General features: G+C 35.1%; 1 protein-coding gene, 1 long non-coding RNA gene and 2 other non-coding genes across 5 annotated transcripts; 2 read left to right on the forward strand and 2 right to left on the reverse strand.

Annotated features, from left to right (window-relative positions):
• Positions 1-4925: 4925 nt before the first annotated feature.
• On the reverse strand, positions 4926-92619 carry LOC149545892 (helicase SEN1-like). Of its 2 annotated transcripts, XM_089790870.1 has the most exons (8): positions 92387-92619; positions 58874-59422; positions 57554-58738; positions 57131-57458; positions 35695-35944; positions 35309-35525; positions 5795-6138; positions 4926-5227 (listed from the first exon to the last, which is right to left on the reverse strand). In XM_089790870.1, the coding sequence occupies exons 1-8, from the start codon at positions 92492-92494 to the stop codon at positions 5053-5055; spliced, it is 3156 nt and encodes a 1051-aa protein (XP_089646996.1). In that variant the 5' UTR covers positions 92495-92619; the 3' UTR covers positions 4926-5052. The 2 variants fall into 2 exon arrangements, with proteins under 2 accessions (XP_089646996.1, XP_089646997.1); XM_089790871.1 differs by lacking the exon at positions 58874-59422 and having other exon boundaries at positions 92387-92617.
• LOC149545893 (uncharacterized) lies at positions 5184-14548 on the forward strand. The gene is made up of 2 exons (XR_016353625.1): positions 5184-5315; positions 14356-14548. It is a non-coding gene; the product is annotated as an uncharacterized LOC149545893 (long non-coding RNA).
• Positions 92620-129854: 37235 nt separating the features above from the next.
• TRNAV-UAC (transfer RNA valine (anticodon UAC)) lies at positions 129855-129928 on the reverse strand. The gene has a single exon. It is a non-coding gene; the product is annotated as a tRNA-Val (tRNA).
• A 148-nt stretch (positions 129929-130076) lies between these two features.
• TRNAL-CAG (transfer RNA leucine (anticodon CAG)) lies at positions 130077-130157 on the forward strand. The gene has a single exon. It is a non-coding gene; the product is annotated as a tRNA-Leu (tRNA).
• Positions 130158-144179: the final 14022 nt, after the last annotated feature.

The raw sequence follows: 144179 nt of genomic DNA on the forward strand, positions 1-144179 counted from the left end.
GGGAATCATTGGCTACTACATGAGGTAAGACATGTTCCAAAACTAAGTAGAAATTTAATTTCAGCAGGGCAACTCGGTGATGAGGGTTGTGTAGTTACTTTTAATGATAAAAATTGGAAGGTTTCAAAAGGTTCCCTTGTAGTAGCAAAAGGTGTGAAAGTAGGCACCTTATATCTTTGTACAGGTCATATTGTTCCTTCTACTATTGAATATTCAGGAACAATTACTGCAGTTGAGCAGGGAGAACAAATAGCTGTTGTAGATTCTGATACAGCGCTGTGGCACAATAGACTTGGGCACATGAGTGAGAAAGGTATGAAAGTACTTCATTCAAGGAAAGTTTTACCAGGTCTAAAATGTGTGAATATGGATTTCTGTGAAAGTTGTGTGTATGGAAAACAAAAGAGAGTGAGTTTTGTAAAGACAGGGAAGGAAAATAAAAAGGAGAAATTAGAGCTTGTGCATACAGATGTATGGGGACCGGCTTAGGTATCTTCCCTTGGTGGCTCTCATTATTATGTTACATTTATTGATGATGCAACTAGAAAAGTATGGGTTTATTTCCTTAGACAGAAATCTGATGTATTTCAAACTTTTAAGAAATGGAAATGCTTGGTTGAAAATGAGACTGGTAAGAAATTAAAATGTCTCAGATCTGATAATGGTGGTGAGTATTGCAGTCATGAATTTGAAGATTATTGCTCCACTAATGGTATTCGTAGACAAAAAACTGTTCCAAGGACTCCACAGGAAAATGGAGTGGCTGAACGCATGAACAGGACTATAATGGAGCGTGCAAGGAGCATGAGGTTGCATGCTGGGTTGCCCTTACACATGTGGGCGGAGGCTGTTAATACTACAGTATATTTGATTAATAGAGGTCCCTCTACTCCTTTGGGCTGTGGTATTCCAGAGGAAGCATGGACTGGTAAGAAGGTGAGTTATTCTTTTCTCAAGACCTTCGGTTGTGAAGCTTTTGCATATATAGACTCTGAAAATAGAACCAAGCTAGAAGCTAAATCAAAGAAATGTGTCTTTGTTGGATATGGCATTAATGAATTTGGTTATAGGCTTTGGGATTTTGAAAATCATAAAATTATAAGAAGCCAGGATGTCATATTCAATGAAAAAGTGTTGTACAAAGATCTGTTGCAGCAACATGAGAAGAAAGAAGATGATTATGTAGTGTTGGATGATACTCCAAAAGCTGATGTTCCAGCCATTCCTCATGATGTGCAACAACTGCAACAACAAATACCACACACACCAGTGAATGTTAGACGATCAACAAGGCAAATTAGACCTCCACAAAGGTTTTCTCCCTCTTTGTATTCTATTTTACTTACTGATGCTGGTGAACCTGAAAGTTATGATGAAGCTGTGCAGGTGGATACTAAGATTCAGTGGGAGTCTGCAATGAAAGATGAAATGGACTCTTTGCTGAAAAATAAGACATGGGGTTTGTGCAAGTTGCTTGCAGGTAAAAAGGCTTTACAGAATAAATGGGTTTACAGGTTGAAAGAAGAGGAAGGAGGTAAGAAAAGATTTAAGGCCAGGTTAGTTGTAAAAGGATTTGCACAGAAAAAGGGAATTGATTTTGATGAGATATTTTCTCCTGTTGTTAAAATGACTTCTATTCGTACTGTTTTAAGTCTTGTGGCTACTGAAGATTTGCATTTAGAGCAGATGGATGTTAAAACAACCTTTCTTCATGGTGATTTGGATGAAGAAATATATATGACTCAGCCACAGGGTTTTGAGGTCAAAGGTAAGGAGAACTTAGTGTGCAAATTGAAGAAAAGTTTATATGGCTTGAAGCAAGCACCTCAGCAATGGTATCTGAAATTTGACAGTTTTATGCATGAGCATGGATATAATAGGTGTCATTCAAATTACTGTGTTTATTTTAAGAGGTTGGATGATGATAGCTACATTATTTTATGTTTATATGTTGATGATATGCTTATAGCTGGGTCTAACATGGATCATATTAAGGGGCTAAAATGCCAATTAGCACATGCATTTGCTATGAAGGATTTGGGGGTAGCAAAACAAATCCTTGGTATGAAGATTTGCAGAGATAGGAAGAACAGAACATTGACGCTATCTCAAGCTGATTATGTTGAGAAGGTGTTGCAACGTTTCTCTTTGGAGAATGCTAAAGCTGTCAGCACACCTTTACCTGGTCATTTGAAATTGACTAAGGAGATGTGTCCCAAGACACAGGAAGAGGAGGATAAGATGTCCAAGGTACCCTATGCTTCAGCTGTAGGAAGTTTGATGTATGCTATGGTATGCACTAGGCCAGATATTGCACATGCAGTGGGAGTCGTTAGCAGGTATATGAGTCATCCAGGATTTGAGCATTGGAATGTTGTCAAGTGGATTCTTAGATATTTGAGAGGAACATCCAATAAGTGTTTACACTTTGGGGGCTCTACTACTGATTTACAGGGCTATGTTGACTCAGATTTGGCTGGGGATATTGATACCAGGCGGAGTACTACAAGTTATGTCTTTACTGTTGGTGGGGCAGCCGTGAGCTGGGTTTCTAGGCTACAAAAGATTAATGCTCTCTCCACTACAGAGGCAGAGTATGTTGCTGCTACAGAGGCAGCCAAAGAGATGATATGGCTTCAATTCTTCTTGGAAGAATTGGGACATCCTCAGAAGGATAATTATTTGTTCACAAATAGTCAAAGTGCCATTCATCTTGCTAAGAATTCAGCTCTGCATTCTAAGACCAAACACATACAGTTGCAGTACCATTTTATTCGGTCAGTTTTGGAGGATGGATAGTTAAAGCTGGAGAAGATACATACCAATGAAAATCCAACAGATATGTTGACAAAGGTTGTAACAAGGGAGAAGCTGCACTCCTCTTCAGCTTTAGTTGGTCTTTTAGACTAAATGTGAATAAAAGAACAGCAAAGTCCAAGGTGGTTTGATCCAATGGGAGCCCCATGCGGTAGTTGTATTGCTACAGGATCAGTCTCCAAGTGGGAGATTGTTGTTTAGTGTGGAGCCTGATCAGTCCCCAAGTGGGAGATTGTTAGATTGTGGTGACTGATTAGGAAAGTATTGTACATACTTCATAAATAGTGGAGTTCGGGGCATCGCCCCGAAAAAAATTGTTTTGGAAAGTAGCCGACATATTATGGCCGACATATGGCCGACATGTTATAACCCTAAAGCGGTTTAATACTTGTATAAAAAGGGCTTAGGGTTGGGTATTTTTCATATGTGGTGATACGAAATTGGTTCTTGCGGCGGTATTGAGCTGTAAGGGATTACGGATTGTAATCAGGTTGTAATCACTGGATTGTAATAAGATCGGACTTGCTGTTTGGTGGACGTAGCCCAGGGATTGGGTGAACCACGTTAAATCTTGGTGCCTTGTGTTCATTTCTGTGTGTTCTATTATTTTCTGTTATTGGTTATATTTGCATGTAGTTTTTATTTCTGTCCGTGGTTTATCCTAACATTTTTACCATTTAAATATTTGATTGGAGGAAAATAAATATACATATTACATAAATTAACAAATTTAATAAATTGAAAAAAAATGCTAGAAATAGAAGAAAGATTTCAATCATTCTCCAAACTTGATAACTAAAATTTTAAATTTAAGCTCAAAAGAGATAAGACTATGTTCCTTTTATAGATAAAAGTATGCTTGATAGCCACAACAACAAAGACTAAGGCTCATCTCATTTTAGTGATTTTAGTGGGATCTATATTATATTCGATGGGAATAGTTATTAGTAATGAACATAGCATGGATATTACACAACTCTCAACCAAGATGAATCTTGTCAGTATTCTATTCAAGTTAAAAAGAATAACAAAAAAATAATATTCCTAGCTTTTAATAGGTCTTGTATTAATGCGAGAAGATTAATTAACTATTTTTAAAATACCATTTTTTTCCAACAAGATCTTAATTATATAATTTAGTGGAATATATGCTATCTCACTATCATACAACTAACATGTTTCAATGTGCATGTAAATCTTATTTGACTTTTATCTATGACATTCTTATGCTCATGGTTACATGTTACATAGTCAACTTTATGTATTCTTGAATATGTGACCTCATGGGAAGATTTGGCTTTGTTAGAATCACCTAAACATGGAATAATTGCTTAAGTGTTCCATTCATTTTGATGATATATGGGTTCTTGTGAGCCACTACTCATGAAACATGGGTCAATCAACTCGACTCAAAACCTACATAGTTGAATCATATCTTTGAAGCTACTTCACAAAAATGCTATGGAAAAAATATCCTACTTATCAATTGAAAGAATATCCTACTTATTAGTTGATGAGATCAAGGAACTTTCCAATGAATGATTCCTAAGGAACAAAATTTGCTGAAGACCTTTCCTTTTATACACTTCCTTATGTAATATGAAGCTTCATTTATGATTTTCAATCCTTTTGTATATACAATTGAAAAAATATTTCAACAAATGTACAATGTCTGAACCTCTGAAGAAGTTACTCGTGTATATACGTCTCTATTTTATATAAAATATTAATTCAATGCTAACAATTTTAAAAAACCCTTGAATTTGACATCTCTTCAATTTTTCTTTTCTAATAAAACTTATTGGCGTACCCCTTGCACCTCTTTCTGGTGCAAGTGCTAGTTGTATTTTTCTCTACCAAAAATAATATGGTCCAATGACTGAATGAAAAATGTGATTTAGAAAATAATAAAAAATTAAAAAAATATAAACATTTGAAATTTCTTTTAATCTTTTAAATTCTATCAATTGATTAGTGAATTAAATTGAAAACTTGAATTGATTCCAATACTTTCTCGGAAAGAGAGGAACTAACGGCTGGACACAAATGCTAATACGCCTATAAGAATCTATATGAATAAATAGAAATACGAATTAAAAGAGAGCCCATTCTGATAAGAAAAGACTAAATAAATATATGTACAACATTATATGAAGTGAGCTGTCGAAAATGCCACTTTTCCAGCAACTCAGATATGAAATCTGGAAGTATAAAGACAGAAATATTAAACAGAATTTATAGTTTCATCTGCGATAAACTTTCTTCGACTATCGCAAGCTTCGACGAAATGGATACTTTTTTGGACGATTTCCGACGTGGAGTCTTGGGCATTTCTGTTTTCTGTGCAGACCTATACCAGACAAACCCAGGATCCTGCTTCCATCGCCTTGGTAGAACTGTTGTCGCAGAGCTGGAGCAAGATAGCCATCAGATAAGCAGATGGAAATAAATAGAACAAATATGATCAGTGATTTCATATTACTTTGTCATTTCTTATGGTAATAAAGACTAAGCTACAGGAATAACATCTTTTAATTTCAGCAATCATTTATTTCAAGGGTTAACATATAAATCATTATTAAGCACACGTAATAAAGGGAAAAAAATTATGTCTTAGGTCTGAATAAGCAAGAATAACACAACGGGATTGAAATTAAATCTGTTACAACAGTGAATTATTAAATAATTGTTGATTATTTAATAGTCTAAATCATGCTATATACTGAACTTCAATTATTTAATAAATACAATCAAATGCGCATCTAATACTAAGTAGACAATGTTTGGTATCCTATATTCAAAATTGAAGTGAACTTGACATTGTTTAAGTATCAGCAGCTATTCTCTGAGAAATTATTGCTGCAAACAGTTTTATTTCTTCAATAGACACAATCCTTAAAAACATTTAAACTAAAATAATAAAGAAATTTTAAAGTTCCATTGACAGAGCAGGGTTGAACAGGAAAATAGTACATACTTGTCCAAAAGCTTTTCTTTGCATCGCTCAATATACCCTGGTGTGTATGTTGAGAAAATACTTTCCAAGCGTTGCTTGAGGCCAGGGAGTTCTTGAAGGGTAAGAATATTCCATATTTTTAATACTTGGAATACTTCATCTTCTCGTTCAACATCAGTTGTACACACTAAATGTGTTCCTGCGGTTGCATATACATTTATAAGACTTTTCTTTGAAGAACCAGCATGCTTCCCTGTTTCTCGCCAACCATTAGCCAATTTGAGTATTGTGTTGGTTATTTGCTGTCGCACTTTTACACCCTTCAGTTTTGTAAATGAATCTTTAAACTCGTCACTGAATGTAACCTGATAAAATCAGATGAAGAAATTAATTCGGGCAGAATGCACAGGTTCAAGTAAGACACTTCCGATAATTAGTCCCCAAGTCGTTTAAACGATAAATGGAGAAAACAATTCATCATACGTGAAAGTTTGAACCACAGGAAAGGATAGCAGTAAAATCATGCAATTAATTTATTGGTAGAATTTGAATTAAACAGTGCCTTTAATGGATTCATGAGTGAGGAACAAATTTAAACTAAGTTATCCTTATTAGATAGGTGGTATGTGTAACTGCTGCAATTTGTCATTTTTCTTGAAAGAGAATGTTTGCAAGGGCTTGTGATATTGGGATTAAACCTGTGATCTGAAAGAGATTTTTCTTTCAAAAGGGTATTCGTGGATGGAGGGTAGTAATAAATATTATTGTAGAATCTAATTGAAGAAACAAATGTTTTAAATATGAATATCACCTGAAAATTATCAAATATTCGACTGGGGAAAATATCCTATTTTAATATTTTTAGAGCAATAAAACTCAATGCCTTGACGATGAGGATCATGAGAGACTATCAAAGGCGACTTTTACAAGCAATAAGTTTTGTTGCACCAATTTTATAAACTGCATCGAGAACCCAATATTTCAAACAATTGTTTGCCAACACAAGTTTTCACTTGATGAAATAAGAAAAATAAATAAAACCAAGGCGTGAATAGGTGTCAAGGGAGAAAACAGATATGAATAAAAGCACCACAAAAATAATAATCCCATCTACAGTGAATAAAGGGATCAGATCCTCAGAAGCACGGCCATGGGGGAGCATAAAGGTGGGTCAATTGAGAGTCAGAAGGCTAAAAGTGTGAGGGACACCAAGTACACCAAGTAACACCATGAGGGCATCCACGTAAGGGCATAGGAAGACAAGATTCAATTTACAAAACTCCATTGGCATATATAAGCGGATGAAACAATATAGTGGACAAATTCATCAAGGATGGGAATTAAAAGGATTCGGAGATTGATTGGTGATCGGGCAAAGGTGGAATTTGTGGGAAGAACAAAGGATAGTATTATGCATTTCTCCGATTTGACACATATGGAGATAGTTTATGATTTTACACAAATGAGATAAAGGGATATTGATATAGATTCAGTGGGAGTCTTAACACTTCTTTGAAGGTGACATTGGATGAGCAGTTACGAAGATTGATATTCAGAGGGAGTCTAAAAGTCTATGTGTGTGACTACATGGTTTTAATGGGCCTGCCCCCTGTGTACATCACGAGGAAGTGAGGATTTCCAAATGATTATCACTTTTATTTGTAGAAGTTATTGAAGGTGACAATCTTACAATGACTTAAATCTCTATTATGATGGATATCTTACGATGTCTATGAATATCATCATAGATTATACTTTGCATAGTGGATGTTCATATGGTAAGCATTATGAGAATGCTTATGCACATACCTTATGAACATTTTGAGTACATGGTGAATTTTATGCAAATTGATGTTTAGGAGGCCATTACACAGAGTACTTAGTGAATATCAAATGAGTTGACATTCAGGAAGCCATTGCTCAAAGAGTACACAGTGAATGTCAAATGAGTTGACATTCAGGAGACTATCTTTATATTACATTGAGGTCATATTGTTAAGGAAAATGAGATTAGAGGTAGAACTTTATTCAGTGGTTATATTCAGATAATGATAAGTTTGATTGCTCTAAATCTGATATTTATCACAGTAGGTTTATATTCAAATAGATCAAGATGATTCTTAATATCTTACTTGCTTTAAAATCTTTCAAGTAATAATACTGAAGCTTTTCTTCTTTTAATTGCAGGTGAATCTATGTTAGCAGATCTTAGGTAATAGCATGTGTTGATTGATGTTTTTCCAAGCGAGCATGCTACTTGAACATATAAAGATTGGATGGTTGTGTCTCATGTATAGACATGACTCTACAAGCCCTTTGGGCTCGTAGGGTCATGTCTCTATATGAGACAACCCTTAGCTATTGGTTATGATTTGTTTCTCTTACTCACTGATTATAATTCACATTTAGCGTCTAGCAATATACAATACCATGTCTCAATGAAACCCGATCATAATCGGTGTCTGCTAGATTATAATCTCTAGCAATATACAATACCATGTCTCAATGAAACCCGATCATAATCGGTGTCTGCTAGATTATAATCTCTGATCGCTGTCAGTAATATAACATGAATCAATGGCTCATGATGACAGGAACAATGGAATCATGTTCATGTGATATAATCACAGTGAGGTCGCTGAATCCAGATCGAATCAGTTTAACATATAGATATATAGCCAACTTAGATGCTCTCTGTGGATATACATGTGTATACATTTATATATATATGTGTATACATATGTGTATATATATATATATATATATATAAGTACATATATGTGTGTGTGTGTGTATACATATATGCATAATATATACATATTTGTATATATATAGAAGTATTTGAAGTTCCTTCTGAGCAATAATCAGATAGAAGATATCCGACAGACACTATAAATTCAAAAATCTCTCTTAGCGAGAGAGGATATGGCTATCTCACAAACTGATGCTCTAGATTTCATCAGTCTAATATTCAAATTCTCATTAACATAATTTCTGATATCTGGCACATTCCAGGACAGTAACTGGGTAGAGTCTCTTAGATGCTTGATCTTGATCTTAAGGTAACATAGAAATATAATCTCCGGCTCACCCTGGGACTAAGGTAGTCTATCATGATTCTTTACATTGTCACGAACTTTGGCACAGTATAGGACAATATGTCCCTTACTATGACAATGGATCAAGAACTTAATAGAAAACACAGCACAAGTAGTATCATGACTTCCGACTCATATAGGGGACAACAACAGTAGTCAATCATGATACTTTTGTTATCATACTATCCGACACATTCTGGGACAACAATTTCATAAAGTCTATGACAACAGGTCAATCTATTGTTAAGGTTGTCACCTTACAATAGAGACCTAGCATCTCGTGACAGGTCGTTACCTTTCATTAACAAACCACATGTGCACAATAGTAACTCTTTAAACAACAATAAAAGTTTTATAGATATATATATATATATATAGTCCCTTACTATGACAATGGATCAAGAACTTAATAGAAAACACAGCACAAGTAGTATCATGACTTCCGACTCATATAGGGGACAACAACAGTAGTCAATCATGATACTTTTGTTATCATACTATCCGACAACTTCTGGGACAACAATTTCATAAAGTCTATGACAATAGGTCAATCTATTGTTAAGGTTGTCACCTTACAATAGAGACCTAGCATCTCGTGACAGGTCGTTACCTTTCATTAACAAACCACGTGTACAATAGTAACTCTTTAAACAACAATAAAAGTTTTATATATATATATATATATATATATATATATATAACACAAAACTGAGAAATTATCTGAGGAGTTACAATTATAGTTTTGTCCTACCAACTTTTCCTCTGAAGTATTCAACTTTAAACTTAGCAACAGGTTTGGTGAATATGTTAGCAGATTGCTCTTCAGTACTGATGTATTCTAACTTAATGACACTTCTATCTACCATATCTCTGATGTAGTGGACAGTTATCTCTATATGCTTTGATCTATTATGGAAGACTAGATTTGCTGAGAGTTTGATACAACTGTAATTATCACAATGTATAACTGTAGGTTTTAGAGGCTTCCCAAATAGCCCAACCAACAACTTCCTTAATCATATTGCTTCTCTTGCTCCCATGGATACTGCTATGTATTCTGCTTCGGTGGAAATTAGAGCAACGAAATATTACTTCTTACTAAACTAAGATATCATTGCAAATCCAAGACTGAAGCAACATTTTGTAGTGCTCTTCCGATCAATAGAACATTTGGCCCAATCAGAATCTGAATATCCATGAAGTTGTAACTCAACTTTGTCATATTTTAGACCAAGTCCAATAGTGCCTTGCAAGTACCTCAAACTATGCTTTGCTGCCATGAGATGAATCTTCCTAGGTTCACACATAAATTGACATAGTGCACTTGTAGCGTAACAAATATCAAGATGAGTGTTCACTAAGTACATCAAGGATCCAATTATCCATCTATAGTATGTAGGATCAATGGTCTCTGACTTATGTGCCTTAGTTTTGAGTTTATGAAAATTTGTCTCCATAAGAGTGGATAACAGTTTGCAGTCCATCATGCCAAATTTGTTGAATATGTCAATTGTAAACTTTCCTTGGTTTAGGAAAACATATTCTTCCATTGGTTTTCCTTCTAATCCTAAGAAGTCCATCTCAAATTCATATATGAGGTCTTGCTTACATTTAACAATTAGTTGGTCTTCACCTGTTATTAGAAGATCATCAACATAGAGAACCAGTATTAGCATATCTCCCTCTAGTTTCTTGAAGTATATGTTAGGATCTGCCTCATTTATAGAATACCCTAATTTGATGAGGTAGCAGTCTATTCTCTCATACTACTCCCTAGGAGCTTGTTTGAAACCATAGAGAGCTTTCTTCAATTCGTAGACATGTGACTCTTTGTTGTGGATAGCAAACTTTTCCAGTTGTTCCAGGTATACTTCTTCATTAATGATTCCATTTGGGAATGTGGTCTTAACATCCATATGATGTACCTTCCAACCTTTGGATGCAGCTATTGCAAGTATGGTTTTGAGAGATGTGTAAGGAGCAAAAGTTTAATCATAATCGATTCCTTCCTTTTGTGAAAATCCTTTGGCCACAAATCTGGCTTTTTGTTTTTCAATACTGCCATCGGGTGCTTGTTTGATTTTGAATAACCATCTTGAGGAGACAACAGATTTGTCTTTGGGCCTTGGCACAATATCCTAAACATTATTTTTTAATAGAGACTGATATTCCTCCATCATGGCATCTTTCTAGGCTTGGGATTTTAGAGCTTCTTGAACTTTAGAAGGTTCTAATTTAGTAGATTCATTTAGGTGAGCAACATAACATGAATGGTTTTTAGTCTTCTTGGTTTCTCTAAGCATTTCATCAAGGGCCACATTGTTTTCTTCAAATATTTTCTTGCCCATAATGGTCTTTTCTTATTGAGTGGATTTGGATTATCGGTAGTATTAGGTGTAGTGGGTCCATTATCTTCTATACCACTCTCCCTCTCAATCATAGAAATTTCATCATTCTCAGGAATGTTATCATCATTATGTTCTTCTATATCTTTAGAAGTTTTGTATGAAATATCTTCATCAAACTTGACATCTCTACTGATTTCAATTGTCCTTGATCTTGGCACATATACTCAGTAGGCTTTGGAAGAATCACTATATCCAACGAATATGCCTTTCTTTCCCGAGGGCTTAGTTCTTTTCTCCTTAGGAATATGGATATATACAGGACAACCAAAGATTCGTAAACGACTTAGATCAATTTTTTTTGCTGTGAAGACTTCTTCAAGGGTTATGTTTTCTAGAATTGCATAAGGGCATCTGTTTTGAATATATACAACAGTATTAGATGCTTTAGCCTAGAATGTTGTATGCAGATTTTGATTGTGCATCATTTCCTTAGTTTCTTCAATGATAGTTCTATTTTTTCTTTCTGCTACTCCATTCTGTTGAGGATTATAGGGTATAGGATACTCCCTCTTAATCCCAACAGATATACAAAATTCTTTAAAGTTCTCAGAGATATATTCTCCTCCATTATTAGATCTTAAAATTTTGATCTTCTTACCAATTTGATTTTCAACTAAGGCTTTGAATTCTTTAAATTTTGATAGAACCTCATTTGATTCTTTTAGTTTGAGGAAATCAAAGTAATAAGAATCGGAATCGGATCGAAATCGGCAAGGCCGAATCAAATCGTGAATCGGCCATGAATCGGAATCGAATCGGCCATGAATCGGAAAATTTAAAAAACCCTTGAAATTTAGTGAGTAACTTATTTCATAAACCCTTTATCGCTGATTCGATTCACCGATTCACAAAAAATCGTTTGGCTTGAATCGAATCGCCAAATCGCGTGAATCGCATGAATCGCCGTGATTCTTGGAACTATGGAGGAAATATATCTAGGTTTTCCTAGAATAGTCATCCACAAAGATGATGTAGTATGAGTATCCTCCTAATGAAGGTACTGACATGGGTCCACATAGATTAGTATGAATGAGTTCAAGGATACTCTTAGATTGATGTTCACTGGGATTTTCCTAATGCACACCCTTTACATATCCCTTCATGTTCATGTTTAAGGTTAGATAAGCCTTTTACAAATTTCTCAATAGAGGGCAAGGCTTGAAAATTTAGATGTCCTAGCCTTCTATGCCAAATCTCATTTGTCTTTCCAATTTCATGGGTCAAGGCTAGATTCGTAGAATTACAATGTTTGTATAAGCTACCTTCTCTAATTCCAATAGAAATTGCATTTTTAATGTTTGAATTTTTATGCCAACATAGGACTTTATTTTCTTGAAAGGATACCCTATACCCTTGATTTGCAAGGCCGGATATAGAGATAATATTTCTCTTGATTCCCAGAACAAATAGGACATTTTTCAATTGGAAGTTAACTCTAGCACTTAGTTGTACTGAACAGCTCCCAATTCCTTTCACAGGGTCAGTGGAGTTGTCACCTATCATCACTTGTTTGGTTGAAAATTCTTCAAGAGTCCCAAATTTATCTTTGTATCCGGTTATATGACTAGAGGCTCTACTGTCGACTATCCAGGTGTTTTTATTGGTATTTAACTCACTCGATAAGGCAAGGTAGTATAGTGAATATTTTTCATCCTTGGTTTCTACTTCCTTGACTTCAGCCATGTTGATAGGATTTTTCTTCCTTTATGGGCAATACATGTGAGTGTGTCCAAATTTGTCACATTTATAACATTGGACTTCTGACAGATCTCTTTCCTTATAGTTTTTCTTTCTTCTCTTCCTTTTGAATTTTCCCTTCTTATTGCTTGATTTTGCATATAATGCTTGAATCTCGTCCTCCTTGAAACCCTCTCGAGATTAGTCGAGACTCTTCTTAAGTACAGTCATTTTTGAGTTGATCAAATTTGGGTATAGAGGGATGACTAATGCATTGAATAAATGATTCCCATGATATTGGTAGTCCTCTAAGGGCTATAAGAGATAATTCCACATCGTCAACATTGTTTCCAGTGGTAGCGAGTTGATCTCTTAATTCAAAGATTTTGGAGAAGTATGATGAGATTGTATCTCCTTTGTCCATCTTGATATTTAGGAGTTGTTTTAATGCGAGCAATCTGCTTGAATTGTTTATCTCAGATGTGTCTTGAATAGTTTTGAACACATCACATGCTGATGTTAGTTTTTCTATTGATGGAAGAATAAGATCTTCAACTTCATCAATGATAATTTTCTCAGCCTTATGATTCCGTCTATAAATGACTCCAATTCAAGTTCTTGAAGTATTGTTATGATTCGAATTTTCTATAAAACAAAGTTGTTAGGATTAAACCACAAACAGAAATAACAATTACATGCAAATATAAACAATATCAAAAAATAATAAATCACACAGAAGAGAACACAAGACACCAAGATTTAATGTGGTTCACCCAATCTTGGGGCTACGTCCACCAAACAGCAAGTCCAATATTATTACGATCCAGTGATTACAACTTGATTATAAACTGTAATCTCTTACAACTCAATACCACTGCAAGAAGCAATTTTGGCATCACACATTATGAAAGATACCTAACCCTAAGCCCTTTCATACAAATATTTTTGCCGCTTTAGGGTTATAATTCATTACAACATGGCGGCCCAAAATTCCCGATAAAATAGGGCCCAAAGAATTATGAAGTTTGTACAGTACTTCCCTAATCAGTCACCACAAACTAACAAAAGTTAGAGGCACCTTCCAATCTATCCTCAACTCTGATATTGTTTACCATGATTGATATGATGAATAGATAGAATTTCGGTGATTTTGAATCAGTCATAGTCAGTTTTAATGCTTGTTCTGCCAACTAGGCTCTAATACCATGTTAAGGAAAATGAGATCAGAGGTAGAACTTTATTCAGTGGGTATATGCAGATAATGATAAGTTTGACTTCTCTAAATCTGATATTTATCACAGCAGGGTTATATATAAATAGATCAAGATGATTCTTAATATCTTACTTGCATTTAAATCTTTCAAGTAATAATGCTGAAGCTTCTCTTCTTTTATTGCAGGTGAATCTCTGTTAGCAGATCGCTGGTAATAACATGTGTTGATTGATGTTTTTCCAAGCGATTATGCTACTTGAATATATAGAGATTGGATGGTTGTGTCTCATGTAGAGACATATGAGACAACCCTTAACTATTGATTATGATTTATTTCTCTTAATCACTGATTATAACTCACATTCGGCGTCTAGCAAAATACATTACCATGTCTCAATGAAGCCCGATCATAATCCATGTCTGCCAGATTATAATCTCTGATAGCAGTCAGTAATATAACATGATTAAATGGCTTACGATGGCAGGAACAATGGAATCATGTTCATGTGATATAAATTTATAATCACAGTGAGGTCGCTGAATATTCACAGATGTTGAATCCAGATTGAATCAGTTTAACATATAGATATATAGCCAACTTAGATGCTCTTTGTAGATATACATGTGTGTGTGTGTAAGTACACACACACACAAACACACACACACATATATACATATATGTATATAAATAGAAGTATCTGAAGTTCCTTCTGAGCAATAATCGGATAGAAGATATCCGACAGATGCTATAAATTCAACACATATATGGTCATGTGTTTATCCTCCCTAGCTAAGAGGGAGTGTTGATGTTTGGTAGCTTTGGTGGGATAAACAATGAAACTAAAGTGCAGAAACATATATATGTATATATACATATAAAACATATGAGATATAATATAATTAAATAATCATTGTTATTATATTAATTAGACCATGATGGATAGTCTCTTCATTAATATAAATAAGAGTGATATCACTGCCATTGGAAAATATATAAACAACAAGGCAATGCTAATAAATTTGTTGCAATCATCCTCCTTTAACACCCTTTAATGAGCATTTAATGATAATTTAAAAGTGGCTGCCTAATTCAAGGGAATAACTAATGTTTTTTTATGAATGTCAACTTATAATAAAGGCAAATTCCTTTAAGTTATTTGAATCTTGTTGAAGAAGCTCCATGGTTTGATCTCTTATGAGGAATTATAAAAAGCTAAAGCTAGAAATTGAACCAATCATGAATTGATGTTTTTGCCTTTGAAATTGAGAAGCATTTAGTACAAGTCAAGGTTTCAGCAAATTGGGCTTGGAACAAATTTCTTCTTTGTTTTTTAGCAATAAGAGATGGTGAAATACACATTGATTCTTGAAGATGACTATTGCTTAATCCAGAGGTCATGCTTGAGATTAAATGTTTAGTATATAGAAGAGTTTGAATTATCTCCAGAGGTTTTAAATGCAGAATTCTCTATAGGTGGCTAGCAGTAATATATAACAGCTTTTTGACAGAGATTTGTGGAGGTTTTTGAGGCAACGGATCCATTTTTACAGCTCATGTGAGCCAACTAGACCCTGTAAATAATTCCCAGGTCCAAGTCTATATCATTTTTGGTTCACAATCCCCTCTATATTGGATGATCAATGGTATTGATGCATAGGGTGATGATCTGGAACAAAATTGATGTATTTTCATGGGCTCCGTCTGCATAACAGGTTCCAATAATTGCTGCTGAGTTCATTTCTTGATTTCAATAATTACTCATGTATGCAATATGATAATTTATTCAATACATTGTAATAGTTTATCAAGAGGTTGAGAGAAATTCTTAGCTGCAAGTTACAAGAAGTTTCTGAATTTATTTCATGCAAGCTCCATTGTTATTGTTTATTATTTCAAAGAATCAAAAAGCATATAGTTCAAGAGAAAATAGAAAACATTGCAAATACAATCCAAAACTAAGATAGGCACAAGGTTGGATGGTGGTTGAACCAGCAGGGTTCATCTCATAACCAGAACACCTCCTTGAAAAACAAGTCAGCCACTTGGGCTACTGTGTAGGTGGCTGCAATAGCAAAGAAATGTGTAAAATTTGTCAATCTATCAACCGCCACATATATGTCATCCTTACCTTGTACAGTAGGCATTCCTAAAATGAAGTCCATTTATATAATCTCCCATTTTTATCTGTAATTGGTCAAGGCCGAAGAAAACCAATTGGAAATGTGTGCTCATTCTTATTCTGCTAGCATACTGAACATTTTGTAACATACTTTTGGAATTCATCCTTAAGTCTTTTCCATGTGAACCTATCCTGGGTCTGCATGTATGTCTTGAAGAATCCCGGGTGAACAGCCAATGTAGTATCATGGAATGTCCTCAAAATCACTTCTTTGAACTGAGAATAAGACACTAAATAGATTCTATCCTTATAAAATATGAGACCACCAATCACTATATCCTATCATCTTGAATTGTGCCCTCAATCAAGCTTGCTGCCCTGCTTGCTGCCCTTGAATCCTTAGCATATTCTGCACCAATTTACTCATTTCAGCCCATTGATATCTCCATTAAAGAGCATATAGGTGGCCTGCTTGAGAGTGCATCTGCCTCTACATTTTTCTGTCCTTTGACATATTTAATGTCTGTCATAGACCTGAAATATAGTGATCCATTTTTGCCGCCGTTGAGGTATACTTAATTATCTTATAATCCATTTTGATAAAAAAAACTGCCTTCAACCAAATAAGACTTGACTTTGGTTAATGCATGCACGATGTCCAACATCTTGTTGTGAGGTTTTCACACCATCTCCCCAAAACTTTGGGGACCCCATTTTTCGGGCAAGCCTTGGCAATTTTCATAGATTGTTGGGAATTTTTCGGTTGCCTTGGCAATTTTGGAGTTGTCCAAAGGTTTTTGAAGCAATTCTTTTTACACCTTGGACGCCTTCGGGCCAGGGAGGGGTTTGGTTTGTTTTCACCCGGTGCGAAACTTGGTTTTTTTCCGGAACATGTAATTTTATCCTTAGGCCAAACAGAATTCAACAACATTTTTTCAATGGTTAAAACGATATCTGGCAGGATAAAATTGCAAATTTTGGACTTAGATGATTTTTTTTTGAAAATTTGAAATATTTGTATAAGCTTGAGCATTTTCAAAATGAAATTTTTTTATTTCGTTATTTTGGAAAATTTTGAATTTTTTTTTTTTTGGTGAAAAGGAAACTTTCTTTTGATAGTGAAATTGAAATTGGAGTTTGAATTTCGACTACCAGGAAAAGGATTTATTTTGTTTAAAAATTGAAATTGTATTACAAAATTGAAATTGGATTAAATTGCAAAATCTCATTAATTTGGTTAATATTTAGCCTAGAGGATTTTAGAAATGTTAAAGGAAATTGGTAATTTGGAATTGAAAATTGATTTTGGCTTGCTAGATTCAATTTTAATGATATTTTAATTGCCAAAATGTTGTTAAATAATTTTTTTTTGACAACTCCTAGGTTTACCGTGTTTCTATTTTGCAATTTCTAATCAAAACTGGCAATTAAATGGGCCGATTTCAGTATAAGGCTAAGTAATTTTAATGTTGCATTTAAATCTGAGCCATTCATTAAAGGACTAATTTAATTTTGTTTTCCCTACAAGCAAGTTGGCCCACTTGGAGAGGCAAAAAGTTTGGTATAAGAGGGCTTCCCCTCTTCTTATTTCCTCATTCCTTTTTTCCTCCTCCTCCTTGGATGTGCAGTTTTCTTCTAAGGGAGGCAAATTTCCATCTTGGGCAATTTTTGGGGCAGATTTTCCATTTCTTGGTGGCATTTTTCCCCTCCTTTGCTTGGGCGATTTCTGCCCTAAGGCGATTTGGAGGAGTAGATCTGATTTTTTGCAAGTTGGGCGATTTCTGTCCTAGGTCGAATTTGAGAGGGAAAGCCTAATTTTTCCGAGATTGGCAACAATTTTTGAAGTCTGATTTTTCCTCCAAGGGCTGTGATTTTCTTCTTCAACTATGGCGATTTTATTTGGTAAAGAGGCAAAGCAATTTAAGGTCTGATATTTTTTGCATTTGAAGGCGAGTTTGGGAAGTCTAAATTCTGATATAGGGCAGATTTTGTAAGCAATTCATTTGCTAGGGCATCATTATTTGCAAGGAGGATTGAAATTTCTGAGATTTGATCTGAATTTGAAGAGGCCCGATTATTGGTAGAAGGCAGATTTAAGGTAAGATTCTCATTCATTTTTAGAGGTGAAGATTGATTTTAAAGGCAAAGTTTATTCCTTGTTCTTGCTTGGTTAGTTTCCCTTATCTTCTTCTTGCACTTTTCATCCACCACTTCATCATTTCCATTGATAGGCTGAAGTTGCGAGATATAAGTGTAGATTTCATGTTAGGACACTTGGAGAGGCAGAAATACGCTAGACCACCCTAGGATTGAAGTTGGGGGATATAAGTGTAGTCCATCCTAAGATAACGAAGAGGTAGAAATAAGTGGTAGTTCCATCCCTAGGAAAGAAGTTTGGAGATTGATAAGTGTAGAGATAGGATTTGGAGAGGCAGAAATAAACTAGATTCCATCGATAGAAAGAAGGTTGGAGATTGATAAGTGTAGTCTATATCATTTAGAATAAAGAGGCAGAAATAAGTGTTTAGGATGGTAGATGTTAATGCAAGTAAGAACCCAAAGGGAACGAATATCGAAAAAGACAAGGAAGACATGATGCCTAAGACCACCTTCTTCTTGAAAGTGAGGCAAATAAGTGATACCAATATCAGCACAATGAACATGGTATAGTTGAAGGATAGATTGAAGGAAAGACGATCCCCCATGGCATAGAAGATCTACAAGAGCGAAATTGTATACGTGGCAGCTTTCCCTCCTACCTTGTCTTGTCCGGAATTGGTAATGGAGTGTGCATCCCGATTTGATATTGTGACCAAGTCCATCATTTTTGATAAAGGGAAGAGAGTGTTGGCTAACATTAGTGAACAAGTGGTCGAAGAAGTATTTAATATTCCCTAGCGTAGAGGCATGACAGTGGTAACGATGGATTAGGCGGCCAAGTTATTTCAGGATAACCGGGAGCCCTACTTCATTCATTTAAAGAAAAATTGTTTATACAAAGGCAAAAAAGGAGTCACCAAGTCATCGAAGTGCACCAAGTCGAATTTCAAACCGGAGTATGGCGATCTTATGATGCTTCTCAACCGAATCATGGGCATGGCTCAAGGTATGCAATTCGAGAACTGGATAGACTACTTTATTGATGAAATTGAAAATGGAAAGAGAAAATTTGATTGTGCTAGAATTATAAGTGAAAATTTAGAGTTGCAACTTAGGATAGTACAAAATCAAAAACAATTCTACATGGGATCCTATCTTTTTTATTTGATTGCGAGACTATATGAAAATCCTGGACTTAAGCCCTTAGGAGTGATTGGCAATGGGCTAGGGCAATGTTTGGTGCATGAGTGCTATCCATAGCTTCATTTGCACAACACGAAAGATTATAAGATGTTTAATGATGCTTTTTCCATGAAGACAGTAAGGATATTGCAAAGGACACCTGCTAAGAGGCTCTCAAATGAAGTAGAAGTAAAAGTTAAGAAGTATGGGAGTTGTTTCATCCAATTTCTGCAATTTACATATATCAGAGTAGCAGGGAGTACAGTTTGTCCCAAGAGACTTCCAAGGTACCAATCCAACAAGATAGTTTTGATGGAGTTGGCTTAGGCAACTTGAGCATTATGACAAGATGATGAAACTTAAAGGTGAGACAGGGATTACCTTCTCATTTGGAATAGGCAATGATACTTGCCCCGTGTAAAAACCTCGACTAGCTTCGGACTGATAGGTATTGAAGCAATACTCCAATTGACTAGATCAGTGTGCAGAGAATTCCTTCACTATAAGTCACAATGCTGCCACCTTAAGCTTTTAGACTGAACCTTTTTTGAAATATTAACATGAATTGTATTCGAGAGGTCTCCAAAACACCTAGCCCACCCAAAATCATATACGAGCCATGGAGCTTGGCTGTTGGTCCCAAACTCAAATCGCAAGGCATAGAAACATTAACGCAGGTCTTCAAGGATACACCTGTCAGCTCCTATGCCAATCGCTTGCTCATCCAATATGATATACAAGTAACAAATATGCAAGCTGCCCTTAATTCCAACCTACAACCACCAAGCAACAACAAGCAAAACGCAGACCCTCAATGAGCTTATATGACTGGAGGTAAGTGTCCACACAACTGGCAATGAAATTGAAGATCCAATGATAAAGTTGTTTGATTTCTTGATGGATGAATTCAGCTTAGAATTTAGTTAACATGATTAAAATGCATAGGACGTTGCCTCCAGATGAAATTCTACCCCTTCTCCATTGCCAAAACTGATCTCCCAGCTTGCAGACATCAAAATGAAGTAATTCGATTTTACTTCTCAATTTCAGTTTAGAGCTATTAAACAATCTCCGAGACACAACATGAATAGAAGGAGATATGCATATCATTATACCTCAGCAACAATTTGCAACAAATCACAATTTTCGGAAAATCCTCAGAACTTCACACAAACTCTCAGCCAGAGAATCAATGAGAAAATGTATAATTCAAGATCCTTCTCCTTAGCCATAGAAGTACAGTAGGAGTATGTCGGCCAATTATATACTTCGGCAAGGGCTCACAGGTCAGAAATTAGGAAAGCCACAAAGGCACAAAGAAAATATATTTTCAAGCGTTCTTTTTTCAATGAAATGAGCTCTCATTTATAACCTTTCATTGGCCAAAGTTTCCTAAAAAACTCCACTTCAGAAATTGTGGAAGTTTTCCAAAAGAACTCAACACTAGAAACTTTCTAACACATTTTTTAAAAATATCTTTTAAAGTCATTATTATAATAATGCAACTCAATGAAAAATAACTAAATAAGAGCTCATGCAATTATTAACCTGATCAATTGCAAGTGACGACCAACTGCTAGAGCCACCCACTGCATTGCCAAAGATAGCAACTGCCAAAAATAAACTTACTAAAAATAGTAAGTTTACAACTGGGACCCCCAAAACACCCTGTGAGCTCACGAGGGTCACTATGATGAGCTAACTCCATCAACCGCATAGACTCGCCAAAAACAGGGACATTACACCCCAATCCTGTCACCTTTGTAGCTGCGGAGGAGTTGGTATCATCTAGGATGGTATAGAGCAAGACAAGGATTCGATCTTAATGGTCTTATCAAGGCATCTCACGAAAACACATTCAAACATATTACTACTATAGAAGATTTTTGAGCCAATGCCCAAGATGACTTTCATGTGAGAAAGCTAGCTTTTTCAAGATTGTCAATGGACATGATGAGGGCAATCAAATGGAGAGGCCTTGATATTCCCGATCAACTGGAAGAGGATGAAAATGTGCTAAGGGAAGATTATGATACAGTGGATGGAACAAAGATGGGTCCAGTGGATTGGGATGATCATCAGGATCCTTCCTTAGAGGCGGTTACAAGGACAGTTGATCCACACATTATGTCATGGTACAATGAGAAGTTAAGGCAATTACAAGGTTGGAAGGTACACCTTACTTATGAGAGGATGAAACTGGAGAAAGAGGGTCTAGCGGAGTTAGTCGGACAGAAAGGTAGGGGCAATAGCTAGCAACAAAGAGTAATTAAGGGTACGAAGAGAAATTTGGAGGTTGAGAAAAGTAAAGAACATTAGGAGCCTCCAGCAAAAAGGAAAAATACAACACCGTCAAGGGAGAGCATAATTGAGCCTACAAGCCAAGAGGTTAATACAAGTGGACAAAGGGTCTCGGTAGAGGTGAGCTCTGATTCGAAATCAAGTGGTTATAGTAACAGTATAGAGTACTCTCCTCTCTCGGCGAACCAACATGGAGATGATGTGACAGTCACTAGTGAAGAAGAGGGTAGGCCAATTAATATTGAGGAAATAAGCCAGGCACTTGAGGCTGTCGGCAATGCTTTGCTGGTCGAACGGAATCCAGATTTGGGGAGATACGCTGCACTGCTATGGTTAAGGCAAATGCTTATGCCAAGAGGCGAGGTGGTTTCTGTCCGAACAATCAAAGATATTTAAGGGTTAGTGAAAAAGGATGATAGTGAGAAACATAAACAAATTGCAAAAACGGTGGCAAAGGTAATCAGGAGTGATGATAAGGGTCACTAAAAAGTTCAAATTGCTATACCAAAGGTTAGTAAAGCAGTGGATGAGATTGTAGCCCAGGAGTATGAAATAGTAGAGCATAGCTTGGGAAAAATCACAGATGAGATGGAGTATGAGAAGGATCACGAGAAGACACTGCAAGCAATGAGCAACATGATGAATTCAGTTGAGCTCAAGATGAAGTACACGCCTTGCCCTCCCATGAAGGAAGTCAACGACAGGCTAGCCAAGTTCATTGCCTTGGCTAAGAAGATGAAAGAAAAGGGTAGAATTATATTAGAGGATCATTTGATGTAAGCCCAAGTGACAATTTCTTCTTTCTTCTTGGGTAGGATAGATGTCTAATTCTGATTGGCTACCATTTTGGTGCCTTCTCATTGGTTGCCACTTTTCCTTTTTTTTCATTTGTCCATTGATGAGGTGGCATCTTCTCATTGGCCGATAGTGTGGCAACCCTAATTAGGGTTTCTGGGATCTAATACAGATCATTGATTTTGCCTCTTAATCTCTACCGTTGGTTGTAATTTTGGCCCCTATATAAGGCCATTTGCTCTCATTTGTAAAGGGTTGAGAAAATTGTTGCTTAACATAATACCAAAATTGCTTCTTTTTATCATTGTTGTGACTTGCATGGTGATTAAGAACATTTGGTGTTAGTGCATGGTTTCTACTTCCAATAGTTAGAGTTAGATTTCATTGAAGTTTTTAAAGTAGATTTCATTTCAAGAAAGTTAGTACGCGTAAGAATAGATGGATAGTTATATGGTGATATTAGTGGATGTTTGATAGGGATCTATAAATTGGGCCACTAGCATCCTAGTGGCTGGTTAGGAAGCCTTGCTTGGTGATCTAGTCTTTTTTTCTTGAATCATTGCATCTATGGAGGTAGAGCCGCCGGTAAGCTTTCATTAGATTTGATCCCCGCCCATTTGCTAATCTTTCCATTCATAGGAGTAAAGGTAAAGCAACAAGTAGTTAGTAGTTGGAGTTTATTTAAGAAGAAAGTTAGAAAAGGAGAAGCATCATTTGCAAACATACCCTCCATCATCATCACCATCAACATTATTTGGCACTCATATACTTTACAAAGCCAGACATCACCATCACAACGAGAGTTCAACAATCCTTGAGTGAATAACATAAGCCCGCCTTCGTGATTAACCAAAAAATCACATTAATATAATTGAGTTAATATCCACAGGCATAAGGAACATTGGAGTTTTTCTCATGTCATCACGAGTATTAACTTTTCAAGACAGGGTTGAGTGTTTGATATTCTATATCAAGTATTCAATTCCTATATGTTATGTAGTTGTAAAAAACTGACATCAACATTATTTGGCGCTAGGAGGGCATGAATGACTTTCATGTGCCTTCCATCTTCACGCCATCAACATTATTTGGCACTAGTATACATTGCAAAGCTAGATTTCATCATCACCACAACAAAAGTTCGACAATCCTTGAATGAACAACATAAGGCCGCCTATGTGATTAACCAACAAATCACATTAATATAACTAAGTTAGTATCCACAATTGTAAGGAACATTGGAGTTTTTCTCATGTCTTCATGAGTATTTACTTTTCAAGAGAGGGTTGAGTGTTTGATATTCCGTATCAAGGATTCAATTCCTATATGTTATGCAGTGGTACAAAACTGACATCAACACATCTCCCAATCATAGATTGGATAGCTCTTCTTCACTCCTCTCAACATCATGCTCTCATATGCTATGGGGTGCTTTTCCTACATCAGAACTATACCGATCCCATCTCCTAAAGCATTACACTATGACTCAAATGGATTAGTGAAATCAAAAAGAGCTAACACTATGCAAGATGACATTACCTACTTGAAATGCTCAAAACACTGTTTTGTTAATACTTACCACTCAAAGGCTCCCTTCTTTGTAAGATCTATCAATAGAGCTATTGTTTGGGGAAACCTCGATATAAACCTCCTGAAAAAGCCAAACAATCCAAGGAATTTGTTCAGCTATGTGAGCCTAGTCAGATTTGTCCATTCAATGATGGCTCTAATATTCTCTAGATCTACTCTCATCCCATTTGCATTGATGATATGCCCAAGGTATAAGAGTATATCATGTCGATCTCACATTTAGATTCCTTGGACAATAGTGACTCACTCTCTAGTATACTCAAGAAATCTTGCACATGTTGTAGATGCTCCTCCTAGGTCTTGCTAAATATCGAGATGTCATCAAAGAAGACTACGAAGAATTACCTACAAACTTTTGCATTGTCCATAAATACTTGGACCATATTTTTATTGTCTACCATCTCTATAGAATCAATAAAAATCCTAGAAATGAACTTTGCATCTTTTACTTACCCCTTCACAATCAATTGGCCTCAAAGACATTGCCCCCTTGAGGGACACTGCAATAACATTTATCAAAGGACAGTTTTTGTCATCTTTCCATCCATTGGAAACAATAGATACACATTTTAATCCAAGAATCTCTAATTAGTTTCAATTGAGTTTCTATAAATTTTCTCTCTTTTTGTAATAAGGTGGTACACACCTTTTCATACCCATGACTTGTGAAACTAGGAGGTGCACTATTTATCGCTGACACCATGTTCTACCAAAATGGCGATCTCACAAAATTGAGTGGAAGAGCATAAGAGGGGCAACGTGCAACTTTTTTCCAAGAATATATTTTGCTTGCATTTTAAACACCCTCTCCAATAGACCTGTCTTGTAGGTGGGGAATCCTTTATCTTTGTCTTTGGTAGAGGGTATAGGCATGAAGAGATGTTTGGAGACAACACCTATCTAAGAGGATAATTTCATTGTTTTTTTCTTTCTAGAACTATAACCACTTTGTTGCCCTTTGGCAATCAATTTGTCAACATGTTATGGTTCTTTTATAAATCTCACTATTTGTATAGGAGACAACTCCTTATCTAGGCCCTCACACATTAATCCCTTTACCACCAGGGCCCATAAAAATGAAGTTTCACTCAATAATAAGAGCTATTATATTGTACATTACAAAAATTATAATTCCGAATAAATTCCCCACCTCCAAGACCTTGTAAAGTTCTTGTGGTATGTCTGCGTAAAGGAGATCCTTTATCAATATTGAATTTTTGACTTACCTCCTCACCCACTAAACCTTGACTGCTAGACATTGTTGAAATCTATAAAAATAAAGAAAAAAACACTCGAAAGACTTCTTCACAAACTTGAGAAAATCTATCAAAAGCTTGAAAAAAATCATAAAAAGACTAAAGAATAGTGTTCAACTTTAAATGCTTAAATCTCCTTTGTGGAGCCTATTTGGCACTCCACAATCGATCTCCTTTGAATACAATCACCTCCCTCCAAAATACCAAAATGGAGAGAAAATATGGCGAGAGAGAAATAAGAGTTAAAATAATATGTTTTTCTTTTTAAAGGACTCCTAAAGGGGCGTTTAATGGTCTAGGAGTACAAAACTATAATGTTCCAAAGTAAACTCGGCCTGAAAGCGATCTTGGCCCGAAGGGAATCTCGTCTTGAAGGGGATCTTGATCCGAAGGGAATCTTAGTTCGAAGGGGAACTTGATCCGAAGGGAAGCTCAGTCTGAAGGTAATCTTGACCTGAAGGGGAACTTGATTTGAAAGGAAACTTGGTCCAAGGGGAATCACGACCCGAAGGGAAAATCAATTTGAAGGAGATCTTGACCCAAATGCAATTGCTTTGATACCATTGTAATGTTCCGAAGGTGAACTCGGCCTAAAAGCGATCTCGGCCTAAAGGTAATCTCGACTTGAAGGGAATCTCGTCTTGAAGGGGATCTTTGTTCGGAGGCAATCTCAATCCGAAGGGGATCTTGATTTGAAGGGAATCTCGGTTAGAAGGAGAATTTGATCCAATGGGAATCTTGACCCGAAGGGGAATTTGAGCTGAAGGGGAACTTGATCCAAAGGAAAACTTGGTCTGAAGGGAATCATGAGCCGAAGGGGAAATCAATCCGAAGGGGGTCTCGATGCAAATGCAATTACTCTAATACCACTGTAATGTTCCAATTCCCGCAGTTGAAGACGTGCTTCCTCTGTATCCTAATTCCATCCCCATCAAATAGTTGGAGGGTATTGTACGGAAAGTGGGAAGTGTACGGTGTCTTTGAGTTGTCCATGTGGTACAAATGAGTTGATTGTACAATGTCTTAGGCTTTGGTCATATGGTGTTGTAGTTTGGCCATATTGTTGTTATAAAGGGTGACTGTACGGTATGTAGAGTAGGTTGTAGTGTTGGGAGGGAGGTCGTACGGTGATGGGAAGGTGTCCCTCTAGTGAGGGGGCTAATTCCACACGGTGATTTGTGCGAGCCGTATGGTGACGTTGTCACACTCCGTACAGTGCTCATTGATGGATCCACAAGGTTGCAAGTAGATGGATCCATACGGTTGCAAGTGTATGGTGTATGGGTGAAGGGAGACAAAATGTGATCACTTTGCCAAAATATTGTACGCATCCGTGCGAGAAAGAAAAATTGTTACCAATAACAATTATATTGTAGATGATTGCACTTAGAGAAATAACAATAGAACTTCAGATTTGCCAGATATAAATGATAAATAAAATGTCGCTCTGATTTGTCAAATCTGAGCCAAACCATACAAACGGAATAGGGTGGGGGTTGAATTCCACTGAAATCGTGAGAACCAAGTAGGGAAGATCTTTCACTTCCGAAATGGCAACAATAGAGAATCCCAACGGGAATTCGCAGTACAAAGAATAATAAACCAAATTGCATACCAACTACTACCTACATGTCATGCTTAAATACCCTTCGAGGAACTCTCGAGGGTTACAAAGATAGCTGAAGGCAACGCCTACAAAAACAATTAAAATAAAAATGGATATGAGATACACTAAATCAATCGAAACCACAAATACAAATATGATTTACTTGGGCCCCATATTAATTAATTAAAGTAACTAAGTAAAGGTTCTTTTCTTATATTATTTAAATTCTGGGAACAATTAATTAAATTATTACATTAAAATTTGGGGACATGACGAATCCTCATTGCTGAAAGATTGCTTGCCCTCAAGCAATCCGTCATCAGACAAAACTTTAACAACTCTAGGCTCTCAAATCAAATGCACAGGTGAGACAAGTGAAATGACATCAATCCTGGACCACAACACCACATTGCCATCAAACTTTCGTTGCACCACTTTGATATAAATATTGTCATGTCTTGAGTCACTTGGATCCCAAACCAAAGACGTAGGTGAAACAAGTAAAATGACATCAATCCTCCCTTGCACCACACTGTTGTTAAGCATCCACTGCGCCACTCTGATATAAACATTGTCATGGCCTTCAATAGGATTCCAATGACACAAATTGATGAAATCTTTCACGCCATTATGTTCAAAAATCTCTTTGGGTATGGTCATGCACAAAGACGCTGATGCTGGCAAAAACTTAGCCACTGACACAACCTCAATGACCACTATTATATTCCTGACAGATGAAACCTTGACGAAGAGAGCTTTGATGGTGAGAATGTCGGCGAAGGCGGGCTCAACTGTGAGAACCTCAACGACAGGAGCTTTGGTGAAGGGTGTTGCGATGATGGGAGCCTCAACGAAGAGAAGCTCAGTGAATGGAACCTTGACAATGAAGGGAACCTCGAACATGAGTACCTTGACGAAGGGAGCCTTGATAGAGAAAGCCTCGACGAAGAGTACCTCGACGGCAAACAAAATTTTAGTTGCAAATAAAACCTCGGTGGCATACAAAACCCCGACTGAAGCCTCGATGATGGATAGAGTTTCAACAACGAGCAACGTCTCAATGGCAACAAATGTAGCTACCGCGACAGACGTAGCCACAATGACAAACACACAATGATGATGGAGACAACTTCGACGATGGATACAAACTCGACGACGAACATAGACTCGGTGACAGACACTATGACACTAATAGATACGACGATGACAGACATGATAATGGACTCGGCAACGGAAACGACGATCGTGATGACCACAGTGAAGATGACAGACATAGCGACAATGACAGTGACAGGCATGACGATAGACTCAGCAACAAACATGGTGGCAGTGATGACAATGGACATGATGACGATGATGGATATGACAATGGTGACAACAATAAATACAATGATGATGACAAATATGGCAACGGTGACAACAACGAACACAATGGCGGTACAGACATAACAACGATGACAACAACAAACACAATAGCGGTGACACACACAACGACGATGACAACAATGGACACAATGATGGTGACGGGCATGACAATGGACTCGGCAACAGACACGACGACGGTGACAACAACGAACACAATGACACTGATAGACACAACGACGGGCACGGTGATAGTGACGGATGTACAACCTCGGCGATGGATATGACTACGATGATGGACATAGCTTCGGTGACAGACACACAACCTCGGCAACAAACACAACCTCGGTGATGGACACAACCTCGATGACAGATTGAGCTTCAGCAATAGACACAACTTCTATGATGGACAAAACCTCAGCAACTGATAGAACTTCCTTGATAGATATTGCTTCGGCGATGAGCACAACCTCGGGCACAACTTCAGTGATGGGCACAACTTGATCCGTCCATGTCTTCACAAGATCCATGCAAGCAACATCTTCATTTTTTTGTTGTTCTCCCCATGTTGGTGTAGTAGAAAGATTTAGCAAATCCTCCTGGAGCAACCCTTTAATCATGCCTTCATTCTCCTCACGCATCACCCTTATTATTGTCATCCATTTTCTCCCACTTGTGCAAATGAGATATTAGTTTTTCTTCACAATGCTTGAAAACATTACTGACCAATCTATATGGTGCTATAGAGGGGATACATTCTAGAGTACGAAAAACCCATAACATAGATGTGATGGGTTGGGATATTTCATCCATCTCTTCAATGCACGAAATCATAGACTCTCCATAGCAATTGAATTCTTAGTATCATGATCTTCCTTGATGGTGATCAAGAAGTGATGAAACATATCATGGACCAATTTTTGCAATTCGAGATCTAAGAGGAGGTTACTTTGACATTTGCACAATTCTCCAATATTGTAGATCTCCTACCAAAAGGGTCACTACTGAAGTCATCAAGACTCTGAAAGCTATCAATTATCAAATGTAATATCTCTATCATGGTGTTATCATCATACGGTGCTTTAGGAGCCGAAATTCTCAAAACCTCACTAAGACATGCTGCAACTGCCAATTTTTTATCCTGGTCACGGTGTCTAAAAAGCCTAGGTTGACTTAAGGCATTCTTAATCAGTGACAGGATTCTTTGTATAAATCTTGAAGGTAATTGGTTCACCTTACATAAACATACTTCCAACATATCTAAGGGAAGATCAACACCTTTGTTGAGCTCTTTGCCAATCTTTTATAGCGCCTTCAACCACCACTCTCCATTGCTATTCGGTGCGATAGTGTGATTCAAGTACCAAAATCTCTCAATCATCCCAGCAAGCTGGCAACATCACTATCTTTGATACCATTGTAATGTTCCGAAGGTGAACTTGGCCTGAAAGTGATCTCAGCTTGAAGGGAAAATCGTCTTGAAGGGGATCTTTGTTTGGAGGCAATCTCAATTCGAAGGGGATCTTGATTCGAAGGAAATCTCGATCCGAAGGGGAACTTTATCCAAAGGGAAACTCAGTTCGAAGGGAATCTTGACCCAAAGGGGAACTCGATCCGAAGGAGAACTTGATTTGAAGGGAAACTTCGTCCGAAGGGAATCATGACCCGAAGGGGAAATCAATTCGAAGGGGATCTCGACCCGAATGCAATTACTTTGATACCAATGTAATTTTCCAATTCCCCGCAGTTGAAGATGTGCTTCCTTTGTGTCCTAATTCTGTCCCCGTCAAGTAGTTGGAGGGTATTGTACGGAATGTAGGAAGTGTACGATGTCTTTGAGTTGTCTGCACAGTACAAATGAGTTGGCCGTATTGTTGTAGGTTGGTTGTATTGTTGGTATAAAGGGTGGCCATATGGTATGGAGAGTAGGTCGTACAGTGTTGGGAGGGAGACCGTATGGTGATGGGAAGGTGTCCCTACAGTGAGGGGGCTATTCCACACGGTGATTTGTGGGAGTTGTATGGCGATGTTGTCACACTCCATACGGTGCTCGTTGATGGATCCGCACGGGTGCAAGTAGATGGATCCATATGGTTGCAAGCGTATAGTGTATGGGTGAAGGGTGAGGAAATGTGATCACTTTGCCAGAGTATTTTATGCATCCACACAAGAAAGACAAATCTTTACCAATAACAATTATATTGTAGATGATTGCACATAGAGAAATAACAATAGCACTTCAGATTTTCCAGATAGAAATGATAGATAAGATGCCGCTCCGATTTTCCAAATCTAAGCCAAACCATACAAACAGAATAGGGTGAGGGTTGAATCCCACCGAAACTGCGAAAGACAAGTAGGGAAGGTCTTTCACTTCCGAAATGGCAACAATAGAGAATCCCAACGGGAATTTGCAATACAAAGAATAATAAACCAAATCACATACCAACTACTACCTACAAGTTGTGCTTAAATACCCTTCGGAGGAACTCCTGAGGGTTTACAAAGATAGTCGACAACAACACCCATGGAAACAATTAAAATAAAAATGGGTCCGAGATATAGTAAATCAGTAAGAACCACAAATACAAATATGATTAAGTTGAGCTCTATATTAATTAATTAAAGTAACTAATTAAAGGTCCTTTTGTTATATTATTTAAATTATGGGACCAATTAATTAATTAAATTAAACCATTACATTAAAATTTGGGGACATGACAAAAACAAAGAACCTTTTTAACATATTTTTAAGCCACTCGTATAAAGTGGGCTAGCAGGCCCGCTTTGTTGTGGGTTAAGGGCACACAAACTGCACGCACGCCCACTCTGTGGGTGTGCCTGGATGGACGGGGCCGTGTGTCCTACCGTACCCATAGGGTTGGGCATGCACCTTGTGTGTACCCAACACACACCACAAGCACATCCACGCCCAACAGAAGCCTGCAAGATGCAAACCCTGCAACGTAGGATATTGTCATTCTGAATATCATTATTGACCTATTTGATTGAATTCCCAAACCCTTGACATTATCCATCTATGCCATAGATGAGTTGGCTATCAAGTTCAGATTCGACCTTTAATCAGATTGAAAATCAACTTAGCACTCATTAAAACAAAGGACAATGATATTATATATTAAAGTATGGAGATATATCTTGTCATATCACCGTAAATACATACATAACAATTACATCAAATAAAAGAATTGTGTACAAGCTATATAAAAATAAGTCTATTCCAATTTGAATCATAAGAAATTAGACAAATTCCTAAACAATTATATATGGGGACATTACAGTTATACCTGTTTGGAAGATTCTGAGTAAACTTGCTAACACCCTTCTGTTTGGTCGATACCCTGTTTGGAAGGGATTATTGTATCTCTATGACTAATTGGAAGAGTTTGAATTTTAGTACTGCTCACCCTTATTTTCTGTGGATGCCAACAAATTAGCCTCATGTAATGTTGCCCAGTCAATTTATTAGAGACCTTGTAAGCAAGCTGCCTTGTTGGAATGATTTGCAACTATAGATTCAACACCTGGCATTCACTATTCTGGCTGCTGCTCCTTTCAAGACATTTTTCTCCTGCCAGCTATAAGAGGAGATGAGGATGTAATCACCATATTGAAGGTGTCACTGTCTCCTGGGCAGTTTTTGAAACCATTTCTTATGTTTTAATTTATTCTCTATGATGACAGGCTGAAACTACACTTGGACCATGGATAACCAGTTACACATTTGCATAGTTAACGACAGAAAATCAGAGAATTATACCATGTCATCCTGTAGGTTCAGTGGACTGGCAGTCATGTCAGTGCTCTGTTTAATAATCACCCAGAATAGAATCTCTAGCTGCTCAGAAGGAAATGAGAAGAACGCCTGTATGAAATTTAATTATCAACCATGGGAGGTACAAAAGAAATAACGCTTCAGCAGAGTGTCGAAACTAAGCCTGAAAACGGCAGAAGACACACCAAGGCATTTACACTTGGCATATACAAAACATCTTCAGACATTTAGCTCATTCACCACTTGGTATATTCAAATCAACATCTTCAACACAAGAAACAAGATTGAGTGCTAGCAGACATAGTGGAACATCACAAACGTATTTTTATAAAAAAAGGATGTCACCATAATATGTAAGCCATCTTAATAAAAATTGCCAACACAGATAACAGTCTCAACATAGACGATCAGCCAATGACATCAATGACCAAAAACGTAATACTAACATGCTTGTTCAACTCCTGCTAGGAGGGAAGGACATGAGCAGGAGCATCTAGAGAGAACTGGAAGGGGGGAAGGTGGTCCATTGTGATCCTAATTTATATATGAACTAAAATTCATGCTTTTTCCTAATCACTTGGGTAATATCATTCCAGTTTAATTAAGGCACTCCTCACAAAGATCTTGTTAACAAAGATTAAGGAGTTCAGAATTAAATGATAATGCTGTTTTCTAAACATATGTATCAAGAGCAATAAGATAAGAAAACAGGAAAATTTATATATGAACTAAAATTCATGCCTTTTCTTAATCACTTGGGCAATATCATTTCAGTTTAAATAAGGCATTCCTTACAAAGATCTTGTTAACAAAGATTAAGGAGATCAAAATTAAATGATAATGTTGTTTTCTGAACACATGTATCAAGAACAATAAGCTAAGTTACCAGTTCGAGTTTGGGGATGGATTCAGATATGCAAATCCGGTTCATGGATTTGTGATTTTTTTTTCCAATTATGGTTCGTGAATTTCATAGTATGAATCTATGATGCTTGAGCATCGATCAATGCCAAATATCTAGACTTAAAGATAAGCGTTAGAATTTTTAATACACGATCATTGATCTGTGCTCACGAATCTAAAGAAAATCATCACATTGAATTACAATATTACAAAAGGAAAGTTCAAAATGTAGATCATTAAATTTTGAAACATGATTCAATGATCATGAATCATGAAAGTGTTCATCATCGATCAATCATCAAATGTATTATTAAAAAAAGTCGGATAAAAAAAATTCTATTTTTGAGTGAGTTTGGGGGCCTTGGGCCCACTTTATTTCACTTGGGTTGTGGGCCCCTGGAAGTCATCTCAGATCCGCATGGGATTCCTCTGGGTCCACATGGGATTCCTCTGGGTCTGCACTAGATCTCCCTAGGTCTGTACTAGATTCGCCCATGGTTCGTATTCGGACCTATGGGTATGTCTAGATCCACAATGGTGTGGATCTGGACAAACCCACAAATCTGAACATGGTCCCTATACAAATCCAACATGGACCAGTCTGTGAATTTGGTGCAAGGAGAGATGAACAGCTAGGGCCAAAGGCACACCCAACTATCCAACCACCTCACTGAGTACACACAATGGAAGAAAAACACAGAGAACAACACTAAGGAGAGAGAGTAAACAACACTTTATTGATTCATCAAGTTATCAGCATACATGCCTAGCTGTAAGGCCTTCTAGGTTATGACCAGATACAAAAATATAACTTCAAATTCGCAACAACTGCTCCAGACTCTCTAAGTCCTCCTTCCTAAATTCCCTCTTCCAAATCTCTCTCTAGACTAAACCAAAGACTTCTACTTATACTTGCCAAAACGGCTTACAGAAGATTCTAGAACATTACATAAAGAAAGGCCAGCCTCAAAACGGTCAACACTCATCCCTAGACAAGATACTATCATTAAATTCACGATCTAAATTAAATACAGGAGTCGGCTCCAACTGAGAACCAAAACACAGACAACTTGTTTAAAGAAGGACCCAAGCATCAGCAACAACAGGTTCACTTGGCGCATGAAGGATAACTCGGTCATCATAGAAGAACTCGGCTAACATTGCAGGACTCGATCAACACTGAAGTCACTTGGTTGACACTGCACAACTCGGTCAGCAAAGAAGAAACTCGGTTGACACAGCAAGCTCAATTAACACAAAAATAACTCAGCTAACACTGGAGAGCTCGGTCAACATGGTAGGAACTTGGTTACACTGCCATAATGAAAAAAAGTGCAGGATTGCAAGGAAACCCAGGAGGCTCTTGCATTAGAATCCAAACTGGTTGCACTTGGACCCAATTTGGAGATCTAGGGTCCAAATCAAGTAATGTAAATAATAAGACTTGAAGTATTGGACATCACAAAATATTTTCCTTCACTTATCAAAACTAAATCCATTACAACTCACTGTTACCATGTCTAGAACCCTTGTTGTGTAGTGCTTAGTATTGCTCATATTACTTTGCAAGTAAAAGACCCCCCAAATTTCAATATATTCATGTCTGATTTGGCAGGTTGACATTTCAGTGATTTTTTAAATCTGATTGTGAAGGTTCCACCAAGTATCATGGAGGTGTTATCACACTCACCTTATGCGCCCATCCTGCTTGAAATTGTCAATTCCTGAAGCCTTAAGCAAGCCGAGTCAAGCTTTGTGAATAAGCTAATAACAAGAATACGTTTCCAAATACATCATGTGGTGGAACTCTTTCAACCATGTAATTTAATCACCATGAACATATGCATTTTCAATAGGTATCTCAAATTTGTTATAGCTTAAACGTAATATATCTTGTACCTTCAAGATATTGCAAAAGAATTTTCTAGTTAAACTAGAGAAGTACAGAGTTCTGCCTTATATTTAAAAATAAATATTGAAGATGGGCTTAAAGGATAAAGGGACGAGTTTGAGTGATGAACTTCTATGAGAAAATTTAATTATATAGATTAGTTAAACAAGAAAACCAGAGATTCTATTTCAATATTTTCATAGCAGCAAAGTTGAATGGCTTTAGTATCCAAGTTACCTTCCAAACTGTGTTGTTGAACAAGATGGAATCCTTCTTGAATAGATATTTGACTTTATCAGTCTCAGCCTTCACATTTCTTATTGCTTTCATCATTCCACTGTCAACATTTGGGTCTAGAAAACACTTCCTCTCAATTGCATCCTTTGCAATCTTATTCCATACAGATTTACTCTTAAGAAGCATGGACCCATTTCCAACTATCCAAAGACAGAATCTGCTCAACAACAACAACACAATGGCATCTCACTTGTAACACATAAGTTTATATTAATGTCCGTGAAAGGAACACATCTATTTGTGATGATGCAAGTAAAAAGAAGAATGAAACAGAGAGATTGCGAAATGCCAATTCCTAGAGAAATGAAACAGACAGAGAAAAGTACCGTGCACGTGTTAAAGCAACATTTGCACGTCTCCGATCAGAAAGGAAGCCAGTGTAGTTCGTTCTAACAGTGGAAATTATGATAATGTCCTTTTCCCCACCTTGAAAACCATCCACCGATTTTACCTCCACATCAATAGTGTTCATCGACTCATCCGTATCCCTTATCTTGCTCTCCAAGTATTTAACTTGTGCACTATAAGGTGCTATTACACCTACACTAGTTTTCAGCCCTTCTCTGCCAGCACAAACTGATTAAATGTTCAAAATTAGAAACACTTGTTTCAGTTTTCCCTGATTGGTATAATACTCTCTCAAAATTGAGTATCAATAAAGAGGAAATAAAAACATCACCCTTTTTTTATGTTTTTTACTTTAAAACTCACTCATCTTAAACATTGTAAAGACAGGTATAGGTCACATTCTTATCAATAAAAGGGAAATAAAAACATCACCATTTTGGCATTTCTTGCTTTTAAAACTTACTCATTTTAAACATCGTAAGGACAGATATAGTGTACACTTAATAAAGAAAAAACGAATTCAAATTTTTACATAAGTTTTATGAATTGTCTGGACAACACAGTCTGAGATAGATTAATTGAATTTAAGAATTTTAATTTTTCTAATGCATAGTCATCTTAATACCATTAGGGTACTAATCACTGTTTAATTTTTCTATGGATATGCAACTAACAGAGTAAAGAAAACCAAATTTTACATTTAGAATTGAACTAGATAAGAACACAATTAACATAAGAAAGTGTAATGGGTTTCTTTATTTAATACTCATCAATGCTTTTCATACAAAATTAGGATAAAGAACTTCTTGCACAATGTGGTCCCATGTCCTCACCATCAAGCTTGGCTGTAATGTCCCCTTTTTGGATGACTAGGAATTATGGGATAATTACTTGAATTCTTTAGAATCACAATATCTGGATTTTCTATGAACTTATGTAATTGATAATAAAAAGATAAATATTTAATAAATGATAATTATCACTACCAGTTGCCAACTCTGATTTATACAATAATTTGTATGCTAAACTGAATTGATGTATTTGCACTTAGTGCAATGATGGCTAGGATATCTGCTGTATCAAATATGGCAATGCAAATATACAAGATGATCTTATTATGTTACTATTTCTGATGTAATCTCTTTGAATATTCAATATTTGCAATGAGGAGACAGATTGAAGACTGTTTTCCCATCAAATTTAGGAACATTGGCATATAGGAGAATCCCAGGTGGTTTGGTCAATGCTAGTGCAACCTTTCAAAACGCAATGGATATTTCTGTCCAAGACTTAGTGAGGAAACACATCATCATCTATATGGGTGACCTTACAGTGTTTTCAAAGAAACAAGAAGATCACGAAAAAGATTTAATGAGAATTTTTCAAAGGAGTAAAAGATATGGGATCTCTCAATCCAAAGAAGTATATATTTAGTGCCACGGAGAGAAAATTGTTAGGATATATATTTCAGAGGAAGGGATTGTGATAGACGCTAATAGTGTACAGACATTTTCAAAAATAAACTTGCGAGCAAGCAATAAAGAATTGAAGTCCTACTTTGAGAAAGTCAATTTTTTAAGAAAATTTATAACCGATTTGTTGAGATAGTTAATCTGATGAATGACATGTTGAAGAAGAATGAAAAGATGAAGTAGACTCCACAAGAGAAGAGAGCTTTTGAGGAAATCAAGCAAGCAACTACTGATGCTCTTGTTTTTTTCGGTCCAGATTACATGAAGCCATTTTATTTATACTCATTTCTTTGTATCACACTTGTGTTGCCATACTCACTCAAAAGACAAGAGAAAGATGAACATTATATTGCTGTCATCAGTGCACCATTTAAAGATGTGGACTGAGATATCCAAATGTTGAGAAGCAACCATATCCTTTGTGAAAGCAATTAAGAAATTCAAGCACTACGTTTTGGGAAGTTTATGCCATAATTCTAGACATTGCAGTGAAAACACTGTTAACTTCAAAACGAGTTGGGAGAGAGAATAGGAAAGTGGGTCACCACTATCCAAGAATATGATATAGAATAGCCAATGAAGTTAGTTCGAGGAAAAGCATTGACACATTATGGCAGTTAATGGGCCAGGATTGGTGCAACAAATTTGTGAACTCAAAGATATATCTTCAGATGAATGGTATAAGGACATTATTACCCTTCTCATTTGAATCCAATACAAAAAAGAGCATTGAGGATGGAGCGTAACAGAGACATGCTCCTAGGATAAGTATTATATTGAACAAACCATGAGGGAATTTATGTAAGATGTGTTGGAAAAGAAGCAGGCTGAAAAACATTCTCATGATAAGTTTGGAACTGATCATGCTGCTAGTTTGGCTATGCCTCACAAAATTTTAAGGGAGAGCTATTGTTGGCCTACCTTGTTTTGGGATACACATGAACATGTGAAAACATGTAACATATGCTAGGTACTTGCTTTCCGAGAGAAAGATCCTACCATACAGCTGCAGCCGTTGTTGCACTGAGACATTTTGCTTATTGTTATGTTCAATCCAACTTCCTCTACACAACACAGATATATTCTACCTGCTAAGGTTTTCTGCACTAGATGGTTAGAAGCTCAAGCTTTGAACTTTGCACTGCTGATGTTGTGGTCCAGATTTTGGAAGAAAAAATTATCACTAGTTTTGGATGTCCTTGTGCTTTAGTATGTGATAATGATTTTACATTTTCATCCCTTAAGTTTTAATATTGAGCATTTAATTATGGTATAACATTGAAATTTTTGTCAAATTATTATCCTCGGGATAATTGTTCGAAAGAGTCAGCAAACAAGAATTTGCTAAGTATGATCAATAAATTATTAGACAAAACCCCAAGAGACTGGTGCGGCTGAAATTTTCTTTTTGGGCAAATAAAACTTGAGCCTAGAGTTCCCTAAAGACGTCTCCCTACCATTTGGTATACAAACAAGATCCCATCTTTCTAGTCTAAAAGAGTATCCCAACTTTACAATTCATGCAAAAATGCTTGGAAGGTGAGGATAGGGTTCAAGCACAATTGTCTCAACTGGTGTGCTTAGATGAGAAAAGAAACATCATCCGAGATAACTTTGCAAAACATAGCGTGGCTGTAATACATTGGTTTGATAGGGAGGCAAGAACCAAGTCATTCAGGATATCTAATTTGGTGCTATATTAAAATAAGGCATGTCAGAAAAAGGGTGAACAAACATGTTAATGCATTGGAAGGGTACTTATTAAATCCTGAGATTTTGAGAGATAATGCATTTAAACTGAAGACCTTAATTTGAGAGGAGGTTCCGTTCCCCATAAATGGAATATTCCTCAAGCATTACTTGTTATATGTTTCCTTGTAGAACCTATGTTGTTCATCATTAGAGTAGGTTTCCATTTCCTTTGTTTTAGCTTAGTTCAATTTCATAATTTAGTTGTAGATCTGCTTTGAGTCATTTGACTTAGAAGGTTAGCTGTAGTTTTCTTTACTTTTCCTAGTATCATTTGATTCTAGGTAGTTTTCTTTAATTTAGTTACCCTACTTTCGAGGTTTAGTTTTTGAGGGTTCCCAATTTGCAAGAAAGGTGTAGAATGGTTATTAATGCACAATATATTGAATGATATAATATGAATTCAATAGTACCAATAATGCCTTCATTACTCATACCAGAATACCAAATGGCGAGGAAATGTTATTACTTTATTTATTACCAAAAACATGAGTCCATTCATAGTCCAAAGTTCTTATATAACAGTCGGTTGCTTGGGAAAACCAACAGACGCATCCCCTCGCTTCCTAACTACCCTTTCCCACAAAGCTTAACTAGATCTAATTACAACATTACTTTATTAAGTACTACGAATGGCTATGTGGTCATGAACACACCTTGGTGCATTTTTGTTGTATATATTCAGTTTATTCCTTGAATATCTCTTTATGAAGTTCTAAAATCCAAGATTTTTCTTAGCGACGTCATTGTGTGGTTAGGATTTTTCCTCAACTTGGAAGGGAATCATTCATTATATTTTAAATAGTAAAATCTCTTGATTACTATATATTTCGTATGCATAACTAATTTTCCCAAGCCATTTGAGGTTTCCTAGAAATCATAGCTAATGAGAAAATCTTAAGTCCTAAGTTAGGACCACTATAATTCTCAAACCATTTAGGAGCTTCATTTCTTATGGTCCAAACAGAAAGAATATGGAAAAAGAAGTATTAAAAAAATAGGAAATGAAAAGATCTCGAATTCTTTGGCTTTGGGAATTCACAAAAATCTTTATTGGGGCTATGGATGCCCAACTGGCAAAAGAGCAATGTTTGTGGGAATTAGAGCGATAACCTTATATGGGCTATGGATGCATGGCTAACAGCAGGAAATAACAAGGACATTTTGAAGTGTTGGCTACTCACATAGCTGGTAATGATGGATTCTAGGAGTTTCAATGATCTTGTGAAATGGAATGAATGCATTCGCATGCATTGAGGTAATTGAAGAATAAGTATCTTGACTTAATTGGTGATTTTTATTACTTTTGAGTATGTGTTCTAGTCATTTGGTGGGTACAAAAGAAATAATCAAAGCTTCTGAGCTCCAAAAAGAATTAATCAAAGATTCTGAGCTCCAAATAAGTTTTCTCCTTGGAATCTTCAAGAATCTTCTCAATGGAGATGCCAAATATTTTGACCCTTTCACACATCAACACATTGTGAACATGGATCATATCTTTTGCTTAGTTGTTCTAGTTGTCTTGTTTAGGTTTTAGTTTTCGTGGTGATTGACTTGGCTTCTAAGTCTTGTGCTTAGGAAGAGAGCATGTCATCAATCCTCGATCTTAAATTCATGAGCAAAGCTTTTACGTATTGACAACAAATTTTCAATGGGTTTCACAAGATTGAATGTTGTCAAGAAAGTTGCCCCACAATGAGAGATATCACTCTGGTTTTTTGAATCAACATGAACAAGTCACGAGGGTGAAAAGGAGCATGCAAGATGAATTAATTTGGGAATGAACCATCACAATTCAAGTCAAGAAGGAAATGCTAAGTGGAAATGACTTCTCAAGTTGAGCTAAACAAGGAAGAGATGGAAATTCTGGACTTAATAGAATTTACAAGAAGCTTAGATCAATTTCAAGTGACGAAATGCAAAACGCTGAGAATTTAAAGCTCATCTTCTAATTTGCACCCAAAGTGAAGGTGATTTCCAGCTTGCTTTCCAGAATGTGCCCACCTTGTTTGGCATTTCTAGCTTCATCTTGGAATCCCATCCTAAGAGATAGGTGGAGATTCAAGCCTTAAATTGTGAAAGGGAAAGAAAGATGAAGTTTGGATTTTGAATTCTTAAGGAATCATAATCAGATCGAAGATTTAAAAACATGAATTTTAAGATTTCAAATGGAAAAAATTGGATTGCAAGATATCATTTCCATCTTGCTAGTAAATTTGCACACACCTTGTTCTTTGTTTCGAGCTCCATTACGAAAACCTGCTCTAAAGATATAAGGGGAAAGTTTTTGAAAAGATTAAAGGAAGCTTAAAAATTAAAATGGAGATCATTGAAAGCAAACAAAGCTTCTTAAATTCCAAAAGATACAAGTGAAAACTTTTAAGCAAATAAGGAATTCTTGAATGAAGAAGTGAAAGTCCTTCATGAAAAAGCAAAAATAAAAGGAGTTTCGCCTTAGTTTCTCAAATGTGCCCAAGGAGTTTGTAATTTGCAGCTTTCCTTCTCATAAGCACCCAAGGAATGAATTCATTTCCAACTTCCCCTATCAAACACACTCAAACATAAATTCTTTGACATCTCCAATGAGAAATCATGCCTTCCTCTTTACATTGTTTCCAGCTTGATGTAGGATTTGTATTCAAGACAAATATGCATTTCCAACTTCCCGGTTCAAAAGTACTCTCCTTTAGGATTTTTTTTCATCTTGTCCTTTAAATCCTACCACTTATTTGTGCATTTGTTTCCAACTTAAGGTCAAATTTGTGCCCAAGAGGGATTTCATTAAGTTTAAAATTTAAAAATTGCAAATATTTAGTTAGGTCGGCCCTATTAAATGAGGCAGTTGTTCAGTACAAGTTGGAAATTCAAAATAATTGTTATCTCTTGAAATTGCACCCTTGTTAATTTGGACAAAAAATTAATATTTTAAGGAAACATGGAAACACTCCTAAGTTGTGGGTCACTTATAACTAGAGTAAATCTCTGGATAAGGCCAACTCCTAGTTGGTTCACATTGTAAACTACTAAACTTTTCTAGGAAAAGGGAGAAAGAAAACTTAAATGGAATAACTGAAAACAAAATGAAAACTTGAAACTCTGATTGCATAAACCTACAATGGATACCAACTTGTATGAAAATGAACACCTGTAAATGACACTAATTCAAATGCAGGAAAAAAATCCCAACATCACAACCTATTATGAGCCACTGATGCATAAATATTTCATTAACCGGTTGCAAATGCAAGTACTGAAGAGGAAAGATAATTTTCACAAAAACAACACTTGAACCCTCAAGATAACATAGTTAATAACCTGCTCAATGATTACTTCAGAAAGATGTAAAAGACATGAGACATAGGCTAAATAAGAAGGTTTTGACAAACTTCCAATCTTCACCTTATCAATCACTGAAGGAACTCTGAACTGTAATAATAAGTAGGACAAAATCAATTCCTGTAAATGATAGGCCTGCAATGTATACACCTTCAAATTACTGAGTTACAGAAAAAATGATGAAAGAGACAAATAGACATATTCACTAAGCCCTCTCCAATGAATAATCAGAGCTGCCAAGAACAATGAGTCTAAAAACACACTAAGTACCATCTCCCAACCAACTAGGTCAGATGCAGGAAAAAAGGCTAAAAAATAGGGCCTAGAACCTCTGAAAATAAAGTCTAACCACCCTTCAAACTCCACTAAGCTATCAATGCTCCTGTGACTTGTCAAAAATTGCCCATAAAATACTGTAATTGGCAATAAGTGCCTCCAATTGACAAGGCAAAGTCAAATTCAACCCTCAGGCTCCTAGGTACCCTCCGCAAATGATTCGAAAGTCATTACTAAGACCTAAAGTCTTAGATGACCTTTAGGACACATGGCGAACACAAGAGGCCACCATTCCCTATCATTGTATTCTTTCTAGTTGATTAATAAAAATCAACAGTTTGCATTCAATACTTAAAAATTATCCCTTGATTTATAAAACATTAAATAGATTAATTTGAATTACATTCCAAATTTAATGCAAAAAATGCAAACTGCTAACACCCAACCCCATTTAATTCTGTCACATAATCCCAACAAAATGTTACAAGGAAAAATAGTCAATATTCTAAAGGAAGAACAAGTTAGTCAGGAAAAGGGCATGTGGCAGGTCTTCATCCAAGCAATTGTGGTTACATCCCTAAGACAAAAACACATTCTTTTCCCATTTGTCATTCATGCGTTTTGGACAGAGTGTTCCTTTTCCAATTGTGTTTCACCTTTGCCTGCACTAGCTAGCCCCTTCCGAGGATGGCATCATACCCTTTCCTGTTCAATGGAATGACCATGAAGTTGAGTAAGAAAGGTTGTGTCCCGATCATTATGGGTTGCGCCATTAGAGTTCCAAGGGGTTTGATTCTGTGTTGATCAGTGGTGAGCAGTTGGAATGTATGCGGCCATAGGGTAGGTTGTCCCAACTTCTTTCATGTTTCTTTAGGCAATACATTTATGCCCGACCCTCCATCTATGATGGTGTCCATGAGGATAGTCCCGAGAATACCCATCTCGACTACTGTAGGGTGTCTTCTTGTGTTCAACGCAAGTAGCTTTGGGTCTACCATGGTCGTTCCGCTTCCACCTTGTGTGTTCTTCCTTGGATCTTCCACTGCCTTCAAGGATGGTCTCATGTTTAGGATTGCAGTCTTTAACTGAGGCATTGCAAGAAGGTTGTTCAATTTCATGGGAATCTCAGCTCGCATTACCTATCGTATGATGCTTTGTTCTGCCTGGTCCCTCCTTGAGGTGCTGGCAATGTCCTTCATTTGCAATTTTTCAGCCTCCATCTCTTTTTCTATTTTTGCTTTCGCTTGGTGCATCCTTTTCTTTTCCTCTTCTGGATCTAGGTATGTTGCCTTCTTCGCTTGTGCACGAGTCATTGCTAATGTTTCTTCATCACATCTTTCTATGGTCAATAGGTCCACCTCGGGTTTAGGGCATTTCGAGTCATCATGGTCTCCACCACACCATCTGCACAACAGTTGTGGTGTTCCCTTTGTAGTATAGTCTCTAACGAAGTGGCCCCAGAGGTTGCACACACGACATTGTATCATTGGTCGTCCAGTCAAATCATACTATATTCGAGTACGACCCCCATTATTGTTTTTGTCGCCTTGTCCATGTTGATTGTTGTTTCGATACCCTCTTGAAGTTGTTGCGTCATTGTTTGTATTTGTTCTTGCCCCTGAGGTGGACACTTCTTGCGATAGCAACACTTGCTAGTGTCCCCTTGTTTTCATATTGGACGGGCAATCTGGCAGATATTGCAGAATTGATTCTTAGGACAAGAGCCCTTTATGTGATCCACATCCTTGCAATTGATACACCATAGTTCCCCTTCCCTGGTTTGGCCAGGGTTCTTTTTCATGTTTTTAAACTCTTTCATCATATGTAGCATATCCCCTTTTGTAATGCCTGAACCTTTTTACTTGATTCCTTATTGCTACTTTCAGAGGATGAGTCTTTAGAATCCGAAAATTCGTCTTTCTTCTTTTTGCCAATTTAATGTTTTCTCTTTAAGTCCATCGCACAGTTATATGCATCAATGTATGATGCTTGAGGTACAATTTTCATCTTTTTCTGCAGTGTCGGTCGTAGTCCTTTGATGAACCACCTTTTCTTCAACCTGTCAACTAATCGGCTTTCTATTTTTCCTACCAGCTCCTTCAACCTCCTCGCGTATATGCGCACTATTTCATTCTTCCCCTATTTTGTATTGTAAATTTCCGCTACTATTTCATTATTATCCCTAAGTAGTCTGAACTCTGCTATAAATTCTTTCTTGACATCCGCCCATGTAGTTAGCTTCTTCAGGTTGGTGTCTGGAAACCAATCGATTGCTATACCTCGTAGGGCAGCTAGAAACTATTAGACCTAATCATCTTGGTTCGTTATGCCATTTGCGGTCCATATTGTTTAGCATGTTTTACAATGTTGAAATGGATCGATCGTCCCATCGCCATTAAAATTTGGTAGTTTTTCCTTTGGCCCTACCTTGGCTAACTTCTTCTATATTTGTTGTACCTGTGGCGCCCCTGCATTGTTTAATGCACCCGTGTTGTTCTAAGTACCTGCGTTGTTTTGACTACCCACGTTGTTCTGTGTACCTGCGTTGTTCTACACAACCGCGCTACTTCGGACAACTGCGTTACTCTGTGGTGTGAAGAGGTCTTCTAAATGCGAAGTTGTTCGATTCTCAACTTGTATCCATTTGTTTGGTGTATCTGGAACGAAGAGTTCACCCCACGCTCGTGCTCTTTTGGCACCTCGAGCCGTGCAGATTCCTTCTCTTTTGTTCGAATTCTCTACCCTTGTCGTGTACAAGTTTAGGAACTCCTCCCTTGTCTCTTCTACCAAATTCAATCTATGTCACATCTCCTCAAGAAAATCCTCGACACTCATGCCTTCGTTTTGCCTATTGTGTGAGAATTAATGCTTCACATGTTGTGCATACCTGATCCTTGTTTTTTATTTTATTTCGATCTTTATTGAGAAAATTCAACATTATTCTTCATAACACATATTTTGTACCAGGTTCGATAGACAACGGCACCAAATGTTTACCGTACAAGGTAAACGAATAATTATTGCATTAAGAGACTAGAATGTAACACTAAACAAGATAGTACTTTATTCATATAAGCAGATATACAATTATGATTACAACGATGCTTCATAGTTCAATTTAGACGATGTACATATATCTCCCGAAGAGGTGGCTCAATCATCATGCAACCTTTCAAACACTAACTAATCCCGTCAGCTATAGTATAGTTTTACTGACAACATTCCACAAAGCAGATATGCATTTAATATATATTAAGCCTAAAACCTTTTCAATCATACATATTTATGTCAAGCACCAACAACAAACTACTTGCTTGTCCACCAAATGACCATAAACATTATATATTCTAACAATGAAAAAGGAGTTCACTTTAACAAACTAGAATAGAAGTAGATATTAAAATTAAATGTATGCAGTGTGCCCAATAAACGGAATACCTTCTTGCTTTTGCATGATTTCAGTCAAAGATACTATTGATAAGTACAGCCTTTTTAAGGCAAAACATAAACATAAAGTGATACTTATTGGCAATAAGTAGTATTCTCGAAACAAACTTGCTTCAATTTTATGGAATCTCAATTTGATTTTTTTTCAACTAGAAAACAGAATTTTACAAACTTGTAAAATGACATTGTTTCTGATTTCCCTTATCTATGTCGACAACCTTAACGCATTAAGAAATGATTTTCAATAGTTAATTTAAACCAAAAAAAAGAAAAAAAGATTTGAACCTTTTTTTAATAATTGAGAAGACATAAATAAGAGAAGATTATCATTAACCAACAAGAAATATTTATGAATGAAGAAAACCAATAGGGACCACCATCTATCATTTGAACTTGAAAAATAATTATGTTGGCATTTGTGACAAACTAGATCGCACTATTAGAATAATCTTTATGTTTCTTTTTAATGCTTACTATTGTATCTTATTATATCTCTGTAAATATTAGAATGTTTCTAATATTTAGGTGTAGTCTAGAATAGAATGTTTCTATTCTATTCGACTCTCCTCTTTGTATATATAGATCATTTTGATTTCTAATTAATAAGTCAAGTATTCTGCCATTTACGTTTGTAACATGGTATCAGAGTTAATGCTTAAATTTTTTTTTTGACAAATCCATTTCTCTACAACCCAAGTAGGGTTTCTGTTTTGAGAAATCCGAATGCATAAAATCACATTTTTTGTGCAAAAATCTGAATACAGAAAAAAGTGTTTTTTTTTGTGAAAAAATTGAATGAAATTGCTATTTTAAGAAGGATCCACCAGTGTGCAGCGTCTTTGGAGCAAACCCACAGACTTATACTGTCTTTGGTGTGTGACCACGACTTACACTTTGAAGCCATCACCATTTTTTGAAGCTGTTTTTCACAGACGATTTTCTGCTGTCGTGCACTTGATAAACCGTCATTTTTGGGTCTCGAATCTCCATTCTTTGGTGATGAATCTTCAAGCTCTAGCAATGTCAATGAAAGAATGACCTTCTCAATAGAAAAATCGGCCACCTACCACTGCAAAATCGCCATTTTTGTTGTAGATTCGACCTCCATGGCCGTTGCCTATTTTTTGCCCGAAACCCTAATTTTTGGGGTCGGAAATTTTTTTTAATCACGTAATCTTGGTGGGTTTTTCAAGATCTCAGATGGGTCTTCATCAATCTTTTGTGGCTGCCTTGTTTTTCATGCCTTGATTTTTGAGCCAACAGATCCAAATTCCGACAGCATATTATTTTTGTGTTTTTCAAGCTCTCTTCTAGGTACTTCTCCGATTTTTCTAGGTCTTTCATTTTCTCACCTCAAAGTTTGTGCCAACTGAGATATTCACATATTATGAGCATCAGAAGTCAGACTCAATTAAAAAGCAAGCTGATGTTGCCCAACACTCAGAGCAGAAAGAATCTATCTACCATGCCTTTATGGCCAGCATACCTACAGATCATGTGAAATCTTTTGCCTGGTACATAGATTTCGGTGCCTCCCGACATTTCACTCATAGGCATGATTGGTTTGTTGAATTCACTCCCTATTCTGACTCAGTAATCTTTGGAGGCGGTGAAGAATACAATATTGTCGGCAAGGGCAATGTTCAGATTTAGTCCGGAGGAAGAAGACTCATGTTCTTCAATGTATGTTATGATCCTAGCATGAAACATAATCTTCTGTTTGTTAGTCAGATTATGAGGCATTCGAATGTCATTTCCAGTGGAAATAAGTGTTCGATTATTGATCGTGATTCTCACACTACACTTTCTATTGGTCTTGAGGATCATGGTATTTATAGGCTTGTAGATTCAGGCGATTCCCTTGAGCGTGCCTTCATCGCAAAATCATCCACTCTTAGCAGCCTCTGGCATCAGCGATACGGTCACTTGAACATTCAATAGCTAGCACAACTTGCTTGCTTAGGATAATTTAGTCCATGGCCTACCTGACATCTAGACCCAGAACCATCGCGTTTGCAGAGCTTGCCAAGCAGGGAAGTAACATGGGACACCATTTAAGGATGGTGAATCATGGCGGGCATCTAAAGTACTCCAGCTGGTCCACGCTGATGTATGTGGTCCTATGAATACTCCTTCTGTTATTGGGAACATGTACTTTTTACTCATTGTGGATGATTTCAGTCGTAAAATGTGGGTATATTTTCTTAAGCAAAAATCAGATGCTTTTCCTGTATTTCAGTAGTTTAAAGCCCTAGTAGAAAAAGAGTTTGGTTCCCCCATCCGTACTCTTAGGACCGATAATGGAGGGGAATTTTGTTCTAATTTCTCTGCCTTCTGTACTACTCATGGCATTAGACGTCAGTTCACCACACCTCACACCCCTCAGCAAAACGGTGTTGTAGAGCATCAAAACCATACTATCATAGAAACAACCAGAGCTATGCTAGAACATAGAAATGTTCCCAAAAAATATTGGGCAGAAGTAGTATCCACAGCTGTCTACCTTCTTAACCGGTCACCCACCCTTGTAGTTAACCATAAGACTCCTGAGGAAGCTTGGTCTGGTCGCAAATCTACAATCAACCATTTGAAAGTTTTTGGCTCTCTAGCATATGTATGGATTCCTAATGCCAAACACACTAAGTTCGATTCCAAAAGCCAAAAACTCATGTTTATAGGATACAGTCACACATAAGGCTTACAGAGTAATTGATGTAAACACCGATCATTTAATCTTCAGTCGTGATGTTGTGTTTGATGAGGAACTCAGACCATTTCAGCTCTCTGCCTCCCCGCCACATTCCAAGATTCAGTCTTCAACAATCTGTGACTTGGGTCCTATTTTATATGAGTCATCTAATGCTACTGATACACCACCTCAGCCACCTCCAGATAATACAGCTCTTGCTCCTCCTCCTCATCCAGCTTTTCCGACAGCATCTGATATTGCCTCCTCTACTCTTCAACCAAAATGGCGGGCTCAAACGATTAGTGATCTTCATCCTGATGAACTCACTAAGGGTAGAACCTCCAGAAATAAGAGTATTTAGCACACCACAGTTAATGTTGCTTTTATGGCCAATATCCACAGTATCCCTGAGCCTCGAACATATGCAGAGGCCAAAGGAATTCCAAAATGGCAATAGGCAATGGATGCTGAGCTTCAGTGTCTTGAAAAGAATCACACTTGGGTTCTTTCAGATCTCCCTCTTGGGAAGAAACCCATTAGCTGTAAATGGGTCTATAAGATCAAGTACCATGCAGATGGTACCTTGGACAAATACAAAGCCATACTTGTTGCTCGAGGATTCACCTAGCGCGAAGGCATTGACTATGAGGAGACCTTTGCTCCGATAGCCAAGATGAGCAATATTCACATTCTTCTTGCCATTGCAACTTAGTATGGTTGGAAAGTTCATCAAATGGATGTAAAGAGTGCTTTTCTCAATGGTGAATTATAGGAAGAAGTCTATATGACGTAGCTCCCAGGTTTCAAGGTTGCCGGTTCAGAACCAAAAATATGTAGACTCTAGAAGGCCCTCTATGGTCTTAAACAGGCCCCTAGGGCTTAGTACATAAAGATTGATCAGTACTTGGTTGCTCTGGGATTTCAGCATAGCTTGTCAGACAGTAATCTGTATATTAAACACTTTGGTAATGATATTCTTTTTCTTGTTGTCTATGTGGATGATTTGATCATTACTGGGAGTTCTTAACATTTGATTTCAAAAATCAAACAGGATCTATGTAGAACTTTTGATATGACCGATCTCGGATTGCTTCATTATTGTTTAGGTATTGAGGTTTGGCAGACTGACAACAGTATTTTTTTGTCTTAGTCCAAGTATGCCAAAAAATTTCTTAATAGGTTTCAAATGCAAGATTGCAAACCTACCTCCACTACTATGGAGACTAGTCTGAAATTGTCCGCACAATCTGATTCTCCTCCTGTAGATGAAACACTCTTCAGGCAGCTAGTAGGTAGTCTCATCTACCTTACTACTACTAGACTTGATCTCAGTTTTGCAGTCAACTACATCTCACGGTTCATGATGAACCCCAGGACTGATCATTGGATTGCAACAAAACATGTGTTATGCTATGTACATGGTACTTCAAATTATGGTCTTCTTTACACAAGGAGTACTACTCCTCAGCTCAGTGGATTCACCGATTCCGATTGGGCCAGCTTTGTTGATGACAGGAAATCTACTTTTGGCTATGTGTTCAGTATCGGATCTGCAACAATTACCTAGACCAGTAAGAAGCAACAGGCACATGCACTCTCCTCTATAGAAGCAGAATATAGAGGAGCTGTCAAGGCAGCTTGTGAAGCAGTTTGGCTTCGCTAGATGCTTGCAGATATGCATATTCTTCAAGCAAGTCTGACTTCTTTGTTTTCAGACAATCAAGGAGTACTCAAACTTGCCAAGAACCCAGTGTTTCATGAATGAATCAAGCACATAGAGCTTCATTGCCATTACATCCGAAAATTAGTAGAAGATGGATATATTTGGTTACTCTATGTCCCTACCTCAGAGCAACCAGCAGATATTTTCACAAAACCCCTTGGTCCTGACAAGTTTGTTAAATTCAGGGGATCTATTGGTGTAGTAAATAGATTGAGCATTAAGGGGGGGTATTAGAATAATCTTTATGTTTCTTTTTAATGCTCACTACTGTATCTTATTATATCTCTGTAGATATTAGAATGTTTCTAATATTTAGGTGTAGTCTAGAATAGAATGTTTCTATTCTATTCGACTCTCCTCTTTGTATATATAGATCATTTTGATCTTTAATGAATAAGTCAAGTATTCTACCATTTACGTTTGTAACACGTACACTTCAAAAAATCCTACTCTAACCAAATTTTTGAAGATTACTAATTGCTTTTCCTAAGATCTAAATAAAAAGACATCCTTAAAAGGTTTGAAGAACATGTCAAACACAAAATAGGATATTAAATGCCTCTAGTTTTGGCAAAATTAAAATATAGATTATTAAATTTTATGAAATGTGTTATGGGTGCTAACTCAGACCCATTCCAAGAGAAGTATGAGAGCTTAAGTTGGCTAATTAACAATCCTTTTTGTTAGAGTTTTAGGTGACTCTACAACACCCCCAAGAGCAAATGAAAGACCAAGATAACTTCCACAAGAGATTGGCAAGACAATTGCATGAAGATGAAAGAATGCTATTATTGATAATGGACTTGATTGACATTCAATTGATTGATTTTAAATGTACATAATAGGCCTCCTTATATAGGAGAGGCGATAAGAGACAATGATAAGGAGAAGATAAGCTATCACCCACACAAGGTGGAATCACATGTCCACCAAAGGTGGATCATCCTCCATTATGCAATGAAGTATGTGCAATGATGAGGATGATAATGTGTTAAGTGCACTAAAGGTGGATTGAGATAACAACTATGACCACCTAGAGTGAAATTCTCCTACACCATGTATTTAATTGAGGTGCAAACTCCTAAGTGTCTCAATCACAAATTACTATGCAATGCATTATCCTGAGTAAGCTTAAGTAAGTGTAATTAGTGAATATTTAATTACACCAACACCCCCCCTTAAGTGCAACTTAGGAGAATGCACTTAAACTCGCAATGCAAGATGGGTGTCGGCTACTAGGCCATTTTAGGTACCCATGTACAATATGCAATGCAATACATGAAATGTAATCTCTCATAAAGTGGAGAAAGAGAGAGCCTCATTGGAAAAACCCTCCTCCAAAAAGAGAGATCAAAACAAGATGCATGGATGGATGGAGTACTCAAGACCCCCAAAAAATTGCATACATCATGTATATACAAAGAATGAGCTCCCCATTGGAAGGAAATAAGGAGACATGATATCCCCCCCCATAATGAAGAAGCTCCAATGTAGATGAAGAGTACTTGCAAGCAAAATGTAATCAAATACCTACAAGAAACATCTCTCCCCATCACATGATGAAGAAGCCACTCCATGTAAAAAGTGAGGAAGGAAGAAGAAGGTCTCCATGTATGCATCTTTGAAGACTGAATATGTGTCTCCAAGCTCAAAGATTCTATCACACCATCAAGCTGACCTATGAGATGTGGAAAACTAAGAGAACATGAAGAGTTGGGAATTCCAATCTCCAAAGAAGGTGAAGAAGTATCTTGAAGAGAAACCTCCTCAGATGTATTAACCAAATCTGCATTATGAGACTCATCTGAAAGAGCATCCAAAAATTCATCACACACTACAAGATCTGAAGCATAAAGATCATCCTGCTGAATAGTAGAACTCATGTCTGAAGAAGCAGGAAGTGGAGGAGTAGGAAGTTGAACACTCGTCTCAAGAGCAAAATGATTCAAGTGTCCAATGTTCTCCTCACATGAATTATTCACCCTTGATAAAGGGTTAGGTACATCATGAATATCATCATCATGATCAATAAAATGTGTAAAAGAATACAAGCGTGATGTATGATCAACAACTGCCATAGCTATGACATCTCTAGTCTCCATGTCCCTAATATAGACATAATCAGGATTGAACTCGACAATTTTACCTTGTGCCCCATGAGTAATTTGGTAAATGGAAAGGATATCAGTGGTCAAGGATGGTACACAAAGAACATCATTAAATGTATCCTCTCCCATAGAAATCATGTATGTATTATTACCCATCAATATAGGTGGAGAAGTACAAGGCTCAATAGAAGAAAACATATCCATAGAAGATGTCATATGATGTGATGCACCTAAATCAAGAAGTCATTTATCTTGCTCAAGATGTGTGAAAGCAATGAGTGCTTGTCTTTTGCCTCTAGATGATGATGTAGATGTAGCAGCTACCTGATATTGAGAAGGACAAGACACTGATGAGGGCAATTGAATATTGTTCTTTTGAAGAATGTGAGTGAGCTCATCAATCTTCTTATGGAAACATTTATGCTCATCATGTCCTAACTTTTTGCAATAAGCACATTTATTTTTCTTCTAGATGATTCCTCTCTTGAAGAGGACTTGGATTCAATATTATCTTGTGAAGGAGAGTAATCACCTTTGTCATGTTGCTTCGGATCCTTGTGTTGTTTGTTTCATTTTCCTTTGGGAGCCTTTGGAGAGGAGTCGTTTGCAACCAATGCTTGATACTTTGAAGGCTTCAATTAACCCATGTGTGCTAACTTTGCTTGTTCCTTTGTGAGTTTAGCTGCAAATTCATCAAGAGAAGGCAGTTTGTATGCATTACTAAGAGCAACCATAGTAGCATAGAATGTGGAAACAAAGATTGAATATTCAGGACCTAGCTTGGAAAGAATAGATAATATCAATTGTCATCATCTTTAGTAATACCACAATTAGAAAACTCCAATCTAATGGAATTGAACTTAGAGAAAAAGTCTTGAATATTGTCAAAATCACATGGACTTAGACCTATAAGCTCATTCTCCAATTTGAACTTTCTTATTCTATCAGGTTTACCAAAGATTCCTTCCAAAGTAGTCAAGACATCATGAGGATTTGTGCAAGATGCAATATGATATAACAAATCATTGGACATGGTAGATCTAAGAGAGCCAAGTGCTTTATCCCTTCTATCAAACCATTTCTTTCTTTCTGCAACACCTGTAGCTGGTTCTAGATCCTGTCCAATAATCATTTTAAGCAATCCAATACTCATCAACTGATTAGAAACTGCTTGTTTCCATTCATGATAGTTATATGGAGTGAGTAATGGAACTTTTGAAAAATCCATAACGAATCAAAGAATGACTGAAATCAACTGATAACTCCTTCAAATTATTGATTCAATTATGAAAATTACAATCCAAGTATTCACCAAGTGCAAATATAGCCAAAAATGATCTATTTCTAAAAGTGATGCCCACTCCAAAACACTGCAATCTGATTACATATCTGGAAAGTAGAAGAAAAATCATGCACTTTCAAAAAAAATTGCACCTGAAAATGTTACTAGATGTGCCCAAATAGAGCCTTGAAAGTTGCAAAAATTGGGATTTGCGATTTTCAAAAAAATTCAGAGACAGAGATCCAAAATCACCTATACCACTATGTAGATTGTGAAATTCTACCCCAAAAAAAAAAAAAAAAAATCCGAAAAAGGAGTCCATATGAGGGAGATATCGCTGTTTGAAAATCACTTTGAATTTTATTTTTTCTAAATCGTAGCTGGCGCACCTTCAAAAATCAATGCCTCTAGATTTGGCCTCAGATGTCCAATTTGGATGAAACAAAATTCAATTTAGGGGTTTTTGAACCTCCTCTATATGATGCCAACCTCTGATTTGCACCAACAAGCTCCAATTTTTGCCTGCAATAGGTGGTCACAAAATATGCATCTCGAAATCTCCTCCAAATTGTGATGTCCAAATTGCCAATGCTGCACCAACAATAAGTTAAGTCAAGATTGCATTTCTTGAGAAGAAGTCTTCACACCATGAGAGCTTTGATACCATGTTGAGTTTTAGGTTACTCTACAACACCCCCAAGATCAAATGAAAGACCAAGATAACTTCGACAAGAGATTGACAAGACAATTGCATGAAGATGAAAGAATGATATTATTGACAATGGACTTGATTGACATCCAATTGATTGATTTTAAATGTACATAATAGGCCTCGTTATATAGGAGTGGCGATAAGAGACAACGATAAGGAGAAGATAAGATATCACCTAGATAAGGTGGAATCACATATCCACCAAAGGTGGATCATCTTCCATTATGCAATGAAGTATGTGCAATGATGAGATGATAATGTGATAAGTGCACTAAAGGTGGATTGAGATAACAACTATGACCAACTAGAGTGGAATTCTCCTACACCATGTGTTTAATTGAGTTGCAAACTCCTAAGTGTCTCAATCACAAATTACTATGCAATGTATTATCCTAAGTAAGCTTAAGTAAGTGTAATGAGTGAATATTTAATTAGACCAACACTTTTTTATCCTACAATTATCTTTTAGAGGCTTAATGGATTTCTATAACTCCTATAGGCAAACAGCTTTAATTTAATTGATATTATCTTCTTTTTGTTAACTATAGTTACAAAACTTACAATTTATCATAATTGACATATTCTTGATGCTGATGTGTAAAATTATAAACTATCATTGACTAACTCCACATGATATTTGCAAGTTTGCAAAACTGTTAACTCACTATATGACTAAGTCTGCATGATGTTTACAAAACTGTTAACTCACTATATAAGTTTTTACTACATAATAGATGAGTATTTACATAATAAATGAAACACAATAAAATATAATAACAAAAACTAATACAAAAATATATATAAAAAAGATAAAAATTTATAGCTAACTTCTGCGTTTTTTTAAGCTAATATATAGTACATATTAACTCTAACAAAAACAAAAAGCTTATCGAGAAAAAATAATTCCCAACCTAGCGAAAATTTGATTTGAGTCCGGAGTAGATGGAGTTTTGACTCATCACAAATGCAAACAAGAAGCTGAAAGCAACTGGACTCTCATGTAAACAACAAACAAACAATATTATCCCTCTATGGCTCCCATGGCAAACAAATGATTTAGTCCTTGGCAAAAAACAACTCCCATGGAAAATAAATGATTTAATCCTTGTCTACAATAGACTCCCAAGACAACTACATATATGTCACTCAGTGTAATGTCTCCATCTTTTTAGCCTCTTAGTGGAGTTCTTAGCCTATACATTCTCCGAAGGCTAAGTGGAGGAATAAGGAGAAATTGATCAAATTAATTTCTTATAGTCATTAAATAAATTAAAATTAACAAGTGACTTTTATATTTAATTAATTTGATTAAAAATGACTAAAGTTAATTAAATAAATTAAAAGAATTTTCTAGAAGGAGGAATTAAATATTATTTTGTTTCTTCTAGGAGGTCCATCTATTGGAGGAAAAGAATAAATAGGGAGGGCAGCCTCATTGTTGATCATCGAATGAGTTGCCATCCACTCTACCGGATCACTTGTGGAGCCAAGGGTTTCTACAATTGCTACATTGATCGTTGGGAATGAACACTCCCATTGATTTGCATAACTGAGGTGGTGAAATATCTTTGGAAGGGTTGCAACTGTTGGAGAAGACAAATCAGTCTTTTCATTATGCCAAATTTGTGGCCTAGGGCCAGATTTGTGGAGTAAGATTGAAGGAATAAGTCGGATATTGCTACAGTGCCATCATTATAGTGATTTGCTACTATGATCCTGCAATAGTGTCATTGCTATAGTGGCTCGCTACAGTAAAATTCAGATTTTTGGAGCAATTCCAGGTTTTTATCTATTACCTTTTGCATGCGAGTAGATATTTAAGGCATTGGTAGGGTTTTTTAAATCTGTTGTAGACTGATTCATATCAGAATTTCATTTTAGGAGTTGTCAAAGGGAATTAGAATATCATTTAAATCATAGCATGCATTGCCTTAAGTCTCATTGTTGAAAATGCATATTTTCTCATTTGTAACCAATGCTTATATGTTCCAATACAATACAAACTAAATATTTGCATCGCCATTGTTAGTCATTTGGAGTTTGCAAGCATATCTCTTTTAGATTGGCATTTAGGAACAATCAGCATTCAGATCAGCGTTATATTCCTTGTGTCCAAAGTGTTTGATTAAATGTCAAACGACTGAATTATTAAAGAATTTGGTATTTGATGAAGTTATAACCGGTTGGGGTTATTAGACTTAGATGCGTGTGGTGGCATTAGATAGAAAAAGAAGACTTTCATTGGGCATTGTTTAAGTTTTCCTGGCAGCGAATTTTTGCACATCTTCAAATGATTAATTGCAATTTTTTTTTTATTAAACGTGATTTTTTGGGCCTAAAAAATTGTTGACTGTGCTGACCAATTAATTGCAATTTCTTGGGGAAAAAATTGGGAGTGACCCTGGTTCAAGATTAATCGCAATTCATCGTGATTTTTTTGGAGATTTTCACTTCACTGATTGAGAGGATGTCTCTAAATAAGAGAAGATTATTGTTAACCAACAAGAAATATTTATAAATAAAGAAAATCAGTAGGGACCACCATCTACCATTTGAACTTGAAAAATAATTCTGTTGACATTTTGGTAAGCCCATTGCTCAGACAGAAAGTGAACGTTACCTTTAGAGAGTTTAGAGAGTATGTGCAAGACAACAGCAGCCTCAACAATATTCCGCTTGCTCTTACCAAAGTCATCTTTCTCTTCTCTTGCTTCTGCTATATTGATAAAAGCATATGTTCCGTACATTTTAGACTTAATATATGCATTGCCATCTTCCTCCATATTAACATTGGGACCATCCATAATACAATTTCCATAAAACTCCATATTTGGGAATTGACTTATTGATGGATGCATTCGATACTGTGTATTTAGAAGATGGACTGGGTGTCCAAGTTTTTGTAATCTTTGAAAGAGACTTCTTCCATAACCTGCTTTCTGGGATATCTGACAAACCAGGCATGAAATGGAATTATATTTTTTAACTTAACTTGTAAAAAACTAAAGTAAAAAAGAAATAGTGCAACCTAATATAAACAAACCTGACTAATAACTGTTGCAGGCAACTGATATGGGTCTCCTATAAGGACTGCATGTCTCAAACCTCTAATTTGTAATGCAACAGTTGATTCCGCCTCTGTAAGCTGGGCCGCCTCATCAATAATCAGGCAATCAAATGGCCCAGCCAACTTCATGCACCTTTTTGCAGAAGATGAAACTGTTGAAAATACCAATTTCGCATTGGAAAGGCAGATTTTCTCTATTTTCTCCTTCGAGAATTTCTTTTGGGCCATGCAGGCAATATCAGTTCCACTGTTTAAATGAGTTCTCAGCAATTGGATACACTCACTTCTCTTAAAACAAAGAACACCCTTCAAATGTTTCTTATTACTGAGCATATTCTCATTAAATATACTTGTTAACTCTGCTCCCTCTCCCAGGCCTTCACTGTCACTGCAAAAACATTCTGTAAGTATTCGTTCCTTGACATTATATTTCTCAATAATATTTACGAAAGATTCGACAGCATTGACCAAACATTTCAATTCCTGCTTTCCTGATAATGCTCCTGGTAAATCATTTAATAATGTTCTTGCAACCTCAAAAAATTGTGGAGTCAAATTTTTCAGTCTTTGTCTGGTGTACTTTGAAAAACCAACTAAGCCTGTTTCTTGAGGTGTTTCTTTAAAAACTTCATATAGGGAAATAGCTGATTCAAGAAAACCAAGAAGAGATGTCACCCTGTACCGCCATCCTGTCATTGGCAGGAAACATTTGGATAAACGATTAACTCGATATTTAAGGAAAATATCTCCAAAAATACCACCTTGTTCAAATCTATCCTCATTCCCTACCAGTACAAGGTCGCTCAAAGTCATGACACAAGTATAGTTATCTTTATCAGAGCACACTCCTGATGGGCTTGTAACTATTTTGATGAATCTAATTGCAATTTCTGACACTGCTGCATTAGTGGGTGCACACACAAATACTCTGAACTTCTTATGGCCTAAGATGGAAAGAAGTGAGATCAGCATTGAGGTCTTCCCTGTTCCTGGGGGACCCTGGATCAATTTTATATCAGAAGAAATATTAGAGTCAACAGTGTTAACTGCTTGAATTAAAGCAGATAGTTGAGAATCATTCAAGTTACGAGGCATGAAGTGTCTGCTTCTGAATTTCCCAAAACTATCTTCTTTCACTTCTGCATTTCCCTCATTGCAATCCTACAGATTCCATCAAAGTAAGGTTAGCACAATTTTCCTGCTTGTCTGCAAGCAATATACTTATAATTTTCATAAACAAAGACCAAACAAAAATATTGTCACATTCATAAAACTTTCAATAATTCAAGCACATACCTCTGCACTTGAGGAAATTGCTTTACGGATCAAGACCATATTTGTTTTCCTATATTCATGTAAAGAATTCCAGATTCTCAAACATGATATGATACTATTGAGATTAATAGCAAAGTACCTAGTTTCTTTTTTGTGATTTTCTGACATAAAGGGATGTCCATTCGGCACATATATCTTCACTGTCAATTCATTCGGACCTGAATCTGTCCGGTTTTTATGGACTAAAGCTAACAAGTACTCATCATGGAAGTTATCTAGAGTCTTAGATAATTTTGTTGATAGAAAAAGAATGTCCTTTTCTTTCCACTTCAATTTTTGTTTATTCTTATCTCCTCCTGTACCATTTTCCCTTTCAATATGGATATTATATTTATGTACCTTCCCTTCTGATAGGCATGTCTTTTTATGAAATGATATTCTTCTATATTGCGCTTCAGAAATAGATTCCAGATTCTGCTGTAATTGTGCTCTCATTTCTTCTATCAGAGGTAAAACAAATGAGCCGAGGTATTCCTCAATAGAATTAAATTGCTCTGGAATATCTTTTACCTGGCAAAATAAAGGGAAATCGTCTGAAAAACTATTTAAAAGCCTCTTTTTGTCAAGTCCAACAGAGTAATTACTAAAATTTGTAAAAGAAAGATCATTTATATAAAGCTACTTCACTAATGGATATTTCATTGAGATGGAAACAGTGAATTAAACAAACATTAACTCAATCAAACCAAACTAGGAAGATCGTCTATCACACAAGTTTCATTGCTTTTTGGTCAGCAAGCATAATATTATCTGGGAAAAGTACCGGCACTATTGCTGTCAGTTTAAACAAAAGAGGATGATAATAAACTTAAGGAAAACAAAAAAAAGTAAAACCTAAGTCGCATGAATTGGAATTGGGTATGAAAATGGGCATGTGGGTATGGTATGCTGGTATGGTAGTACCATAAATACAGTTATCACCGATTGATCAGGGATGAGTGTATTTATCACAATAAAAGTTGCTGGGAGATAAAATACAACAATTTAGTGCAGATAAAGATTGCCCAATAAGTTGTGAACTTATCATTGATAAATCAGCAATAACACCATTATTTACCGACAAATAAGTGTTTCTTCCTGGTATTGAATCCAATTCAAATCTTTCAATTTTTGGTTGAATGTTACTGAAATTTTGTCATAACAACCTAACATTACAAAAAGAACGGATGAAACGACTGAACCAAACAAGGCATTAAAATACCTCATATATGCATTCAATTACATTAAGATGTGTTGCAGCAGTACAAATCACAATGAGTCGTCACCCACAGTAAATTTTTCAACATTTTATATCCTTTTTGTTGCTCGAGGTTTTTGAGATGCTTGCACAGCCTGATCTGCTCATGGTGTTTGAGGGCTTGATCTGGACAGAAGCTTATTAAATCTTACACACCAATATAATCCTTTCACACTCCAATCAAAACCTTTGATTCTCAAATTGTGTTTTATTTTTCTTTATTCACTTTCTTGCACTCTTTTCATCCTGATGATGGACCATCGTAGAACATGATCCAAAAGTTGATGCTCATTCACCATCCTGTCACTAACATTAGAGACCTACATGCATTTATTTAGTTGAAGCTGCTGCAATAAGCTTTTAAATAATTCGAAAAGACATGTTGAGGCATTAGGTCTTAAGGGAATCTGATCTTCTAGAGCCAACACTACATTTTATCATATAAGCTTTGACATCCTTCTAGTAGTTTTTACTAGATCTTCTGGGAAGGGGAAGAGGAAAATGTACCTATATTTACTTATAGTTTTACAGAGACAACTTACTATTTTTAGTTTGCTGCAAAGTTCAGACTATCGGGGTATGGCTACCAGCCATCAGCATTCTTCATGAGTATGCCATTTTGTACTCTATTTGCATTTTAAACTCAATTTGTTTGTTTTGTTTACTCATTTAGTGACTCATTAGATGCATCTCCTCATTGGATTTTCCAATAAAATGCTTTTCTAATTAAATCTAAGCAAATTTTTAAGTGTCCGATTAATCTGTTCTTTTTGCCATTTTTTGGGCCCTTCGCAATAAGTTGCTGATAACAATATTTTCAACTATAGGCAGAACTGTTTAATGGAGCTGTACACATCCATATGAAAAATTATAAAAATCGTAACTATATATATAAATTTGCAAACTGCAGCCTTAAAGAAGAACTAAGTTTAGAATACCACATATCTATTGTTAGGCAACTCTGAAGTGAAATAAATCTCTCCTCTCAGCAAAAGGGGAGGCTCCCTTCCTATCATAGGTGGCTACAGAAGAAACCTTATTGAAATTAACAAATGAATGGTTCACTGAATCAATTTGTCTTTTTCTAGGAATGATTGTATGGTTAAAAAAAACTACTTGCAATTTAACAGAAGGTACCTACTACTATAGTAATACCAGTGGCTCAGTAGTTGACGTAAGAACAACTTTTAAAGGCTAAAACAACAATTATAATTATATTTGGTTGATTGACAATAAGAACCCAAAGTCTCTTAAGATTAGGTTGTTTTGATGAGAAAAACAAATAGACAAGAAGCCGCAAAGTCTCTTGCCAACTATCCAAGTTGAAATAATATACTTAAAATTAAAGCACAAAGTCTTTAGATCTGAGTATTTGCAGCCACTATCAAATTATAACAATTCTGTTACTGGAAGCTCAAAGTCTTCAAGAAACCAAATCGAACAACACTCAGATACTTCACAAAGACAAACTATAAATTGATCAATGCAACTCAAGAATACAGAGACTAACTTCAAGCTTCACAACACCAAATTTGAGAACACCTGCTTCTTTATTCAATTCAGGAATTTGCGTATCTAGAAACACACTGTTTTCAAGCTACAAGCGACTTTAGCATAGTCTCCTTGCATTATACAAAAGATAAGATTTACAGTGAGCTCCGTCCTTTATATAAGAAAAGAAGAGAGAGAAAGGTGGATAGAAGGAGAAACCTACAACAACCTTAACTTATTCAACTAATAAAGTTCCTACCTAACTTTGACTACTTATTAAAAGTTGCTTGCCTAATGCTATTGCAACTCAATTACATAAAGTGTGTACATGTATCTTTCATGTATTTACAAAGTACATTACCTGACATGCAATCTACCAAAACTAATTTTACTTCTAAAAAGCATGAAAAAGAAATGCCTAAGGCACTTAAAAAGATCTTCACAACATATCCGTGAATTCTCCGAAATTACGGAACAACTCTTGTAGAATTGTTGCATTTCGTTCTTTTGTGCTTTGTGCAACAATTGACAACTTACAGATAACTTTTTTCCATTCTTTGAAGTAACATTGCCACATTTTTTTATTATGTCATGTAGATCACGAAGTGAAAGTCAATATCTTGTGAGAGGATCAATCTCTCCAAAATCAAAGTTTTCCAACCCAAGCTGTAGATGAATTACTTCATCAAACTCTGCTATGAAAGCCCCATTATTGATAAATTCTCCACTTCCAGTGATAATTGTACATGTCAGCCGCTGAAAACTATTGTTGATCGTGTTCTCTTGGTCTTGCAAACATTGTATTAATGCTTCACCTTCAATCACTAGGATTTGCAACACCTTTTCCTTGTTGCTCATTAGATGCAAGGTATTGCAATATTCCTCCATTGAAGAGAAAATACCACAGTCATACAAAACATCAAGTCAACTTTGGTCATGGTCTTCCATACATTCAGGTCAACCTCGAGAGATTTGAGTCGTTGATGACAACCTGGCTAAAATACCTCTTCCACACCTAAGTATTCTGAAACTGTCCCTGATCACATCCACTCCTTGAGACACCAATTGTCCATAGCCTTTGCTTTCCTCTGAATCTACACTGCATGCTTCGATGATTTAGCTATTAGAGAAGAAACCCTCATCTTTTCAATCATGTCATGTAACTTAGCATTCTCCTCCTTAAGCTTGTTTTTCCTTTCCCACTGCTTGTCAGTCTTTTGGGTAAACAAGTTGAGAGAATCATGTCCACCTTGTTAACAATCCAAGTGAGTTTGTTTACAAAGTTCAATTGTGGTGAACATGTAATCACCAATTAACGTTTTCTCCACTAGCTTTTCATTGAGAGGCTCCACTACCTCTGAATACTTTTGTTGTTAGCACCCACTAACATATTTGACACCACTTTGGCCTTTTTGGTCTTAGGAACCTTAGCCTTTGTAACCATGTTGGGTGGAAGTTCTTCCTTCTTCCTCTTTTGAGTAATCGCAACAAGCTAGCCAAGGAGGAAGTATGAAGGAAGATGATCCTATAGCAGTAGTGGTAACTTGTTGCCATGATTTCAGTCCCCTATATTTTTCAAGCTTCTAGGACTAGGGTTGAGTCAGTGTGATGTCATGACTGTGTCTAGATTGCCCTTAAGGAACTTCTCCTCTCATCTATCCCTTTGTGTGCACGTAGGTGAGCATTCAAAAGCAATCTCATGCATTCGTTCATATTTGGTGATTAGGAAAGGAAGGGCAAGTCTATGCATTTACTAGATGAGAGGGAAGTTGTTTTGAAACCCTAATACTTTGATAAAGTGTTCATAGTGAAAACAAGATGCATTCAAGAAGAAGATCACTGACATATTCAGAGAAAATGATAGCGAAGAAATATGAGGACCAAGGTTAAAGATAATATGCAAATCGTAAGAACAAGCTAGAAGAAAGATCAATTGAATTTGATGCAGAGTAAACACTAAAAGATGCATAAATGGCGAAGAACACAGTCAAAGGTGGGAAAGACCAAAGTTGAAATCAAATCAATGGTGCAAAATGCATCTAAATCTCCACGTCATGAGTTGAAAAGTCAATCGCTCTTAGAAAATGGATCCTTGGTCGTTAGATGAAGAGCAGATCGAGTGTTTTCTCAATGTCGCAAGTAATTAGTCATAACCTAAGGTTAGCGTTGCGAAAGAGCGAAATCAAGTATGCACAACTTCGCAGGGTTACAAAATGAGTTAAGGGTTTACGCTGTGATGAAAGGAAACAGTCAAAGCTTTAAACAATTTTCACAAGATCGTAGGGTTTCAGTCAAAGTTGAAGACCTTAGTTGTGAAGTTGCGAAATGAAGAAACTTTCAATCGAAATAGTTATCGCAACATCGTACAGTTGAACGAGAAGTTAATTTTAATGTTGCGAAGTTGCAAAGGGTGATCTAAATGGTCAAGTGTAAGGTGATTGAAACATCACAGATGAAAGAAATGTTACCTCTCAGATTGCAATGAAGGTGCGAGACAGTCAGTCTAATGATCATGCTCGATCATGACTTATTTTTGGCTTGAGGAATTCTAGGGTTTGATGGTGTGAATAGCATGAAATAACAACCAAATCTAATGATCGCATGATCGCAACTCAGTTCTACTCAAAAGAAAGTCAAGTTGCGAAGGTGCGACGAAGATAATATGTAGAGCAAACCAAAGTTAAGATCTTCTAGTCTCAGCCGTCAGATCTTAAAAGATCAATGCTCATCGCATGTTTGCAAGGGGTTAAATGAAACCTTGATTAACACAACGAAACAACGAAAATTGATTGATTGCATTATCGCATCGAGTGAAAGTATCAAATGAATGACAGTAGTGAAGATGCAACATGGAGAGGAATATCATTTGGCCATAAAATCAATGTCCCCCGCTTTCTTGCTTTTTAAAGATGTGCGAGAAATAACCAAAGCGAGAAAGCAACAATTCAACATGCGTATGTAGAGGGACCCATGAAAGAAGTCATAGAGAGGATTGTTATGTCTTAAATCGTGATCATTGATAGGAGATCGACTGTAGACATTCAAACCTAGGGTGGCTGTTGAGATATGAAATACAAGTTTTGGCTCCAAAGTGAGTATTATAGATCATAGAAGAATATGAACAATTTTGAGGATTTCTAATCATTTCTGCTTTTCTTTCTCTGATGTATTGAATTGTAATCGATGATTGTTGCATTTCTGAGCGATTCAAGTGCTCTGTTAATGTAACTGATGAATCTGTAACTAGCCAAGAATTTTTAAGAAGGGGCCTATATATGTAAATTTCTAAGTTAATAGATGTGATTGACAATTTTTTTCAACTTCTCCCCCTGTATTTCCAGATACTAAGTGAGAATCGAGAGGTACAAAATGAAGGATTTGATTGATATCTGTAAATAGGTCTTGTGTGGTCTTAATTCCATTTGAGATCAGCATTTCTAATGTTCTGTTTATTGTCTCATTCAGCCGAGTTAACCTTGGATCTTAGAATAGTTTCTATGGGATTGTAAGACAAATGTATTTGAAGCTGGTGATATCTTACTAGATTCTAATTTAGTGGAGAGTTATCAGTCAATGTGGATTCCATTTCATCTTTCATGTGCATCTCTGCTCTTTCCCTAAATTGCATTACATTAGGTCTAATATGCACTTAGGAGTAGATGTCAGAAGAACTTTAAGGTAGCTTGTGATATCCATTCCACTGGGTGTTATAGGTTGCCCAAATCTGTTTTTGCCTAGGGTGTTTGTAGTTATGAGCATCTTGGATTATCTTTTTCTGCTCTCAGGTTAAGAGCATACTCCCATTCCAATGATCTATTAAAAACACAATTCATTGCATATATTGCATATAAGGGAGTTGTACCTTATAATTTGTAGGGCAGTGATATAACACATACACTGACCCATTTGTTGGTAACATCTTTTTGTTTCCTCACATTATTGATGTCCAGAGTCAAGGTAAAGCCAAGTTAACAAGAGGGATAAACTATTAACCAACAGTCTTTGGTGACTCTGTTGGGGATCGAAATCGAAGACAAGTGCTTGGTTTCTCATTCTCAGAAATCTAAAGGTGTCTTCCCTAGGATGAAGACGTGTGACTCTGTATGAAGGACTTGTTCCCTTTGATCTAAGAAGGTCCAATGTAACTCAATGACCATGCCAAATTCAAAGACTGGGAGAAGGTCAAGGCCTAAACCCACTCTCCAAGAACTTAATGTGATTACTGACAAGCTGCTGCAAAAGCTTGTGCTTATATATAAAGAAAGCATCTCCCATATGTTGTTCAAAAGAATATCAGCATTGAAGATGGTCATGTTTCTGCATCCCTGTGGAAATGTGTGTGCTCCAAATTCTACAAGCTGAAAGACATGCAAAGAGAGGAGTTGAGGTCAAAGCAAGCAAGGCTGAAGCTCATTCCTACTCTTGAAGAACTTCATGCCACAAATGAAAAGGTGCTTCGTGAGCTTTTTGACCAATATACAGAGAGCATCTCCTATGCAGCTTGAGAAAACATCAGCATAGAAGATGATCATACACCAAAGATGTTTTGGAATCACATCTGTACCCATTTCTGAAGGCTCAAAGACCTACAAGAAAGTGAAAGAAGGAAATTGAAACAAGTACAAATAGTTGAACATGAAAAACCCTTGGTAAGGTCCCCTGACTCTAGTCCTTATGGTTTTCAGATGTTTAAAGAGCAAGTGAACATTTTTGATGTGAACACCAAGGAGAGGCCAAAGCCTGAACCTACCCTTGAAGAACTCCATACAACTAAGGACAAGATCTTTCAAAAGATCTTGTTGAATCTTGCAAAGAGCCTCAATAGAGGAGATGACCCTAAAGAGAGGAAGATATGGGACCACCTCTGCAACTGATTCCACAAGTTGAAGGATCAACAAAAGGACATGAGAAAGGAGCTAAAGTTGAAGATATCATCTACACCTAATCAAAAAGCTCCCATGGTGATCTCACCTAATTCTAGTTCTCATATTATTGTAGTCTTTAGTAGACAAGAGGCTATTCTTGGTGCTACAAATCAAGGTGACAAAACTCTATTAGAACCCTTTGAAGAAGAATCTTTCGATGATCATCTGCTTGCACTAGAGCATTCCACTTGTGATCTGCCAATAGCTACACTTCTGACTCTAGTTGAAGAAAGAAGCAATGAAGTTCAACCTGAAGAATGGTTGTATCAACACGAAGAGGAACTTCATGAATCCATTGGTAAAACTCTTATCCTTGATAAAGATGTGATTGAAGAAAAGAGTCCTGAGATCGACTATCAGTTTGTAGAAGAATCAGTTCCATTGGTAGACACAACTTTTTCTTATAGTGAGGAAGAGGAGATTGTCTATGAGCTCCTATCACCCCTCCAAATGGATGAACCCTCTCGAGGTGACCTAGCTATGGAACTAAAACTTGAAGAAAGGTCATTGACTTGTGAGTCTCTTTATGTGAATTCAAATTGTGCAAGCAGTAATGATACATTGAAAGATGGAAAGGATGAAACTAATATGATAAGTGAGGATGACTTTGTTCTTCAAAGCAATGAGGTGATTGACCATCAACCAATGAGTCCTACAGTGAAGGTGACATCTTCCTATTCTCAAGCTTATGAGGAAAGAATAGATCATTGCAAAAATGAGCTCACTTTCTTAAAAGAAGTGTATGTCTTTTCCCCTCTCCTTAGTACAACAGAAGACCATCAGGAGAATAACATGAAAGGTGCAAATGAAGTAATCTATGATTAGGCATGGTTGTTTGGATCTGAATGGATATATAGCCAGCGAGTGTGTATAATCAAAGAATCATGTGGAGTTTCCATGTTGTTGCCGCTGTTACAAGTAGGAATCCTGCTTAGAGAACAAAATCATTTGTGCAGGAAGGGATCCTACTTCAATCAATTAGTAAGTGGATTCACTTGAGTATCTTTTGCTGTTGGTTTCATAAGGTGAAGATTCATCTCACCTTTGTAAATATATTAGGTTAGGTGTGTGTTTAGTTTAGTTGTTCTTCCTTCCTTTCATGCTTTGTGTATTTATTTCCTTGTGTTTGGCTGCTCTACTGCCCCATCACCCAAATGCATATCATCTCCCTATGCTATTTAAGACTTTGTAACCCAATGGACTAAGGCACTGATCTTTGCTATTTGGTGTTTTCTATAATAAAGGAAGTAGGTAGTCTGTTGTGTGTATTTTTGCCAAGCTTTTTGTGAAACTAAAAATTGCTAGGTTCCTACCTAGGCACTAACATGCCTAGTTCCCCAGTCAGAGCCAATTGTTTCCATGATTTCACTCCCCTATATTTTTCAAGCTTCTAGGACTAGGTTTGAGTCAATGTGATGCCATGTATGTGTCTAGATTTCCCTTAAGGAACTTCTCCTCTCATCTACCCCTTTGTGTGCATGTAGGTTGGCATTCAAAAGCAATCTAATGCATTCATTCATATTAGGTGATTAGAAAAGCAAGGGTAAGTCTATGCATTTCCTAGATGAGAGGGAAGTTGTTCTGAAACCCTAATACTTTGATCAAGTGTTCATAGTGAAAACAAGATGCATTCAAGAAGAAGATCACAAACATATTCAGAGAAACTGGCAGCGAAGAAATATGAGGACGGAGGTTAAAGATAATATGCAGATCATGAGAACAAGCTAGAAGAAAGATCAATTGAATTTGATGCAGAGTGAACACTGAAAGATGTAGAAATAGCGAAGAACGTAGTCAAAGGTGGCAAAGACCAAAGTTGAAATCAAATCAATGGCGCAAAATGCATCTAAATCTCCATGTCTAGAGTTGAAAAGTCAATCACTCTTAGAAAATGGATCCTTAGCCATTAGATGAAGAGAAGATCAAGTGTTTTTGCAACATCGCAAGTAATTAGTCATAACCTAAGGTTAGCATTCAAAAGAGAAAAATCAAGTATGCACAACTTCACAGGATTACAAAATGAGTTAAGGGTCTAAGCTGCAATGAAAGAAAACAATCAAAGCTTTAAACAGTTTTCACAAGATCACAGGGTTTCAGTCAAAGTTGAAGACCTTAGTTGCGAAGCTGCGAAACGAAGAAACTGTCAATCGAAATAGTCATCGCAACATCACACAGTTGAATGGTAAGTTAATTTTAATCTTGCAAAGTTGCAAAGGGTGATCTAAACAGTCAAGTGCAAGGTGATCACAACATCGTAGATGAAAGAAATGTTACCTTTCAGACCGCAATGAAGGTGCGAGACAATCAGTCTAATGATCATCACTTGACTATGGCTTGTTTCTGGCTTGAGGAATTCTAGGGTGTGATGGTGCGAATAACATGAAATAATAGTCAAAGCTAACGATTGCATGATCCCGACTCAGTTCTAGTCAAAAGAAAGTCAAGTTGTGAAGGTGCAATGAAGATAATATGTAGAGAAAACTAGAGAGTTAAGATCTTCTAGTCTTAGTCATCAGATCTTAAAATATCAACGCTCATCACATGCTCGCAAGGGGTTACTTAAGTTAACAATTGATTGATAACATTGGTTGATCGCATTATCGCATCGAGTGATTACTTAAGTTAACAATGCGATAATGCGATAATGCGATCAATCAATCAATCGATGCGATAATGCGATAATACTTTCACTCAATGCGATAATGCGATACTTTCACTCGATTCGATACTTTCACCAGATATTGTGTGAGAATCGAGAGGTTGTATGAAATGGAGGATTTGATTGATATCTGTAACTACATCTTGTGTGATCAACATTTCCAATGTTTTGTTTATTGTCTCCTTTAGCCAAGCTAACCTTGCATCTTAGAATAGTTTCTATGGGATTGTAGGACAAATGTATTAGAAGCTAGTGACATCTTACTCGATTCCATTTTAGTGGAGAGTTATCAGTCAATGTGGATTCCATTTCATCTTTCATGTGCATCTTTGCTCTTTCCCTAAATTGCATTACATTAGGTCTAATTTGCACTTAAAAGTAGGAGTAGATGTTAGAAAAACTTTAAGGTAGCTTGTGATATCCATTCCACTGGGTGTAATAGGTTGCCCAAATCTATTTTTGCTTGGGGTGTTTGTAGTTATGAGCATCTCGGATTATCCTCTTCTGCTCTCAGGTTAAGAGCATACCCCCATCCCAATGATCTATTCAAAACAAGATTCATTGTATATATTGCATATAAGGGAGTTGTGCCTTATAATTCAGAGGACAGTGATATAACACATACAATGACCCATTCGTTGGTAACATCCTTTTGTTTCCTCACATTATGGGCTTCTAGAGTCAAGGTAAAGCCAAGTTACCAAAAGGGACAAACTGTTAACCAACATAACCAAAGTGGATACTGGATTTGTTTGTGCAACTATGGTTACAAATTACAATACTTGCGGCCTTGGACATGATTGCCATTGGTGTTGGGCTACGTGTGACCTCCACTATGAACTACTTAAATTGTGCTGACAAAATATCCATGAATGCCATGGATAGACGTGCAACATTAGGGATTGACATGGTGTAAGCATCAAACACACTTTCAAAGTTGTGATATTGCTCCACTTTCAAAACTACAAGAGCAACAAAGAAAATAAGCATAATTGGTGTGATCTAAGCTGGATCCACATAAAATTGTGTTGACTCGAGAGGAAAAGTATCCATGACAACTTGCAAGGGTGAATCCAATGACTCATCTAAGGTTGGTGCAGATTCAAGAAGAGTAGCAGCAACATGCACTTATGGATGAGGTCTCCTTGGAGAGGACTTTCTTGGTGGTGAAGGAAGTTCATCAGATCACTAAGGTCAATGTGAATATTTTGAGATTCTGCAAATTCCTGAAGTGCACGTTCCTTTCCTTTGTTATTCTTGATGGTACAAGTCAAGGAGTTGATTCATTTGTTAATTAATGACTCAATTTTCTCGTAAGAGGTTGACACATCAAAGACAAGTTCAACGATTTCTAAATTACTAAATTTATTGAGAAGAATCATTCAACAATATGTTAGGAGGAGAAATATGTTAAATGAAAACATTATAAAAAATTGGGTGAATATTTGTAGACTGCCTAAAAAAGATAGAATTCCTAAAGATAGAAGAAGACAAGTTGTTGAATATTTGACCAGCCACTCTTGTGTTTCTTCTAATAGAACCTAGACATTATATAGATGAAAGATGAAGAGACTGGTATGAAATTTCACATCCAAAACATTTTGTTGATACAACAAAAATTGAGTTGTTTGATGCATTTAAGCAAGAAGTTTGAGATGTGAAGATAGGTCAAAGAATGTTTGATATGTTGTGCCCTTTCTTTTGTATGCATAAATAAGGTTCATGAAACTTATTGTCAAAATCATGTTGAATTTCACTTATACTTGCAATCATATAAAAAAGTTATTGAAGAACTTAATCAAAATAAGATAAGATAAAATAAGATAGATTTATTAATATCCAACAAGAGACCAACGAGGGTCTAAGGGACTGGAAATAGTACAAAGGGCAAACGCCAGCAGGGGGAGCACCAAACGGTGCCTACAAAAAGAACGTGAAAGCAAAACAATAAAAGAACCAAGAAAAAGAAATAACAACAAAAATGGAACCTTGGAAGTAAAAAATGGAGATGTGATGTCCTCAAACAATTGAAGACCATAACCCGTGTCTTGCCCAGATTTACAACTAACTCATGTGAGTTGCAGAAAGAGGCCAAGCCATCAAGGAGCCACTGAAGACCATCAGGAAAAGATGCTAGGAGAAGCACATCATCTACAAATAAGAGAATAGAGATCAATACTTGATGTAAATAACAACCATCGCCAGGGAGCGAGCAATCACAAAGAAATGCCTCAAGCTCGTCGATGTAGATGCCAAAGAGAGTGGGGGAGAGAGGACAACCCTGTTTCACCTTGATAGTGCTCTGGATAGGATCAGAGAAGCCCTATAGAGTCCTGAATCTGCCCACAATGTGCTCATATAATCTCATAATAGTTGTAAGAAGAATCTTTGAGATCCCAATGTCCCTAAGATGTTGAAAGAGAGCCGCCCGAGTAACAGAGTCGAAGGCTTTGCAGAAGTCAACAAAACAACAATAAACTTTTTTCAAGTGGTGGCGAGCCTCCTCAATGATGGCTCGTAAAGTCAAAATGTGATCAATGGTTTGAAAATCTGTACCAAACCCAGCTTGACCTCTAGCCTGACAATGTTGCTGATCAAACTTACTAGACAAGATATCGTTCAACACAGTCACATAGAGTTTGGCGAAGGTATGCCCAACCATGATAGTCCTGTAGCTTCTGGGGTTAGAGGCTGGCCCAGATTTATAGATTGGATAGATAATATGTCGTGACTAAGAGTCAGGGAAGCCAACACAAACCACTCGATTAAATAGCACTGTAAGAAAGAGACCCAGGACAAAGATACCCAACTTGAAGAATTCAGCTTGAAATCCTTCCTCATCTAGAGTTCTGCTATTGTTCATAACTCTAACTGCCTCACTAATGTGGGAAAAGGAGAAGAGGTGACAATGGGTGGGGGAGAGGATGAGATGGAGAGGGGGTTGGCTAGGAATATCATAGAGGGTTGAGGTGTGGGAGGCAGGGGAGTGAAGGTCCAGAGTAGGGGGGGAGGGGGTGGCGAGGAAACATGGTGCGCCAAAAGAGCTTTGGGGACTAGAAGAACATGGCACAAAGAGACTTACACTGTAGTAAAGTGAACTTCCGTTTCTTATGGCAAAGAAAGCGATGATAGTCAAGCCTCAACTGAGAGGAAGAGGAGGAAAAAGGTAGTCCTTAGAAGTACAACACAATCTGTGAAGTCCATTCTATGTGATAAATCAAATGATTCAAAGTTCAATGTCTAGTGTATAAAAACTGAATGCATTGATTGTAGATATTTGCAAAAATTTCCATTACAAAATGAGAATATTGATGTTTCAATGTCAGTTTTGTGGAAAAGATTTGTATATAATACATAATAAACCAAAACAAGAGAGGAATCCAAAAAAGTTGCATTTAAGGAGAGTGAATTGCCTACCTTGAGTTTATGAACAAATTTTGAACTATGATTTATCCACATATCCAACATTGTCATGGTGCACAACATAAAACTAAACCGTTTCTGATTCCAAAAATTGTTTTCCACTAGTTGCATTCTTTTAATTGTAGATTTCTGTGAGAACTATATGTTTTCCCCTTGATCAAAGCTCCAACCTCAATTTTATCATTATGAGATAGTTGCAATATTTGTGCAAATGACCTATAGAAATGCACAATTTGATTTGGATGAGGTAGAAAATACTTATCCAAATGAATGCATTATCATCGGGAGGTTCATTTCTATATCAATGATGATAGCGTACATAATAGGAGCTATGTGGTTCATTGTTTTACAATGTTTCTTGAGGATCATTTTGCGAATAGCAGGATAAATGCTTCACAATATTGGATTTGATATGATGGTCTTGCGGGTAACTACATTATCTTTAATTCAATTTTAATGCATCTATAATTTCAATTTATACATTTTATTAAATTATTATTTATACATGTGTTTGTACACCTTTCTCCCAGGAAATTTAAGTCTGCAAAGGCTTTTAATTGGTTAATCAAGCAACATACTAAATGCAACATTAAGTTTATGCAAAACTTCTTTGAAAGTAGACATGGAAAAGGAGAGCACGATGAAGCAAGAGCATGGGTGAAGCATGCACTCCTACAACATGAACTTGAAGGTACACAAATGGTGTTCAGTGTTTTCAATGCACGGAACTTGAATTTCCATTTGCTTTAAAGATTAAACTAATACTTCTTTTATGTATGTAAAATGGTAGAGAATTCAATGAAAATAGTTGAATGATGTCAAGCTTATTTTGCTAGCTAGGACACAAAATACAACAAACTTTGTTATTGGGAAGTGAAAGGTAAAATGAATTGAACACAAATTCTTTTAAAATTTCATGAAGTGCATTTCACTTTTATCACAATTGTTCATCTAACAATTTCATATTTGTACAATAGATATTGATCAATCTAATTCTTAAAATTGTCAATCTATTTTTGGTATCAAAAGTTTACATCAAATGATGACTTCAGGACACCACAAGACTCCACTGATTCAAGAGATAAATCATGCTTTTTTGATGACCGTGTTGAGAACAATGCAATGAACCAATGTGGGAATATTGCAAATGGATATGTCTCACAATGGGAACAGAAACAGTTAATTGGAATGCCTCCTTATGAAGACAATGACAATGACATAGACATTTATGATCCTATATAATCAATTGTTTACGAATATGTTTCTTATTTAGTTGTTATAGGTGTGTGCGCACATACATCTTTGATTTCATTTTAATTTATCACTTGAGTGATGTTCAAATTTTAGAGATTTGACTTTTTTTATAAAATTTATGCACGATTCATTTGTATAAGTGAGATTTTGTTGTGGTTGTGTATTCTAAGAATACAGAAGGTGTGGATTATCATCTACCAAGATGCACAAAAGAGATATGCAAGTTGCCAAAACTAATTGTACATGGTGATGGACAATCATATCCAAATGGTTTAGTAGTTACTAAAGCCACCTATTATCAGTAAAGGAAGATTGACAAAAATGGAGTTCAATTTATTAAATACATGTCCAGCCAAATAATTCTACATTAGAGACACTTGGCTATAGCGACAAAGTTGCAATTTGAGACAATGCCAAAAAGAGGACTTGGCAACCAAAAGTGGAGGTTACATGTTGAAGAACATGGACTTTTTGTGGAGATAATAAAAGATAGAGGATCCAAACCATATTTATTAGGACCTTTAGGCTAAAATTGTTTTTTGTAGCTCATAATTTTTCACATTTAAACCAGATTTTGAACTCATAGATAGTTTGAATCAGGACTGGATATATATTTTTGGATCATATTTATTATTTTTGGATATATATATATGATTAGTTCAATGGCTTTGATGGTTCAATGGTTTTATTATAGAGCTATATATATGCATGATTGCTTCAGTGGTTTTGATGGTTCAAAGACGTTGTTATATATAGTTATATACATGCATGATTGGTTCAATGGCTTTGTTATATATGTTATATACATGCATGATTGGTTCAATGGTTTTGCTATATATAGTTCAATGGCTTTGATGGTTCAATGGTTTTATTATAGAGCTATATATATGCATGATTGCTTCAATGGCTTTGATGGCTCAAAGACTTTTTATATATAGTTATATACATGCATGATTGGTTCAACTGCATTGTTATATATGGTTATATACATGCATGATTGGTTCAATGGTTTTGCTATATATAGTTATATACATGCATGATTGGTTCAATGACATGACTAGTTTAATGATTGAATGTTATATAGTTGTAACGTCTCCTTTAGACCCCCTTAAGATATCTCCTTTAAACATCCCCTTAAGGCATCTCCTTTACATCCACTTAAGACATCTTCATTTCCCTTAAACTAATTTCATTTCGATAAGTAGGAGATAATTTCCACAAGTCAAATTGTGATATTGCTATCAGGATTTAACTCTGTGATTCTGAGTCAAACTCATTGACCCATGCTTCATGAGTAATGATTCAACATGAATCCATCTCTCATGAGAATAAATGGAACACTTAACACTCATTGGATCTAGATGATGCTCACAGGGGTGAAGCATCGGGACTCCTCGGGAGGTCACCCATACCAATACTACTCTAGCCTGAGTGCGCTTAACTATGGAGTTTCCTCCATGGTTAAACTCAAAGCTTGCAACCCCATTTGCAAAACCTTCACCAAGTGTTGTGCCTTATGAACCATTCATTAGAAAGCCCCTTAAGCTCATCAATTGATAAGTAGGAGATAATTTCCACACGTCAAATTGTGATATTGCTATCAAGATTTAACTATGTGATTTTGAGTCAAATTCACTAACCCATGCTTCATGAGTAGTGATTCAACATGAATCCATCTCTCATTAGAATAAATGGAACACTTAGCACTTATTGGATCTAGGTGATGCTCACAGGGGTGAAGCATTGGGACTTCTCGGGAGGTCACCCATCCCAGTACTACTCCGGCCTAAGTTTGCTTAACTATGAAGTTTCCTCCATAGTTAAACCCAAATCTTGCAACCGCATTTGCAAAACCTTCACCAAGTGTTGTGCCTTATGAACCATTCATTAGAAAACCCCTTAAGCTCATCAATTGATAAGTAGGAGATAATTTCCACAACAAGTCAAATTGTGATATTGCTGTTAGGATTTAACTGTGTGATTTTGAGTCAAACTCATTGACCCATGCTTCATGAGTAGTGATTCAAAATGAATTCATCTCTCATAAAAATAAATGGAACACTTAGCACTCATTAGATCTAGGTGTTGCTCACATGGGTGAAGCACCAAAACTTCTCGGGAGGTCACCCATCCCAGTACTACTCCAGCCTGAGTGTGCTTAACTATTGAGTTCCCTCCATGGTTAAACCCAAATCTTGCAACCCCATTTGCAAAACCTTGACCAAGTGTTGTGCCTTATGAACCATTCATTAGAAAGCCCCTTAAGCTCATCAATTGATAAGTAGAAGATAATTTCCACAGCAAGTCAAATTGTGATATTGCTATCAGGATTTAACTCTGTGATTTTGAGTCAAACTCATTGACCCATGCTTCATGAGTAGTGATTCAACATGAATCCATATCTCATGAGAATAAATGGAACACTTAGCACTCATTTGATCTAGGTGATGCTCATAGGGGTGAAGCATCGAGACTTCCCAGGAGGTCACCCATCCCAGTACTACTCCAGCCTGAGTGCGCTTAACTATGGAGTTTCCTTCATGGTTAAACCCAAATCTTGCAACCTCATTTGCAAAAACTTCACCAAGTGTTGTGCCTTATGAACCGTTCATTAGAAAGCTCCTTAAGCTCATCAATTGATAAGTAGGAGACGCTAAGTGTGCTCAGGCTAGAGTAGTACTAGGATGGGTGACCTCCTGGGAAGTCCTGGTGCTTCACCCCTGTGAGCATCACCTAGATCCAATGAGTGCTAAGTGTTCCATTTATTCTCATGAGAGATGGATTCATGTTGAATGACTACTCATGAAGCATGGGTCAATGAGTTTGACTCAAAATCACACAGTTAAATCCTGATAGCAATATCACAATAATTTCATTTCCCTAAGACATTCAAATCATCCCCTTAATAAATTCCAATCATTACATATTACACTCCCTTACAACATTCAAATCATTACATATTACATCCCCTTAAGACATTCAAATTATCAATTGTACACTTAATTTTAGTGATTGCTCATACCATCTCATTTACCTATATTTATACACAAGCATAAATATGTTTTTGGGAAAATTGGACACATGGTTTGAAAGTTTTCCTTTATAAATTTAGGGTTGCACATAAGATTCAAGATCATGAATGTGAGACTTGACACAATAAGTATAAATTTGCACTCTACTACATAATAAATAATTTCTATATATCAAAGACAGGTTATAAGGATTGAAGACCTATCCTATGTTAGGGAAATGTAAGGAAACAAATATAGAATGAAAGGATATGGACAAAGAAGAGGGTATAAAATTCTTGGAATATACAAGGGTGGGAGAAATGTGTGCATGTAATATTCCATAAATTAAGAATCTAGTTTTAAATGAGTAGCTAATAGTGTAAAGGCGTACATTGAGAGAGTAAATGGAAGTAGAAAAGTAATTATGTGATAATAGTTTAATGGTCATGTTTTGTTTTGGGTTTAATAGTTTAATGGTTTTTGTTTTGTTTTAGGTGTAGCAGTTTGAAGGTTTAAGTTTTTCTATAGGTTTAATAGTTTGGGGGTGTAAGTTTTGTTATAGGTTTTATAGTTTGAAGGTTTAAAGTTGAAGTAGTATTTCAATCTAATGGTTTAAGTTAGATTTCATTCTTATGATTTAAGTCGTACTTTAATCTAATGGTTTAAGTTAGATTTCATATATTCTAAACACTAAAAAAATAACTTTACAAAAAAACATTTTAAAATAAATAGATTTTCACAATAAAATATTAAAGCTACATTTTTCATACATATCATTATAAAATAGAAAAAATGAAAGCATTTACATTTTATACAAATAAAATGTTTAATTTTTTTAAAGCATGCATTTAGTAAATAAATAAACTACTGAAATTGTGGGGGCCCTATCTCACACTCGACAAGTACTCCTTAAGCCCCCTTTTGTGTTGTGCAAATCCCTTAATAGGTGCTTAACAATCTTTGGGCTGTATATAATTGGCAGTGCTACTCAAACGAGTAAGACAACTAAGTAGTACGTGCTATTCGGCACCACACAATGCCTACATGGACTTAGATGAGTACTACTTGGTCAAGTTTTTTGGACTAGTTGCAAGTGTGAAAATCAGTCATGCTTTTACCCAAGTAATAGGAATCCTATATTACTCAAAGCTGACTTTCCAAATATGTAAATTATTTAAATACCCGAATGGCACATTGATTTTCAATAGGAATTACCAAAACTCACTTTTAAAAGTCAAATTTTCAAGACCACACCATTGTGGGGTGTTGAAACCATGGCACCACACATCACTAAGATTTTCAACAGTGTAAATAGAGAAGGCTTCCCTATAAATTGAACAACAAGTGTAGTGATCCCACTCCACAAAAGCAGAGATATAAACAACCCTTCTAATTACCGAACCATCATGATCAATCCACTTTTTGGAAAGTTATTTGGCAGCATGGTAAAACAAAAAATCAGTTAAATGGGCTAAAATAGAAGGCAAAAGAGCAAAAGGGCAAGCATGCTTTAGACCGAAACACTCTACTTTAGATCACAACATCACTCTCAGATATTTGATAGAGAAAGTTTGGGACACTCAGGGGGGCTGAGGCTTTCTATTGTTTTGTGTACTTTAAAAAAGACTTTGACACAGTGCCACCTAACAAACTTTGGGACAGAATGGAAGAGTTGGAAGTTCCTAAAGAACTTAGGTTTGTTGTTCACAGATTATATGAGCAAGTCAAAGCTAAAATCAGAATGATGGAAGGGCTATCAAAGGATTTTGGTAGCAACATTGGGGTTAAGCAAGGGTGTTCGCTATCTCCAACATTATTCGGGCTCTATATTGACAAGTTAGAATAATGGATAAACATGACCAATGGGGAGGGGATACAGCGTGCCCACTTTGTGATAAGATTGCTCTTATATGTAGACGATCTCATAATACTTGCTAGAATGGCTAAAGGTTTGAAAGAACACTTGAAAGCACTAGAAAGTTTTTACATGAAGTGGGAATGCAAGTGAACGCTAGCAAAACCAAAGTTATGATTTTCTTGTTGAAGAAGAATGGGGGTATACAGGATGAGTTCTTGTTTGAGGGTAACCCTCTTGAGATTGTGGCGGAGTACAAATACTTGGGCATAGATTTTCATAATAAACTCAATTGGGATACATGTATCTGGAAGGTGTTATATTCTTTACAAAACAGGTGTAGGAACACAGAATTATGGGATTGGATGACCATAAAAACTCTTCTTGGTTCACTAGTCACTCCGGTTATTCTATACGGATGTGAAGTGTGGGGCAGTAGTATGTCCGAACAGAAATGCTGACAAGTAGAAAGAATTCAAAAACACTTCATCATGTGCAATCTTAAAGTCAAGTTCATGGTGCTATATGAGATCTTATTGGTGGAGGTGGGTTCCTTTCCGTTAGAAGCCATCGCATTGGTTCAAATTTTAAGCTATTTAAAGAAAACCCAAGGTCTAGAAACACATTGCTAGCCCAAGCTACTCGTAGAAGAAAAACTTGTCAGACGGAAAAGCACATGGATGAAGCAAAATGACAAATGGATGCGAAAGTGGGATATCAACATCCATACTTGCTCCAATAACATTAAAGAAATAAATAAGTTTGTCATGGAAAATTTTCACAATATTTTATGGACAAGGCACATAGGGCGAAAAAAATCTTATTACATTAAAGAATTTAACCCCACTTCTAGTCATGATGAAAAGGCCTATATAAGAGTACCTATTAATTGGAAAGAAAAAATGTTGATGGCACAACTTAGAACTATTTCACACTGACTGCAATGTGAAACTGGTAGATGACAAGTTCCAAAGGAAGAGTGGGCAGACAGAACATGTTTATTCTGTAATATGGGAGCAATAGAGACAGAGCAACACTTTGTCAAGGATTGCCTGGCATATAGTGACATCAGATCTTATTACACAGAGATATTGCAGAACAAAGACTTCAACTACTTATTCTAGGAAGATCAAGTGAAGAGAACAGTAGCTCTGATTATCAAACTTCAGAGAAGGAGAGACAAGTTAACCAAAATTTTGCAGCTAGATTATTTCCACTCCTGCCTTGAGGGGGTGATTGTGTGGGTCCCATAGGCCACTTTAGGCTCATGGATGTCATTAAAATCTATCATATCATATATGCCCATGTATGGAAAGCGTGTAACTTGACATGAATGCAATTATTTTTAAAATTATTTGGGAAAAGAAAACACATTTAAGATTTACAATTTTCTAGTAGTTTTTTTCTTTAAAAAATTCTCTTATTTTTTTCACTGACTATAAATAATATTTTTTAAAAGCCCCTTGTGTATGACAAGCATAATTTGAAGTAAATTTTTTGTGTTTTTGTTTTTTTAAAGTGAAAGAATTGCTTGTAGTTTGATGCCATGTAATTTATTTTTAAGAAAATTTTTTAAAATAAAGTTATTAAAATAATAAGAGAACTTATTATTTCAAGCAAATGGGCCTATTTTAGTAGAAATTAATTGAAATTTTTTCAAACAACATCTTACATATATGTCTAACGAGCTTATTTTGTTGGATATCGATTTGGTCTTTAGGTTGTATGTCTAACTAGGTCCATAATTATGGTTCGACTACCTCAGTCTCTTTTAAAACTAGAAGACAATGTCAAAATCAACCTTGAAATTCAAAGTTTTAGAAACAGGATCTAGTTTAGGAAACGAGATCTCATTTACTTTTCTTTTAATTTATGATGGATAAATGTTATTTGAAAATAGGATCCCATTTCAAAGGAAAATAGGATGTTGTTTCTAATTTTTGATGCAAGGTATCAAAGTGAAATGGGGTCTTGTTTTGTTGAGTGCAATTTCACAAATTTGGTTAAGTATGAAACTTCCACAAAAAGTGGACTCAACTTCTTGCACTTACTCAACACTTTAATTTTCATCTTTTGTTCTTTTTTGGTGAAATATATTGAGGTGCTATCAATGAAAATATACTATTTTATTTAGTGTTTTATGTCATAATTTGAACCTTGCTTCATTTGAGGGCAAAAACTATTTGTTTTCAGAGATCAAAGGATTATTTACTCATTTAAGTTTATTGAGGGAAACCTCATTCAAAAGTGATTTTGTAGCAAGAATTTGTATGTAAGGTGTGAGATATTTAGTCCATTTATTTAGATGTTTATTTGATATTATTTGACATTGAGTGTATTTATTAAGGTCCAACATTTTTCTTTTTCTCACGCAGTCTATTGTGACATCTTTTAAGGTTTGTAATTTATTTGAATGATATATATAAATCATTATTCATCCATAAGATTCTCACCTATTCTCATCTCACCCTCTTGAGCCCTTCTAATTAGTGAGTGAAATATTTTTCTTATTAAAAATTCTTGAGGTTATTTTAACATACATTAACTTGGGTCTCTTTCACATAAACTAAATGACTATAAGGAATGGACAATTGACTTGGATGCTTCTTAAATTCACCATAAGTTTTTAGTTCTTATAATCTTCCTAGATTATCAAATGTCAAAGAGGAAGAGGATACTTTTGAAGACCCATGTGACAATGTTGATTTCTCGTTATTTGTAATATCAAACAATAAATTTACTATGACATTTGAATTCAACAAATTGATATTGAAGCATTACGTTTTATTTTTATGGTGATTTTTTTGTACAACATGATACTATGTTGTATTATGAATTAGTCCATATTCTTAAGTTGTAAATACCCATTAGTTTATGACTTTGCTTATGAACACAAACCCAAAACAATATCAATAACCACATCTACATATTAACCCCAAACCAAAAACTAAGGAATAATTATTTCATTATGCATATACATGCATACCTATATGTTTGCATAAAGTTTTAGATCTTGAAATAAGGTGTACATTATGTTTTTACACATATGCAAACTATACATGTTGGAATCTGAAAAGATTAATAACCCAGAAAACTAGTGCAAAGAGTAAATATATAAACTATGAATGCAAATGATACAAAATCAAAATAGCATCATAGAGTTAGTCTCCAAGAGAGTAATGCAAATGCTAGAAGCAAAATAGCATTAAGAGGATGCAAAAACAAGAGATACAAATACAAGCCAGGTAGCATGCTTATATAGGCTAGGAAGAGGGAGGAGGTGGCAACACCAACCAATGAGGAGCAACCATCTATCCGACTAAAGATAGCAAAGTATCTTCCTAAGATAGCTAATGGATGCTCACATGTAGGAAGGTGACACCTCACAACCATTCACCTAATAAGACATGCTTTATTAACCTAAGCGAGATTATTAAAAGTGTAGGAAAAACCTAGCAAAATAGTAAAAATAAAAAACTACACTAACACCCCCCCATAAGCGAAGCTTAGGTGGATGCTAACCTAGCAAAGCTATGAAAGCAAGAAAATGGGTCCCGACAACAAGGCCTGATCAGGTACCCAATACAAGAAAAAGAACTAGATGAAGGAAACTAAGCCTCCAATCTAGGAAATGTCCCAAAGAGAGGAACAAAAAAGAGCATGAAGCATCTCTGAAGCATGAAGCTACAAACTCTGTCAAAATGCTGATCTATAGAACCTCCATGGAAATAGAAGGCACGAACCATCAACCAAAGAAGAATAGAACAACAAGTGAACCCCCCCATAATGCTGAACAGGGAGAGGGGTGACAGGAACACTGAAATGCAATGCCAAAAACATCTGCAAGAAGAAGAATCAGGAACACCAATAGTGCAATAGAAGTACAAGCACAGGATAAAGGGCGGTGTCATCGACACACTGCATGGGCTAATGTCGTGGAAGAAAAATTCACTTGACAAAGGTGGATGAGCACAAAATGGCAAAACATCATGACCCCCCATGGCACTTTATAACTGAGTGCGAGTACAGACAAACACAAGGTGTACAAGATCCCAGATATGAAAAAGTAGGCACTTTATCTCAGCGCGTTTAGAAAAAAAGGAATGCAACAGAATAGAAGCATACAATGCTCAGAAGTCAGAAAGAAGAGTGAGCCAAAAGAACAGAAGAAGAGATTCTAGGACCTGTAGAATCCAAGTAATCCGCCAAAGTGTGAAAGTGCAAAACTCGGAGGAGAAAGAACCTGGAGTAGAATCTGGATAAAAGATCTCTGTAATTGAATAACTCACAGAACCAGCTTTCCAATGATATCTGGCGAGCCCAGAAAAGAGTCCGAATGAGCAAGATATGGCTCTTGGAAGACAAAATAGAACATCTGGCTTTGACTACCAAAATAGGCAACCAGATTGTAGCAAAAATAAAAAAAACTTGTACCATTATCTCCATCTCAGAACCAGCTTTTCAATTCATTTTTCAGATTGAAAAAATACGTCCGTATGCTCAAGTTATGGAAGAAAAATTGACAGGGCCTCCTCATGAAGACCATATGCTAAAAGTGAAACTTGGGCACAATAATCAAGGAAAAAAATAGCACCACTGTGATCTACTCAAAAAATCATGCACTTTCAAAAAAAGAATCACCTTGATACGAGGTCGTATGAGAAAGTTATGATCCTTCGAAGTTTCCAAAACGAGAACTGTACACAATCACGGCTGAGAATCTGCAATTTCTGAAGAATTCATGCATGAAAATAAAAAAACAACTCCACTAGTGAATAGAGCACAAAAAAATAGCCAAGTTCATAACAAGAATCATCAAAATCGGAGTCCGTATGAGCAAGAACGAGACATTTGAAAACTGCATTCAAATCTGCGGCTGCCAACGGAGAGGGGTATGGCTGTAGCTTTGCATGCTCGATTCTGAAAAATATACAGCTTGCATGCAAAATCTAAAAGATACCCAGATGGTTTTTTGGGGTTGCGAACAAAACCCAAAAAGAGTTTTTCTTGTTGATGAACAGAAGATGTTGCTGTAGTGTAAATCAGACGCCTTTAACAGTAAAAAATGGCTCCAAAAATCAGAAAACGACCCCACCAACCAAAATATGACATGCAAATGCTGGATCAGCTTCCTAAGTCCATCAATGGCATGTTGGAACCTGCAAAACTGATTGAAAAGTCCTAATATGCATGCTGGTTGTCAGATTTGAGATTGAAACCCCAGAAAAAAATTGTTTTTGTCAAAACTTTTCTGATTCTCAGGATCATCCAAAGATGCAAGAGAAGAGCATACTTCATTTTTCAAAAAACTACAATAAAGTTTATTTGCCCCCCCCCCTCAAATCTCTCAAATAAGGAAACTAAAATCTACTCTTGCACATAGAAAAGCTCTGATACCATGTTGGAATCTGAAAAGATTAATAACCCAGAAAACTAGTGCAAAGAGTAAATATCTAAACTATGAATGCAAATGATACAAAATCAAAATAGCATCATAGAGTTAATCTCCAAGAGAGTAATGCAAATGCTAGAAGCAAAATAGCATTAAGAGGATGCAAAAATAAGAGATACAAATACAAGCCAGGTAGCATGCTTATATAGGCTAGGAAGAGGGAGGAGGTGGCAACACCAACCAATGAGGAGCAACCATCTATCCGACTAAAGATAGCAAAGTATCTTCCTAAGATAGCTAATGGATGCTCACATGTAGGAAGGTGACACCTCACAACCATTCACCTAATAAGACATGCTTTATTAACCTAAGTGAGATTATTAAAAGTGTAGGAAAAACCTAGCAAAATAGTAAAAATAAAAAACTACACTAACAATACACACAATATATATATATATATATATATAGGAAAGTCCAGAGTTATTGAGATTTTAATTTTAAATCATATATATTTTAATTAGTTTTTAAATTAAAGCATTGAGAACACATAGCTTACCTATATGTATTTTATATTATATATGTGCTAGTACCAATGGCACCCAAATATTGAATACCAAAAACATTATTTATTATTAATATACAAATCGAATTATGTATTTCATAATAATTATTGAAACTAATTTTGAAGAAAGGTTCACCATATAGTGTTGTGGTGAAGTTGAGCTTGTGTTGTTGTGTTCACCAAGGTTCAAACACCCATTTAGGTTGTTGCTTTTGATTAAATAAAATAGGTTTTAATGGGTGCCTGAAACGCATCGGTTTACAAAAGAAATAAACATTAAGTCCTGAACCAAAACAATCAACAAAGAAACAAAGGGCCAAAGAAGGCCAGGAGAGCTATACAAAAAGGGACAACCTCTAAACAAGTAGATGAGCATCACGTTTTGAAAGGACCTAGAACCTTATAAAATACTGACCATCAAGATTTACATTTTGGTCCCATCTTTTGGGAACATTAAGACATATCAAACGAAGGTTTGGAGGACTTGACTTTTTTTCCTTTCATTGATGTACATCCATCCTCCGCCTTCCCAGCAACCTTCTACCAATCAGGGCCTTCAAACCCACAACCAACCCCCAACACCCTCACTACAAGAGATAAAACAACTGAAATAACACCAACACTTGTGTTCTAGACAACAATAGAAGAAGGGACAACATCACCATTTTGAAATAGAGCCACTAGTGGGACAACATTCAACTTAATAGTTTCAACAACAGATGAAGGGGCAACTGCAACATTCTTGGTCACCGCTATAGGGACAACATTTGAATCATCAGAGACAACAACAAAATCCTCCACTAAAGAAAGATCATTCTAAGAAGAACTATCCAACCCATCCACAACTATGGATACTTTTTGAACTATGTAGTGATCATCTAAAACCCCCAACCACCAAGAAGGTGATTTCTTCAATCTAACCTTTTCAGAGGAGCATCGCACAATGAGACGGCCAGTCTTATGCCATCTCCTACATTTGAAGGGAATACCTTATAATCAAGAAGTTGAATCCAAGAACCAATTGGAGAGGCCAACTTAATCATTTCAAGGAGCCCCTTGGAGACATCAATATCGACAAGAATGTGAGCATATGTCATCCTATACACATTGGAAGACGTTGAATCAACCAACAAGAAGTCCCCAAGGGCCCCCCCATAGCCTCCAAGACTGAATCCAACCAAAAGTGAAGGGGAAGATTCAACAACCTAACCCAAATAGGAATCTTATTAAAGGATTCAGAAGTCGAGTCAAAATCATTATACCAAGGTTTGGCCATCAAGGGGAACCTCTCCTCCCAAGAGAAACCACGACATAGGATGGAATTTCTATCTTCAACATTTGCAAATTTCACAATTAAAAAACTCCTAGCCACAGGGTAAATCTAAACTAAATCTGAAATGATAGGTTTCCAATATTTGGAAATCCATGCTTGTAGATCTGTCAAAGATGGCCAAAAACCCCTAAAATGGAAAATAGTAGCTGTAAAAGAGTAGTCCTCCACATCTGTGGAAATCTGTGGGTTACTTATAGAGATAGGCACAACCAAACAAAGCCCCGACTTCAGAACAGGACCCCCAATACCTGCCTCAAAAGTAGCCACATCAGCATAATAGATAATAGATCTCCCACAACAACTCAAGACTGAGCAACAGGGGAATGGTGAGCCTCAACAATAGGAGCCATAGGGGCAGCAATCACGATGACCCTAGCTGCAGTAGAGGGACATAAAGCATCCATCGCAGCAGCCACGTCGACCCTAGCCACAACAGATGGACAAAGAGCATCCACTACCGTAGCTGGAGAGTGAACAACATTCCAATCATTAGCCAAAGAAAATTGGGCGGGAGAAATTGAAGATTGAAACCTAGCAAGAGAAACATGGGCATGAGCAGGAGCGGAAGCAAGAGCGAGATACATGTTATCAAAACCAATTCTTTCTATCAAATCATCATCGTATCATTGAGAGGTGTTAGGGTTAGGACTTGATTTCATTTAGTGTTGGAGTAAGAGTTAAGATTTGTTTATATTGTGTTTAATTAGGTTTATGGTTAGGGATCAACTAAAAAATTATTGTTCAATTATATTCAAATTCAAAATGAGTAGTTAATTTGGTTTGAGTTAGTGTTTAATTAGATTTACGCTTTGGTTTAATTTGCATTTTTAGGATTCAATTGTATTTAGTTTAACTAATTGATTTCATTTTGGGTGGGGTTTGATTTGTTTTATTAGTATGGTCAGGTTTAAAGTTTTTCTTTAATTTTCTATAGGCTTTTGGTTCAATTAAATATAGTGCTTAATTAGGTCCAGAGTATGTGTTAACTTGGCTTAATATTCAAGGTAGCATCTAATGAGGTTCACAGTGATATTTTGATTTGCATAGTCATGGTTCAATTCAATTAAAAATTTCATTTAGGTTAATCGCATGGGTTTAGTTTAGTTTATTGTTAGTGTGCAATTTTGTTCATTTAGTAAGGCTTCAACTCGGTTTACCTTTAGTGTTAATCTATAAATTAGTAGACAATATTTAAATGTTATTGTTTAAAACTTAATTTAATGTCAGGGCTTAATTTCATCTAGTATTATTGTTAGAAATTAATGTGATTAAATGTCAAGGTTATGGTTAAATTTTATTCAATGTTAGGGTTAGAGTTAAGCTTTTCTTATACAATGTTAAATTATCTTTATGGTTAGGGTACAATGTGGACTATTATTGAATTATATTAAAAGATATAATTTAATTTTGTGTGGTTTAGGGTTTAATTAGGTTTACATTTTAGCTTAATTTTGAATTTGAGGGTTTAATTGACTTTAATTTTAATAGGGTTAAATTTTGGTTAGCATTGATTTGATTTGTTTCTATGGTTGAGGGTAAACTAATTCAATTTTATTCCATTTGTGTTAGGCTTAACATAAGAGTTATCAAACAATTTGGTTTGGGGTTGTGTTCTAGTTTGGTTTAGGATTAGGGATTAGGATTCAGTATAGTTTTGGTTTGGGTCATCTTTGATGTTTACTTAAGGTTTGAGCCAAGATTACTTATTATGTTCTTTTAGCTAAGGGATTGAATTTGGTTTAGTGTCAACAATAGGGTTCAATTTGGTTCCATGTGAGGATTAGGATTAAATATTGGTTAGAATTAATTTTCAGTTCTATTGCAGACAGGTTTCCATTTGGATTGAATGTCTTCTTCGAATAGGACTACCATTAGAGTTCGAATAAAATTCAATTTAGGGTTACACTGTACTTTGGTAAAAATTTAGTGGTAGGATTAGTAATTTAACAATTCAAGAGTTGTGTTTTAGCTTTGATTAATATTAGAGGTAGCATTTAGTTAGGCTCATACATAATAATTCATTTGACCTTATGGGTAGAATAAGGGTTCAATTTATTTTAAGATTCATTTTGGTTAATGTATGGGTTCAATTTAGTTTACTATTATGGTTTAATTTAATTTGGTTTACTTAGTGTTTATGTTCAATGTAGTTTAGTTTAGGGTCGTATTTAATGTTTAGCTAAGTTTAGAATGAGGATACATTTTAGTGCTTAAGAGTCAATTGAGTTTCAGATTATGACTAATTTTGCTTCAATTTTATTCAATATAAGGGTTAGGGTTGATTTTTGGTTAATCTTTGGATCAAACACATGGTTTGAATAGACCTATCATTAGAGTTATTGTGCCCCCTCACCATCTCTTGGCCCTATTTACCCTACATCTCTATCTCATGTCTCTCACCCTCTCCCCTTCTCTCGCTTTCTCACACATGCCCCCCTTTTTACCACCCCCCCTCTCTATCTCTGCCATCTCTCTCTCTCTCTCTCTCTCTCTCTCTCTCTCACACACACACACACACACACACACACACACACACACACACACAACCCTCTTTGAATATTTCTCCACCCTTCCATCTGTTACTCCTCATTTACCCCTTAATCTTCTCATCTCAATATTCTTCATTATTAAATGTATCTTGCCCTTAAAGTAGCTTTTATTTACATGCACCTAATTTGCATTTCTTTTCAAATTTTCTAAGATATAAGAAGTTTTAATTTCAAAATGCACCAACATACCCACTAAAATTTTCACATTATCAAAAGCATATATCTAGTTGGCATTTGATGAAAAAATTAAAAGGAAAGGGATTATGATAAAAACTTATTTGTTGTCATCGCTTTTGACTAACTCCTTGTGCATTTTATTTTCTCGAGTTGTTTTTCCATGTTAATCATGATGGTGTGATAACTTTTAATAAGGCAAAATGAGTTGTTGGGAAATGTAAACACCTTCAACCACCTCAAAAAAAAAATCTTTTTGTGAGCCTATAGGTAGGTTTGTCCAATGATACGGGGATAGAGGGGATTTTATTTTATATAATTTTAAAATTTAAAAGTTATTTAAGAAGAAATTTATAAATAGTTGAGATATCAAAGACCTATTACCATGTTGTTAGGATTTTGTTTCGATGCAGATTTTAATTGAATTGAACTACTTTTAAAGTAATTATCAAATATAGTATGAGAATTGAATATAAGCTTTTCGTACAGATAAAATATTAAAATAGAATTGTTATTCTATTTTATCTAAATATTTTAAATTATAGTTCTTTTAGAACATGCTTATATTAAAATTATAATAAAATAATTTTCCCCATTCTTTCAAAGCTTCCAAATATTTAAGGGTGGATATCAAATTACTGTTGATATTACACAATTCATAAGTGGTTGAAATATTACTTGCATTAGTTGAACTTCTTTCTTTAGAATTCATCCAAAATTATAAGTCATTATTTAATAACCTTAAAGTATAATTTGATGGAAAAATGTTAAAAAATACTTCAATTTCTTTTATTTGCTTAAGACCTTTTATTATTTATATTATCTCTCATTTTAACACACATAGATTTCTTAAGAAGAAATAATTTAGAAAATTTAATAAGTGAACATAAACTTTTATATCCATAAAAAAGTTGAGTCTTAAGTTCATAATAATTATATTTTGAAATATTTCAGATATCTATATATTTCTAGATAAATGTATCTGATATTTTTTTTTAATTTTAATATTTTTATTAAATTTACATATATTATAGTAATATAAATAATATTTATATAAAAAAGTAAATTATAATCTGAAAATAATTTATAAATAATTTGTATAAAAATATTTCAAATGGTTTCATAAGAAACCAAATACTAATTTATTTTTCAATGTGAATGACACCATGAAGCCATGCGCAAAGGGGATTAAAAACTCTATTTCAAATTTTTTTTGTATATGTAATGCTCACCTTTGGTGATTTTTTCCAAATCTCAGTGAATTTTTTTTTAAATTATTAATTTCAATCAATGGTAGATATTCAATATAATTTAATGGTTGAGATTAAAAAATACTTACATGAATGCCTCTCAACTTAATTAGCACACCTCAAAATACTATAAAGTAAATAAGAATCACAAAAATATAATACATTTAATAACATATTGACATACTAATATGAATCACTTAAGATACATATTGATGTATACCAAATTAATTAAATACACATTGTTGTGATGTGGAGCCTAATCAGACTTGGAGGACAGACTTGGAGGTTTATTCGACACAGTTTTCTCCCCATATTATTTCTACGGGGGTTTGTGCCGAGATGGAGAGGAGCCACCTCAGACTCCTGCTTGCACGACTTTATCCATATCCATCCCAGCAAAAGCCCTTAATTGTTCAGGGCCCGAACAACTATTTGGGCTGGAACTAGAGTTTCCCACCCACCCAGTCAAAGGGTTCATGCACATTGGACACTGGTGCATCCGACCCAAGATGATGTCAAGGGGCAGCGCCCCTACGGGGTCTTGGGGTAGTGCCCCAAGTGTGCTCCCTATTGCAATAGAGGGTGGGTTCGAGGGGCAATGCCCCTGGGGGGTTTTCAAGGGGAGTGCTCCCGAAGCCAAAAATGATCTTATATTGTAAAAGGTGTTGGCTACTATTTTTCTATTATTCTAGCCCTAATTTTGTAAGTGGCAAAAAACTTGTATAAAAAGGCTTAAGGTTAGAGATTTTTATAACATGTGTGATGCGACAATTGGTTCTTGTAGCAATATTGAGTTGTAACGGATTACAGATTGTAATAAGATTTTAATCACTGGATAATAATAATATTGGACTTGTTGTTGGTGGACATAGCGCTTGGATTGGGTGAACCACGTTAAATCTTGGTGTCTTGTGTTCTCTTATGTGCAATCTATTATTTTCTAATATTGGTTATATTTGCATGTAACTATTATTTCTGTCTGAAGCTAATCCTACCACACCTTTTATTTAAATACATATTAAGATTCATTTTATGCAATACACAATACCTTCAAATTTCAAATTTATTTAGTAAAGTGTATTGCGATTTCAAAAAATAAGGTATGTCTCCTTCTTACAAGAAGTATAAGATAGTTTCATATTAGTGTATATGTAAACGCAAAAATAGAAGGCTGATATTTTAGATTATAAAAGTTACTTTCATTTTCTTCCTCTCAAAACAGTAGCTCAAACTTCACACAAATAGAATAGAACACAATCCTATTCCAACAATAAAATTTTCTTTTAATGAAGCCATTTTAAATTTATACAATTCTTTAGTTCAATGAATGAATGCATGACCATTTCAATTATCATGAGATCAATTAGAAATGGATTTTGGTTTTTGAGTTGACTTTTTAGATATATTTTGAACTTTATTTAAAAAATAGACTTCTCTTTAAAAATGGACTGAAAAAGTTAGTGATCACTTTTCAATTAATGGGAAACGGATCATGCATCTCCAAAGTGTTTATGCTTTAAGTGAAACCTTACGTCTGAGAATAAATTGCAAACTTCAGATAATCTCTCTCAAAAGATGTAAACATTAGAAACATAAAGCATGTATATATAATCTTTCAAACAAAGAGATTGTCATTTAGGATGTTGTGGAGAGTCTATTTGAGTACCTATTTTTCCAATGTCTTTTACAATGTTGATTATAATTTTAGGATTATTAGTTATTTCTTTACAATTTAAAGTTATACTTTTCATTTTAGGTTTATACAACTCCATTTTTCAATATTTAAACATATTAGAGAGATAATATTTATCTGTGTTTAAACATATAAAGGAGAGTCTATTTGAGCACCCATTCTTGGAATATTTATGACACCATGTTTATTATTTGAAAATATACTCTCAATAATCTATAGTTTTACACAACTCTACTACTCAGAACTTAAATGCATAATCTGTTCATATTCATAATGTCATGAATAGTTCATTTGAACACCACCACTTCAAACATTGTTCTAAGAATTCTTCATAACCTATGTTATATTACAAATTCACACAACTCTATTGATTTCCCATTAGACCAATCAGATTTATTTCTATAACTCTGTAGATTAACTTTCTATACATATTTTAAATTTTAATTTTAATTTTAAAAAGTTACCAAAAAAAAAAAAAAAAAAAACTTAAGAAGCCATATTTCTCTTTCCCATTCCGAAAGAAAAGCAGTCATCCATCCCAACAAGTTTTTACTCAATTAAAACCCAAGGAATGGCAATGAATTGTAGAGTTCAACTAACCCATTCTTAAAAAAAAGAGAATGCATACAGTTTTAATAAAGAAAAAAACGTTTACATATATCTGACCTGGTGGGCATAGAGATTTTCATTCATGATGTCCTGAAGACTCCATTTGAGCACCAATTCCTCAAACATTTCTGCCGCCTTCTTGGCTGCTCCCCTCGTTCTACCCATATCGGCAAATTTGATCTTCAAGCTAAAATAAGTTACTAAGATATCGCACTACTGTAGTCAAAACCACAATTGCAATCTGCCCTTCACAGACTATAGAGGAAACATCAATCTTGAACAAGTATTGAGGTAGGGAGTCTTCGTCTCTAAGCAAAGAAAAGTATCCTCAAGGAAAGAGGAAAGAAAAGTATACGTTGATGTGATTGATTTGGATGTGCTATGATTTTGATTGAAATGGAAAAGTTTGAAAAAATAAATTAAATGATTTCTTTATCTTTAAAAAACTCAATATAAAGAAAATCCTTTCTTGTAAGCTGTTCCTTCTCATGGCGGCAAACCTAAAAATGAAGGTAACCCACACATTCTTGCTTTGTGGTCTTGTAAAGTTTTACAGAGAGGCGGATTTCACAGGTACGAGATTCTCCACCATGCTCTTGTTTTACATCTGCTTGAATTCCTGAATATTTTAGTAGAATTTTACCTCGTACATTGTGACAAAGTAGCTTATGAGAAAAATTGATGTAACAGAAGTTAACGAAAGGACACAATATTAATGGCACAGAAGTCCATTGCGTCTGGACACCAGAGATTTTTAGTTTAATGAAATCCATTTGGACTGTACGATAGAGAATTTACTTTAGTGATGTCTATGACCACTATACATCATATATTGGGTAGTGGTGGAGAAAGTTGATTCCAACTTGATGATGGGAAAAAAATCAGAAATAAATATTGAGATTTAATATTAACAAGTTCTTTATAAGGTTTGTACGGATGTTATTATTTAATCAAAATCATTTTTAAATGTAAAATTACTGTACATAATTTAATTGAAAAACAGTTTTAACAATTCTAATAAATTGTAGAAATTTGTTGTCATCAATTCAAATGTTTTTATATATTTGTGATAATGGTAATTTTGAAACTTTTTGTCATTTTTTTTATCATGTATATTATTTAATTTGCTATTAGTAAATAATTTTGTTTATTCATTATTTTAAATATTTAACTTTTTTTTTTCTATTAGAGATAGAGTATCAACTTAATTACAAGATTAATGCCTCAAAAACATCATAGAGGTTATTCATTATTCCAAAAAAATAGCCTATTGTGCACCTCGTGACTAGACAAGACTCATAAAAGATTACAGATCTGAAAGATTTGTTCAAAATATCACAATCTAATTCCAACCATCATTTTGGTTGCTCCCTGTAAATGAGATTGTCCCAACCATCTCCATAGAAAAATTGCTCCTCCTTAGCACTACTTCTATCATTTTCATGTGTGTTACCAGTCACGTCTATAGGAAGGCCATGAATAACTTGAGTGCTTGGATTCTACTAAACTCCATCTTGCCCCTCATCAGAGTTGGATGGAGTCTATTGGGCAGTATCACTAGGAGAAGTGGTGTCTGAAGTCATGGGAACAAAATTGGATAGTTTAATGTTCTCTTTGAAAATGAGCATGTTTCCTTCCCTTAGTAGTGCTAGAAATCTCTCTCTTCGAACCTCCATAATAGCAATAATCAGTGACATTATGTGAGAGAGGATGAGTTTCGTATGAAACCCAGTAAGGTCCCTCTGTCTATGCTGAAAGATATCCTCGTTCCTTTGCTTCCAAATGACCCACAAAATTTCATTAGTAAGGGAAAACCAAAAAATATTGAGATTAGTATCAAACATATCAACAGATCTTGCAAGAATCTCATGCCAAGACAAACTAGGTTTGTGATTCCATTTGATAGGTTGACCAAAGAACATAGACCAAATTCAACAAGCATGAATACAAATCTTTCAAAACTAGTTACAAATTATACAGAACCATCAACACAATGTTCAAAGATTTGTTCAAATTATCACAAACTAGTTCCAACCATCATTTTGGATGCTCTTGTAAATGGAGTTGTTAGAACCATCTCCATAGAAAAATTGCTCCTCCTGAGCACTGCTTCTATCATTTTGATGGGTATTACTAGTCAAATCTATAGGAAAGTCATGAATAACTTGAGTACTTGGATTCTAATGAGCTCCACCTTGCCCCTCATTAGAGTTAGATGAAGTCTGTTGGCCAGTATCACTAGGAGAAGTGGTGTCCTAAGTCATGGAACAAAATTGGACAGTTGAATGTCCTCTTTGAAAATGAGCATGTTTCCTTGCCTTAGTAGTGCTAGAAATCTCTCCCTTGGAACCTCTAGAATAGTAATAACCTGTGACATTATGTGAGAGAGGGTGAATTTCATATGAAACCTAGTACACTCTCATTGTCTATGTTGAAAGATATCTTCATTCTTTTGCTTCCAAATGACCCACAAAATCTCATTAGTAAGGGAAAACCAAAAAATATTGAGCTTAGTATCAAACATATCAACAAATCCTGCAAGAATCTCTTGCCAAGACAAACTAGGTTTGTGATTTCATTTGATAGGTTGACCAAAGAACAAAGACCAAATTCTACAAGCATGAATGCACTCAAAAAAAAGATGTTCAAAAGACTCAAGGCAATTGTACAGGGAACATATGATAGGCTAACTGCCCATAGGGGAAAGAAAATGGCCAACAACAAGTTTTTTAATAAGTAACATCCACCTAAAGAAGACTATTTTAGGTTCCATACGAGAGTGCCAAAATAGATCTAAGACAATTTGTCATTTAGTGCATGACCAATCACAGCCCCAGACTTGATTGATTATGTTGATAATACCCACATCATAATTTAACAAGTTATATATTTTCTGGCAAGTAGTATCCTTAAATAACTTACCATCATTCCACTTAATCTAATCAATGTACTGAGCAGGAAAAAAAACTTCACCAAGAAAGAAATTACCAACAGCTTTGCAGATTAAGGTGTAAGTCTTCTTATGAGAATAAGATAGCTAATACTTATTTTTCAGATCATCCCAAGAACCCAAGTGGTTCTCCATCAATACATACTATAATAGAGAGATGTCTTTGGCCTTCCAGGTCTTATTCGAACAATATTGAGTTAAAGCCAAGGGTTTATTATTGAGATTCACCCCCCACCAGAAGGACCTATCAGTCACAGTATACTAAGGGTATTTTCCAATAGCCTCCCTAGAATCTAAGAAGTGTCTGACCTAGATCCAAGCCTTCCATAATGATTGAAAGATAAAAAACCAAGCCACCTTAACTTCAAAGTCACACAAGACAATATCTATGACATGGACATTAGACCATTGTTTGCCTTTTTTAATTCTAGCTCTAGAAATGTTGTTTCTGACTAGCACCTTCCAGGGTTGATTACCATCCAAAGCTTTGATGATCCACTTCGATGCTAAGGCTATGCCCTACAGCTTAATGCATTTCATTCCAAGACCTCCAAAGTGTTAGGCAATACAACACCACTCCCATTTAACACAATGTCTTCTTCTATTCCCAACACCATCAGACCACTAAAAATCCCTCAATTTTTTTTGTAGCATATTGAATTTATAATTAGCAAACAACCAAGATGAGGCAAAGTACATTACATGAGAAGAGAGAACCTTTTGAACCACTTGAGCTCTACCAGCAAGAGAAAGCATATGAGATTTCCACCTACCATGTTTGTTCTCAATCTTACAATAGATCCAGTTCCACATATCCTTGAGAGAAGGGACCACTAAAAAGGGAATGGCAAGGTATCTCACAATTTTGTGAGGACCTACCCATTCCCAACATTTTTTAAGAACCTAATTAGGAGGACAATCATCCCATCCAATAATAGAAGAATTCATTTGAGATATTTTGGCCCCAGAAGCTTTACAAAAGAGAAGTAGCCTATTAAGCATGTTGTCAAAATTATCTTCCTCAAGCATGATAAACAATGTAGTGTCATTAGCAAATTGTTCAAGAATCAAATCATCATCATTAGGGAGTTTAATACCTTTAAGAGGAGGGTCCAATTCGTTAGCTTTAAGAATGTAGAACATAGCATCTACTGCCAAGACAAAAAGAGAGGGGGCAAGGGGGCAACCCTATCTAACGTATCTACCAAGATTAATAGTGTCAGAGTATTACCCATTAACATCAATGATTGTAGAGGCATCTTTAAATAATATATTCACCCACTTGCATAAAAAAGGAGGAAAGCCTAATGCCTGGAGAACACTACTCACAAACTACCACTCTATTAGGTATCATATGCTTTTTCAAAGTCCAGAACAATCATACTTGCATTCTGATCACTTTCTTTGGCCCACTTCATAGCCTCCCAACTAGTTATCAGGTTTTCAAGAATATATCCCCCTTTAATGAAGCCAGACTGAGAAATTGAAACAATGTCATTGAGTATATTGGCAACCCTTCTCGCAAGTAATTTGGCAATGATTTTGTAAGACAAGTTCAGAAGAGTGATAGGCCTCCAATTTTTAATTTGATTTTTATCCCCTCCTTTAGGCAAGAGCTTGATCACCCCTTTATTAATATTGCTTCCAAGGGAACCAAATTCATAGGCTTCATCATAGAGCTAGAGGAGTTCCATAGAAATCCACTCTAAATTCTTCTTATAGAATTCAACAGGGATGCCACATGGGCCAGGAGAATTCCCCTTAGCAAGAGAGTTTATAGTGTCTTCAATTTATTGAGTGTCTATGGTTTGAATAAGAATCTTAGCTTGCTTATTAGTGAACTTGCAAGGGATAAAACTCAGACAGTTTTGAAGGTTTTCCATATTTCTTTGATCCATATCTAATGTAAAAAGTTCTTTGTAGTACTTATGAAAAGCCTTTAACATCTCCTTATTATTAGTGGTTAGCCATTGTCAGTTTGAATAGCCTCTATAGATTCTTTGGCTTGCTTATTTCTAATCAGATTAAAGAAGTACTTAGACCCTCTATCTCCATCCTTAAGCCAATTGGCTTTGGCTCTAACCTTTTGACCTTGGATTTTATAGTTCTGAATCTTTCTTAATTGAGCTTTAGTATTAATTAGATCAGTTTGCAGACTAACATCATTCCCCTTATGTTGAAGTTCTCTTTCAATCTTATTGAGTTTGTTCTAAAATAAATTCTCATTCATTTTTTAATCTCTAGCTTCTTTAGTCCCTACGATTTGAAAAATATTCTTCCAAGTGTCTATCATAATCTCCCAATTCTTCTTGATAGAAAATTTGCCATTGTAAAATTTAGAGAGGGTAGAAACTTACCTAATAGAATAAATGGTATCCTCATCAAGTAATAAAGAGGTATTCTACTTGAAAGATCCTTTTCTACTAGAGGGCTTGTTATCAGTTTCTTCACTGAAATGAATGTTCATAGAGATTGGGGAATGATAAGCTAAATTAGTGGGCATTACCTTAATAGGAGAAGTTCTTGGTAAGTGGTGACAAGAAAAGATGCAAAGATTCAGGGACACTCTATCTAGTCTATAATAGATTCTCATGTTGTTACCTTGATTATTACAACATGTGAACTAGATGCCATCAAACTTTTGTCTTTTATTCTCAATGGGGTCTTTAATTTTAAATCTTCTTTTAAATTTGGCCCAAAAGAAAAATCCATTACCTTTCCACTCATACATGGTCCCTCCTTTCTTATCTTTCTTATCTTCAATCATATTAAAATCACATGTGAAAATCCAATTACTCTCAGGGAGGTTAACTGCTAACCAATCCCACAATCTAGCCATGTCCCTATAATCATTTGGGGCATAAATATTACAAATACTGATAGTACTTTCTTTATTCTGAAATGTAGCCCAAATAGCTCTATGACAAGGTGGAAAGTTGTGAAATACCAATTTGTCAGCAATATGAAGACCAATGAGCATGGAAACATCCTCTTTACGTCTCTGATGTCCAGAGTAAAGACATTTTTCTTTATCCCACAAGAACTTGAGAGTATTAAACGCATGGTAACCTGAGACCTTAATCTCTTGAAGGCAAATAATATCTTTCTTATGCAACTTATTACACCAACTTATCACAATATATTTCATGTTGGGAATTTCAAGACCCCTAATATTCCAACTATGAATCTGGAAATTCATGATTAAGTGTTAGGGGTGTTGCTAGACTTACATAGTTTATTAAAACAATCTGGGATAGTATTATTTTGAAGCTTATTACTCCTTTCATAGTTTTTAGCACTATTAGTTCTCTCATAAGTTTTTCTTTTCTTTTTCTTGCTAATGACTTTTTTTAAATCTCCATCACCTAGAGCCAAAGTTAATTCATTCTTTGTGGTGGAATCAATTCCATTCACAATCTCTTTATCAAGAAGCTTGGAGTCAGGGAAAACCTTTTAAGGACCTAGGGAGGATTAATTAGGTCTAAAGTCCTTCATGTGGTGTAGTTTTCTAATGGCTAGCTATTGGGCATTTAGGATAGGGGCATTATCTTCGTTAAGTTTCTCCTTGTTAACATGAATATATCGAGGCAATGAACCAAATGGGTTAGCAGGACCCAATTCAACATTATAGGAAGCTTGAACAACAACATAATCCTCTTCATGTATGGGGTTGGTAAGAGTAACAAATTTCCCCAAGAGACTATCTAGAATATCTCTCCTAGAAACGAGATCATCTTTCTTATTTCCATTATTTTGATCTTTCTTACTAGTACTATTATTAGAGTCAACCTTACCCCCATATTATTGTGGGAAAATAATTTTGAATATTTTGTAGTAAAGGACAATTTCTTCGGTTATGATCATTAATCTTATAATGGAAACATACACCCACATCCCCTAGTTAAAAAAATTTCCAACAAAAATTTTCCTCTTCGGTTTTCAGTGAGATTTCCTTGGGAAACACAATATTAGGATTTATGGAAGTTAAAGCCCTAGCATTCAAATGAGGTAAAGTAATTTTAGATTCCTCAATCTGTAGAATAGTCCCTAGGGGTTTTAAACATATGGGAAATAAAAGACCAAAATTCAGTTTGGACCCCATGAATCTCCACCCAAAATGGGAACGAGGATGGCTAAGTGCATTCAATATTGCTTTTGGATGCCCAAGGAAAATCCCTATATAAAGTTTTTCTGATAATCCAAAGACCCCTTTTCAATACTTTCTCCTGAATAGAGTGATTCTTCAAAAACACAACAAACAAAGCTTTTTGCACCATTCTACTAAAATTATCAATGATTCCAAGCTTTTTTCCCCACACATTATTAAACCAATTATCTAGAAATTTACAAGCAAGTAGGAATTTAACATGAAAAAAATAGCAACATTTTTCAATCTATCTTGTTCACATTTAATTACCTTTACCATGTCATTGCTCAACTCTAGAGTGAGAGTTTGTTTGTACAGTAGACAATGAGACCTTACCTTCCTCAATGTCCTCTGACTCCCCCCTTCCTGCATCCCCTCCTCCTTTGGGTCTATCTCCATTGGAATTAGTCTTTCTTCCTCCTGAGTCCAACTCTCTTCTTGTGACCGTTCCATTAAGGCAGTCAATTTAGGTATCGAAGGCAGTGAAGACTCAACAACCACCTCTTGATAAGAGCATTTCTAGGCTTTAAAACTATTAATATCACTAGGGTCATTATTGACATCCTTAAAACTCTCTCTACTATCATTTTCCAATGAGGAAACCATCAAACAATAAAATCTAGGGTAGATCAAAGTATGCACTAAAAAATACAAAATCTAAATCAATCCAGGCACACACATGCACAACCAAGGATGCATTCAAACCCTAAACCACAACTATGCCAAGGAGATCAGAAAATAAGAAGTTGTAAACACAAGAACTATCCAAAATGAATACAAGCAATCAAACCAACACCACACACAAAAGTACAAGTCAAGGGAAAGATAGATCAAGCCATCACACAAGCAGTCGGTAGTACGGTGCAATCAATTTCACACCTACTTTCAGACCACTTGTCTCTCTCTTAATCTCAAACGTTATGTTATTGCAAATATGGAGATATGTTATATTGGCTAATATTTTAGTGTTAGAGATTTGAATATTTAACTTAAAAAAAAAATTGATATTAAAGAAGCTAAAAATAAGGGGGTTGGCTCTTATAAAAAAATAATAATTAAAATGAAAAATCCCTTCCCCCATAACTTGTGTATAGCTAAGGCAAGTTCTTATCTAATATAGAAACATAATTACTAATAATAAGAGCATTGTTCTTCCTAATAACAAAAATATAAATATACCATCTATAACTACTTAAAAAGTTATTAAAATCCTAAAAGGCCATTTATGATTGTTCCAAAAAGTTATCAATTGAAACATCCCAACAGACCCACGGCATAGAAAATAAAACATAAAACAACAAAGCCTTGATTGTTAGCCTTTTCTTTTCCCTTTCTCCTAGTAAGACCTTAGCCAAATCATCTTCTAGGAAGCCATAATACTTCTTGGAGTCCTCTATGTCAAGACCCTCCTCTTCCTTCTCTTGCACGAGCAATTGAAGTGTGGTAGCTGTCACATAAGTCACTCTCATTGGGAATTTGGACAGAGTCTTTAAGTACTCATCCAACATAATAAATTGGACCTTGAGGACTTCAATCTTCCAATTGATTTCCTCCACAATATCATACATCTTCTGGCATCCAACACATTTACCTTTAGGCATCACCAAATCCTAAGCCTACAACACATTGGAGTTAAAAGAAACCTTATCTTTATCTTTTCTCTAGTTCTCATCGAGGAGGTAGCTATCATTTAGGAGGTGTTGATGGTGGTTTGAAAAGAAGGATGGATAGTGGAAGTGAAGTCAAAAGTGTTCCTAGTGAGACTAGCAAACACATGGGTAGAGTCCCTATTGGCCTCCATTTTCTTTTATTTATCCCTATCACCAAGTCTGATGTTTTGTCATTTGTTCCCTTTTCCTCCTTAGCATCATATTTTTTTCTAACTGCCTTCTCCTTTATTCTTAGCTCTACCTTCTTGCTAGCTCCTGAACCTGACTCTTCCTCACCCGTATCCAGTTGTCTATTATCCATTTGCTTCCTCCTTTCTTGACTCTTGGCCAACCTACTCGACCTCCTATGAACCCTGTTATTGATTGTTCTTATGTTTTTTGGAATTTTCAGAGGGAGTGGAAGATGGGGATGATTGAGAAGTGGGGGGTGCAAAACAACCCTCACCTACAATCCTAGATGGATTTTGCAGGCTCAAGATGTCCACTAAAGCAATGCATTGAGGAAGATAGATGGCAAGATGAAAGTTATAGAGATAGATGATAAGACCTTGGTGGATTATGGTAAATTTTTTACCCTTCTTTTTATCCTTCACCTCCATCATTCGAGCTTCCTATTCATGGAGAAGGGAAAAAGGGATAGAAAGGGATAGAAATCTCATCATGGTGTCTAAATTGGTTAAGTAAGGAAAGTGATAAAAATAATACACAGAACCTACCCTCCAAACTAGATATTTCATTGTCATAAGACATACCTTGTCACAATGTTTCAAAAGGTCCTCACAGATAAACCCACTTATGAATTTCACTAGCTCTTCATCCCCCTTTAAGAACCGTTTGAGGCTCGTCTCATCTAAAACTTTAGTGACTTTTGGCCATTTTCTACCCTCAATAGATAACCCAGTCACCATGACAATAATTTCCTTATTCTCCTGGAAAGTGATTCAATTAATGGTGACTCTCATATTAGTCCAAGAGTTAACAAACTGAAAGGAACAATTATCATAATGTCCTTCCATAGCCTCCATGAATAGAACTAGATCCCTTCCTTCAATGCCATCCAAGTATAAGATTGTATCACATAATCCTCAATCTAGGATGGTTCAATCCTCACCATGTCACCAACCATCTCAGATCCCTGTCTAGGATCCTTTGACGACTCCAGATTGGAAATATTGGTTAAACCCTTACTCCAGAAGCTCATCCTGAGAAAAATGTAACTCACAAAATGCCTATAAAGCTCAAAATTACACTTATAGAAATGATTTAAGATGCCATAATTATTACTTGAAGTGATGGAACATTGTCTCCCATCACTAATGGGAAGAGATGTGTGTACAACCTTTCTTGCAATTAATCATACAATTAACTTGCCTCTTAAAAAGGTGACCTCTAATCTGAACCAATAATTTGCTGTAAAGGTAATAAATGTTTTGATTTAATCTTCTTCTAAAAAAATACTTAGTAATCTTTTATGTAATTCTACTAGAACTTATCATTATGACTTAATCACTCAAGTCCCAGGTCACATTTAAATCATTCATTCTTTTCATTGCTTGGTTTAAATTTAAATTCAAAGTGACATCCCTCTTAAAAATAAGCACTGCAAACAACATCCAATAATGAATCCTCAACCAAAATGTATCCATCATTCTATATGCATGTTGATTTTTTCCCTTTCCATGAGGGCTTGGACTTTAGTAGGTAAAGAGGTCACCTGCCTCCAACACCTTGTTCTGTAGACTTGCATCCCCAGCCTTGCCAAAGAATTTGCAACACTACTTTCCTATAGATATGGTTTTTGTTACACCTCTCTATTATTATCAGAAGGGTCCAATTTTTTTTATGATACTAGAGATAGACCGACATGGTTGCATATTCCATTTGATAGTTTCCACATTAATCTTTAAGTCTCCTTCAATGCATAGTTGTTTCCACCCTAGACTGATAGCAAGTCTTAGGCCCTAGTATAGTGTCATAGCCTTTGTCACATTATTGGAAGTGTTGCCAAAGTTTCATGAAAAATCCATTAGCTGGAAACTAGCCTAGTTCCTAACAACTTCCGCACCTGTGACATAGCCACATCTCACAGTCCCATCAAAATTCAACTTCAACATCGGCTATGTGGGAGGTGTCGATTTAGTATTCCTTCATACATTTGATTTTGATCTATCATAAATATTGAAGGCCTTTAGGAGATTCAAATTTAGAGTCACCTTATGATTGGCTATTGAAGGGGGGTTGGGTTTGTTAGCTTGAATTCTAAGAGTATTCCTTTGGGGATTTTGTTGGCATGTTTGGAGAGATGATTGAGTGCTTATATATTGTATTCATGACTTGGTTTTTCGTTGATGTCAACATATTAGATTTTTGGATAGAACAGTTAGAGTTGCACAAAGTTTTTTCAACATGGTTTGATGTTGAAGAGTTGTGTTCAATGAGGTTAGTAGAGTGTTTTTGGATATGTCTAAGTGTGAGAAAAGAGTTATGAAGATTTGAATTAGTTAGAACAATTTTATAGAAGATTGGTTGTAGGTTAATGTACAAGAAACTGTATGGTGATGTTTGAGATGTATCTTTTTGGTGAAGTTAAAGCTTGTTCAATAGGCTTGAATTTTGGTCAAATATGTGTTTGTGGTTATGTATTTGAGCTATTAGAATTATTTGATCACTCTTTGATAGTTATTGAAGTTTAACATGTGCTATGTTCAACGTTATGCCAACTAGTATTATGATTAAATGTAATATGTATTGTAGTTTGTGGAACTTAATTGTAATACCTTATGATGGTCCTATATTATTTATTGTACATTGGGGAAGCCTCAAGGATAACTCAATTAGTTTTTTTAAGACTTGGTATGAAGGAAAGGCATTTTCTTTGGTTGTAAGTGTGACTGTGAGTCATATGTGTTGTATGCAAACTTGATGAGATCAGAGGAGATGGTGGTATTAATGATGTATTGAGAACTTTAAAGGAACTATTTTGACAAAATAAGTTGTTGTATTAGTCAATTCACCCTTGGATATGTTATCTGGTTTTTTTTAGTGAAGAGATTTCTAAAGTAATTTGGACAATGGGTTTAGTTGACTTCTATTCAACTCCTAACAGGGTCGAAGCAACTCCTAACAAGGTTGGAATCTTTTAGCATGGATTCAAAGTCTCCTAAAAGGGACTATATGTATTGATTATATTTGACTGACTCCTAACATGGTCTCATTCTTTTTGAAGGAACTTTATATATTAATATATCATCTAGTGGGCATCATTCCCACTGGGATTTTTCCCTTTGATCAAGGGTTTTCCCAGTTAACAAGTCTTGTATCATTTTGCATGGTTATCATCTTATGGTTGGTATATCTATCAAGGTTATATGTTTAAGTTTTGATAAAAATTATTTAAATTTTGTAATTGATTCAACTCCCCACCCCTCTTAGTTATATTGGTGGACTTTGCTTTGGTATTAGAGCATCACGTCCTCGAAAGAAACGTTTAACAACTTAAGAAGATCAATGGCTACATTTAGGAAAGAAAGTATGCAATTTGGTGGAGATAACTATGACAATTGGAAGGAAAATATGAAGACTCATTTTATATCCATGAGAGTTGATTATTGTATGGTCACAAGTGAAAGAAAGACAATGATTGAGGAAAAAGAGCTAGAAACACGTAGAAAAGAGCATAAAGACCTAGTCATGTACAACATGTATGCTAGGGAAGCATGGATATCAACTCTTCCAGAATTAGAATATGTTGAGGTAAAAGGCTTATAACTTGCACAATTAGTGAATCTTGGATAAAGGAAGGACCCCTAACTTACCTCTTAGATACTAAAAAACATCCTTAGGCAATGGCTTGGTGAATATGTCTGCAATTTTCTCCTTAGACTTCACATATTCTAGCCTCCATTGCTTCTCTTGTACTTGTTACCTCAAATAATGATACTTGATAGATATATGCTTGGTTTTTGCATGCATCACAGGATTCTTGGATATGTTCGTTACACTAGTATTATCACAATAGACAGTAACAAGCTCGATAACTTCTTCTTGCATTCCTTCCAACAATTGCTTAATCAAAACAATATCTAAACAATTAATTGCAAAAAAAACATACTCAGCTTCAGTTGTAGATTGTGATATACAATTTTTTTATTGGTCATCCATGTAATTAGTCTTTCTCCTAAAAAGAAAGCTCTACCACTTGTACTTTTCATATCATCAACATTACCACCCCAATCAATATTAGTGTAAACTCTAAGTTCAAAATCACCTTCTTGTTTGTACTATAATCCATATTCTTATGCTCTCTTTAGGTATCTAAATATCATTTTAATAGAAGTCATGTGTGTTTCCTTTGGATTAAAGGAAAACATTGCAACGATACCAACTGCATGTGCATTAGGTCAACTATGCACACGATACTTTAATTCCCTAATCATTGATATGTGTTGTGTTTAATTCACTTTGTGATGTAGTGCAAGGCAGGAGAATCCCCAAAGGAGATATCCTGGCCCTCGACAAACAAACACAAAAAGGAATATAAATAATAACATAAAGATTTAGATCTACATGATCCCACTTCTCATAATAAAATTTCATCCAAAATGCTTGGCTATAAGGCCTTTTGGGTTGCAGCCAAATGCATCAACAATCACAATAAAACTTTAGCAAGATCTCACAAGATCCAAACCACTAGCTAGCCTAGATTCACAATTTGGTAGAAAACCTCAAGAAGAATTTAAAATCATGCTGGCAAGCCACCAAGCAACCTTCTTGTTTCCCAAGCCACACTTAGCCACTAGCTCTACTCAAACTTCACTCCTCTTAGCTACTCATCTTCTTCATGTTGAATGGTAATGACTCTAGACTCCACAAGACCTTATACTTCTACTAAACCAATCCACAAGTTAGCCTAGCATAATAGACATTAAATAAACACTCACATTAAATACACCCTCAATCCATAAGTTGTCTTGGCTACAAACATTAAATACATAACATAAACTAAATACTTAGGATAGGCACCAAGTTTACAATACATAACTAACTCAAAAGACCACATAAGAACACACACACTTAGACATAGGTTTGCGTGCCAACCAACTATCCAAATCCAAGAGCACACACACTAACCCCTCAGATTGAAGCTCATAAATATAATCTCCAAAGCTCTGCCAGTAAATAGGAACACATTACCAACAACCACTAAAATGATTGTAACTCCAAGATAATGACTTCAAACTCTATGCACACTTAGGAAAAGGTTGCCCAATATGCCTTGAATAGATCCCCAACTGCGCAAATCATAACTCCAAAAACTCAAGCATGAAGCCCTTGTATACAGGGTTGCTGACTTCCCTAGGATGCTCCTGCATCAGACACCCCAAGTGAGAAAAAAAGATGTTCTTAATAGCCAGAAGAACATCTTTCGAGGTTCACCACATAAATCCCAAACTAGATCTTCACATACATGTATTCAACTTGTACACTCTTGCCTTTGTTCCTCTTCTACAACTTTTCTGCAACTGTCATCTTCAAATCTATCTTTGGTGCACAACAAGTTTTCTTTCCACACTAATCTCTAACCCTTTTAAAATCTGTCAACTCAACTTGGCTACCAATACTTAGGTTCCTATTGAGCTCTTCATTCTACAAAGGAATTAGGGAATGCTTCATGCCACCCTTCTCAATAGTAAACACATTCTTGACACAATCATGCACAATCCTGCAATCATACTACCGAGGTCTACCAAGTAATACATGACAAATACTCATGTCTACAATATCACACAACATTTGATCCTTATACTACCCAATATGGAAATCAACAAGACATTGCTCCTTACTTCCAAAGCATGTTCATCTTGTAATTAACCAATCCTATAAGGATAAGGATGTCTTACCCTTTTCAAACCAAGTTTTTGAACCATCTCCTCAACAACTAGGTTATCAATACTACCACCATCCACAATCACATGGCATATTTTACATCCAGACTTACAATGAGTCCTGAACAAATTCCTTCTCTGACAAGGTTCCAATGTCCTCTTTCTAAGAAACAGTCTACGAATCAACAAGTTATCTCCATCCTGCTCATGTTCATTTACTAAGTTTTCAGCCTCTTGCACCACAATAGTTATTTCTGTCTCCAGCTTTAGGACATTCATAAGCTTTATGTCCTTCTTCATGGAATTTGTAGTAAGTACCCTTAAATGCACATCTATCTATCATCTTCCTCTATTCAATAGGTTTCAACTCATCTTCAACAATTTGTTTGTTCTTCACCAAGCGATCTTGCTTCTCCTTCCCTTGAGTATTACCTTGATGTCTCCTCTTTAGCTTCTCTTCTGCCCTCAAAGCCTACTAATAAGCTATTGGAAATTTATTTAGTGATGCCCTTGGGATTCTTGACAAGGGCTTAACCACCTCTTGTGTACTATAAGTTGAGTGGTTGTATTAGACATTGACAAATCAATCTTTTAGTGCAATGACAACCCCAGTCTAACAAGTGGTATCAGAACTTGGTTACAGGTTTGAATCCTCAGATCCTTGGGTAATGCTAAGGGGGATGTTGTTGGAAGTTTGTTCAGTGCTCCCCTTAGGATTCGTGACAACCCCACTCTAACATAAGCATCCTCAACCAAATCAATATTTAGCATACCAACCTCATCTTGAATATTGAATCTCAAACCATTAATATATCTAGCCACCTTCTCCTTAGATAGATCTTTATGTCCAAACTGAATAGTCAACTTGTAGAAATCCTTTGTATAATCTTTTAGAGTCATATCTTTTTCCTTTAGATTCTACAAATTTCTAAACAATTCAAGTTCATAATTAGTAGGAATGAACTTAGCCTTCAATTTAGTCATCATCAATTTCCAACGAGTGATCTTCATTTCATCTTCCTCTTCTCTATCTCGCTACAATTCCTTCCACCAAAAAGTAGCATGTCCTTTCAACTTATTTGGTGTCAACCTCACTCTGAGCGAATCTTCAATATCCTCTAACTCAAAGTAGTTTTCCAATTCACCAATCCAATCAATTAGATCTTTAGGATTCAAAGTGTCTAAAAATTTAGAAACCTCCATCTTATGCTTTAGCTTCAACTGGGATCCAAATCTATCAAACTGGCAAGCCCTATTTCCCATAGGTCTCTCAACTCAATTAGCTCTACCTTCACCACTTGATCCAAACCTCAAATTCTTCATCAACTTCCTCATAACCATCTTTGGTACACATATGTCGAGGTACACCACCTATAGCAATTATTATAGGTTTCATCAATCTTCTTCATTTAAAAAATATTCTTTTCAACACTTCTAATGAGTCAACCCATAAACCCTCCTACTTAGACCCTCAAAACAAGGACTCTCTCAAACCCACCTTCCCAATCCCTTACAAAATCAATAAAGGGTCATTTAACCATATCCTCAATATAAGAAAACATAATCACACAAACAACCTTTCCCACATGTGGACAAATCCTCTAGACCAATACTCATGCCTTCATTTCACGAATCCTCTACACTCCAATATGTACATATCTTGGATGATCATCCATAAAAACCTTCATAGCTATACCAAGGAGGATATCCCAAAGCAAAAAGTAGATATATAGAGTGGGATGGCCTCATTTCATTTGAAACTCACAAAACTAGCTAAGAATTTCAATGTTGCACTAATACATTTGGTACCAAATTGCAACGGCACTAAATGTATTAGTGTTGTCTTTTGGACAGTCATAAAATCAAGGATAAAAAATCCTATAAATGTGATCAAATGGTTTTGCAAAGAATCACTTACTAGTATTATAATATTTTCTAATGTGCCAAACAAGTTTCAATGAAAAGTCAATCAACAATACATTAAAATCGATCAAAACTCCTTATTTATTCAATTTTTTTGTAACAGCTTGTACAACTAGATATAGATTTCTACATCCAAGCCTCTTTCACTACATATTCTAATATGTTTTACATGCTTTATAGACCCTCCCAGAAATTGATTGAACTGACACAACCAACCTTTGGCTTAACAAACAATAGAAATGTTTAATTTTCCCAATGAGTCACTACTTTTTTAATTTAAATTTGGAGTTTTCCCTCCTAAAGCCTATTTACCAATTTCAATGACTTCCCAGGCAAAAAAAGACCTTATTATTGACCAATGTGACTAAAGACACCCTATTAAGGACTCATAGACCCAAACACATTCATTTTAATCATTTGGTCACACTTGACCATTATTACATCTTGTAGGACATTTGGTTCTCTAACTCAATTAAAGATCTTAGTACATCATTATGCCATTTAATGCTTAGTTAAACTATTGATGTGATCTAATCATTGAAACATTAGTGTGGATAGTTTCCCTCTGTTAGCCCCAACAAAAAATGTTGATTAATTTATATGTAAGAGTCATGTCAATTGTTATGTTGTCATTGATGTCAAGCCTTTGTTGGTTAGACATTATGCTAATTCAGTAGAGTGTGATATCATTTGATTGATAAAGAAGTTTTGAAGAAAGTATGATGATGTAAGTTTGATAAGAGTATGGTATTCAATGGGAACTTGAATAAGTTAGACTCTAATAACATAATATTGATTTGATTGTTTTACATATGTATAAATAAGTTGCAGTGAGCTAGCCAAGTTACACCAACTGAACTACACAATGAATGAAGGAATACAATATTAACTAAGATACTATAGTTGTCATCGAGCACCTAAGAAATAAATGATGAAGTGTGGTATTAACCAAGAAAATTTAGTGTTAACCAAGTCAAGTATTGACTAAGAAAGTTGTAATGTTTACCGAGCATGAACATGGAGAACAAAGTTGCAAAGGATTCATTTGGCACTGACATTTGGTGAAAAATAATAATGTTCAAGAAGTCTAAAGGATAGGGAAAATTTAGTTATGAGATCAACGGATGAAACAATTCATGGAAGATCTAATTAACGAGATTTACTATTTTTAGAGTATGCTCAAAGTTTGAGATGGAATTGTATTGATCGAGTGACTAGATTCAAAGAACCTGAAATAACTGAAGACCAAAAGCTCGAAGATTCTAGAATGGAAAAGGTTATCTATATAAAGGGAGGAACGAGATGTTTTTAGTTGATTATTTTTCTGATGTCGAAGGAGTTGATCAAGTTCTTAAGAAGAAGAAGACATAGGTGAATCGAGTAGAATAGTAAATTGAGAAGATCAAGCTTAGGAAGTGCTAAGTGGAAGTGTGAGTGTGTAAATCAGCTAGAAAGAGATTAGAAGAAAGAGATAGACTAAATCAGAGATCTGAACAAGCAAGGTAGTACTAAAACCTAACAGATCACTTAACTGTTACTTTCTTACCATTGTAGTAGAATTTTTTTTAAAACCAAGTGGACCTAACCAATATATGAAATCCTACATGGTAACATTGGGATAGTAATATTTGTAAGTCCTTTAGAGCATCCCACTCTTCAAAAATGTCAAGGAGTGATAAGGTCTATATCATCTTTGGTGAAAACCCTCTAACAAGGTTACACAAAAAAGTGCACGTAACATTTAACAAGGTTGATTCCTAATAGGGATCACTTCAGAATAGTGAACTTATTTTGGGTTGTTATTTTTTAGGTGGTTATTCCCTTTACAAGGTATTTCCACATTAAATACTTGTGTCAAATGTGTAATTTCATATTGTGTTGCAAAGTTAATTTCATGTGATCTATTTTATGGTGCAACTTGGTATAAGTTAAGTAATAACTCTAATTCTGAGTATATTAAGAAATAGTGAGATAACAGTTTGAAGAAAAGTTGTTATAAGTTTGATGAGGTTACTAAGTTATTCATGTGAAATTTTATGAATTTGAGTTTGGCACAAAATCTTGTTAAGGCCTATAGGATAACTAGTTAAAACTAATTCACCCTCCCAACTATCTAATAACTGGTATCAAAGCTTAATGCTTGAAGGAAGAAGTTTGAAAGAACTTGAGCTACAGATCCAAAGATGTATAAGAGAGAGATACCAACACTAAACAAGGATTATTTATCATCATGGAAAAATAGGATGAGGTTACACCTATCTAGAATAACAAACAATTCTACACATTATCTACACCTATCTAGAATAAGAGACAATGCTACACACTAGCTAGACAATTAGTATGTTGCTCCTACCCCTCCTACGATAGTAGAAGAGATGAACTAGAAAATACAACACAACAATCTCATGATTGAGATTGCTTCTATATTAAATTGTTGATCTCATATTGGTTTTGAATAGTTAGTGTCTATACACTTAAGTCATTTACTTAGTTCATGCAGAACAAATAGTATATGTTGAGCACAACATAGTGCATGTTGAGTCCATAGTGAGTGTCAAGTCACTCATGTGCCAAGTCACTCAAGTGCCGGCAGACAACGTATGTCGAGAGATTTAGGAGTTGAGTAAGCAATACATGCCAAGTCAAAGTATAGAAATTAGTATATGCTGAGCATCAGAGACTTCAAATGCCAAGTAAAAAAGTTTTGTCATAGTTGTTTGTATTGGCACAAACTACTATGTAAACCAATTTTGAGTTAAATTAAAGATTGAATTATGATATTTTGGTGGTAAGGATGAATCTTAAGTTGGAATCCCTATGAATTACATGCATCCAATCAGGTAAAGGGAATATTTAAGCGGCAAAATGGATGAATCATAACTATTGATTCATACCTAACCTTAAGTCACCAAGGTCTTCTTAAGGAGGATAAACCCTAAACTTCATGTGTGTGTAGAAGGAGAAAAGAGAGAAGTTTGCATGTGCAAACATAGCATTCATGGTGACCAAGGTGTGATGATCTAAAATTGTATTGCAGAATCAGTTAAAGAAGAATAGAGGAAGGAAATAGTGAATAGAAGAGAGATATCTAATCAAGAAGGATCAGGAATACATTAGTTTAGAGGTGATCTGTTATCAAGCAACAAAGTACTAACCACAAGATCAATATTGAGACATTCTAATAGGTGAACCGGTTAAATCTCCTAATAGAGTAGTCCAAATAGTCTATATTGAAATTGTCTAAAAAGGTGCTTACTTTATTGTGAGTTAAAGTCCTTTAACAATGTACATTTTTAGCAGGGTGTTGAAATTATTCAACAGGGTAAGACCTAACAGTCTTTGTAAGCCTTTAACAGGGCATACCTTTCATAGGGTAGATCACGTCTCATGATCAAACATTGTAACCTTCATTGGATGCACTTTATTACTCTAGTAGTGAAGATTTGTGAGTGTCATCCCTACCCTAGTTTTACCTTCTCATTGGAGGGTTTTTGGGTAATCATATTTGGTGTCATATATGTGTGAATGCTTACTTGTTTACGTGATTTAGATGTACATGTTTTACATAGTATTTTTCGTTTACTTATTGAATGTATGAGATGGATGTGTGGTGAATGTCTTATGCATCAAAGTTTAAAGTATTGATTCACCCCCCTTAGAAGTTTACCTTTCCTATTGTAATTTCAACAATTGGTATCAGAGCCTTGTTCTTTGAAAGAGAAGCTTCATAACTTTGAGAAAATATCTTAGAAATGGAAGTCTACAAGTTGGGAAAGATTATTGAGAATTAGGGAATTGAAATACAACTCATTCTACGTCAACTGAATGAAGCAAGAGAATACTTAAAGAAATCTTTAAAGAGAAGGAAGGAAATTGCTATTGAGGAGAATGACATAGAATACAGAGAGATGGACACTACTAAGTTATTTGCTAATGGAGACTCTAATGAATTTGATGTAGCAATTGCAGATCTAATGGAAATGAATAGAGCCCAAGTTGAAGAAATCAAAAATCTCAAGTTAGAGCAAGAATCACAAGCCATACTACTATGTGAGGTGACTGAATAGAAAAAGAAAGCTATGGAAGACAAAGCCATGATTGAAGATGACAAAAGAGTTTTGATCAATAGACTGGAAGAGAAATCATCAGAGCTAACTAAGATTGCTAACATGCAATTGGATACTTTGAGTCAAATGATGAATGCCGACTAAGAATTGAATGTCAAGGACATTGAGATAACAAATTTGAAGTTTCAAAATGAGAAATTGAAAAATGACCTAAAAAGGGAAAAGGAATTTACTGAAAGTTTCAATAAACCAAGTGAAGCCATCAAATACTTTGAGCAATTATTGAGATCCCCTAGATCAAACAATGATACATCTGGACTAGGATACACAAGTATTAAAGAAGGAGAGTCATCCAAAAGTGCTGAAGCAAGGAGCAACAATGGTAAGAATTCTAAACCTACCTATCATAATTGTTGTAAGAAAGGACACACTGCAAATGTATGTGGGAGCAAGACTGTAATTCAGAATGTCAAGAAATGAAGCATGGGTCATTGTCATAAGTGTAACAAACAAGGTCATCAAGCACATGAATGTAGAACAAAGATCATGCATACTCAAAGATTTGAAGGATATTGTTATAACTATCAAAAGTATGGACATAAAGCTTTTGAGTGCAGATCCAAACCCACGTGGTCATTAATCTGGTAAACAAAGGTAAAGAACAATGGCAACTCTTATAACTGGGATTATAATACAAGGTATAGTTGTCACTATTGTCAAGAGTATGGACATGTTCTTGATAAATGTATTAGAACACACTTTAGAAGTGACTACAAAAGGTGGTTGAGTCAAACCACATGTTTTTGTTGTTTGAAGATTGGTCACATCAGTCAATATTGTCTAACAAGGTCAAAGGCACAAAGTTGTGAGTTCAATAAAGGCAAAGGAAAGGTAGATATTGAAAATGTCAGAAATGAAATGAACAAGACATGGAAGAAAAATGAGGATTGCAACACATCAAGTGGAGAAGGAATCACTTCACCCAATGGGTTAGGTGATCACACCTCATCAAACTAAGCAATCAAGAGGTATGTGGGACTAATATTCAAAAGTTACATCATACATCAGTTCCAAAGGATTTAGTTCTAAAAAGATTACATAAGCATGAATAAAGATGGAAGGTGTTCTAAGGATTCAAAGAAAAATCTTTTGTTTTCATGTTACTACCGTGCATGAAAAGTTTCCTATGATTATCGAGTGAAATGCTAGAGGATGTCGAGCTAACAAGCTAGCTAGTTGTTGCCGAGCTCATAATGGTTTTCGAACAAATGGAAATGCTAGTGGATGCCGAGTGAGCTAGAAATTAGTTGATGGTGAGCTTACAACTATGTAAGTGATCAACATTAATTGTAGTATTTCAGAAGGGTATTTGAACAATTTTTACTCATTTGATATCATTCAAAATTGAGATAAAACAAGGAGAGCTAGAGGCGATCTGGAAATTCATCTGAAGCGATTGTAGAAGATTTGAATAGCTATTTGACATCATTCCATCAGATTTTTCAAGGTATTTATCGTGTGTTGAGCTACGCTCTTTTTTAAATTTTGAAAAACCTAAATTTTTAGAATGGCATCTAGTTCAAAGGTTGTAGAGGGTAAAGAGATTTTGAATGTTCAATTAGTCAACAATGAAGTTAAGAAACCTATTTTGAAAGCCATACCAGACATTGCATATAAACAAGATCCCTCAAGTGCCCTATCTATGATAGCACTGAATGTTTTAATGATTTGAGATGTCAAAAAGTTTTACAATTGTAAGATTGGTAGTATTGGTGACATGGAAATAAGAGAAGCATATGGGAAACTTTGTGAAAATGGTGTGTTAAGCGAAGAGTTTAAGATTGTAGAAAAGAAAGGGTTAACTTGTGCGCTAGATTTCCCTAACATCTTCAAAACTAAATGGATCAAGATTATTTTGAGTAGGATACATGATAGTTTAGTGTGGTTAGACAATGGGCCAATCAAAATATCTAAGAGAATAATCCATAGGGTAATAGGGTATCCAACCCTAGATCGGCCAAATACTATGAGGAGTGAGTCTAAAGAAGTTATTAAGAAAACATAGGGGCTGTGTGAAATAAGAAGGGAATTACCATAAACACCATCACATATCCTCTAATAGATTTCGCAGTAAGGGTAGTTGCACATAAGTTTTACTAATCAAGTAGATTGAACAATGTACCCTATATTGTAGTGGATATGGGTTACAAGATTGTGAAGAAGGATCATACATATGATCTTGTCGAGCTGCAGCTACAACAATTGATTGAAAATCTAGGAACAATAAGGAAGACAAAGAGTGCTCAGTGTAAATTTGGATCAATTTTGATATGTATCTTCTTTTATGTTTAGAACACATTTCCTACATTTGGCATTGTGGCATGGAAGACAAATAGGTCTGTTGTAGTACAAATAGGAGATTTCATTGAACAATTAGGTGAAAATTTTGAGTTACTAATGACTAGTTATTTTGAAGACTTCAAGAAATTTATAAAGAAGAGATTGAGGATTCTAGTATCATTAGTGGAAAAACATTATGATAATGTTTGTTTCCTAGTCTATGCTGATTTTGCATTTATTCAAGTAGCAACACCAAGAGTAAGATGGTTGAGACCATTAGGTTATGAAATTAATGTAGATGAGGCCTTTGCAACAATACCAACATTACTTGTAGAAGAGATAGATAGAGATGCTAGAGCATTTGGTAATTATGAGATGGCCAACCCTAAGATCGCTATGGAACTAAAGAATGCCTCTGTCATTAAGAAGAAGGATAAATTGGTAAAGAAATTGAAAGCAAAATTTGGTGAAGGTGCTGAGTAGGAAGAGGATGAAGATGAACAAGACACTCAGATTCAAGCACCACTTGCATTGACACAAGGAAAGGGTAAAGATCAGCAAGAGAAAGAAACAAAGACTGTAGAAGGTGTGAAGGAAGAAGAAGTCAATGAAGCACCTACTCCTATTGATCAGAAGAAGAGAAAGGCTAAGGCATAGACTGTGACAAGACCCAAGAAGGTTGCTAAACCTAACCAACCCAAACCTACTACACCTACCACAAGGGCTAGTGTACGTGTCATTGCACAAAAGGCTAAAGAGAAAGCCAAACCTCTAGAGTAGGAAGGAGGAGCACAGAAAAACCAAGGAGAAAATACATTGCTCAGGTTGAATCTGATGAGGAAAGAACATAATCTGTTGACAACAACCAATCCCAAGTGGTGAGTCATAATCCATCTTCAGATTAAGACAATCTATGTGAGAATGTTAGAAATAATACAAATTTATCAAGATTTTCTCACATTGATTTTGATAACCTTGGAAAAGTTGAAAAGAATCAAGTAGAGGAGGCAATATATGCCATGATGGCTACTTTCAAGAAAAATCCTCTAGAAATTGCCAACTCTATGTCTAAAAGTTTATATGAAAGAGTTGAACAAAAATGGCATTATTGTTTGAACTTAGAAATGCAAATTAGGGAGACGTCACTTGCTCAAGTTATGCCTAAACTTAGCAAGGCACAAATTGAAAAAGCCATAAAGAAATATGTTGTTAGATTTGTCTCTAAATATAGAGCCTTCAACATATTGCAGAACAACATTGAAGATGTTATAAAGAAGTCTACACAAATGTGGAGAGTCACATATGGGTTAGCTACAATCAAAGTAGGGGAACAAGAGCCTCTTGCGGTTAAAAATGATGAAGAAGATGACAATAATGAAGGCACAGTTGAGGGAGGAACTAAAATGAATGTAGATGACTAGGCAACAACTGAGAAAGAGCAACAATAAGAACAAAGTGTACAAGGTACCCAATTTCCAAATGTCAACCCTCAACAAATAACAAGTGTAAATACTAAAATAGTAATAGTAAAGGATGTTCCTAATCTCACTACTCAGAACATACTTGATCAATCTACAATACAGGCTAAATTGTGTGACAACCCTATTTTGGTAAGTGTAGATGAAATTCAAAAATTAGTGACTGACACTATAAGGGAAGAGGTGAAAACACAAGAACCACCTACCATCACCCCTCAAGTCACTAGTGTACAACCTTTAGATAAAGTACCCGATGTTACACTAGCAAAGGTTGATATAATTGGAGAGGATAAAGTGGAAACTCAAGCCACTACTGATACATAGAGTCAAACAGGTCAGATAGATTCATTTGCACCTCTAGCATAGGTTCAAAGTGCAATTCAAGGCATTGTGGTAGAAAAGGACAAGCATGAAGAGACCAAGTTCACAAATAAGTCGAAGGAGCTTGCAATAATTCAAGCACTGATAACTTTACCAGAATCTGACACTCCTTCCAGTCACACTCTTCAGAAGCTGATCACAGATGCAACACCTTTGCAATTCTCATTGCCGAGTCTAAGTTCATCAAAGGCAGAAGAGGTAATAACATATGGAGATGTCAGCATTGATGAAGAAATTTTTTTACTAAAATTTGATTATGCCACAATGACAATAGAGCAGATGGGTATACTTCAAGAAGCCCTGGCTAGAAAGAAACATCAAGAACTACTCAAAAGGGAGCATAGGTAGAAGCAAGCTTTGCTTGATATTAAAGACATCATCCTAGATGCATTCAGTCTGCCTACTCTAGATGAAACCAAGCCACTTATTGAAGAATTTGCACATATAGTGGAAAAGGTAAGTGATGCAGACCTTGATACTAATGCTAAATTTTTAGAATTGTCTAAAAAGAAATTTCAAAGTAAAGTAAATGAGAAAATATTTGGTGATATAGCACTTACACAAGTTGCATTGGCAACTAAGATAGAAAGTGTGAAGAAGGTACTTGACAACATTTTCTCACTGTACAACAAATCGTGTAATCCTACACTGTTCACACAAGAGACAAGGAGTCACATTTTGAGCTTAGAAAGTCAAATAAATTCATCAAGTGTAAAATTGCTAATGACTCTAGCTCAAAGTGAGAAGCACTTCAGGACTTTATTGCAAACCTAGAGTCAGTTAGCAATATTATCTGCATATGAAGCCAACATAAGGGCCAAACTGATTAGCATCCAAACAACTTTGACTCCTCACATGGAGATTTTACACAAGGAGTTAGGCTATGTAGAAACTCTTATGAAGAAAGACCCCAATCTTTCTACATTAGATGGCCTAGTTCAGCTAGCTACTGAGCTAACTATCCAAATTAAGTCTTTGGAGGTAGCTTGTGACAATTGGGATGTAGCTCTTAAGATTATCCTTGAGGTCCATAAATCTTTCTTGGACAAACACACTATTCGTGCATAACCCATTGACATCAGTGTCAAAAAGGGGGAGAAAGTAAGCTAAAGAGAAAGCCATATTAAGCAAAGGGGGAGAAAGAGAGCTAAGCTAAGAGAATGTAAGAGCATGGGGGAGCATACCAAAGGGGGAGAAAGAGAGCTAAGCTAAGAGAGAGTAAGAGCATGGGGGAACAAGTTTGAAATGAAAGAGTATCAGTTAGCAAAGAACAACAAGGAAGTGAAAGAGTATAAAAAAGAGTATCAATTGAGACACATTCTACTCAGCAGGTGTAATATTTTGAGCAAAATCAGATCTAACAACTTAGGGAGAGTTATGAGATTTTGAGGTATAAGTTGTTACAAAATTTTGATATTTTGAAATTTTGTATAAAAGTCGAATAAGAGATATGTTATGCTCATAAGAATGTAGATATTAATGCATGACCAAGTGTTTTTGACACTCATGTTAAAGGGGGAGATTGCTGATCTCAAAATCGGTTTTGACTAGTGAGTGTCTATACACTTAATTTATTTACTTAGTTCATGCTGAACAAGTAGTATATGCCAAGCACAACATAGTGCATGCTGAGTTCATAGTGAGTGTCGAATCACTCATGTGTCGAGTCACTCAAGTGCCAAGTAGATAGTGTATGCCGAGTGATTCAAGAGCTGAGTAAGCAGTGATGCCGAGTCATTTAAATGCCAAGTTAGAGTATAGAAATCAGTAAATGCCAAGCATCAGAGACTTCAAATGCCAAGTAACATAGTTTTGTCATAGTTGTTTGTATTGGCACAAATACTATGTAAACCATTTTTGAGCCAACTTAAAGATTAAATTATGACATTTTGGTGATAAGGATGAATCTTAAGTTGGAATCCCTATGAATTACATGCATCCAATTAGGTAAAGGGAAGGTTTAGGCAAAAAAATGGATGAATCACAACCATCAATTCATATCTAACCCTACGTCACCAAGGTCTTCTTAAGGAGGACAAACCCTAAACTTCATGTGTGTGTGGAAGGAGAAAAGAGAGAAGTTTGCATGCACAAATAGAGCATTCATGGTGACCAAGGTGTGATGATCTAAAATTGCATTGCAAATTAGTTAAATTAGAATAGAGGAAGGAAATAGTGAACAACAAAGAGACATATGATCAAGAAGGATCAAGAATACATCAGTTTAGAGGTGATCTATTATCAAGCAAGAAAGTGCTAATCGCAGGACCAATGTTGAGACATTCTAATTGGTGAATCAATTAAATCTCTTGATAGAGTAGTCCTAATAGGATGTATTGAAATCCTCCAACAAGGTACTTACTTTATTGTGAGTTAAAGTCCTTTAACAAGACATACTTTTAGCAGGGTGTTGAAATCCTTTAACAGGGCAAGACCTAACAATCTTTGTAATCCTTTAACAGGGTAGACCTTTCATAGGGTAGATCATGTCTCATGATCAAACATAGTAACCTTCATTGGATACACTTTATTACTATAGTAGTGAAGACTTGTAGGTGTCATCCTCACCCCATTTTTACCTTCTCATTGGAGGGTTTCTAGGTAATCATAGCTGGTGTCATATATGTGTGAATGCTTACTTGTTTACATGATTTTTACCTTTCCTATTGTAATTCCAAAAATGATGTTGAGTTTGATGATGTCAAAAATTGTACTACTACTAAAGAAATGTGGGAGAAGATAGAACTTGTGCATGGAGGAGATGAGAATGTACTAAGAGCTAAATTAGAAATTTTGAGAGGTAAATATGATGAGATTAAGATGAAAGATGGAGAAAACATTGTGCAGTATGTGAACCAAATCAAGGGAGTTGTTAGTACTATTAAAGATGTTGGAGGTACCATCAGTAATAAATAAGTTGTAAGTAAAATTCTTAGAACACTTTTACTTGTCTATGCTATAAGAGTATCTAGAATTTAGGAATTTAGAGATATGCCTAGTAATGATCTTACTCTTGATGGTTTAGTTGGTCATTTGACTACATTTGAATTAAATAATTATGACAATAGTGTGTTTAACATTGAGAATGCATTCAATTCATCACTAACCATTGGAAGTTCAAAGAAAGAGAAGCATAGTAAAGATGAAAGTGATTCAAAATTAGAGGAAGAATTGGATGAGATTGGAGAATTTCTTGCAAGGAGACTACCTAGAGGTAAAGAAAAATTTAAAAAGGTAAACTACTCCTGATATGTTTTAAATCTAATAAAGTTGATCATTTTGCTGCTAAATGTCCTAACAAGAACAAGAGTGATAAAAATGATAATAAGGGGCACATATACAAACTAAGAACAAGGATTACAAGGACAAAGGGAAGAAGTCATGCTATATTGTTTAGGAAGAACACACCGAGTTAGACACAAAAGATGAAAAATAAGGACTAGAAGTGGTGTATGTTGTTGTTAAAGAAGATTCTATTGATGAAATGGTCGAGGTAAAAAAATCCCTTATTTATCATGTTAGTAAAAGTGGCATATGGATTATTGATAGTGGATGCTCACATCACATGACTAAAGATAGAAGTAAGTTTGGTAAACTTGAGGAGTACGATGGTGAAATGTTTAAACTTGTGAATGATGTTCCATGTCTAGTGAAAAGTAGAGGTATATTGATGCTAACTGATAAAATCAAATGTGATGATGCATATTGGGTTCAAGGACTAAAGTATAATTTTTTGAGTATTTCTCAATTGAATAATACAAGTCACAAGCTGGAATTTAGACCAGATAAAGTAAAGATCTAGGATGATAATGAAAATCTAATTGGTACTAGAGAAGAACAAAGGTAATCTATTTTACCTAGATCCTACTATTAATACATGTTTGTTCGTAAAATTTAAAGATGTGTGGTTGTGGCATAAGATGTTGTCATGTTAATTTTGAAAATATGGTTAAAGTTAGTAGAAAGAAGAAAGTGAGAGGCTTACTAAATTTGCATAAACTCGAGAATGTTATTTACAAACAATGTCAACTTGGTAATATGACCAAGTTTTTTTTTTTTTTTTCAAGAAAACAACATTCAACTAGTGATATTCCAGAATTAGTATATATAAATTTATGTGGAACAATGAGAGTTGAGAGATATTATGAAGATAGATATTTCATATTGTTCATCGATGATTACTCAAGAATGATGATAATAATGTTTTTCAAGTTGAAATTTGATGCTTTTCAAATGTTTAAATGGTATAAAACTAGAGTTCGAAAAATACTGGCAAACAATTAAAATGTCTAAGATTTGATAGAGGTGTTGAGTTTATTTATAATGAATTCACTAAATTTTGTATTGAGAATAGAATTAAGAGATAGTTATTTGCATCAAGGACTCCACAATAGGATGGGATTGCTAAAAGGAGAAACAAATCAATTGTTTAGTGTGCTAGAACACTGCTATTGAGAAAGACATTGCATAAATGTTCTAGAGAGAAGCCATAAGCACTGGAGTATACACTCTCAACCGAGTTGAGTTGAATAAAGTAACATGCAAGACACCATAAGAAATCTAGTATTGTCATACATCGAATGTAAGTTATTTCAAGATATTTAAAAGTAGATGTTATATCCCTAAAGATGCAAGGATTGGAAAATTTGATTTTAAAGGTGATGAAGGTATATTCATAGGTTACTCTACTAGGAGATAAAATTAGAAGTATTTTAACAATGCTACTAACACTATGATTGAGAGTGAAAATGTGAGAATTGATGAGTTTGTAGATAAGAATGACGAAGAGAGCAAGAAGGAAGTTGGGGATTACAAAAAATAATTATATGTCTATGAAGAAGGTCCTCCTAGTATACCCATGTATGAAACCAAATCTTTACAATGGTACACTGAGAAACAACACAGAGCTATCGAGAGTCTTCTCGCATTACTCTAGTCATAGAAAGAACAACCTAAGTAGGATGTTGAGTGCCAACAAAATAATGATAATGCTAGAGATCAAAGATATTAACCTATACTAGCAAAGTATGTTAAATAAAACCATTCACCTAAAAAGATCATTAGAGATAAAAGTGTCAGAATCATGACTAGAAGTAAGTTGAAGGATAATACTTGTTCGATTATTGAGTTTGAGCCAAGAACTGTTAAAGCTGCACTTTATAATGAAGACCTGATCAATGTTATGAATGAAGAAATAGATCAGATCAAGAAAAATAATACATGGACACTAGTGCTAAGATCTCCAAACAAGAATGTAATTGGAACAAAGTGAATTTTAAGGGGGAAAAAAGAGAGAATGAAGACGTTGTAAGAAACAAGGCTAGATTAGTTTGTAAAGGTTATGCTCAAGAAGAAGGTATTGATTATGGTGGGACCTTTGTACCTGTAGAAAGATATGAAGGAGTCAGAACTTTGATGGCATATGCAACTTACAAGAAATTCACTGTATATTAAATGGATGTTAAATATGCTATTTTGAATGGAATACTTGAGGAAGAGGTATACATTGAACAACTAGAAGGTATACTCTGAAGTTACTCAAACACCTACACATGCCCATCAACATTCACAGTCATACTCAAATCCTAACAAGGTTCTTATCCTGTAGCTAAAGGATGATAAAACAAATTGCTAATGAGATCACATCTACAGTCACATCAACCACACAAGGCATCAAAATTGTAAAACAGTATGTCAAACATTTTGCCACCTGTATTATTTGGTCTGCTGATGGAGTGATTGTAATAGCAACACAAAGAGAAAAATAGAGTATAACAGTAAGAGAGCAAAAATGAGTAACAACATAATAGAGGAATATAGAGACAAAATTAAATATAATAGAGAAGCATAATAAAACATCAACATTATTCAATAAGCATGGTTAATTTTTGTTACATCAAGTGCAAGGGGAGGTTGATCTATTTAAAGATCTATGCAACCTTTAGAGGATTCTGGGGAAGCTACGGTGGAAAAACCTATGGAGTCTTCCTTGTAACTAGATGTTTCCAGTTACTACAATAAATGCCCAACTACTGCACTATTAAATACACATTATTCTAACAACACCCCCCCCCCCCCCCAAATGTTTAGAGAGAGTAGAAACCTCTTTAAGTTCTAATAGATCTCTAAATTTTGTAAATTTGACAATGGACAATGCTTTTGTAAATACATCAGAAATTTGGTCTTGTGTTCCACAAAATTGCAGCTCCACCTCTTGACTTTTAATTAGATCTTGAACAAAATGATGGTGCACTTCTATATGCTTATACCTAACATGATATACCAAATTTTTTGCAAGCTTAATAACACTTTGATTGTCACAAAATATTGTAGTTGGAGATTCTTGAGGATGGTGTAATTCTTCAAGTAATTTTCTAAGCCACGATGCTTCTTGAGATGCCTTTGATGAGCCAATATATTAATCTTTTGTAGATAAAAGTGACACCATTGATTGCTTCTTGCTACTCCATACAATTGGTCCCAATCCAAGATAGAAGATATATTTTGAAGTTGATTTTCTATCATCAATGTCACCTACATAATCAAAATCTATATATCCAACTAGAGTAGGCTCTCCTCTGTATTTGTATTCAATGCCAAGCTGGTAAGTACCGTTAATGTATCTTAATATTATTTTAGTTTCTTTCCAATGTTCAATGTGTGGATCTTCCATGTACCTGGATACAATACCAACTGCATACGCAATATCTGGTCTAGTTATAGTAAGATACAAAAGATTCCCAACAAGTTGTCTATACAATTTTCCATCCACCTTCTTTTGACCAAAGTTGGCACCTAATTTTAATCCTAATTCACATGGTATATTAGATGGTTTACAATCACGCACATTAAATTTCTTTAATACATCAAGAGAATAGTTAGTTTGAGAAAGTGTGATACTTCCTTCTTCTTGTCATACTTGTCTACCCAAAAAGTAGTGCATTAGCCCTAAATCAGCTATTTCAAAAACTTGTTTGAGTTGATTTTTAGTTATCTCAATATCATGTGTGTGAACCCCTATGATAATCAAGTCATCCACATACAATAAAATGATAACAAATTTATCATCACTATTTTTAACATACACATCTGGATTAGCTTTACTTCTTTTAAATCCAACATCTAGAAAGTACTTATTTATTTTGGAGTACCATGCCCTTAGTGCTTGCTTGAGACTATAGAGTGATTTTCTTAATCTATACACCAAATTTTATTCACCATATTTAATAAATCTTGGTAGTTGTTGCATGTAAATTTCTTCTTTTAAGTCACCATAAAAAATGCACTTTGTACATCCATTTGAAAAAATATCCAACCAAACTTTGTAGCTAAAACAACTATTATACGAATGGAAGTCATCTTAGCTACTCAAGCAAAGGTTTCAGTATTGTCTATACCTTCTTTTTTGTGAGAAACCTTTAGCCACTAACCTTGCTTTATATTTTTCAATAGCTCCATCTGATGTGAACTTTGTTCTATAGGTCCACTTGCAACCAACCACATTTGTTCCTTTTGACAGTGTTGTTAATTTCCACATTCTATTATTTATAAAAGAGTTGTATTCTTCTTGCATAGTCACTTCCCATTCATCTTTTCCCTTTGCTTCTTCATACGTGCTTGGAGTGTCAACCTGCGTCACTTTAGTCATAAGAGCATAGTTAACAAATATATTTCTAGGAACTTCTTGATAGATTTCTTGGATGATTCTAAATTTCCTTGTATTTTCATTATCACTTTCACTTGATTCTTCAACTTGAGTCTCTTCTCTTGTAGTAGTTTGCACACCTTGACTTTGACCGTTGATAGAAGTAGACTTTTCTTCATCAATCAAATTTGGAAAGAAAGATAATGTTGGGGAGTTATTATTCTTTACATCTTCATCAAACCGTACATTTATTTTAATATATATATTTCATTAGTTTTAGGATTGTATAACTTATATCCTTTTTTCTCCTTCTTTCACCGAGAATGTGAGGATATGCATTACAACCAAAAATTCTAAAATGAGATACTATAGGCTTTCTTCCACTCCATGCCTCTTCTGGTGTTATGTTCAAAACCACCTTAGTAGGTGTTCTATTCAAGATAAATATGGCAGTATGAACTGCTTTAGCCCAAAATTTAGCTTCTAGATTTCTAGAATGAAGCATACACCTAGCCATTTCTATTATAGTTCTATTTTTCCTTTTAGCAACCCCATTTTGTTGGGGTGAATAAGAGACAATTGATTCCTTCTTTATGCCATGCTCTTTACAAAAATCTAAAAAGACCTTATTTATGTATTCAGTCCCTCTATCAGTTCTTATTATCTTTAAACATTTTTTGCTTTTTTTTTAGTCAAAGCTTTAAATTCCTTAAAATTTTGAAACACAATCTTCATCTTTCTTTTGTAGAAAATACACCCAAATTATTCTAATGTAATCGTCTATAAAAGTGAGAGTATGTACCTTGATCCTCCAATTGAAGGTGTTTTAAAAAGACCCATTACATCACCATGAACTAGATGTAGAGCAGTTTTCTCTCTCCATGATTTACCTTGTGGGAAACTTTCCGCATGTTGTTTTCCCATTGCACATCCTTCACATACCCTTGGATTTGATGATATCTTTGGAAGCCCATGCACCATTTGCAATCCCTCCATAAGCTTGAGACTTTGAAAATTGACATGCCCCAAATGCTTGTGTTGTAACCTGCGCATATCATCATATTGGAGAATAGCACACATATGTTTATCTACACATTTAGAAGTAAATCCTTGATACTTATATAATCCATTCTCCATTTTACCAATTGTAGTAACTCTATAATTATCATTAACATCTTTGATTAAGCACTTATCGTTGTAGAATTCTATTTTATATCAATGACTTGCAACTTAAGATACTAAAAGTAGATTTATTTTTAATTCAAGTACTAACTTCACATGTTTGAACAAACCATTATCAATTTTGACATTACCAATCCCTTTAACTTCTAAAGCACTTTTATCTCCCAAATATATTATCTCTATATAGTATTTTCACTTATTGATTCAAATTGTTCCTTTTTGTGAGACATGTTGTGTAGCACTAGAATCAGTAACCCAATCATTTTTGAAAGTATTGTTTTCTTTAAGTGCAACACAAAATGCATTTATTTTAAAATCACCAAATTTTGAAAAATTATTCACCTTCTTTTCCATATCTTTTTTGTTCTTGAATCATTCATTTGCCTTATGATCCATCTTGCCACAATAATTACATTTCTATTTACTTCTATTATGATCTGTAGATGGAACACTTTTATTTTCATACTTTCAGTTTCTTTCATTAGATTGATTATCTTGTGACTTCTTATAGTATTGTTTTCCTTTCATTACAAATGCTTGAAATTCACCATCATATCTCTTTTTCTTTAACTTGTCTTTTCTCTTCTTGGACAAACTCAACACACAATTCTTCAAACTTAGTACTTTTTAACTTATTTGCTGTATCTAATCCCCTCATAAATGACTGATAAGATCCCGGAAGACTTTGTAGTATAATTTGCACAAAATCTCTGTCATCTATATATTTTTCAAGAGAAGCAATCTCATTCTTCTTTTCATTTAATGTACTTAAATGTGAGACTATTTCTTGTGAGCTTGATAATCTCATATTATATAACTCAGCAGTGAGAGATAAAATCCACACATCACTTGAATTTTGATATAGATCCTTCAAAATTAACCATACTTTGAGTCCACTTCTCTCATTATAAACTTCTGGAAAAACCTCCTTTGAAAGTGTAAGCTTGATTAGTGTTGTTGCCTTCTTGTCCCTTCTATCCCAATTATCTTGATCCTTTCCTAGATTTGTAGGCCTTTGTTCACTATCAGTCACAATTTCATAACAATTTTGAAGAGTTAGAGTGATTTCAATATGAGATGCCAAATCATAAATTTTTTTTCCATTCAATTTAACAGTGGGCACAATAACATCAAGTGATTCCATTGTTAAATTCTATCCTTTTTGAATGAGAATGAAATAAATTTCAAAAATCTTTAATACCCAAATTGAGATTGAAAAATTTCTCACCAATATATTGAAAAAAACTCTTTCCTTACTGTTGTGTTATTCTTTTGCCACAAGAGAATTGTTGTCACTGCTCACTCCCAAATTTTGCACTTGTATATGTAAAAGCTCACATACACAAAGAAAATGAGTTGCTCAAAATCTGTGACTGCTCTGATTGTAATAGCAGCAGAAAGATAAAAATAGAGTATAATAGTTAGACAGAGCAAAACAGAGGTATACAGAGTCAAAATGAACAAAATTAAATATAATAGAGAACCATACTAAAACAACAACATTATTCAATAAGTACTATTAATTTTGGTTACATCATGTGTGATGGGAGGCTGTTCTATTTAAAGATGTATGCAGAGCCTCTAGAGGATTCCGGAGAAGCTACATGGAAAAAATTCTAGTCTTCCTTGTAACTGGATGTTTCAGATACTATAATAAATGCCATGCTACTCTCTATTTAATAAACATTATTCTAACACCCGCAACTCTCCATTTAGAAATCATCGCATTTATGAGATGACATATCCTTGCGACATTCAGTAAAACATCCATACATTTCTCAAAATTAGAAGATCTCTTTGGGGTATTTTGGAAAAGCGATTCGACTGCAATGTTGTTCTCTTCATAATGTGTGTGACATGAACTGGAGTTGGCACCTTCCAGGAATAAATATCATTCAACATGCCTCAAAATATCATTCCAGCATCAAATTTTGCCCATCACACCTTGTTGTATTGGCCCTTACCGATGCCGACCAAATCCTCTCCAGATTGACCAATATTTCTTTGACCTTCGGTCATAACACACATCTATCTCTTTTATTGCATTTGAAGAAACGACATTTTGTCAGACACTTGATATGCAATCTTTTATTTTCTATCGAGTACCCTGCATATATCTATCAAAGAATTACAAAATTATATGGACTCTTCGTGTATAGATCACACACTTCCAATACTGAGGTATCGCGAGCTTGAGAACATGGCAGACTGGATTGCATTCATGTCGTGTCTCTGTTTGACACGTTCATACTCCTCAAACAATGTAATCATTCTTTCTATGACGCGACATATCTTTGAGTATTTCTACCGAGCCAATATCGTGTTATATGTATCCACCTCTCACAAACATGTCTTCAAGTGCAATTGCAATTACAACATTCAAAAAGTCTTTGATCCAATATTACGCATTGTCAGATCTTCATAACCCGTTCCACGAGCTGAAATGATATTGATAGAAGTTTTTGCATTTTCTCAAGGCCATCATGGGCGTTCTGGGCAAGCCTGTGGCTAAACAGCCACGAAAATGCACTCCCTTTACATTGTTTTTTCTAACTTTTCAAAAAAAATTCTAAGTCCTCTCCTTCATAAGAAAGTGCATTTTCGTGGCTGTATAGACGTTGCCTTCTGGGCAATACTTGCAGTCCATGTGTCATGGTTGGAGATGATGTGTGGGTTAATGCACATATCCCCTCAAAACTTAAAGATTCGCCAATGAATATTTTGGTTATGTTGTCTGCGCTCGAACATGGTAAAGGACACATCATATGTATTGCAGAACAATATGCCACTGGTTAGATTATTGATTTTCTTTTGCCACCATGTGTTTCATCTTCCTTGCTTGAATGTGATTCAGTATGCCTCATACATTTGACCAAAACCCACCATTAGATTACTAATATTGTTGCCGTTTCAGAGGACTGGTGTTTCTCTTTTAGCATAATATGGACTCTCCAGTTTTCCTCAAGGTCGCAAGGACATTTCAGTAAAGAAGAAATTGAAACTCGACACCATGTTCTGCTTCCATCGGAAAGAAGGGAATATCTATGCATTCTGCACTTTGGTCTGAACATTCAAATAACTAACTTCATTGAACCTTTGAATTCTTAACCTCTCGTATTTGGGCAAAGAGGTTAAGAATCATCTCCAATCTTAATCTTTTTAGTTTTTGGGAGGTTAAGGTTCAGGGCTAGGAATGCGTGTTTGAGAAGTCTTTCTTAATTCTTTTTGGACTGAGAGGTTAAGATTTTAGATCTAAACACGAGTTTTGTAGTACTAATCTTAACCTCTTAGAGATTAAAGGTTAATGTTGTGAATGAAGACATGTATTCTAATACCTTTCATTAACCTGCAATATCTTGAGACTTGGGCACCGGAGATCAAAAATTCAAATTGCCCAGTGAAACAAGAGATGTGTTGGAAACACAAAGATCATAATATCATTCAAAAGAAAATAAATTGCGATCTCTTTTACTACTTGAATTTGTTTGGATTTAGTACGATAAAATTTGACACACATTGAGGACTATAGGAACCAATGCAACAAGCCCAAAATAACGTTACTCTTAAATATCACATACTAATAAAAAATGAAACTTCGAAATGAAAACCTTCCTCTGTGTTCAAGCCATCCGTAAAAAAGACAATAACTAAATGACCTTCAAATTTGTTTGCACTTAACTAAGATCTCCTTCTGCTACTATTGAAGTAGCTCTTCTAAAACATGTTACATTTCGAATGATGAGATTTTCAGATTCCTGGGCTTTTCTTATCACATTTTGCCTGCTCGATTGCAAGTGAACTGATGCCGGAAAAAATAGAATAAAACGAGCAGAGACGTAGGTGAATAAAACCAAATATGGTGCTGCCCAGGTTCGAACTGGGGACCTTCAGTGTGTAAGACTGACGTGATAACCGACTACACCACAGCACCTTGATTGAGAGTAGGCCAACATGTCCAAGATTAGTACCATAAGACTATATTTAAGCTGCTCAGGAATATTTATTTGAGAAATTGAAATCTCAGAAAATATCCGCACTGCCGGCTTTGTCTAATTGTCGTGCCGATTTTACACAGCTAAGTCAAGATGGCCGAGTTGGTCTAAGGCGCCAGTTTCAGGTACTGGTCCGAAAGGGCATGGGTTCGAATCCCATTCTTGACAGAAAAGCATTTTTAAACTTCTAACTAAATGATTATATATTTTTTTTTGTGATAAGAAGCTGGAGTCAGATATTATATTAATGTCCATTACTACAGGTTTTTTAAGCTTAGCTCTTGGAACAGGGGATAAACCAAAACTGCTTATCTGGGTTGAGACAGACCTAATGCCTGAAAGAAGGCCCTGCAACATCTATTAAGTCCACTGATTGTGTCTTCTAGTTGCTACCATGTTTTTTCCTCTCTATTCTTCTTTGGTAAATTGTTGTCAACAAAATAACAATCGCCATTTTGGATCCACGAAACAGGGCATTCTTCTATGACTTTTGAAACTTTCTGTCAATGGTTCTCCCCAACTTCTGAGAATTTCCTTAGCCTTTTCCAAATTCTTCCCCTCGCTCTTCCTCAGACCTTTCATGATTTGCATTCTCCTTAATCTCCACTTGAAAGGGAATATAACCTTTCTATGTGAGGTAATTTCTCCACCAATTAATCCCTGAGGTAGTCTATGCCCTTTGGTTGCTGGAATAGAGTGGAATAGGAAGAGAAAATTAGAATATGTTCTATATTCGCTGTTTGGTACGCTCAATCAAAATTGGGAATAGGAAGACATATTCCAATTTTGCCCCCAAAATGAGCACATGTCTATGCCAAAAAATAGATGGAATTAGAATAGCCATTCATATTCCTAATCTGTTTTTTTATTTAAAAAAATAGAATTTAATTCCAGTCCAATTCCATTTTTCTCTTCTAATTTTGAATTCCTATGCCAGCAACCAAACGGGCCCTGAGCACTTTAGAATAAATTCTCTTGCTAAAATTGGCTTTAGTTCTTCAAAGGTCTTCTTATCCCTTATAGACGCAATTGCTTTCTTTACAACTTCCACCCAAAAGAGACCAGCAGGACCATTTCCAGAGTTTAGTCCACAAAATAGAGAAAAAGATAAAACCTGAATTTTAAATAAGGAAATACCATCCTAATCCTCCTTTGGTTGTTCCTCTCAAACCTTAAGGGCATCTAGCCTAAAACTTCCTAAATGCATTTGCATCCCTAATAACGAGTAGATCATAGAAGGAGTTCATCTACCTCAAACCATTCAAACAAATCTTTAAGAACTCATAGGAAAATCCATTCCCTTACCATTTTTCCAACAAGAAGTTATCTTGGTTTGGTTTGGATCTTCGACAATGGAGAATACTCTTTCTTTTGATGATCTAACATTCCCAAACTGACTAATGCAGTATTCCCATGAACCTCCTCAAACTCTTCTACCTGCTGACTTCACGCTCCAATTTTATCAGTATTTTAATCTTCCAAGGATGATATTGATTTGAATTTCCTTTGGTCTAGTGAACTTCTTTATATAAATTATGTTTAGATTTTTAGATTTGATTATTCAATTGATCTTATTATTCTCCACATGTTGAAAAGAACAATTGAACATTTGGCATAAACTAATTCAAATCTTATTATTAGAAAAATAAAATAAGAAATTAATAGAATTTAAAAATAAAAGAATAATTAAACATTTGCAATCTATTAACTATTTAATTATATATATATTTAAAAAAATTATTATATAAGTGAATCTTATTTTTCACACATTGAATAAGTGAACATTTGCAATATGTTGTTTAATTAAAACATATTTATTAGTCAATGCGCCCTTAGTCTATGGTGAAATTGAATGGCTCACAAAGAGCTCACTAGAAATGAAGTCTTGCTATTAGTGAATCTAGAACCATCTTTCCTCTTTGATAGAAAAATAAGTAGAACTTTGTGCCCTTCTTTAGAATATTGGTTTATATAATATAGTTTAATAAGTTTATTATTTATTGATTATAAAGTTATGTAATTTTATGGTGGAGTTTTATTTTTATATAAATAAGGTCATATTAAAACACATGTTTTGTCTTTAAAGAGAAATAACATCTTTAAAAATATCAAGAATGTAAGAAAATAATCCATACATTTTTTTTACTATAATACTTGATCGTTGAACTTTATTTTGTCTTAAGTTAAAAGGGTGTAAGCAAAGGTGGTAAAATTTAGCTTTACACTTACCACTTTAATTTTCTTGAATACATTTAAAGTGTTTTCAACATATCTAATTTGTGTGTACATATAAAATTAAAGAGAAAACAATATAGATAGATCATATGATCATTGCTTAGTGCATGATGAAACCAATTCAAAACCATGTATATAAGGTCTAGACTCCACAACATATTGGAAAATATTAAACAACAATATTTGTGCAAGATGTAAAAATACCTATTCATCTGCATTGCACTTGCACCTACATATTAGATTACAATGACCTTTGGTTAAGTTTAGGTAGAGGAGAGCATTAGTTTCATAATAATAATGATTAAAACTACTATTTTCTAACATTAAATTAATGGAATGTTGAGCCTAGATATCAAATATATCATAAATTACCTAACAATAAAAAAAGAGGCATGGCTAAAGTATATGATAAAAAATGTGTGTAAAAATATAGGTAATAACCCTTTGACAAAAATATCAATCTTGAATGGACAAGGAATCTAGGTATAAATGAATTACTTGAATTACTTCAAACTACACATGTTGTCTAATATATAAGATAATACTAGCACTTGCACCAAAAGGAGCAAGGGGTACACCGATAGTGACAGAAGGTGAAAGTATATATAAGATCATTTCAGGCATTTAATATGACATGAAAGGCATGTAAAACAAACCAAAAAAAAGTGTAGTTACATTCATATTTTTAAATTCATATAACAAATGTAGAAGAGGAACACAAAAATTGAAGATAGCTACATCCATACAATTATACTCTAATAAGAACCATTGAATACAACAAATTTAAAAATCCAAGAAAAGAATTATGTATTTTATTTTAAAACTTTACATGTTCACAAGTGTTTGTTTAATAACCTACAAATCATAACAAAATAGAATAGAATACAAGTATATTTATTTATTTTTTAATTATTACCCCAATATAATTTGACTAAGAAATATGTGGAAAGGGTAAAAGAAATGGTTATAAACTAAGGCCTTGACCACTGTAATTATTGTGAGAGACATGAATTTAGATTATCTATTACATCGTTCAATATGCAGTACCAAGATACCTTTATTAGGAGCTAGCATATTTGAAGAGGTTAATTAGCTAGTAAAGATATAAAACTAGCTTATATATACCTATATATATATTATGCCGAGAGTAATCGTTCTCAAGGCACCTATTTTTATTTAATCCTAAGGTTACTTTAATCAAAATTGGAATTTATGAAAATAAAAATAGGTGCTTCGAGAACAATTACTCTCGGCATTATATATATATATATATATATGTATGTATGTATGTATGTATGTATATGTATGTATATATGTATGTATATATATGTATATATATATATATGTATGTATATATATGTATGTATATATGTATGTATATGTATATATATGTATGTATGTATATATGTATATATATATGTATATGTATATATGTATATGTATATGTATATGGTTATGGTTATTGTTAGAGTTATGGTTAAAGTTTGGATTAGAGTTATGTTTATGGTTAAGGTTAGGGTTAGAGTTATGGTCATGGCTAAGGTTAGGGTTACAGTTATGGTTATGGTTAGGGTTAGTGTTATAGTAAGGCTAGGGTTAGGGTTTGAGTCAGGGTTAAGGTTAGAGTCAAGGTTAGGATTTGAGTCAAGATTAAATTTAGGGTTAGGGTTAGGATTAGAGTCCAATTATGCTAGAGTTAGATTTAGGGTTAGAGCTATGCTCATGGTTAAGGTTAGGGTTAGAGTTATGGTTATGGTTATGGTTAGGGTTAGGGTTAATATAGCGCTTGAGTCAGGGTTATTGTAGGGATAGGGTTAGGGTTTGAGTTAAGGTTAAGGTCAGATTTAGGGTTTTAGTTAGGATTAAAGTTAAGGTTAGGGTTAGGGTTAGGGTTAGAGTCTAAATATGGTAGAGTCAGATTTAGGGTTAGAGTTAGGGATAGAGTTATTTTTATGGTTAAGTTTAGGGTTAGAGTTATGCTTGAGTGAGGGTTAAGGTTCTAGAGTTACAGTTAGGGTTAAGTTTTGAGCCAAGATTAGAGTTAGGGTTAGGGTTATGGTTAGAGTCTAATTATGGTAGAGTTAGATTTAGGGTTAGAGTTAGGGACAAATTAATTTTTATGGTTAAGGTTAGTGTTAAGGTTAGGGTTAGGGTTAGAGTTAAGGTCAGGGTTAAGGTTAGAATTAAGGTTAGGGTTAGTGTTAAGGTTAGGGTTAGGGTTAGGGTTAGAGTTAGAGTTAGGGTTAGCATTAGGATGAAAATTAGGGTGAGGGATAGGGTTTGAATTAGAGTTAGGGTTCTTGTTAGGGTTAGGTTTACAATTAGAGCTAGAGTTAGGGTTAGGGTTAGAGTTACAGTTAGGGTTAGGGTTAGGTTTAAAATTAGAGTTAGAGTTGGGATTAGGGTTAGGGTTAGAATTATGGTTACAAATATAGTTAGGATTAGAGGTAGGGTTAGGGTTAGGGTAAGGGTAAGAGCTAGGGTGAGGGTTAGAATTAGGGTTACAAATATAGTTAGGGTTATTGTTAGGGTTAGAATAAGAGTTAGGGTTAGGATTAGAGATAGAGTTAGAATAAGGGTTGGAGTTAGAGTTAGAGTTATAGTCAGGGTTATATTTAGGGTTAAAATTAAGGTTAGGATTAGAATTAGTGTTAGAGTTAGGGTTAGGGTTAGGGTTAGTGTTAGGGTTATGGTTAGGGTTAGCATTAGGGTTAGGGTTACAATTAGAGTTAGAGTTAAAATTAGAGGTAGTGTTAGTGTTAGTGTCAGTGTTAGTATAAGAGTTAGAGTTAGAATTAGAGTTAGAGTTAGGGTTCAAGTTAGAGTTAAAGTTATAGATAGAGTTGTGGTTAGGGTTAGATTAAGGTTAGGGTTAAAGTTGATTATATTTAGGATTAGGGTAGGAGTTAGGGTTGGGATTAGGATTAGAATAAGGGTTAGGGTTAGAGTTAGAGTTATATATAGTGTTAGGGTTAGGATTAGGGGTAGGTTTATAGTCAAAGATAGGGTTAGGGTTAATATTGGGGTTAGGGTTACAAAAAGAGTCAGAATTAGAGTTAGGGTTAGAATTAGGGGTAGGGTTATAGTTAGAGATAAAGTTAGAGTTAGAGTTAGAGTTAGGGTTAGAGTTAGGATTAGAGTTAGATTTAGGGTAAGAATAAGGGTTAGAATTAGGGTTAGGATTAGAATTAGCATTAGAGTTAGAGTTAGGGTTAGAATTAGGGTTAGGGTTAGGTTAAGAATTAGAGTTAGAGTTATAGTTAGGGTTAGAGTTAGGATCAGAGTTATAGTTAGGGTTAGAATTAGGTTAGGGTTAGAGCTAGAATTGGGGTTAGGGTTAGAATTAGGGTTAGAGTTGGGGTTATATAGGTTAGGGTTAGAATTAGAGTTAGAATTAGGGTTAGGGTTAGAATTAGGATTACCAATATAATTAGGGTTACAGATTGAGTTAGAGTTAGGGTTAGGGTAAGGGTAAGAATTAGGGTTAGGGCTAGAATTAGGGCTACAAATAAAGTTAGGGTTAGAATTAGGGTTAGGGTTAGGGTTAGATTTAGAGGTAGGATTTGAGCTAGAGTTAGAGTTAGAGTTAGAATTAGAATTAGAACAAGAGTTAGAGTTAGAGCTAGGATTAGAATTAGGGCTAGGATTATGGTTAGCATAAGGATTATGGTTAGAGTTAGGATTAGCATTAGGGTTAGGGTTATAATTAGTATTAGTTTTAGTATTAGTGTTAGTGTTAGTGTTAGGGTTATAATTGGGGCTAGAATTGAGGCTAGGGTTATGGTTAGAATTAGAGTTAGAGTTAGGGATCAAGTTAGAGTTAAAGTTGGAGATAGAGTTGGGGTTAGGGTTAGATTTAGGGTTAGGGTTAGATTTAGGTTTATAGTTAGAGTTAGGGTTAGAATTAGGATTGGGTTTATGATTAGAATTGGGGTTAGGATTAGAGTTAGAGTTACATATAGTGTTAGGGTTAGGATTAGCATTATATATAGTGTTAGGATTAGGATTATGGGTAGGATTAGGGTAAGAGTTAGCGTTTGAGTTAGAGTTAGTGTTAGGGTTACAATTAGAGTTAGAGTTATAGTTATAGTTAGGGTTAGAATTAGGGGTAGGGGTAGGGGTAGGGTTAGGGTTAGAGATAGAGTTGGAGTTAGAGTTAGAGTTAGAGTTAGAATATGGGTTAAAATTAAGGTTAGATTTAGGGATAGAATTAGCATTAGAGTTAGAATTACAGTTTGGATTAGAGTTATTGTAAGGCTTAGGGTTAGGGCTAGAATTAGGGTTAGGGTTAGAATTAGCATTAGATTTTAGATTATAAAGGGTTAAGGTTAGGGTTAGGGTTAGGGTTAAAATTATAATTATCTAGTTAGAGTTAGAGTTAGGGTTTGTGTTATTATTGCGGTTAAGGTAATTTTTGGGTTATTAATCATATTATAGCTAATGTTAGTGCTATTATTACACTTTACCTTGGTGTTAGGATAACTGAAAGGTTAAATTTTAATGTGGGTTAGTTCTATTGTAGTGCCCATGATTAGTGCTATTGTGATACAAGTTATTAACCTTTTTAATAATGTAATCCCTCCCCCCCCCCGCCCCCCCCTCTCTCTCTCTCTCTCTCTCTCTCTCTCTCTCCCCCTTCTCCCCCCCCCTCTCTCTCTCTAACTACACCCATTAACATCTCCCCCTAGTATCTAAATATACCCTCTCTCTCTCTCTCTCTCTCTCTCTCTCTCTCTCTCTCTCTCTCTCTAATCTCTAGATATGCCCCCTAATCTGTCTCTCTAATATCTAGATACACCCACTTATCTCTCTCACCTTGCTTTCTAGATACTCCTCCTAATCTCTCTCTCTCTCTCTCCCTCCCTTTATTCTCTCTAGATACACCCATAATCTCTGTGTGTGTGTGTGTGTGTGTGTGTGTGTGTATACATATTCTCACTTAAAAAAAAAAAATATTATTTCTAGTTACTTGTACATATAGGATTAGGTTAAGGTATATAATTTACTAAATCATTAGTACAATCATATATAGAGTAAGATCTAAAGTTAGGATCCAAGGTTTACAATTTCATTTATATGACACTTGGTGTTATGGTTAGGGTTAATAAGTGGTTAAATGTTACACTAAAATAAGGGACATGGTTAAGGGAAGTATGAGATTTAGATATAGTGTTGGAATATCTAGAGTACAACTACAGTCAAATTTGGGATATATGTTATACAAATGACTCGAATAGTGGAAAAATTAATTCATGAAAGGGAAATTATAAGTCCCAACACAACAATTTAAATGATGTTAAAAGTGTGAAAGAATATATAAGAGTCAATTTTATGAAAATTATTTCTCCATGATGATGTGAGAACATTATATATTATTGAATTTTTAATAATGCTAATGCAATGATTAAGAATTGTAATCATTAAATATGCCTATCATTAAGGAATCTATTTAGACTTATGATTTTCTTTCTTATTTAACATATTTAATAGTGACATCCATTGAAGAAATTTTTTGTACAACAATAAATTTATTTTGTCTTGTTCTCTTCTCCATGAAAGTTACATTGAACAATGGGGAAATAAAACTGCCAATACAACTAATTAGAAGTAAAAATTTGAAATCGGAGAAAATAATGAACTATATACAAAAAATATATCTATGATGGTGTAAATACATGTCACATTCTTCAATGATTAGGATTCTTTTGCGACCTTTATTTGAACAATGATTCTGAAATACTTCTTTCATCATTGAGGGAAACCCATCCACTTTTGTAGATGTGTCACACACAAATTTTTATGCATCTTCCACATGCATTTCTTCCATTTCCTCAACACAGTCAATTGGAAATATTGCTTCTCTACAACTTTAATTATAGTTGTGCGCACCTCTTTAATTATTTGTAGGCATTTGTCAAACTCGATCTTGAAGAAATCATTTGAGATCATTGAAGTAGTCAGGCTCTAGCATCCAATAATGTTTGATTCTCTATTCGAGGTATCCATAACTCAAATAGTGACTTGCAAACTTATAAATAAAAATCAACACATGGAAATAATCAGAATGAAAAAGTATTAATAGTTAACATAAATTCTTTCAAATGAATAATGTTCAAAATAACATAAATAAAAATCAAAACTATTTCAAATGAAATAGTTAGATTATAATGTTTGAAATATGGTGGCATTGTCTTCCACTTTTCAAACATTACCAACATAAATATTAATAAAAATCTATATATACTATGAAAAATATTTAAATAAAACACATATATTATCTAATTAAATAATGACAAAATATAAACTAAATATATGATTTGTTTATTTTAAATTAATCATTAACTTTAATAAAATACAAATTTTATTGATAAGGTGACCTTGTTGTCCACATCAATGATTAAATTTATTTATGAAACATTAAAAATATAAATATTTTGAAACATGCAAATATAAAACTATTATGAAACATACAAATCTAAAACATGGAAACCAAAAGTATTTTGAAATATGCAAATCTAAAATTAACGTAAAACTAAATTGAAACATGCACATTAAAAATCTGCAAAAGAAATGTATTATCAAATATCTAAATCAAATATTTTTTGAATCCTAAATCTAAATCAAACATACAAGGCTAAACTATATGAAACTTTAATCTACTCATCTTCAAAAACTCTAATTTGCTCCAATAATCTCCATCTCTTCCTCCCTATAAAAACACAAAATGAAAATGATTGAGGAGCATTTGTTTTATAATTTATGAGAGAACCCTCATATCCCCCAATAGATGTCTTTTGACATTCCACGAATTTGTTTCAAATTCCTCCATTCCTCACAAAAAATAAGCATGAATGTGCATGCAAAAATATATTTAACAAAAAGAAAATGTTTTATATTTAAAATTTTAATTAAATTATTTCAGCCCTATTTTCTTGGGTTATATTTTTTTGGCCTTATTTTTTCAGGTCCTATTTTTTGGGTCTTCTTTTTTGGCCCCTCTTTTCGGGCCCTATTATTTCAGCATCCATTTGGCTTAATATTATTTTGGCCAACTATTATTTCAAGAAATTTATTTTATTTTATAATTCAATAATGGTAAAATATATACTAAATATATGATTCATCTACTTTAAATAAATTATTAACTTTAATAAAATACAAATTGTATTGATATGGTGGCATTCTCATCCAGGTTAATGATAAAATTATACTTTGAAACATGAAAATATAAATACTTAGAAATATGCAAATGTAAAACTATTATGAAACATTCAAATCTAAAACATGCAAACCAAAACTATTTTGAAATATGCAAATCTAAAACTAATATGAAACATGTAAGTATAAAACTAATTTGAAACATGCACTTTTAAAATATGTAAATGAAAAGTATTATGAAATACATAAATCAAATAGATTTTGAATATAGATTTAAATATAAATCAAACATGCAAGACTAAACTATTAAATGCAAGCCTAAATAGTTATGAATAGAATTTTAAATCTAAATAAAACTAATTAAAATTGAAATCTAAATCAAAGTAGAATATTTTAACTAATTTTAAATTTCAATTTACATCTACATCTAAATCTAAATGAAAATGTAAAAAAAAAAATAGAAATTTCACCTACAAAAAAGTTACTCCAAAACTTCAATATACTCCAATCTAATCCTCTAATAACCTCCACCTCTTCCGTCTTGCAAAAACATAAAATGAAAATGAAATGAGGAGCCTTTGTTTTATAACTTCTGAGAGGCTCCTCATATCCCCCAACAGACGTCTCTTCACATTCGATGAATTTGTTTCAAATTCCCCCACTCCCCACAAAAAATAAGCATGAATGTGCATGCAAAATTATATTTAACAAAAAATAAAATCATATTGAAATTATTTTGCCCCTATTTTTTCAGGCCCTATTTTTTTGGGCTCTATTTTTTTTGTTCCTACTTTTTCGGGCCCTATTCTTTTAGGCCTATTATTTTGGCGAGCTATTATTTCATGAATTCTTTTTTATTCTATGATTTAATAATTAATATTTAATTTAGAAGTTTGTAACCACTCCCATTTTTTTTTTATTGATGAAGAATCTATTTTGGCATATTCTTGTGCTAGGCATTTGTGCTGTGATTGTATAGAATGCCTCTCGGCCTAATTAAAAAGGAATGTCACCAAATTAAAAGTTCAGTTGCAAAGAAAAATAAAAACCATGTCAAACAGGACAGAGGTTGTAGGCATTAGTACCTATGGTATGAATGGCTTATCCAAGAAAATTTTATCAATAAAAATAATATCTTATAGTTGTCTTTGGCCCCATAAAGCTACTACAAGAACTATTTTTCTAAACAATGACCCCCCCCCCTAGGAGAAGAAGAAAGTTATACTACAACAATAAAATCAGAATCTTTAATCTTGTGTAAAACATAGGATCCCCTGCATTTAAGTTTAAATTGAGGGGGTATAAGTGGGCCAGAAGCATTCACCTAATAGTTTCCTAAAATTTTGCTATGAGATATCATTCATCTATAACTATTTTTAAATTACCACTAACAATTTTTTTACCATTCCTTGTTGCTAAAATGTAATCATCAAACCACCAGATTCCTGAGATTTGGCTGACGCTTAAAAGTTTTTAGCTTGCCCATTGTTGCAAATACCATAGGATCACCTGCTTTTGAAAGGTTCTAAAAATTCTCATCAACACTTGCTGAGATATCTTAGAAAGCCAAGTCTATGGTATTGTAGTTATTCAGACTTGACTGCTATCTATCTATCACCATATGGTAGCTATAGGATGAACTTTTAAACAACTAGAAGATAGAACTGACATAACTAGCATTGGTTGACCACTAACAGATCTAGTGTAACAAGTATTTAGTAATATATAGCTCTCAAGCATGTAGTTGTAAAATACTAATACTTAATTTTTGGTAGAATCCAGTTCCTTACCAGTTCAAAGCCAAAATTCATAGGGGAATCTATAAGCATATAAAATCAAAAGAAAACAGAGGCTACTATGAAATGCCAAGAAATTGGAATGCATTTGTATCTTAGAATCTATATTGCTAGGAGCATTATAATGGCTTTCAAATTGTGATCAAGTTTAAATTATATTCAAGATCTCGATATTTGGCTAAACTTAAATTCTGCAAAGCCATTCTTGCAAGGGACAATAGAAACATAAAGGAAACTAGAAGGCATATTGCACTTACCATTTCTTTCATTCTGGAGGCATATTGAGTAGCATTCTCAACTTCCTCCATTTTCATGTCATCAAACTTTCCTCTGAGGCTTTCTTTCTTTGCTCTGTAAACATTTTGATCTCCTCCATAGATATTTGACATGGATTTTCACATTTTGAATGTAGTATCACAACCTTTGATGTCATCAAATTCAACATAACTGAGTGCAGAGGCAATCTCCAGCATTGCCTGATTGTGCTCCTTCCTTTTGTTCAAATCATTTGCAAAGAGGGGTCTAGCTTGATCTACATGTTCCACTCTAATTGAAGTTTTTGCATAATCACCTATTAATCCAAGGTGCAATTTCATCAGACTCTACCATGTAATGAAGTTATCTTTTTTGAGCTTGGGAACTTCCCTCTTGGATATCTTGATCTTCCTGCTTCTAGTACCTTGAAACTAAATCAGTAGATGGCTCTAATACCAATTTTTATAGAATAACTAAGAGGGGGGGGGGGGGGGGGGGGGTGTGAATTAGTTATTCAAGGTCCAAATGTCCAATTCAAACTTTTCTTCAAGTAAATCGATCCTAATAAATTGTTCATTCATCCAAGCTTAAACATTCATATTCAACAAGTTACTATAAATCAACATGTAAGAATAACACATGAAAATATCAAGACATGACACAATGATTTATGTGGAAACCCAATTTGGGAAAAACCACTAGTAACATGCTACTCAATTCTCACTCTTCTGAAGTGATGCCTTGTAAAAGGCCTACCTTTTTAAATGCTACAACACACTATTAAATGTGACCTGGTTAAAGGATTTAACCACCTTGTTAGAAGTGGGCTTGGTTAGAAGACTTTAGAAAATTCACTTGGAATGCCACCCTATTAAAGGATTTACAAATGGCTATTAAATTGACCTAAGTCCATAGGATTTTTACCCTAACTGATACAATTGCTAGAGAGTAACAATAAGGGGTTTTGACTTGATTACAGCATACAACTTATTTCATATATTTCAAATCACTTCTTTAGCTCATAACATTGCCTGTCTTTTAGTCTTTGCAATTCTTGATAGCTTGTCCTCTTTTCAAGCTTAGTGTCCTTGAGTCTTCATGCTTAATGTACTAGCGCAATCTTCCTTTTGACCACTAATCAAAGCAGAGTCTCTGTGCTCTGTTCTTCCTTCTCCTAGATATCTTCTCCTTGACACCCTTCAATCACTTTGCAATTTGGCACACCGACAGCTCTTACTTCTTGGTTTGTGACTCCTTAAATAGAAGTTTGGAATTTCTTTTACTCAATTCTTCCTTCCTTTGATTTCTATTCAAATGGGTTAGGTAGGATTCATTGAATCTAACCAACATTTTTTTCCTTCTAGAAATATCAAGAAGAATCCTCTTGAATTCACTCAAAAACAGTTTACATAGAATTCTATGCCACCAGCTCATCATCCTTATCCTTTAACTAGTTCACAAAATTCAAGGTAACAACTTCGTCAGCTCAGATCTGGTGAATCTTTGACTTTTCCAATAATGCAACTGCTTGGCGCTATTGAAATTATGGTGCTCGACACATACCATGGATTCACTCCGCATCCACTAAGTTTTTCTGATGCTTAACACCTGTTACTTTGCTCGACATCTGAACACGCTCGACTCCTTCTATATGACTTGGCACAAACTAGATTTTTCATTTGCTCGACACTAACTAAAAATTTGCTCAACTTGAACTAACTTGCTCAGCACTTACTAATGAACTTAGTTTAAGCTTTGCAATCAATCTTGTTCCAACTTATTCGTTTAATGTTTCTAAGTGTGGCCAACCTCTATATCTTCAAGTATGTTATCAATACATCATTTAACCATTGTCTTAACTGATCCTTTTGCTTTACTGACTCACTCTTACATTCTCTTGCTCTATATGCATTGCTCATCTTCTGCTATTATGGTATCTAACTACTTCTCTCTATCCATATTCTCCCTCAATCTTCATTCTTTTTCATCATCTCCCTCAATTTTTGATCATTTTTCTTTATTCTTCTCCCTCTTTGACAACAATGCCAAAGACATACTATTTCAACATCTTAATATACATTTTAGCATTTGTAGGTACTCCAATTTCTCCTTCTATCACCTTACATTTCATTGATTTGGAATTTCATCAGTTTGATTACTTCAGGCATGATCCTAATGTAAATATCCTTTTCATCAATATGTAATATTTCAACAATCAATTCATTTGATGCAGGGCAGGCTTGTTTTATCTTAAGTAGCCTTAGCTAGGGGTATCACCCCTAACTTACCTATAAGATACTCAAAAGCATCTTTAGGTAGTGCTTTTGTGAAGATGTTAGCAATCTGTTCCTTTGAGCTGACATATTTCATCCTTACTTTCTTGTCTTCCACCAATTCTCTTACATAGTGATACTTGATTGCGATATGCTTTATTTTGGCATGCATTATAGGATTCTTTGATATGTTAATGGCACTTGTATTATCACAATAAAGTATCATAGGTTTAGTTACTTCTTCCTTCATACCTTGCAATAGATGTTTGATCCATACAATATTGGTGCAATTGATAGTAGTTGCAACATATTTAGCTTCTATTGTGGATTGTGAAGTACAACTTTTCATTTTACTAGTTCTGTAGTCAGTTGGATTTCTAGATTGTAGAAGGTTAATGCACTTTGAACCACTGAAGCTAAGTATGTAGATGCTACAAAAGCTATCAAGGAGATGATTTGGTTACAATATTTTC

The sequence above is a fragment of the Cupressus sempervirens genome, chromosome 7, assembly GCF_028749045.1.
Source record: "Cupressus sempervirens isolate cs-2001-9-10 chromosome 7, ASM2874904v1, whole genome shotgun sequence".
In the NCBI taxonomy this organism is placed as follows: Eukaryota; Viridiplantae; Streptophyta; class Pinopsida; order Cupressales; family Cupressaceae; genus Cupressus; species Cupressus sempervirens.

Excerpts from the sequence above, each read along its gene's own strand:
- LOC149545892 (XM_089790870.1), bottom strand. The coding sequence starts at position 92,494 with ATGGGTAGAACGAGGGGAGCAGCCAAGAAGGCGGCAGAAATGTTTGAG. Across the intron at positions 59,423-92,386 it reads AAAATCTCTATGCCCACCAG|GTAAAAGATATTCCAGAGCA; the intron begins GTCAGATATATG and ends TTATTTTGCCAG. Across the intron at positions 35,526-35,694 it reads GTTGCTTTAACACGTGCACG|ATTCTGTCTTTGGATAGTTG; the intron begins GTACTTTTCTCT and ends GTTGTTGAGCAG.